The 138205-nt window shown below is 41.7% G+C and overlaps 18 protein-coding genes and 1 non-coding gene across 25 annotated transcripts in view; 17 read left to right on the top strand and 2 right to left on the bottom strand.

The window, feature by feature from the left end:
- Positions 1 to 16949: 16949 nt before the first annotated feature.
- On the top strand, positions 16950 to 116306 carry LOC101478896 (collagen alpha-3(VI) chain). Of its 7 annotated transcripts, none has more exons than XM_076875217.1 (46): positions 16950 to 17246; positions 26547 to 26661; positions 27037 to 27669; positions 29156 to 29752; positions 31567 to 32160; positions 32988 to 33611; positions 33711 to 34298; positions 95525 to 96136; positions 96333 to 96953; positions 97118 to 97708; positions 97843 to 98454; positions 98579 to 98913; positions 99632 to 99710; positions 99810 to 99955; positions 100040 to 100132; positions 100223 to 100276; positions 100410 to 100481; positions 100587 to 100613; positions 100705 to 100749; positions 100860 to 100913; positions 100996 to 101058; positions 101335 to 101400; positions 101581 to 101634; positions 101725 to 101760; positions 101844 to 101906; positions 102044 to 102106; positions 102189 to 102251; positions 102550 to 102612; positions 102784 to 102834; positions 103000 to 103035; positions 103155 to 103217; positions 103525 to 103587; positions 104095 to 104127; positions 104251 to 104287; positions 104409 to 104420; positions 104537 to 105030; positions 105122 to 105224; positions 105426 to 106127; positions 106274 to 106376; positions 106475 to 106530; positions 106821 to 107081; positions 107953 to 108027; positions 108990 to 109175; positions 113519 to 113578; positions 114352 to 114537; positions 115428 to 116306. In XM_076875217.1, the coding sequence occupies exons 2-46, from the start codon at positions 26571 to 26573 to the stop codon at positions 115466 to 115468; spliced, it is 9501 nt and encodes a 3166-aa protein (XP_076731332.1). In that variant the 5' UTR covers positions 16950 to 17246; positions 26547 to 26570; the 3' UTR covers positions 115469 to 116306. The 7 variants fall into 7 exon arrangements, with proteins under 7 accessions (XP_076731332.1, XP_076731331.1, XP_076731333.1 ...); XM_076875216.1 differs by having other exon boundaries at positions 108990 to 109187; XM_076875218.1 differs by lacking the exon at positions 108990 to 109175.
- LOC143413069 (collagen alpha-3(VI) chain-like) lies at positions 42821 to 44395 on the top strand. The gene is made up of 2 exons (XM_076875230.1): positions 42821 to 43442; positions 43697 to 44395. Exons 1-2 carry the CDS (start codon positions 42920 to 42922, stop codon positions 44311 to 44313), a joined length of 1140 nt encoding a protein of 379 aa, XP_076731345.1. The 5' UTR covers positions 42821 to 42919; the 3' UTR covers positions 44314 to 44395.
- LOC112433561 (collagen alpha-3(VI) chain) lies at positions 46199 to 52004 on the top strand. The gene is made up of 7 exons (XM_076875298.1): positions 46199 to 46821; positions 47076 to 47669; positions 47886 to 48491; positions 48743 to 49371; positions 49598 to 50230; positions 50448 to 51051; positions 51306 to 52004. Exons 1-7 carry the CDS (start codon positions 46299 to 46301, stop codon positions 51920 to 51922), a joined length of 4206 nt encoding a protein of 1401 aa, XP_076731413.1. The 5' UTR covers positions 46199 to 46298; the 3' UTR covers positions 51923 to 52004.
- On the top strand, positions 52950 to 54522 carry LOC143413065 (collagen alpha-3(VI) chain-like). Its single transcript, XM_076875226.1, has 2 exons — positions 52950 to 53572; positions 53827 to 54522. Exons 1-2 carry the CDS (start codon positions 53050 to 53052, stop codon positions 54441 to 54443), a joined length of 1140 nt encoding a protein of 379 aa, XP_076731341.1. The 5' UTR covers positions 52950 to 53049; the 3' UTR covers positions 54444 to 54522.
- LOC143413064 (collagen alpha-3(VI) chain-like) lies at positions 55479 to 57053 on the top strand. The gene is made up of 2 exons (XM_076875225.1): positions 55479 to 56101; positions 56356 to 57053. Exons 1-2 carry the CDS (start codon positions 55579 to 55581, stop codon positions 56970 to 56972), a joined length of 1140 nt encoding a protein of 379 aa, XP_076731340.1. The 5' UTR covers positions 55479 to 55578; the 3' UTR covers positions 56973 to 57053.
- Positions 58009 to 59583, top strand: LOC112431806 (collagen alpha-3(VI) chain-like). The gene is made up of 2 exons (XM_024800527.2): positions 58009 to 58630; positions 58885 to 59583. The coding sequence occupies exons 1-2, from the start codon at positions 58108 to 58110 to the stop codon at positions 59499 to 59501; spliced, it is 1140 nt and encodes a 379-aa protein (XP_024656295.2). The 5' UTR covers positions 58009 to 58107; the 3' UTR covers positions 59502 to 59583.
- On the top strand, positions 59679 to 61251 carry LOC112431807 (collagen alpha-3(VI) chain). The gene is made up of 2 exons (XM_024800529.2): positions 59679 to 60300; positions 60555 to 61251. Exons 1-2 carry the CDS (start codon positions 59778 to 59780, stop codon positions 61169 to 61171), a joined length of 1140 nt encoding a protein of 379 aa, XP_024656297.2. The 5' UTR covers positions 59679 to 59777; the 3' UTR covers positions 61172 to 61251.
- LOC143413063 (collagen alpha-3(VI) chain-like) lies at positions 61350 to 62922 on the top strand. Its single transcript, XM_076875224.1, has 2 exons — positions 61350 to 61971; positions 62226 to 62922. Exons 1-2 carry the CDS (start codon positions 61449 to 61451, stop codon positions 62840 to 62842), a joined length of 1140 nt encoding a protein of 379 aa, XP_076731339.1. The 5' UTR covers positions 61350 to 61448; the 3' UTR covers positions 62843 to 62922.
- On the top strand, positions 63116 to 65443 carry LOC143413084 (collagen alpha-3(VI) chain-like). The gene is made up of 3 exons (XM_076875297.1): positions 63116 to 63638; positions 63890 to 64489; positions 64744 to 65443. Exons 1-3 carry the CDS (start codon positions 63116 to 63118, stop codon positions 65358 to 65360), a joined length of 1740 nt encoding a protein of 579 aa, XP_076731412.1. The 3' UTR covers positions 65361 to 65443.
- LOC143413067 (collagen alpha-3(VI) chain-like) lies at positions 65537 to 67114 on the top strand. The gene is made up of 2 exons (XM_076875228.1): positions 65537 to 66159; positions 66414 to 67114. Exons 1-2 carry the CDS (start codon positions 65637 to 65639, stop codon positions 67028 to 67030), a joined length of 1140 nt encoding a protein of 379 aa, XP_076731343.1. The 5' UTR covers positions 65537 to 65636; the 3' UTR covers positions 67031 to 67114.
- On the top strand, positions 68067 to 69639 carry LOC143413066 (collagen alpha-3(VI) chain-like). Its single transcript, XM_076875227.1, has 2 exons — positions 68067 to 68688; positions 68943 to 69639. The coding sequence occupies exons 1-2, from the start codon at positions 68166 to 68168 to the stop codon at positions 69557 to 69559; spliced, it is 1140 nt and encodes a 379-aa protein (XP_076731342.1). The 5' UTR covers positions 68067 to 68165; the 3' UTR covers positions 69560 to 69639.
- LOC143413062 (collagen alpha-3(VI) chain-like) lies at positions 69732 to 71302 on the top strand. Its single transcript, XM_076875223.1, has 2 exons — positions 69732 to 70355; positions 70614 to 71302. Exons 1-2 carry the CDS (start codon positions 69833 to 69835, stop codon positions 71252 to 71254), a joined length of 1164 nt encoding a protein of 387 aa, XP_076731338.1. The 5' UTR covers positions 69732 to 69832; the 3' UTR covers positions 71255 to 71302.
- LOC143413068 (collagen alpha-3(VI) chain-like) lies at positions 71442 to 73013 on the top strand. The gene is made up of 2 exons (XM_076875229.1): positions 71442 to 72063; positions 72318 to 73013. The coding sequence occupies exons 1-2, from the start codon at positions 71541 to 71543 to the stop codon at positions 72932 to 72934; spliced, it is 1140 nt and encodes a 379-aa protein (XP_076731344.1). The 5' UTR covers positions 71442 to 71540; the 3' UTR covers positions 72935 to 73013.
- LOC143412379 (collagen alpha-3(VI) chain-like) lies at positions 73112 to 81404 on the top strand. The gene is made up of 10 exons (XM_076875291.1): positions 73112 to 73734; positions 73992 to 74591; positions 74846 to 75439; positions 75662 to 76261; positions 76516 to 77109; positions 77333 to 77961; positions 78180 to 78812; positions 79038 to 79641; positions 79896 to 80489; positions 80713 to 81404. Exons 1-10 carry the CDS (start codon positions 73212 to 73214, stop codon positions 81351 to 81353), a joined length of 6012 nt encoding a protein of 2003 aa, XP_076731406.1. The 5' UTR covers positions 73112 to 73211; the 3' UTR covers positions 81354 to 81404.
- LOC143413070 (collagen alpha-3(VI) chain-like) lies at positions 83249 to 84822 on the top strand. Its single transcript, XM_076875231.1, has 2 exons — positions 83249 to 83872; positions 84127 to 84822. The coding sequence occupies exons 1-2, from the start codon at positions 83350 to 83352 to the stop codon at positions 84741 to 84743; spliced, it is 1140 nt and encodes a 379-aa protein (XP_076731346.1). The 5' UTR covers positions 83249 to 83349; the 3' UTR covers positions 84744 to 84822.
- Positions 85776 to 87338, top strand: LOC143413071 (collagen alpha-3(VI) chain-like). Its single transcript, XM_076875232.1, has 2 exons — positions 85776 to 86399; positions 86654 to 87338. Exons 1-2 carry the CDS (start codon positions 85877 to 85879, stop codon positions 87268 to 87270), a joined length of 1140 nt encoding a protein of 379 aa, XP_076731347.1. The 5' UTR covers positions 85776 to 85876; the 3' UTR covers positions 87271 to 87338.
- LOC143413083 (collagen alpha-3(VI) chain-like) lies at positions 87549 to 89905 on the top strand. The gene is made up of 3 exons (XM_076875290.1): positions 87549 to 88071; positions 88331 to 88930; positions 89151 to 89905. The coding sequence occupies exons 1-3, from the start codon at positions 87549 to 87551 to the stop codon at positions 89792 to 89794; spliced, it is 1767 nt and encodes a 588-aa protein (XP_076731405.1). The 3' UTR covers positions 89795 to 89905.
- A 20359-nt stretch (positions 116307 to 136665) lies between the features above and the next one.
- On the bottom strand, positions 136666 to 136739 carry trnai-aau (transfer RNA isoleucine (anticodon AAU)). Its single transcript has one exon. It is a non-coding gene; the product is annotated as a tRNA-Ile (tRNA).
- A 1394-nt stretch (positions 136740 to 138133) lies between these two features.
- The window catches only part of cops8 (COP9 signalosome subunit 8), an 11540-nt gene continuing 11468 nt past the window's right edge, over positions 138134 to 138205 (bottom strand). The window contains exon 7 of the mRNA XM_004563079.5: positions 138134 to 138205. This exon is cut by the window's right edge and continues 495 nt beyond it. The gene's annotated coding sequence lies outside the window, so the exon portion shown is untranslated.

The raw sequence follows: 138205 nt of genomic DNA, 5'->3' as shown, positions 1-138205 counted from the left end.
GAGGGCCGCCGCTGCCTTCCGCGCGGTCGGCCCCCTGAACTGCTCCGTCGTCTCCTTCGCTGCCGCCGTTGCCTTGCGCACGGCCGGCCTCCTGAACTGTTTCCGCATCGCCGCCGTTGCCTTCCGCACGGTCGGCCCCCTGAACTGCTGTGTTTGGGTTGTTTTCTTGGGCTCCGGTGTTTGCTGTGCTCTTCTTTTGTTTTCTGTTCCGAGCCCTCCGTCCTGGGCCCCCACCGCCCGCCCTGGGTTGTTTTCTGTTTGGTTTTGTTTTTCTGTTTGGGCTGTCTGGAGCCAGCCCTTGAGGGGGGGGTACTGTCACGGTCCTGGGTCTCCTGACCCAGCGTTTTTAGTTCTTTGTGATTTTCGTATTATTGTACTTGTGTGTGATTTATCCTATGGCTTCTAGTTTTGATCCCTTGCCCTTCATGTCTCTCTGTCCCCTCTGTTCTGTGTAATTGTGTCTTTGCATGTTTGAGTTTCTTGTTTTCTGTCACTCTGTATTGTGCATTATGTTCTCATGGTTGGTTTTTTGTTACTCTCTCTAGTCTAGTCTCTTGTGTTCCCAGCTGAGTATTTCCCTGTGTATTTTGGTTCTTAGACCTCTGCCTTATGGTTTATGTCTCTGTATTTCTTAGTTGCTGTCTCCACTGTCAAGTTCGCGTCTCTGTGTGATACTTCCTGTTTTACTTTGAAGGTCCGTTTCTTATGTGAATGTGTCCTGCTTTGCTTGTCTCGTCAGTCCTGATTTCTCCCAGCTGTGCCCTCCTGTGTCTCATTCCCCTCGTTACTCCCCAGTGTATTTAAACCCTGTGTTTCTCTGAGTCGGTGTGACGTCGTCCCTCATGCGGTGTGTGGATCTCCCTGTAGTTAGTTTGTGGCGTCCCAGTTTAGTTTGTATGTTTGTTTTACCAGCAAATAAAGCTGTGTTTTGAGTTCATTCCCTCGAGTCTGTCCTGCATTTTGGGTCCAACTCCCGCCTGCCGCACAGCGATTCATGACACACTGTCAGCACCGCATGTTACATTAAGACAGACGAGGGAACGCAACTGTAAGCCTGATGAGTAACAATTATTTCCAGATGTCAAACAAGGAAACTCATTTTTCCAAATCATGGAAATTACAACTTTTCAAGGTAAGTACCACTCATGGACGACAGGGGGAAAACACGACGGTGAAATGAGTCAGTTCGTAAACATCAGCAGCTCTGAAGGGCCTTTTCAGGACAGCTTAAGACTGTGACAGAGTCCCACCACGTTTCCATCTTCAATGAGGCCGAAAATGTATTTCCAATCATGAATATGTATGTGATTTTATTGTGGAGTTGTCATAGCTACTGGACTCTGCATTAATAGATTCCAGCTGTCAATTAAAGACATGCGTTGAGAGTTCAATGGTAGGCATTGTTCAGTCGGATCTGAGTCAGAGAAGCACTGGAGGAAGGGGGACTCTGTGGCCATACTTGGCAGGGCAAGAGGGACATGTGAGACACCAGAACCACGTTACAGCAACAGTTAAGTGTTGGAAAGGCATTCAGTCTCTGCCTCTTCTGTGGGGACAAGCAGGAGCCAAGTAACTGCTTTTCTGCAGAGTAGACATTTGCTTAAAAGCTGGTTTAAATAACTGAATGTTAATGTTACCCCCCAAAACCTAATGGAAAACATTTGATAGCATTAACTCATCAGAACATAATCAGTCTCCTCTGTAACTTTGATTTGAGTATATCTGGTCCAATTTTTGAGTTTACCTCCCAGTGAGATTGAGTGGGTGGTGTGGCGAGGAGGTGGTGTGGTGAGGAGGTGTGGTCAGCTGTGCCATCAGTTGTCATGTAAGAAGAGGTGTAACGGCGGTCTGAGGTTGGACATGGGAAAACTAAGAGAAGAATATTCCAGAATGACTTTCCAAACCAAAATGGGTGGAAATATGTGCGCATCACGTGACTGCCCATGTTACTGAGGCCTTGTTGAAAAAGAACAGTGGACCCATGTTAGCAAAGAGACACTTGGAAGGGAATGACTTGTTCCTTTGAAAGCTTCCAAATAAAATCCCTGACAAGAGGCACTTAAAAATCTTTTATGTTGTATAATGGCTTTACTTTCATTGTTCAAATCTTTTCTATTTTGCATACGTTGTTTACTACTAAAGTGAAGATTCAAAATGTATGAATGTATTACATCATATGGAGTTAATAAATCAGATTACATGCCATATTCATTGGATTTTGCCATAAAACTATTCATGCAAGATTGCCTTCTTGCTGTGTTGAAGTGCCGACACCACCACAGCACATATGCACGTGTTTTTATACCGTACACATGCAGATTATTACAATGTCAAAAGCAGCCAGAACTCCTTCTGATACATGATCCCATGTTTGTGTTGCTCTAGAATAGAAGGAATCTTGGAATTCAACAACATGGATACCACAGAGACGCACTAGCATGTAATCCTCCAACAAAGTAAAGGTGCAGCACCTCTGGGAGATGATGCTGTGTAGACTGAATTTCAAAGATTGAGATTGCGATAGAAAGGGAACAACCACAGCAGAGTACAAGAGAAGTGTGAACTGTGGACAACGTCTGCTGTGAAGTTCTTTGTTAGCTCTATTCAAGGCACAAACAGTAATAGCAATAGAATTCTGGTTGTTCCACAGATTCTTGACATTGCTCTTGCAGAAAGCTACAACAGCCTCATACATGTCTGCAAACACTGAACGCTATACGTTGTTGAAGCCTCAAGGCACTTCAGTGGTTTGCGTGAAGATGCTTTGATACCACAACCTTTGACTTTCTGTTGGTCCGATGCATTTATTTCAATCCATTTGAGTACTCATTAAAGAAAACTGACATATTTTTGACTGCCTGTGTGGTACTGTGCAGCAGCAGCCATCAAGGTTACTGAGAAAGGAAGCCAGCGTGTGGACATACTAAACCGAAAACACTGGTTTAGGTCTATAGCTTGTTTCTCACTTCATAGCAACTGCACGAACAGGGTGAATATTTTTAAATTAAAGTTTGTTGCTTTGATTGATAGTTGTGCACACCCAAAGAGCTGTGGCTTGTAGCTATCTGCTAGGCCTCACTTCTGAAATTTAGGTCACTGAACAGGGCCTTTTGACTATGTGCATTTTTTAGCTTTTTTTAATAGAATTATCTGATGGCATTATATGGCTTATGGTGTAGTAGAAAGTTTGTGCTCAACCTTTGGTGAGTGACATTGTAGTACTTAGTACATAAGTCTGTTACTTAGCACTAACTAGCTGTTTTTGATGCTCAAGCAGTTAGCTTGTAACTTACCTCTCCACCGTCTTATGGTCACTTGTGGCTCCAAAACATGATAAAACATGCTGAGGCTTCAAAATGCAGCGTCCAGAGACTAGTGCATGACATCCTGTCAGGTAATGTAAATATTAAAAAGTTCAGCAGATTACTTGCTTTGCCACAGTACATTCTCATAGAGTTGCTAGCACAACTGAGGGCTCCAGTCCTCTTTTGCACTAAAGAAAACTGAACTCTGTTAATGGGGGCTTTCACCAAGATCCCAGTGATGATATTTCAGCTTGGGATGATGACATAACAATGTTTGGTTTGGCCTCCACGCGACCAGAAGTGGAAGACGGCGATTTGATGTTATCATTCAAAACCTGACCAGAGTGTTTATAAGGTTACTATCAGAACTCAGATTCCCTCCCCTAATACATCTTCCACTTATTAAAGAAAAGTTATGCAAAATGCTTAACTTTAATGCTTTGAGGTGTCTGTACAAACACACCAGAGAAGTTATCACAATTGTGTGAAATTAAGCAAAAAGCATATAAGCAATATTGTATATACAGTAAATAAAATGAAAATGAATGCTGTGTTTATATTTTTATATGCAAACATCTGAATTCCTGAGAAATTGCATATTATAATTTAGAAATGTTAAGCAGATACTAATAAAAAAATAAAGGGGAATTAAAAAGCAAAGGAAAGGAAAAAAGGAAAAATGCAAAACTGTAAGAAGATGAAACCAGATAAAGATTCAGGCCACAACAGTATGATGTCCACCACTCATCTGGACTCCTTGGTGCAATTCCAGGTTATCAGTGGTTAATTCCAATAAGAGCAAGGGAAATCAAAGGAAATGGGATCACTGAAGAATGGTACGCAGCTGAGCTCCTCATGTGTGCAACACATTTCTATTTTATAACTCCTTGCTGGCCTAAATTGTTTTTTTCCTCTCGGCCAGCTGCTTTCCCTCCCTGCTTCCTATTTAGTTTTGATTTGTTAGAATTCCTCTATTTCCCAGTGACCCTGTAGATGGTGTTAAAAATTACAGCACAAATCATTTGCATCTTACAGGCTATGCTTATGTGACAGAAATGCTTTTATTTATCATATAAAGAAGGCTGTACTGTAGGTGAATATTTTAGCTCTAAGTAGAATGACTTAATAAAAAGGACATTCACCATGCTTTTCCAGTTATGGTTGCCATTGTTTATCTCATAAACAAAACAACATGTCCAAATAAAAGACATAATAATGCCAAAGCAGAGGTAAGTGGGAACCTCCTACTGTGTGGAAACAGCAAAATAAAAGACTGTTCATTCCTGCCTCCTACCTTTGTAATGATTGCATATTGCAGTGTTTATCTATAACTTTGTCAGATGTTAAAGCTTTGAAGCTTGTGATGATGAAGCTGAATAAAACATAAGGCCACAAGATTCTCTGCCTCTCCCTGACCATCCCTGCAGATGTGAGGCCCAGCAGATAACTGAGATGAAGCACAGCTTTTTAAGGATCTGAGACCAAACAGATGCATGATGTGATAAGTAATTCCACAACAGCGTTAAGACAGAATACGGGGTGGGTTTATTCCCAAAGAGGAAACGGCTTGTATAAATAGTATAAATAGTTTTTGACCTTGTTTCTGACCAACACTAGCAGAGAAGACCAAGCATGGGGGGAAAAAAATCACAACTCACAATAATTTCTATTGAGAGGTCAGTAGATTCAATTAAATTAAATTCAATTCTTTATACAGTGCCAAATCACAACAGTCGCCTCAGGGTGCTTTATATTGTAAGGTGGACCCTAAATTAATACATAGATATTCTTAGTGTATCGGCTGTGACCAGCTGACCTCTGCTGCTGCTCTGAAGTTTACTGCTTTTTGTGGATTTACACACCTAAATGCAAGATGTAAGCAAAGTTTTCATTAGTTGTCTTGATTGATTTCCATGCTCTACACTGACAATGTACTGTTTATGCTGTCTTTAAATAGACAGTATAAAGTTGGTGTGAAGGTTGACCATGAACACCACAGCTGCTATGCGACAGTTCAACACAATGCTCTTTACTTTAAATACATCATAGTAATACAGCAAACGAATCTGTTTATCCTTCATTTTAATGCACCCTTTAAATAGCACAAAGTTCAGTTTGTTTTGCTGAAGTTTCACAATATGAAAAACACAACTTCACATCATATACAGATTTAAGAATGACTTACATGTAAACTTTAAAATCTCAGTTTATCAAATCCCGCTGAGCAGTCCTTACATTTAAATCCAACCTAAAGTTTGGCTGACATTGGGTCGTGCAACATGACAATGATCCCAAACACGGCAGCAAATCTACAACAAGGTAGCTGAGAAAGAAAAGACTTACGGTGTTGCAATGAATCAGTGAAAGTCCACACCTCAAACTAATTGAGTTGCTGTGGTGGGACCTAAATGAAGTGAAGCCACGTTGTAAAATAAGTCGACCAAAATCCCCCACAGTGATGTGAGAGACCGATAAAGTTATGCAGAAATCCATTACTGCGGGTTGCTGCTCACAGTAATCTATCTACCACTAAAGATGGTTCGAAAAGCTGCAGAATCAGAAGGTGTAATTAGTTTTTCACAGGTCTGCATAGAATCATGTGAAAACCTTTAGTTCCACATGACTGTTTATATATATATATATATATGTATATATGTGTTTATATATGTTTATATGTATGTGTGTGTGTGTGTGTATAAAAAAACACCCAGCACGCCCCTGCGGGCGGTTTATCCTTCAAGCTCGGGTCCTCTACCAGAGGCCTGGGAGCTTGAGGGTCCTGCGCAGTATCTTAGCTGTTCCCAGGACTGCGCTCTTCTGGACAGAGATCTCCGATGTTATTCCCGGGATCTTGCACCCTGCTGTTATGTGCTGGATTGTCTCTGGGGCATCTTTACACAGCCTGCACCTGGGGTCTTGCCTGGTGTGATAGACCCCAGCCTCTATGGATCTTGTGCTCAGAGCTTGTTCTTGTGCTGCCATGATTAGTGCCTCTGTGCTGTCTTTCAGTCCAGCTTTGTCCAGCCACTGGTAGGATTTCTGGATATCAGCCACCTCCTCTATCTGCCGGTGGTACATACCGTGCAGGGGCCTGTCCTTCCATGATGGTTCCTCGTCTCCCTCCTCTTTCTTGGGTTTCTGCTGCCTGAGGTATTCACTGAGCACTCGGTCAGTTGGGGCCATCTTCCCAATGTATTCTTGGATGTTCGTTGTCTCATCCTGGACTGTGGTGCTGACACTCACCAGTCCCCGGCCCCCTTCCTTCCGCTTAGCGTACAGCCTCAGGGTGCTGGACTTGGGGTGAAACCCTCCATGCATGGTAAGGAGCTTTCTTGTCTTTATGTCAGTGGCTTCTATCCCCTCCTTTGGCCAGCCTATTACCCCAGCAGGGTACCTGATCACGGGCAGGGCGTACGTGTTGATGGCCCGGATCTTGTTCTTACCATTCAGCTGACTCCTCAGGACTTGCCTGACCCTCTGCAGGTACTTGGTGGTTGCAGCTTTTCTAGCGGCTTCTTCATTGTTCCCATTCGCCTGCGGGATCCCCATGTACTTGTAACTGTCCTCTATGTCTGCAATGTTCCCTTCTGGTAGTACAATCCCCTCAGTTCTGACTACCTTCCCTCTCTTACCATCCGACTACACTTCTCCAGTCCGAATGACATTCCAATGTCATTGCTGTAGTATAGCCTGGTAGTGTGGATCAGTGAATCGATGTCTCGTTCACTCTTGGCATACAGCTTGATGTCATCCATGTACAGGAGGTGGCTGACAACTGCTCCCTTCCGTAGTCGGTATCCGTAGCCAGTCTTGTTAATGATCTCACTGAGGGGGTTCAGGCCTATGCAGAACAGCAGTGGGGACAGAGCATCTCCTTGGTAGATCCCGCACTTGATGGTGACTTGTGCTATGGGCTTGGAGTTGGCCTCTAGTGTTGTACGCCACATCCCCATTGAGTTCCTGATGAAGGCTCTTAGGGTCCCATTGATCTTGTACAATTCTAGGCATTCCAGTATCCAGCTGTGGGGCATTGAGTCATAGGCCTTCTTGTAATCAATCCAGGCAGTGCACAGGTTGGTCAGTCTGGTCTTGCAGTCTCGGCTGATTGTTCTGTCTACCAGTAGCTGGTATTTTGCGCCTCTGGTATTCTTGCCAATTCCTTTCTGTGTCCCACTCATGTATTGACCCATGTGCCTGTTCATCTTAGCCGATATGATGCCTGACAGGAGCTTCCATGTAGTACTGAGGCAGGTTATTGGTCGGTAGTTGGAGGGGACCGGTCCCTTCTTGGGGTCCTTGGGGATCAGGACTGTCCGACCTTCGGTTAGCCATTCCGGGTGTCTCCCGTTAACTAGCAGCTGGTTCATTTGTGCTGCCAGACCCTCGTGGAGTGCAGTCAGCTTCTTTAGCCAGTAGGCGTGAACCATGTCGGGCCCTGGTGCTGTCCAACTCTTCATACTGGAGACCCTTTCTTGGATATCTGCCACTGTGATGGTTACTGGACCCTGTTCAGGGAGGTCGCTGTGGTCTGCCCTCATATCCACCAGCCACTGAGCATTGCCGTTATGGGTTGCGTTCTTCTCCCATATGCTCTTCCAGTATTGCTCCGTCTCCAGCCTTGCTGTTCTCCTATCTGTTTTCGTCTCTTGCCCACCAATGCCTTCTTGTTCCAGTAGCCCACTTTTCGTCAGGGTGGGAGTCCAGATTAAAATCCCGCTCCACCACAACCACCCACACATGCAGGACTTGGAGTAGGGGTATGTCACCAGGGTGCAGAGGAGGCTACCCCCCCCCCCCCGTCTGTCCCCTTCTGGCTGCCTCTGCCTCAATTTTATCCCACAACTTAGACATTCACATTACTCACACTCTCATTACACATACATATAGGATCTTGGGGGTGGGCACGATACACGGAATCCAAAGTACCATCAGGGTATACACCCCACCCCTGGCGTCGTTGCCCACCTCTCAATTTTAAATACACGTAGACATTGAGGGCTAGCAGGAGGGACCATGCGCTTACCTGCTGCTCTCTGGCAGGTAGCTCCATGCCCTCCTGGGGTTTAAATGCACCTTAGAACACACATGCATCAACACTACAATGAGTGGGTGGAGGGAGGTTTGGAGTCTTCTCTCACCCCCATTCTCTGCGACCTGCTGGAGTGGGGGGGCTAGGAGGAGTTGGCCGTCCGACTGCGGTCTGGAGTGTGGGGCCTTCCTGCTGCTGTGGAGTCGGGGCGGTCTGCCTCCCCCCACCGCAGGGAAAAGGGTAACACCACCTGGGTCTGGGTGCAGTTCCCCCCTCCAGGGGCAAGGGTACCTAGACCCGGTTTGTAGAGTACGCTTGGGGAGTGTGATCGTGTGTACAGCGTCTCTTTATGTCTGTCTCCACGTTGGTTGAGTGTGGAGTAAGTGCATATGAGAGCATGCGGGTGGGAATGGATGTTTGTATCTGTGTGTGCCTGTATGTCTGTGTCTATATGTCAGGTTGGGTGTCAGGCGCCACCTCTCTGGGGACATCTTAGGCCCTCCAAGGTTTGGAGGCCTATCTCCCCCTACCACCACTTCCCTGCCAGTGGCGGACTCCCTCAGACATCGGTGCGTTGGTGGTTCTTTGTGTCCGGGGATGGGCGTCCAGGTACACACCGGCTCACTCCTTGGCGGCCGCTTATCGGGGCCTGGAGCCTGGGGCTCGCTCAGGCCACTTCGGAGGTGGGGTGCCCCCGGCCTCTCGGCCTGGGGCTCGGTCACTCAGGCGCAGCTGGCTGCCGGCGGAGCTCACGGGCGCGTCACTGCAACTCCCCCTGGCTTCTGCTCCGCGGCTGCTGAGTGAACCCTCATCTGGGACTCTCCTCAGCTCTTTCTGGGACAGTGGCACGGCTGCCCCTCTGTTGGTCTTCCTTGGTCTCTTGTGTTCTGGGGGCCTCTGGATGTCTGGAGTTTTGATCTCCTCCATACCTGCTTCATGCCCTGGAGGACGGGGCTGTGGCCCCACCCACACCCTCTAGCAGATCATTACATGAAGGAACCTTTAAAAAAAAAAAAAACAAGCGCGTCCATGCTCACAGGTGTACACACGGGTGATCACACCCACAAACTACACCCTTTTTGGCTCCTACCTCAAAGCACTCTGTGTTCTGTTGATCTTATGTGCTGCACAATAATGTTTAATATTTAGTATTTACTGTCATATTCCCATATATCATTGTGATGTTGTTTATTCTATTACTCTTGTTCTCTTCTGCTTGTTTTCTTTTTTCTTTCTCAGCAGGTGATCCAGGTGATTGATATATGCATTTTTCTTTTCTTTTTTTTTTCTGCCCGTTCTGTTGGTTTTTGTTTTTTGCCCTTCTCCCCCGTCCCTCTTCTCAGCTGTTTCTCTTTCCCTCTTTCTTTCTCCCCTTCTTTCCCCCAGTCAAGTCTGTCCCGTATTCAGTAAGTGAAAATAAAATAAACAATAAAAGGTGAATCAAATGGACCATTATGGCAAGGCTGGGATGGTCAATTTGGTAAAGTAAATCCGTTGGGCATCTTTCTTTGCCTTTAGACAACAATTCTGATGGCAAAAGAGCCAAACGGGACAGGCACAAAAAAAAAAAAAAATTCGGAAATAGGAAGCTGTTAACTTTGAAGTTTTTAATAATGAAGTGGTTGTTTATTGTGTTATGTAATGGCTACACAATAATGAAACCACCAGGGTTTAGATTGGCTCACTTTCACTACACAATTCTGTTTGAAATCAGTTATGAAAATTCCAGAGAAAATAGAGAGGACGGCTATTCCCTTTTCTAGGTACCAAACAATGTGAACAACTGAATAAATGGAGTGACTCTGGAAAAAGAAAAACGGTCTCATTTTCGGAGACAATAGAACCTTGGAGGACTTACAGAATATGAAATCATACAAAACTGAACTTTGTATGGGTTTACGCTCAGTGGACAGTGTTTCAAGGCTTAAAAAGGCTTGAAAAGCACCATTCAGTTGGTGTTATTTCTACTATAATAGAATGTACTAATACCTGCTAACACACTACAACTTAATTGCCGACTCGTTTTATCAGTACTCGACATTTTCAACCATAAGAGTAAGCCAGGGCCGACCATCTGGACAGAATGACCTCGCTTGACAAAAATGCTGTTATTTTAATGGTCAAAATAGTTCACAAACCCTCACACTTATCCCTGCACTCAAGCGAGTGCAGGGATAAGGAAAAACACACATTTGCACTCAGAAACACACACGACATAACAAAACAACACAGCTTGCTAAGACATTCCTGTTAGCAGAGATAAGTCTGTTTCCTCACTCTCTTTCCCTTCAACCTCCCTCCTTTACCATCTGTAGGCAGTTTACTTCAACACCTGAACACACACACACACACACACACACACACACACACACACACACACACACACACACACACACACACACACACACACACACACACACACATCTGTAACCTGTATCTACTGCTTATTAGAGGCAGCAGCTCCACAGTTCATGGCATGCAAAAGGTTTGCGACTTGACCAATCACATGACCACAGTATGACTTTGTTACATAAACTGCTGGGGGGGGGGGTGAATCAAAGGTGAATCAAATGGACCATTATGGCAAGGCTGGAATGGTCAATTTGTAAGTAAATCCGTTGGGCATCTTTCTTTGCCTTTAGACAATAATTCTGATGGCAAAAGAGCCAAACGGGACAGGCAAAAAAAAAAAAAAGTAAACTTCCCAACACTGGTTATGTAATGAATAATATTTTTTGTGCTGCCCTAACGTACAGCGAGTATGACCCTACTGTACTTCATGAAAAGTTGTATACAACTAATGGTAATTACCAAAGCACTATACGCCATTTAGAGGGAAAAAAGAGAGATTAATTTTACGAATTATTTGTATGTATTCATTTCAGAAAGAAAGCTTGTTTATATATATATTTAAAAATGCATGGCAGTAATAGTTCTTTTAATTTTGCTGAAATTAAAAGAATATCATCCTCCACACAAAATATATTACATCAGAAGTAAGGAGAAATAGTGGACAAATCACTGATTTTATATATGACCAGATACGTCTTTATTCAAAGGAAAACAAAGAAAGGCCACTCCAACTTTCTAAGATTAATATGCAACACTTCACTTGGATTTAAGAGCAATCTGGTTAGTATATTAAATAAATTATGTAGAAAATATACAGTACTTACTTGAATTAATGCATAAAGGTTTGTCACTCCTTGTGTGTCAGCTTGGCTAAGAAAACAATCAAACAAAATAAATCTTTCAGGGTTAATGATCTAAAGGAGGGTTTTTTTTCTTACCTGAAGGTAACAAAGTTTAGTTTGGTATTTTTTGGTGTGTAACCTGTCCTTTAAAATAAAGTGAACAGAATAAGATTGTGGAAACTGAAAAAAAAAAAAAAAAAAAAAAAAATAGGCAATAGTGTGCTTAGAAGGGAAATACCTCCAACCTGGACAAACATTTGCCCACACAGCATGCATGAATGTAATGTCTTTGATATGCTGCTTAGAGATGGTGGTGAGTCTCACAGCGGAGTCAGTGAGAACCCAGTGAGAATCGAGAAGATAATTGACAAAGAATCTAATCCATAAGTGATGTCGATAATTGATTTGTAATGACTAAATTCTCATCAATTCCCACTGCTAGCTACTGTAGACAAAGGACACCTTGTCTATAACAATGTAACACATGGAGTATATGACACACCTGGATGAAAACATACATATTTAACTTAAGAGGTCTTAAGCGCAAGCCTAGGCTCCATCACTGTCAAGCGAAAGCAGAATGATTACTCAGCATTTTAGTCAGTTATTCAAGTCAAAGCACAGAAGAATTTCCTTAAATAGTTTCCATCATGTGTCCAGATGTGATGGCCATATCCAACATCAGGAAATAAATGATAGCTTGGATTTTGAATAAGGCCACCTGCTGGAAACAGAAAAAAAGTCTCTCAAAGTCCCACCCTTTGTTTTTGGAGTCCAGAGTTCTGGCACAGCAAAGAGCACCTCTGATTATACTATTATTAGGTCAACCATGTGCACTGAAAAATTAACTGTGAATTATGTAGACCTTTTTTGTGATGTAGTACATACACGGTTCACTTCGAAGTGTGCTGTTTGTTAGATTTGGTGCACGAAGAAGACACCATAGGTTTTTATGTGGAATAAAGAAAAATGACGGTTTCATGCAACTCATACTTTCATGAGTCATTGGGTGGTACTGAGTCAAACTCCTTGAAAAAAATGGAACGCACTGGAAAGCCAGTTAGGATTATACCATTTTCAGGAATAGGAAAACCAGTATGGAAACCAGGAAAACCAGTTAGTATGGAGATATTCCCCAGATTTCATTGGATTCTGACTTTAACTGTCAGGCTAACTGGCTAATTTTGGATCCTTGTTTTCTGAACTGAATTTCATATGCCTAAAATCTTACTCCCTTACCGTAGAGCCATTAATATAGCAAGAATGGCATGTATGGTGGACAATGTATACATTTTTATTAATCATAATGTACACTTTAATGAAATTTTTCCATATAAAGTTTATTTTTCAGGCTGACATTGTATTTGCCTATTTGGGGGCTGTTTTGAAAGCTTTCAGTAAACCTAACAAACACAGAAGGCATTTTAGAATTGCATTTAAGTAAAAATAAAAAGAATATAACTACTTTTTTACAAGACTTGGAAAAAAAAAAGCCTATGCCTTTGTAATGGTTATATGGTAATGCCCAATGTGAGGAAGCTTTAAAAAGGTAAAAATCCTCAGTGGGATTTACTATCTTTGAACTTCTACATTACTGTTATTACTATTAATACTTTCCTCGGAAACAGTATGAGTGACGTAAGGGCAGCACTCCTCTTCCCTTTTATTTGCTTATGTTCCATTGGAAACAAGTGTGTTGGTGAAAGCAACACATTCCCCCAAATAAGCCAATGAACAGTTTGTTCCTAATGCTAAAGCCTTCACAGGAATGGAAAGCAAGCAGTTTGAATACTTCACTTATGTGAAAGGGAGTCTCATGCTTTCATTTGTGAATAAAATAAACAGTGAATGTGTGTTTGGTGTTTTACAGGGCCTTTCATAATTTCCATATACTGTAAGAACCTACCAAAGTCACACCCAAAACATCGTCTGGTTGCCGAAGAAAGTGCCCCCTTGTTTGGGTTTTTGTTTGATGTGATTAAAGGTTAAGTGAGTCCCACCTCTACCTGCGGGTAGTTAATGACAGAAACAATGAGCCGCACTTTCACAAAGTCACCTTGGTGGTGTGCATCAAAGTATCGCCTTACTTCAGACAATTGTTCAAAGCTGTAAGCAGGACATTAGCATCAGCCAACAATATAATTAGCTGTCCTTTTCACACTGACACTATTGAATGCTTTGATTGTGAGAGGTCTGTGTTCAGTTACTGCTCACTCACAAGGGAATATATGTAAGACATGTTTTCTGTGATGAAGGAATATTTGGATTCAACCGACCCACATCTCACTTTGATCTTAACTTATAACATACATGAATGAATTTAATAAGAACCCAGAATTTTGTCAGCAGTTTCATTCATCATTTGGTATTTGGGACAGTTGCTGCTTATCCATCTTCACTTCCTCTCTGAACATATAACAACTTGTTACTCACACAATATTATAGCAGTGGGGTTGCCTAGCAGCACCATAACAGTGCAGAGTTTGCAGGAAATTTTTGGTGGTGTGAGTAATGACCTTCAGACAACAGAACATGGATGCACTGCTCCACTGTTATAAATGCTTCCATATGGTGCATTTTCAAATCCCTTTTTTGGATGCAGTTTGTGGAAGTGTGACTGCACACAGAGCTCGGTGGAATAAAAGGTTATCTTGTCTTATAATCAACTGTTGTTGTACCTCCACTTACTAGTGTTTTTTCCCCCACAGATATCAGGGAATTAAGTCAGATGCAGCATACTGACCTCCAGGAGCAAAGTCTGTTTTAACTCCCTGGCAGAAATATGCGACAGCAATCCTCCCTCCATCTGGTCTGAACATTTTAAGAGTTCAGCTAGAAGAGTGATGATGAGTCCTTTCTTTTTAACATCCACTTTAGTCCACTGCCTTATAATGGATTCTAGACTACTATCCCATTATAAAAACAGATTGCAGTGATTTGTGAGTAATTAATGACTATATTTAGGTGAAAACAGTTCAAAGACATGTTAAAATATAATGTGAACAATGCATTTTAAGAAAACTGCAACAGGAACATGCTTCTCATTGTGTTTCAATAACCTCTCTTTTAAATACACACTTTGGTTTTGTCATTGTTTCTGTCATTAATACACACTTTGGCAGCACGGTGGCACGGTGGTTAGCACTGTTGCCGCACAGCAAGAAGGTCCTGAGTTCAATTCCACCATCAGGCCGGGGTCTTTCTGTGTGGAGTTTGCATGTTCTCCCCGTGTTTGCGTGGGTTCTCTCTGGGTACTCCGGCTTCCTCCCACCGTCCAAAGACATGCAGCTTGTGGGGATAGGTTAATTGATTAATCCAAATTGCCACTAGGTGTGAATGTGCAAGTGAATGAGAGTGCGAATGGTTGTCTGTCCCTGTGTGTTGGCCCTGCGACAGACTGGCGACCTGTCCAGGGTGTACCCTGCCTCTCGCCCTATGACAGCTGGGATAGGCTCCAGCGCCCCCCGCGACCCTGAAAAGGATAAGCGGAAGCGAATGGATGGATGGACTTTGGTAAGTGAGAAGGCCAATGACTGGAGGAAAGCAGAATATTCTACAGTTCTTGCTTGATATGGGGTTTCAGCTCTTCACAAGTTCATTGCCTCCTTTGTCATAAATTTAGCTTAACAGCAACATTGCACAGAGTCCTAATATTCACTGTCTATTAACTCAAATTTCTACCAACAACTTGAAAATGCTAACTGTTGCAGCATAGCACAGCTTAAGAGTGGTCCACCATTTGCATCCAAATGGTTGGGCACATTTTGTATGTAACATCTGCACGTTCTAAGATTTTTTGCATCATTTTATGATATAAATGATCCATGAAAAGATCAGGGTTTGGAATTCAAATATTTCATCCAACTCTAGCGACTCCAGGATCATGCTATCTACAGCAGTAACAAGTAATAGGTTTATTTGGTAAATGTGCTGTTAAACATGCATTTTAGCACAGAAAAGACACAAATGAGAGACATTCATGTTATTCATATGTTTTGAGCTTTATTCTCTTCTTCTTCTCCTCAAGAAAAATATATCTCTTCAGCTGCTAAATGGCTAAATGCCCCAGTGTGTTTGCCAGCTAGTTGCTAACTGTGTCCGCTTGAGATACACAGCATTTATTTTAAGGAATTTGTTGCAAAGGTTTTCTATTGTGAATTAGCAGGAACACAGTTGACGGCTAGAAAAATATTAAGTTAGCTAAAATGCTAACATGATCATGATCAACTGAGAAATCTCTAACTAGACCTCCTGTTTACGCCTTGAGTAAAAATGTTCCGTACTTCCTCTCAAGGCTTACTAACTTGTGGCAGTTTAGTGGAAAAGTCCTTTATATGTCTCTTCGTCCTGTATATGTTAGGTACTAACATGATACAAGAAGAAGCAAACAGGCTGCTTGCTGATAAAATACCAGTGTACTTTGTAGCTGGACAGGCACGGCACAATGATGTTTTAAAAGAATTTCAAAAAAATACATATGGCATGGCTCTGTATGTGCTAATTTAGCTTTCTAACTACTTGTGCCTGCACAAGCTTTTGTTATAAGGTATGTTTCTATACTTTTCCACTGATTCTGGAGAAACCAGCTTCATGCATCTGCTGTAACTTGCATGCTAAAAAAAAAAAAGATGAAGGAGAGAAAAATGCAAACAGGCTACATGCACATCCAGCAGAAACAAGTACCAACATTGTTTATGTGGATGTTCATTTTTTAGCTCCTTCTCTCAGTTTTCCAGCGTGAAATACATCCTGTGACACAGTGGTTACACAAATGAACTCATAAGCAGTGTCATTATGCGTGGCTTCATGGCTGATTTTGGTTTGTTGCTGCAGAGCAATAAAATGTATTAGCAGGACTCAAATTTTTAGTGTGTGCCAGTGCACTGTCCTGACTGTGCTTTATGTTTACTGGTGAGCTAGTGAAACTTAATGGCCAGCGCACACAGTGCATTTCATCAGCTGTCTAGACAGTAGAAAATGACATAGCTTCTAATAAGTCATTGACAATACTAGATTGATTGGTGGAAGCTAGTTAAACTGCATTGTGCTTTTACTTGAGTCACTTGAGTCCAACATCAAAAGGAGGATGCATTGACAATTCGAAATCTCAAAATCAAATGAACACCAAGTTAGCTGACATGGCAAAGGCTTGAAAAAAGGGGCTTTGCAGAGATAGAGGAAGAAATGACAATATGTAGGAAAAGGTAAAGAGAAAAGCCCACTCCAGATGTGTGACATCATCCTCCCCGCTGCTTCCATCCAGACCAAACAGGGCCATGTGTCTGGTTTTCATTTACTTCTTTTCTCCCCCTCTTCTCTTCTCTCCTCTCCCTCCTTTTTTTCTTCTTTTTTTAGAGAAAGTGGGCGGAGGAAGAGAGATGGCAGAACTCCAGGAGTTTAGAAGTTTGTCCCATCTCAGCCTTGAACTCAGCACCACAGCTCCTCTGGTTTGAGACCGGGAGGGTGCCTGTTTCTTTCTTTCTCAACCATTTCCCCTCTTCATTCACGACCTCTCTCTGTCTCTCTCTCTGCATCTCTTATCAGTGGCCTTATTACTGCTTTGCTCAGCTACCTTCCTTCGGGGGGTGCTGGAAAAGCCAGCGAAGGGAATTTACCAGGAGGATAATGCCCAGTAGTCTAGTTCTCAGTCGTTTTACATAACTGATATCATTTTTCCTCAAAAACGAATCCAGTGGAGTACAGCTACTTCAGCTCAGGGTAAGTTTTGAATGTGCCGGTGGTGTTGTTGCAGAAAAAGTTTGCATGCTCGCTCAATTTCACTTTTACTTTAAGTTTGACCTCAGTTGCACTTTACATGATTATATATAGTGCATTGACCATAGCATAGTTTCAAGTCAGAACATGTAAAGTCATGATGGGTGAGATAATAGGAGGTTTGTGCAAGACTTTCTGGCATCTACCTCATAAATATCAAACAGCATGCTTTTAGCACTAACACTGAAACCTATACTTTAGTGGTGAGAGTGCTGTGAGGGCAAGAGGTGAGCCGCAGTTAGGGTGAAGGAGGAGACCTCAGCAATGTAGTGAATGATACATGTGAGTGGAGAGAGAAGCATGTTTGCCCCTTCTGTTAAAACTTTGTCTTCTGTGTGACTTTTTTGTCTTTGCTTTATAAATGTCAAATAAATATGTGGTGTAAAATCCCAGAGATGCTACATAAGGTCTTGAAAAATAAGGCATTACTTTGCACCATATGATATACAATTATCCTTTAAGCAAGTAAAACCACAAGCACCATGCTTTGCGATTTCACTAAATAACTAATATCAAGATGTGAGGACTACTGTTTTTGTCTTTGAGGATAGAACAGGATAATTTGTTCCATTAGATCGAATGGGGATTCTTATAGTAACCAAATTTTAAAGTCTCCCCACCCACATGAGAGCTCTAATGAAGAATAGTCGAATGGCTAGATGTTTCCGCTGCAGCCCAATACCACACCCTCCCTGAAACCAGTGCACAAGTGGAAAAGTGTGAACTAAGTGTTCCATGCTTCTGGCCAGATGCACCAGGAGAGCCAAAAGAGGGCTAGTCTATTGGTGGGTGGATGAGAGGTGGTGCTGGTGGTGGTAGAAGGGGGAGCTGCAGGGTTTAGTTGACCAGGTGTGAGTCATTAATCTTCCATTTCTCCTGTACGACTGTCCAAGCGGAGATGGAGGAGTTCAGCAGTGTTTCAGTGTATCCATGTGGGATTTGATGAATTAACTTGTCATATTCTTCTGAATCCAAACGTAATGAGAATGCACTGGAAAAATGATCATGAGTAATTCTCATGAGCTACTGTTCCACGTACTTGTGTGTTTTGCGTGTAAACCCGTTGCTGTGATACAGAGAGGAAGAGCTTGGTCGCGATTCAAATATGCTAGAGGAAACTTGGTGTGCGCTCCAGATTTGGTTTTATGTGTTTGAATTTTTTTTCGACGTGATTTACTACCAGCATTACGACAGTGCTGCAGCTCCCTTTGTAAGCTGGTATCAAAACCTTTATTGGCAGTGGTGCATCGGGACGATTCTTAACAAAAGGGATTTTTAGATATACAGAATAAATCACGATTAATGTGTTTTATAGCTGCTCTGCTCTCTCCAGCTTTTGTCTCTTTTTTTCCGTGATGCAGTGCAGATGTTTGGAAAGTTGGAAGAGTTTTCAGAATGCTCTAGTCTCAGGGATTTAGTACCCCAATCTTCTCTTTTTAAGAAGGCAACCATGAATAATTGTAAGAAATCTGAAGCATATTCTGGTTGGTGAAAGCACGTTTGAGTGGCTGCAAGCGTGCAGAAAGATTAATTATAGTGCAATCACTTGCACAGGTCAGCTTAAAGGTATATCAGAAGGAAATCAGGCTTTAAAACAGACCTTTTCCTTGGCTACAAGTTGATCCAGCGTGTGCATCTCTCTCGTCTTTACCAATGCTACAGGAGTGTCAGGTTTAATATGTGAACAGGCTCAGATCGAGCACACATCTGCCAGGTGTCAGACGGTCTAACACACACCAGCTGTGTAGAACTGCCTGTTCAGCCAGCCTCCCCCTCCCGCCTTTTTAACTTCATCATTGATCTTCCTCTCATCTGCTCCACACATGTCACATTGCATCCTTACAGCTGAGGGGTGGCGTGCGGTTGGATGTGCAGGTCCTCACAGATGCAGGATTGACTTTTACATGCTGGAGCACAAAGTCACAAGTGATATTTGTTCACCAGCGAGTGGCGGTGTAGCACCACCTCACGATCAGAACACTTGTAAGAATCTCATGCCTTGTGATTTCACTTATCTGATATAAAAGATACATCTTGTGCATAGAGAGCAGGCCTTAAAAACGGATTTGTGGGGATTGGCAGTGGCATTAAATGTAACAATAAAAGAAAGATATAAAAGTGTAGATGCTGGTTCAGCCTTTATTATGACTCATTAAAGTGTGGATTTCTCATTAAAGTTTCCTGTTAGGTGGATTTTATCCTCTATTTGCTTATTTAAACTAACAGTTAGAATGTTCCCCCTCTTCTCCAGCAGTGCACGTGTAGATTTATAGTTAATGACTCAATTATATTAAAGTAAATTAATGGAAACCATTAGCTAGTATGATGGAGCAAATATAACAACATCTTGTTTATACAGTGAGATGAAAGATCATGTGTGGCTCCCAGTAGTTGAGGTGATGTAAGAAGACATGCTACTGCCATTGACACTGGCTCACTTTTATTTTAAAGTTAGGATAGTATTGTATTTCAAAGTAAAAGACTTAATGTCCCAAATATACCTGTAAGGGCTAAATGCCAACTGTGTTATATAAATGCAGCTCTTTCATCAACATTAATTTTAATAGTTTAATTTGAACACAGGGCCTTAAATTTGTATACTTCAGGCCAGGTTCACTGTTTAACACACGGGTTTTTAAAATCTGTAATCGTTGAGTGTTTAGTGCTTGGCTGGAGCAAAAACAAGCCATCATATGGTGAAAACCTATAGGTTAATATGATCCACATTGAGAATGTGTGTGTGGTGTACAAAAAATTAAACAGCATTAACTATACTTAAAGTGAGTAAAATAAAAGTGCTCATTATGTAGAAACATACAAATTACATTACAGAGTCACAGTTTTTATGATTTTAATGACATAGTTATTAAGTTAGTTATTTAGTTACTTTGTAGTTCTAACATATGACACCATAATACATTAGATTTATAATTCTAAATCTAAAATAATAAATTTGGCAGACACATGACCACTGACCATTTACATTAACTTGTCTGCCACTTAATCATTCATGTCAACATGATTGCCAGGTTGTCCAGATGAAGTGAATAACGCCTCTGTAACAGAGGCCTAAATACTGGTGGAAACAGTTTGTCCCAAATGGTTGTGAGTGGTGCTTGGAGTGTGATGGCATTTTCAGGGATAATGAAAGTCTCAGTAATGTAAGTCTACACTTGTCACTAGGGAAAAAGGTGTATTCCCTAACAGATTGGCAAAAACCTGCTTGGTCACTAGCTTATTTCACAGGTGGTAGTTTGAATAGCAGTGACAAACCTGTCTACAAAAACTGCCCGGGTATTTTCCGAGCTGCTGTAAAACTGAAAAGTGGAACACAAAGTGAAAATGGAGAATGTTCATCTTCAATGTAAAGAGTTGTGCCTCAGCGCTGTCAACATGTTTCAAAAGCCACAGCTTTTACTTTTAAGGCAAACCTTTTCCATTTCCAGTATGTGTCACACTTTTTCAAGTTTTACTACTGCTGGGCTCATAGTTGGAACTACAGGCAACTTTGGCAATCTGCTAGCAACCAATAATCACACAGGAGGTTTTTGGTACAGCACCTTCTTTCCAACTGATTTGAGTGAAATCCCAGTGTAAGCCAGGCTCTTCCAGGAACCACTGCCAACCAGGGGAGTACATGTTCCCCTAGCAGCAAATGGTTGCATCACATCAACTATGGCAGACAGCTATTGAGTAATGTGTACATGACATCAAGTGATGAACCTCACTATAGTACAAAGTACACATTTACATTGAAAATATGTTGGAATGTAAGTACAAAGCATTACTTGATAAAATACTTGTACTTTAAAACTTTCCATAATTTACTTAAGTTACCATACATAGTTATATTTCATTGTTGGTTTTATCCACACTCTCATCTAATGACATTGGTGGGTGGGGCACTATTATGAAGGAGTGGGTGCCACCCGATGTCCCCCCAATATATATGTGTGTGTGTGTGTGTGTGTGTGTGTGTGTGTGAGGACCAGCTGCGATTGTATTTACAGAGGGTTCGCAGGCACATTGCAGCACATATCTTCTGTAAATGTAAATCGACTGTATACACTGTGAAGTGGAGTGTTTCTGCTTGTGTAACTTAAAGCATGTGTTTTCAGTCTGACACTTCATGGTCGTGACTTGATCACAGACAAAGTGTTGATGTTGCATATTCACTGAAGTACACATACCGAGGTACACTAGATGATATAGGTAGTTGAATGACCTAAAATATCATAAACTTGCTAAAGTTAAAAATGTAAAAAGGCTAAACATCGGCGCCACCCAGTGGAAGCTGTGAAAAAAAGATATGTAATGGGCTACAAGCTACACAAAGATCAAAACAGCTATTGCAGTTACTGGCTCATTTCTATTCAAACACAACTTTAATGGTATTTTTAAAGATTCTATTCACATTAAACCCACAGAGAGATACTCTTCCAGTGTGTACTTCACAGTAGATTAAATGACAAAGAATAATGTGTGCTGATTTCAGTGGCTCACTGATGAGCCTTTTTGCACCTTTCCCTGTTTGTTCTTTGTGGCTTGGACGTTCCATTAGCGCTCTGTTGTTTGCTATCAAAACCTGGACCTGATGGTAGCATGCCAGAAACAAACTGTTCAGCTTGTTTTTAGAGATGAAGTGGGAAAAAATTGCAGCTTTAAGTTGCTAATTTTCTTCATGAATGCTCTGTCCCCCGTGCTGCCATTGTTTTGGTTGCTTCTATCAGTGAAAACAAGATTCTCCTGCCCTGCTATGTTTTCCTCTGCGGTGATGAGGGGAATCCATAGTGTTCACACACTGGACGAGCCTGGCTGAACTCTTCAGAGCAGTGGTTTTTGTGTGACCCCAAATCACATGGGTGAACACAAACATCTGCCGCAGTGTCCAAGGCAGCTTAGATTTCCTTGAAATGAATGCTCTTACTGGTTTAAGCCCAATATGGAGAGTAACAGCATCTGGGGACTACGGGGATATTTTACACTTCCCTTATGTGGTTGATCTATATACTGTATATGTTTGTTTCATAAAGCAAACACTAATGCTGAAAATTTAAGGAATAACTCCAAACGTGGACTTTATGGGCACTATACACTGACCCTATAAATGTGATTGATATTATTTGTGTGACACAGCTCTGCAGCTGTTTTCAGTAGTTTTATTTCCTTCACCAGCATTCATCTGCAGGCCAACTTTTGAAAAGTTATGTTTTGTTTGCATTTGAAAGGTCATACTGGCTCACTTGTCTAAGATGGGAATACAAATACAGAGTTGTATGGTCATCTGCAAAACATGGCCTGCACAAACAGAGTGCACAGCAAAGTGTAAACACCATGACTCAGTGCCTGCAATTCTGCATAGAGTACAATGTGTTTAGACTTCATTATAGATTAAATCTACTGTAGCAGACATAGTACTTTTTTGGCTTTTTCTTCCAAGTCTAACACTAGTGCCTTGATGTAATTTAATGTTGTTTTTAAACACCTTGCCAGAAAATTCTTCTTTTGTGTTTTCATTTTCAATATCTACTAATTTTGGACCAAATAGTTGCTGCATAATCCACTTAAACTTACTAACATGCTTTTACCTGGCATTCAATTGACCACATGACATTTTTAAGATCAGATTTAAGGGCTCATGCATGGCATGGAAATCTAGAGGAGTTTCCATAACTTCAACAAGGCAGCTATATGCTGGCTCGCACAATAAAAATAAGCTAACAATAAAATATGGCATTAGCCAAGTTCCAGCTGACTAAAACAAACAAAAAAGAACAAGAAAAATGTAAAATACTGTAGAAAATGGCCCTGATATTGAGGGTGCTCATTCAAAATTAGATTTTTTGACAAAGACCACAGGATCAAGATCAAACAATCCCTGGAGAAATTTGATATATATTACTTTATTGATATATATTACTTTATTGATATATATTACTTTATTATAAAAGGTGGATTTGAAGCAGGCCGGTACCACAGCGTGGTACCGGCCTGCTTCAAATCCACCTCCATCGTCCTGATACCCAAAAACTCCAACCCATCTTACCTCAATGACTACCGCCCAGTAGCACTCACCCCCATCATCACTAAGTGCTTAGAGCGACTGGTCCTAGCACACTTCAAATCCTGTCTCCCCCCCACCCTGGACCCCCACCAATTCGCATACCGCCGGAACAGGAGCACAGAGGATGCAGTCTCCATCGCAATGCACTCTGTCCTCTCACACCTGGACAACAACAACACCTACGCCAGAATGCTGTTTATAGACTTCAGTTCAGCATTCAATACAATCCACCCCTCACAACTCATCAGGAAACTGACAGACCTGGGTATCAGTTCCCTCATCTGCAAATGGTTACTGGACTTCCTGACCAACCGCCCCCAACATGTCCGGCTGGATAACCGCTGCTCATCTACCATCACAATGAACACCGGTGTACCACAAGGCTGTGTGATGAGCCCTTTCCTCTACTCCCTCTTCACCCACGACTGCAGACCTGCTGATGGTTCCAACACCATCATTAAGTTTGCAGATGACACCACGGTGATTGGCCTCATCAGTGACAACGATGAGGCCGCCTACAGGGAGGAGGTGGATCGTCTGGCTGAGTGGTGCGACAGAAACAACCTGCTGCTTAACACCGAGAAGACCAAGGAGCTCATCGTGGACTACAGGAGGAATGCTGACCCACATCCACCCATCCACATTAAGGGGACGGCTGTGGAGCGTGTGAGCAGCTTCAAGTTCCTGGGAGTCCACATCTCCGAGGATCTCACCTGGATGACCAACTGCTCCAAGCTGGTCAAGAAGGCTCACCAGCGCCTCTTCTTCTTGAGGACTCTGAGGAAGAACCACCTGTCCTCAGACATCCTGGTGAACTTCTATCGCTGCACCATCGAGAGCATCCTGACCAACTGTATAACAGTCTGGTACGGGAACTGCTCTGCCTCGGACCGGAAGGCGTTGCAGAGGGTCGTGAAAACTGCCCAGCGCATCGCCGGAGCACCACTTCCTGCCATAAAAGACATCTACAGGAAGCGGTGTCTGAAAAGGGCTGGGAAAATCATCAAAGACCCCAGTCACCCATCACATGGACTCTTCACCCTCCTGCCCTCTGGGAGGCGCCACAGGAGCCTCCGGACTAAGACCACCAGGTACCGGAACAGCTTCTTCCCCACAGCTGTCAGACTCCTGAACTCTGCCTCCTGACATCTGACCCACGTTAACTCATGGACTGAACATACACACACCCACAATGGACAACTGTACCCTCAAACACAATAATAACATGGACTGAACCACCACTCACAACCACTAGCACTTTATATAGCCTCTGTAGAAACTATCTACACCCTCACTTATCTTAACTGCACTACTGTATAGCTCTGTAAATAATCATTCTGTACATTCGATAATCTTTAATCCTACAACTGTTTACAACTTGCATAGTTTCCATTTCTGTATAGCTGTATATCCCAGATTCTGTAAAGTTATTTATTTCATTTCATATTCTGTATAGTTTTTCATATTTATATCCTGTTCATAGCCTGTACATAGCTTGTACTCACTACAGCCTGTACATACTTATAGTTATAGAATATTCACAACATACTTCATACCGTGTACATTATAACATACCATAATAGACCCATTTCTGTAATATACTCACATATCTATATTATTGCTAATATATATTGTAATATATCTATATCACTAAAGCACTTCTGGATGGATGCAAACTGCATTTCGTTGCCCTGTACCTGTGCATGTGCAATGACAATAAAGTTGAATTCTATTCTATTCTATATCTGCATTCTCCACCAGAGGTCAATTGTCTGTTTATTTAGCTTGCGTTTTGTGCACTGGAAAATACAAACTTTGTTGACATGAAAAAGACCTCCCCTTTTTATAAACTAAAGACATCTACCATAAACCCTTTATGATCCAAAATGTGACTTTTCTCACACCTAACCACCGAGTGCTGAGCTTTTAGCGCTTTTCCTAACAGGCTCTGATGCTATTAAAAAGACTGTTCTGGGTTTGGTTTAATATCCATCATTACCTTAATGAAGAAGAATTTATTGGTCAAAGGCCATGTGTGCCATTTCATTCGTAAGTATTAACCTTTTTGTTTTTGCATTCACTTCCTTGAGTTGAAATGCTTCTTGAGTGGTGAGTCATGCAGATGTTACAAGCATATGTTTATTTCCGCTCTGTCAGCTTCTTCTTAGATACGATTTTTGCACTTTGCTTTTATGCTCTTGGATCTTGAAAAGCTGTACAGACTTCTCTGTTCATGAAGGGCTTTGAATGAGTTGTGGGCTGGGATTTATGGGTTATGATGGTTATGGGAATGAATCATGTCAAAGACAAGTCCTCCACTGTGTGTGTGTGTGTGTGTGTGTGTGTGTGTGTGTGTGTTTTGCCTGTACCTGTAGATCTGTCTTTTCAGGCTCTTGATGGGTTGAGACCTTTCTTTGCGCTTAGGTCTCATAAGGTCCTAAGTGAACCATGTGTGACCTCTCTTTCATTTCCTGTGATGTTACCGCTCATCATAATGAAGGAAAATCTAACTAAGTAGAAAAAAAAGCACATCCTCTGTGAAACCAGACTTTCCAGTCTAATACCGCTTTTAAGAGCACATTATTTTTGTGAGCTGGAAAACTGAGTCCCTGCCAGGCAGAGTTTATTACTAAGGCACACTGGATGGTAATTTTCACAGGTGGTTTTGATCATCATCCCTCTCCACTCCGGCACATGCTGTAGCTCCTTCACTTACTGTGGAAATAGGTTGTCATGAATGTACATCAGTACACGCAAAAATGTACGCACAGTGCAATGAAAATAACTCATCGCAGAGTTATTCCCTTGGAAAGATAGCTTTGGAATGGGGAAATTAAAGAGGCAACATGACCACATTTTAGGCTACATTCAGCTAGTACAATGGGTGCATCTCCCACACACAGCATTCCACACACCAAAATTGGAACACAGATATTTTGAACCAGCTATTAGTGCAATTAATTGAACACTAAAGCATATTATTTGTCAACATTCTAGAAAAGCACCACCAGAGGTCCAGTTCAGGTACATGAATTTGCTGAGTTGAAGCCTAGCTAACAGTCACTGCCTAGAGTCACCTGTGCCCACTGACCATGTGTCAAAACCTCTTTTATGGTTATGGTTAATAAACTTTATATTCATGCTTTATAGCTCATATTTCGCTAATTCTGGTTTCTCAGGTGCCTTCTTAGTTTCTTCTGAAGATGAGGAGTCATCATTTGCTACCGCTACGTGCTCTTCTGGTCGTCCTGCTTGCAGGACTTCTTCCTAAACTCGATGCCCAGGAAGATGAAGGTAAGTTTAACTAATTTAATCTCATTGCAGTCAGCAGCAGCACTCATTTTACAGATGATAGAACCGGGTCTCAATAAGCAAGTGTTTAAATATCGAATGCAAGCAAAGGGATTATAAAACTGTATTTGCATTTCTGACTTTTACATGTATTATGCTTTCAAGACTGAATGCAAACAGTTAACCTCAAAATGGGACATAAAACTTAGAATATAAAACCTCAAGAGATACTATAGTAGAGTAAGTCTGATACATTTGACACATTAAACATACATAAACAGACTGATGCTATCAAACTGAAGTACATTTATATTGTGCACTTTGTTAGCATCTTTTCACTGGTCTTTACTTTTGTCCTCCCAACACTCCCTTTGGAAGATTGTGCACAAGGTTTGGCAGCTGATATGTACTTTCTAGTGGATTCATCATGGAGTATGGGTCAAGAGAACTTTGAGCATGTCAGACACTTTCTGTACACCTTGATACAATCTCTGCACCAGGTCGGAGGAGAAAGGTTTAAATTTGCCCTTGTACAGTACAATAGCAGGCCTCACACTGAGTTCCAGCTCAACAGCTACAAAACTGCACAGGGAGTCCTGGCACACATCAAGGCTATGTCTTACCGTGGTGGGGGCACGCGGACTGGCTTGGGTTTGGATTTTCTGATACATACACATTTGACTGCTGCTTCGGGCAGCCGTGCTGCTGACGGAGTCGCCCAGGTGGTGGTGGTGCTAACAGACGGCCGCTCGCAGGATGATGTTGCCGAGCCAGCTCAAGTGCTGCGGATGGCAGGCGTGGAGATGTTTGCAGTTGGAGTTCAGGATGCAGTGGACTGGGAGCTCAGGGAGATGGCTAGCCAACCTCAAAGCACTCACGTTTTCAGTGTAGACACTTTCCCAGCCTTACAGAGTATAATTCAAGATTTAGTTGTGGGACTTTGTGATGCAGTGACCCAGTCAGGGGGGTTTCCTGTGGCAAATGAGGCCCCTGTGGCTGGAGGAGGGACAGGTAATGAAATGGGACCAGCGTCACTACCATACTAATGTCTACATGTGCAGAAAGAAGCTGCTGCACATGCGGCTGTGACTGGACCTTTTTATAATTAACATAACGATTTTTTTAACCACAGTAACCTTCCACTGTTCACCTGCAACATTAACACCACTTTTTTGATTTGTCTTTCAACATGTAATATACCTCTAATGCTTCAAAGATCACAGTACGATTTGCATGTGTTCACTTTACTGCATTAGGTGTTGTACCTGGTACTTTTGCAAAAGGTAGGTCTCTGATGGAGGCTGAAATGGCTTCTGTTATAATTCAACACGCCATTTTCAGAAGATCAGATCTTCCCCAGTGTCCTCTTCTAAAACCTTTGGAAGATAACAAGGTCTCTGGGACACTTTAAAAGCTTTTAAAGCCCCCGAAAATCAAACTGTGAGCTTTTAACAATAGCTAACCATGCACCACTGCTTATGTGTCCTGCACATGTGTGTTTGTCTTTTTTCAATCACAATGTCTATCTGTGTAAAATATGTGCAATATTCTGTTTTTGAAACAGTGATGAACCTGTCTGGAGACATCCTTGACCTGTAGAAGCACTTTGAGAATGTTTTTATCTTTAAATAGCCTAATCTATTTGCTGTCATAATTTAATGACATAAGAAAGGCGAACGGTAATGAAGAATGGTAATTTAAGATACTCAAATATCCAAAGGGTACATGTTCATTTCAAATGAAGCATTGCCATTATATGTGGTTTTGCTCTTTTTAAACAAAATCATACGTCTCAATGACTGCAAATATGCAGGCACCAAGGATGGTTCACAGGGTCATGACTGGTCACGTCATCTGAGGTCTGTAACAAGAGTCTGCATGGAGTGGTTGAACTCAGCGGAGCTCATACAAATGGGCATATTACATTATTTTTTAAATATTAAATATCATAAAAGATTATATCTATTTATATATTTAATCATTTGTTTTCCTCTAGAATGGAAATTCTTAATGCATTATGCCCATCTGCAGATTTTCTTTTAGTTCTTTATGTTCCTAGATGCTCCAGATTTTAAATAGCAGATCATGTTCTGTCACAATTTATTCCCATAGAAAACTGTGAGATACATCCAACTCTAAGACCTAACATTGTCTCAAAACATATAGAAAAATGTATTTTTGTTCAGAAGACATGTAGATAAGAAAAAGTTTAAACACTGTGACTTTTCTGTACATAAATTCTAGTGTTACTGTAATTAGAATTGAATTCAAGTAAAAAAAAAAAATCTATGGAGCAAAGTAATCGACAAATTACAGGACTTTAGGAAATCTCCTTGGTTCAGCCAACATGCAGTATGATGTTTTGCAGTGTTGTTGATTTATTCACTGAATGACACAGCTAGCACGAGTTCTTTGATTTATGTCTCTGTCTCAGATTCACTTATTTAACGCTTTCACAAGTTCCATTTTGTTTTGTTTTCTCTCTCTCTCCTTAAAGCACAAGACACAGCTGACCTAGTACTGTTAATTGATGGATCACAGAACATTGGAGCAGCAAACTTCCCCTATGTGCGTGAATTGGTTTTGAGAATCATTGAGCGCCTTGATGTGGGCAGGGACACTGTTCGGGTGGCCTTGGTCCTGTACAACAGCAGCCCAGAGATAAAGTTCTATCTAAATAGCTTTTACAGCAAATCATCACTCCTGGATGCTGTGAAAGCCCTCACCTACACAGGGGGCGATGAATCTAACCTGGGGGCTGCCTTGGAGGAAGTGGCCGAGAGCCTTTTAAGTGAAACATCTGGGGGCAGGGCTGACGAGGGTGTGCCCCAGATGTTGGTGGTTATCACTGCTGGGCCATCCACTGATGATACTGGTGCTGGTGACCGAGCTCTTAAGAGGGCCAGTGTTATCACATTCGGCGTGGCGATTGGTGACACTGCCACTGCAGATCTGGAAACAATTGCTACAGATATAAGTTTTGTCCAGTCAGCCTCTGATGTCAGAGAAGTTGCAAACATTGGTGACCAACTGCTTCCACTCATTAACGGGGTGATCCAGCGCACTATTATAGTTCAGAATGAGTTCACAGAAGGTATGTAACTTCTCAGTAAACCCTGGCGGGGCATTACGGTTGTGGAAGGGGACTTCATAATTCAATTGATATGTTATAGTGCACATGGTAGGTTAGTTTCTATATCCCTAATTTTAAGTTTATAACAGAAGTGGTAACACTTAGAAGTCTTATTACCATTTTAAAAATATTTGAAATTTGACTCCATTCCATTAACCCTCTCAAGGCAGACGTTGCCGATTTGCAACAGTTAAAAACTAACAACCTGATTACCCCACATACATATTTTATGAGGTTTTCTTTTACTCAGAAGTACCACTGCAGGACTTGGTTGTGCATTAGCAACAAAAAACTTAATTTGAGCCTGAGAGGGTTAACTTACATAAATGTTTGATGAAGATAAAGATGTCATTAGTACCAGACAGCCTAATAAGAAAAAGATATTTGTATGTAGGTCTGGTGCTTGTGTTTCCATAAAAGTTGGAATATGATGTCAATAAGAAGAAATCATTATAAAAACAGCATATCAAATGTTGAAACTGAGAACATTTTTGGAATTGATTGTATATATGTTTAGCTTGTCTTGTAGGTCAGTTTTTGTGAATTCAAGATTGGTAAATAATTTTATCTGCTCAGCAGTGGCCTTTTCTGTAATTGTTTTATTTCATAATGTTTTCAATTGAGTACAGGTCTGGACTGCAGGAAGGCCAGTTTAGCATCTAAGCTCTTTTACTACAAAGCTATGTTGCTGGAAAATATGTTCTCATTAAAAAGATTCAATGTAAGAGGCAACAATGTATGGGCAAATAGTAAGATTCTAATGTGTTTAAAACTTTTCACAAGTCTTATCAGCAGTTATTTTTCACTACAAAGGTAATCCACTGTTCCATTGTGATTTTGGCCCTCAACCTTTTTACACAAAATGTCTTTGGATTCTCAGAATATTTTAATATGTAATATTTAATACCTGTAGATTTTGAAATCCAAATTTTATTGTTTATTATTTCTTCAATTTTGTGTTCAGAAATTGTATTCTCAAATTGTGGAAGTGTTTATCACTGAGCAGTGAATGTCTCTAACTCTCTGGGATGCTATTTTATAATCATTTGATGCAACTTCTTTTCCCAGAGTGATTCTGGAAAAAAGAAAATCAAAATGATAATGTATTTTTCAATAAACAAATTTCTCAGTTTCAGTATCTGATAGGTTGTAATCATTGTAATTAAATGCAGAATTTAAGCTTTTAGCAGATAATCGAATTCCTTTTTAAATTACATTTTACAAAGAGTTACAGCTTTTTTTTTTTAGGTAACTAGGATGTATGTTGCTCAAAATGTGGTTTATTAGACAATATATATTTTTAACAATGGCATAAGATCATCTTAGTTAAATCAGTTAACAGAAAGAGCTTTGTGCATTTGTATTATTTATGCAGTTTAAATTGATTTTTAAAATCTGATAGTTTTAGCGTATTTAACTTATTTTCAAAGGAGCATGCACACTAGCTGTACTTTGTAAAAATATAAAAATATATGGGTTTCAGGAAATAAAATAAATCACTTTATCACTTGATCTATAGCTGTTACAACATTTCTAACATTTTGTAAATTGTAATTGATGTCTATTAGAAGGCATCTGAATTTGTCCTACTTTTTTCCATGTCAGTAATACTTTACCCTCATGCCAAATAATTTAATGCAAATACAAAATATACATTTATTAACAGAATATATTTTCAGAGTTTTGTCAGCCAAAAACTTAGTCTTATAGACCGATTATTATAGCATCTAATATTCCCTCCTAACTGTAATGTTCTTTGTTGTTTCTTTTTCCAGTTATTCAGTCAAAAACAGTTGGAAATCGAGACATCATTTTCCTTATTGACGGTACAATGGGAACAGCAAACATTAACAATGTGCGGAATTTCATCAGAGAGTTTGTGGAAAGCATGCCAATTGGTCCAGATCAAGTTCAATTGGGTATTGCACAGTTTTCTGCTTCCCCGAGAGTTGAGATGGATCTCAACACCCATGGGACCAAGGAGAAAATCATTTCTGCTTTGAGTACTATCAAACCAAGACCAGCACAGGTAGTCAACATTGGAGCAGCCTTGAACTTTGTCCGGGAAAGAATGTTGCAGCCAGAGAAGGGCAGCCGTATTCAGCAGGGTGTACCCCAGCTTGTAATGTTGTTAACCAGCAAAAGATCCAGTGACAGCGTGGAAGAACCTGCAAGTGCCCTGAGGGAACTAGGTGTATTGACCTTGGCTGCAGGCGCAAAGGCAGCTGATGAGCAGCAGCTGAAGCAGATTGCCATTAGTGACGATGCTGTGTTCTACGACAAGGATATACGACCACTGATTAGAACCAAGAAAGAGAAAATGATAAGTGCTCTTTCTACTTTAGCTGGAGGAGTACCCACCACAACAGGTAATGCTACATCTATATAGGTTGTTGAGCCCCTAAGTGCTTGAAATGAAGGCAACAGGACACCCTTTGGTTTGTGAAGAAATTTCGATCTCACCCAAGGGTCTTTTTCAGGTCAAAAACCTGTGGCGAGCCCGAGGTATTTAACCCATGGTGGGGTTATCCCCTTGGAATTGTTACTGATAGTCGTTAACCCACTCTACAATCATGTGAGCCACCGTGTCGATCAAAGAGTTGGTTCTTAATGTCACAGGGGAAAGTCCAGTCCAGTTTAAGAAATCAAAAACAAGTCTGGTTGCTTTCATTTCAAGTGGTCAGTAATGATTTGTCTTTCAGTGAAATTCAGGATAATTAGAAAGGGAAACCTAGGACTAAAATGAACTTTTGATAAATGTGATAGATAAGGAAAACTTTGAATAAATATGTGGAAAAACAACTAAAGCAAAAGTTTCCATTCAAAATTGAAAACTAGGACAATTCTGTGATTTGTGTGGAGTATAAACACAAGAGTCAGTTTCATGCCAGCTGAAAAATATAAATTGATCCTGAGTAAGTAGTTGTGTTAGTGACATTTTTAATGTTTAGTTGGCATTTTTTTCCCTACTTTGGTACTACGTCTTTGTGGTTTGAAATATTCTTCACTGTTATATTTGTAAATAATTGTTAAAAAAATACAAATTGAAGTAATAAATATTGGGCACTTTACATGTTAAATTCTTCATTTGCACAGAGAGAAATGTTGCAACAGTCAATGCGTCACTATTACTGAAAGCACATGTTCTTGGCATTACACAGAGAGTAATTAATACATTTTTTGTGCTTTTCTTCAGTGACGGAGGAAACCATAGTGGAGACTACAAAAATGGTCAGAGACATTGTCTTTCTTGTGGATGGCTCAAACTATGTTGGAAGCAGTAATTTGCCCTATGTGAGAGACTTTATGATCAATACGATCAACCAACTTGATGTAGGTCCTGACAGGGTCCAGGTTGGTCTCCTGCAGTTTGCTGACCGTCCAAAAATAGAATTTTACCTGAGCAACTACAGGACCAGGGAAGAGGTTGTAGAAAAAATCTCTCAACTCAGGCTGACCGGAGGCTCAGCTGTGAATACAGGAGCTGCCATGAATTATGCCCTGGACAACATGTTTCACTCATCAAGGGGGTCACGCAGAAGGCAAGGAGTCCAGCAGGTGTTGGTTCTGATCACAGGTGGTCCACCCCAAGATCAGGTTAAATCTGTGGCTGACAGGTTGGCTCTGGCTGGTGTTTTGACTTTCACCGTCAGTTCTGGACAAGCAGATGAGGCCCTACTCCAGAATGTTGCCTTTGTTCCAACTTTGGCTTTCCATGCAAGAAGCTTCTCTGGTTTACCAGGCCTTGCTGAACAAATCATGCCAGAGTTGGTAACAGTGGTTGGCGATACCGACGTGGCAGTATTCCAAGAGGAAACTGGTTAGTTTGGAATTTCTGTTTTCTTTGTCTAATAAAAATATGATCAACTGTATATCTGGCAAAACATAAATAAATGTGTATTGTATTTTTTTCCTTCAGTTGTTGGAGCTGAAAGAGATGTTGCTTTCCTCATTGATGGCACAGATCGAGTTCAAGCAGATTTTGCCTACATAAAGGATTTTATCATTAAAGTAATCGAACCACTTGACATTGGAGATGACAAGGTACGAGTTTCAGTGGTTCAACACAGTGAAAGGCCAACTCTAAGTTTTTACCTTAACACTTATAAAACCAAAGATGAAGTGATAAGAGCTGTCCAAGGACTCAGAGTGACTGGTGGACGTAGTTTAAACACAGGATCCGCTCTGAGATTCATGAAAGACACCATCCTGTCTGGCAGTTATGGTGGTCGTGCTGCACAAAATGTCCCTCAGTTTCTGATTGTTTTGACTGGAGGCCGATCTACGGATAATGTAAGGGAACCCGCTGGAGCACTGAAGACAGATGGAGTTGTACCGTTTGGTGTTGGTGTCAAGGACGCAGACCCAAAGCAGATTGAGGCCATCTCGCACAACCCTTCTTTTGCCTTCAACGTTAAGGAATTCAGTGAGCTCAGCACCATACCGCAAAGACTGAATAATTATGTGAGCCTACCAAGGGAAGAGTTAGAGGTCGTCCTACAGCAAGGTAAGATTATTTTTTTTCGGGTGTCCGGAACTCACAAAATCTGCAATTTTTGGTGCTTTATATCTCATCTAACTTATGTTAACCCCATTTTAATCTTAATTAGATTCTTATTGTTGTCTTAACACAAGATGATGCTGTAAAAATAAATATTGTGTTCCTAGTTGATGGCACTGATAACACTGGAAATGGATTGACAGACATTAAACACTTCATTAAAAACATAACAGAGAACCTTTATATAAGTGAGAACCAAGACAGACTGTCTGTGGTTCAGTTTGCAGATAACACTCAGGTCAGCTTTTATCTAAATTCTCACAAGACAAAGAATTACAATTTAAATGCGATAGACATTTTAAGGCACAAATGAGGGACATGCCATAATATTGGTGCAGCTCTACAGTTTGTGATGCATAGTGTCTTTACTTCCTCCATGGGTAGCAGAAGACTAAAAAGGAATCACCAAGATTTTAATTAAGTGGCAAACTGTCCACTGATAATGCAAGAAGCCCAGCTTTTCCTCTTAAAGAACATTACATTTTACATAACATTTTGGAGTGAGAGATGCCAAAATATCAGAGTTGGAAATGATTGCGCTCAAACCTAGTTTCACATATAAGGTTTCTGAATTACCCTCAGTCCAGTCACAACTTATTATTTCACTGAACAGACACAAAGACACTCAAGACAAAGCTGTCATGTCAGTGTATAAGCTAATATTATTTCATCGGGACAAGTTTTACTCCTTAGCACAGTTGCATTTTCTCATAAAACTAACATATCCCTAAACTCGAATGATTGATAAGATTTTATTTGGTGATTTTGGTAATTATTCACCCCATTATTTAAGCCATTTCTATTGTGTAAATTTCATGATTGTTCTCACTAAAAAGCCTATTCTAGCTGAAAAAGAAATAAATTTTGGTGTGTTTTTCGGTTTTATCTTTTCTTTCCAAGTGTCCATTTCACTTACTACTTTGAAGTCACTTGGAAGATCAGTCATTCAAATGTCTTATACATCTTTTTTGGTAAAAAGATGTTTTTCTTCCCACTTTTCAGAGCAATAGCTCACATCTTTACAGCTCAGTTTTTTCACTGAGCTTGACTTGCTCATGCTAATAAATATGCATGACTGTTAGAACATCTCAAATGCGTAATTCGCAAATCTTCTATCCATCCTTGTATCATCTAGTTGACACACGGAGGGACATAGTGTTTCTCCTTGATGGGTCAGATGACTCCAGAAATGGTCTCCCAGCTATTCGAGAGTTCGTCAGAAGAATGGTTGAAGAGTTGGACGTTGGCGAAGATAAGGTTCGAGTGGGCGTTATACTGTATAGTGATGATGCCTCAATTTACTTCAACCTAATAACTCACAGATCCAAAAAAGCTATTATCTATGCTGTAAGAAGTCTTCGACATAAAGGAGGGAAATCTCGCAATACTGGAGCTGCTTTACAGTTTGTGCAAGACCATGTTTTCACAACTTCATCTGGGAGTAGACACCTGGAGGGAGTTCCTCAGATTCTTTTTTTGCTCACTGGGGGAAAATCCAAAGATGATGTTTCCAGAGCTGCATTTGGACTAAAGCAAATCGGTGTTATGTCTTTTGCAATTGGAATGAAAAATGCTGGACAAGAGGAACTTCAAAAAATTGCCTTCTCCTCCAGATATGTTTTCAACTTGCCTTTCTTTGCTGAAATTTTGTCCATTCAGCCAGATTTAGTAGCATTTGTCCAGACAGAAATATCAGCTAAGCCTGCTACTGTTGTAGGTAAGAAACAAATGTAATATATAATTTAAATTTAAACTGACTCGCTGTTTCTGTTCTTGCTCATTTGGTCTTTCTTAATTTCAAATGTGATGAAACTGAATTATTTTCTGAAGAATGTCATTGATTCAGTTTCACATTTGTTAAATTCTCTTCACTGGCCAGACACATCTTACGTGTTACTTGCTTCTTGGTTGGCTGCCATCCTTTTTTTTTCTTGTACTCCAGAGAGCTTTTCTTTCTTTTCTTAAGCTCTCCCTTGAGCCAGTGATAATCACATCATTGACTGAAAATATGTTCTTTTGAACAAAAGAACTTGTTTGGCTTTAATCTATCTTTCATGCGTGAAAGATGAATATGCTACTTAGCTTGTAATTTCTCAATATCTTTCTTTGTTAGCCAGTTTTCCTACAAATTGTTGCATCTAACACATCGTTTAAAACAATAATTCTTTGAATTTCATTACCAGTTTTAGTATATTTGCCAACAACATAATGGCTAATTATTGCACTACAGTACATTTTGGCTTATGTTTATGTTTGACTGCTAAACGAGGTTTTCATATTCTTTCTCTGAATTAGAATCTCCTCAAAGAGACATAGTATTCCTTTTGGATGGATCGGATAATACACAAAGTGAGTTCCCAGCAATAAGGAGTTTTGTGGAACAAATGGTAGAAACACTCACAGTTGATGAGAACAGAGATCGTATTTCTGTGGTTCAGTATAGCGGAGATCCACAGACACATTTCAATTTGAACACCTACATGGCAAAACAAGATGTTCTCGGTGCAATCCAACGTTTGAACCACAAAGGAGGCATATCCCTCAACACTGGGGTAGCTCTTGACTATGTAAGAAAAAATGCTTTTGCCGAGTCCTCGGGTAGTCGGCATCAACAAGGTGTCCCTCAGATATTGATTCTGCTGAGCGATGGAAGATCTCAAGATGATGTTGCAAGTGCTGCTGCTGCTCTAAAACAGGAAAAAATTGTTCCAGTCTGTGTGGGTACCAGTAATGCAAACATACTTGAGCTCCAAATGATTGCACATGACCCTTCCTATGCCTTCTCCATAACTCAATTTGATGATATTGAGAGAATGAATGATCAACTTGTGTCACTTCTAAAAAGGGTTCCTCGGCAGCAGCCAAGACAAAAATCACAAAGTCCTTTAGGTAAGGCTTTTTATTGATGTTTTCATGGTCTATCTGTCTTATAATGCTTAACTCTAACTTAGCATCATCATTTCTGTCAAGATCCTGCAGGTCAAAATGAACTCATTCAACGTGATATTGTGTTTTTACTGGATTCCTCTGATAAAATGCAGAAAACCTTCAATGCTGTTCTTGGCTTTGTTGGAAGAATCATGGAGACACTCAGTGTGGACAAAAACAAAGATCGTGTTTCAGTAGTGCAGTACAGCAGAGAACCTTCTGTTGATTTTCTCCTAAATACATACAACACAAAGCAAGATGTTGCTGACAGTTTGCGAAGGTTGAGGCATAAAGGAGGTGAACCCCTCAATACTGGTGCAGCCCTGCAGTATGTCAAGGATAATGTTTTAACAGCTTCCTCTGGAAGTAGGCACCAGCAAGGTGTCCCCCAGATTTTGATTCTTTTAATTGGTGGACGTTCCAGTGATGATGTCAGAAATGCTGCTGAAAACTTGAATGAAATGGGTGTAACAACTTTTGTGGTTGGAATAGATCATGCAGACACCCTTGAGATTCAGTCTATTGCACAAAAATCAGACCGTGCTTTCCATGCAGCAGATATCAATAATCTATCAGATATTGAACAACTAATCATTTCTACCATGAAGGAGATTAAAAACCCTGCCATCAAACCACCATCGCACGGTAAGGTTGTAATGGTTAGCTCTTACACTGGGCGCGCGACTTAATGGATTGTCAGATTGTTGCAGACATGAAATCCCTTATTTTCGGTGAACGATAGATGATGAACTCCTTCACACTCAAATCTTTTGCTTGACAGAATCCTTTGCTTGATTAGTTGTAATTGAAGCACAAGCTGTGTATGCAGGATAAATGCATATTTACAAGAACAATTTTATTTTTCAATGTCATCATCAACCAGTTTGTTCAAATTCCTCTTGATTACAGATCCCAACGGAAGAGACATTGTTTTTTTGCTTGATGGTTCTGATGATTCTCAGCAAAAATTCCCAGATATTATTGACTTTGTAAAGAGGATAACAAAGCATCTAAACGTCGATATAAACAAAGATCGCATGGCTGTGGTCCAGTACAGTGACACTGCAGAGATTAATTTTAACTTGAGTCGTTATTCAACAAAGAATGATATTCTTAAAGCAGTAAATGGTCTGAGACACAAAGGGGGTTATCCTCACAACATTGGAGCTGCTCTCCAGTACTTGAAGGAACATGTATATACCCCTATGTCTGGTAGTAGACGTCAGGAGGGAATTCCACAGATACTCATACTACTGATTGGTGGACGATCTGCAGATGACATAAGAACCCCAGCCAGAATGATGAAGCAAATTGGTGCCATTTCAGTTGTAATTGGGACATCTGATGCTGACACTCTAGAGCTACAGACAATAGCTCATGAACCCAAGTACGCGCTCCCAGTTGCTGAATATGGACAACTTCCTAGTGTTCAGGAAGATGTGTTGGCATTGATAAGAGAGGCTTTGCACCATGTAGAACAAATTGCTCCCACAGCAGGTCTCGGTAAGAATCAATGTTTTCATTATCTAGTAAAGAAGAGAGTTTGGAGAATTTTCAGAAACCGTCATTGTCACATTCTGTTTACATTTTTTTTTTTTTTGCAGATTCTAAGAAAAATGATGTAGTGTTTCTCATTGATGGATCATATGACTCACTGAATGGTTTTGAAGAAATACGAAGCTTTATTGAAAAAACTGTGGAAAGTTTAAATTTGGGCAATGATAGAGACCAAGTGGCTGTTGTTCAGTACAGTCGTGATGCCACTGTTAATTTTTACTTGAATTCTTATTCTTCCAAGAATGATGTGCTCAATTCCATAAGAACAATGAGACATAAATTTGGAAGACCACTGAACATTGGAAAAGCACTGGAGTTTGTCAGAGACAACGTCTTTTCTGCTTCAGTTGGAGGCAGACGTGCAGACTTGGTCCCTCAGTATCTGTATGTTTTTAGTGGTGGAAGATCTGGAGATGATGTCAGAGGACCAGCACAATCACTCAAAGACAATGGCATCAAAACCTTTAGTATTGGAACGGAGAATGCTGATACTTTGGAAATGCAAACTATCTCCTATACACCAGCACATTATTTTTATGTCACAAACTATAATAATCTACAAAGCTTAGATCCATCAGTGGAAGCCATGTTGAGGGGCACTAAAGAAACAACTGAATTTTCAACTATTGGTAAGAGTAACAACAATTTATAATAGCTTCCTTCTGGACATGATTGCATATCATGATTATCGTTTAGGTAATATTTCATAACCCATTTCAGATACATCTGTGACAGCAGAAACAGGATTCCAGAGTGCTGATATTGTTTTTCTTCTTGATGGATCTGATGATATGCAACCAAGTGAACAACAAGCTTTGGAATTTGTCAGAGAGTTTGTCAAGCAAATAGAAATTGGGCCAAGAAAAGCACAAGTTGCTTTAATCCAGTACAGCACAGAGCCCACAACTGAGTTTCTTCTAAACAAATACTTAATGAAAGATGATATCATTAATCATTTGGACAACATGAAACTGAAAGGAGGGTCCACTGTGAACATTGGTGTAGCCCTTGATTATGTGAAAAATAATGTCTTCACTGCTTCATCTGGAAGCAGAGCACTGCATGCAGTCCCACAGATACTGATACTCTTCAGTGGAAGAAATTCAAATGATGAAATCTTAGGTCCATTAGAAAGGCTCCGAAATGTGGGAATTGTTCTTTTTGGCATTGGTGTGAATAATGCTGATAGGTTTGAGATGGAACAATTAGCTCCTACAGCAATGTATTTTATAAAGAATACTTCTGACTTTCCTCATGTGAGAGAGCAGTTGCTGTCTGTCATATCCTCTCTCAAAAGTACTATCACACCTCATGTGGGTAAGTGAAAATAACATTTGATGATATGAAGTTTGATTAAACAAATATCTCATTTAATATTATTTAAATACAAACCTTGTAAACCTCATGCTGAAGTGTCTTCAACAGTAATTTGATGACTGTTGAATTGGTTAGAAACAACATTTAGACATTTACATGATTTTGAATTTTTTTAGGTTCAAGCTCCAGCATAAAACGAAATATTGTATTTCTCATTGATGGATCTGATGATGTCAGGATGAGTTTCAGTGCCATACGTGAATTTGTTGCCAAAATGGTTGCGAGCTTTGACCTGGACCAAAGAAAAGATAAAGTTGCAGTTGTGCAGTATAGCAACAATGCTGAACTTAACTTTAATCTGGATACTTACAAAACAAAAGCTGATGTCCTAAAGCACATTACAAGTCTTAAACCCAAAGGTGGAAGGCCACAGTATATTGGGGCAGGACTGCAATTTGTGAAGGATAATGTCTTTGTTCTAAATGCTGGAAGTCGACAAGATGAAGGAGTCAAACAAATACTTATTGTATTGGCTGGTGGAAGATCAAGAGATTCTCCAAGAGGACCAGCAAGTATGCTTAAAACAGCAGGTGTCACTACATTTGCAATTGGATCAAGAATGTCCAATTCAGCTGAGATGGAAATGATTTCATCAAACCCAAATTTCAAATACTCAGTCCCAGACTTTGTAAATCTGCCTCGAATTCAGGAAAGTTTGAAGAGTCACTTTACTAAAATGGCAGTTGAAGGGGAAACAATGGGAGGTAAGAATTTAAATGAGTTGTCAAATTTAATACGTTAATTTTAATATGTAGATTTTATTCAAGTGAATTAGAGGTGAGTAAAAATTAATCAGCAACTGTATTTCTAATTAAAGAAGAAAAAAAGAAAACAATGAGTGTGAGTTGAATAAATGGCTTTATGTTGAAGAACATTTGACAGGCCAAGATAAACATGTTGAAAACTTTATATCCCTTAGTGGTCAGACAGCCAGCAGGAAGGGATGTGGTGTTTTTGCTGGATGGATCTGATGCTACTAGAAGTGGATTCCCAGCTATGAGAGACTTTGTCCAAAAACAAGTAGACACACTCAGTGTGGATGATGGCAAAGACCGTGTGTCGGTTGTTCAGTACAGCAGCGATCCAGCCGTCCAGTTCTATCTGAACACGTACACCACAAAAAGAGAGGTCCTTGACAGTGTCAGAGGTTTGAGGCACAAAGGCGGACGACCCCTCAACACTGGAGCAGCTCTCCGGTACTTGAGGGATAACGTCTTCACGGCCTCTGCCGGAAGCAGGCGGCCATCAGGAGTTCCGCAGGTCCTAATATTGATCACTGGTGGAAGATCATTTGACAGTATTGATGAACCAGCCTCTGCTCTCAAACAGCTGGGTGTCTTGACCATTGCAATTGGAACCCGAGGCTCTGACCCCAGAGAACTTCAGACCATAACTGGCGAGCCCAGTCATGCTGTATCTGTGTCTGAGTTCACTGACCTTCCCAATGTTCAAGAACAGCTCTCTTCTGTAATGAGCACAGTGCCAATGAGGGTCACACCTTTGACCCCAACAGTAACTGGTAAGAACATGACCCATCTTCAAAGTCCAGTATCATTGTAGGAAACAGTGTGAAAAGAAATCATTTGGTTTTGCTGTGTTTAATCAGCCAGTGGATTGTTTTTCCTTTTTTTTTTTGTTCTGTTTTCGTTTTTGTTTTTTGTTTTTTTTATAAAATAGTTGTGGTTGTAAAGAAAGAGTTCACTTTTACCATGGTGCTTTTTAGCTGCAAAATATTTGATTGACCAAGTTAAACATATGGTAAATCTCATGTCTCTTAGTGGTCAGACAGCCAGCAGGAAGGGATGTGGTGTTTTTGCTGGATGGATCTGATGCTACTAGAAGTGGATTCCCAGCTATGAGAGACTTTGTCCAAAAACAAGTAGACACACTCAGTGTGGATGATGGCAAAGACCGTGTGTCGGTTGTTCAGTACAGCAGCGATCCAGCCGTCCAGTTCTATCTGAACACGTACACCACAAAAAGAGAGGTCCTTGACAGTGTCAGAGGTTTGAGGCACAAAGGCGGACGACCCCTCAACACTGGAGCAGCTCTCCGGTACTTGAGGGATAACGTCTTCACGGCCTCTGCCGGAAGCAGGCGGCCATCAGGAGTTCCGCAGGTCCTAATATTGATCACTGGTGGAAGATCATTTGACAGTATTGATGAACCAGCCTCTGCTCTCAAACAGCTGGGTGTCTTGACCATTGCAATTGGAACCCGAGGCTCTGACCCCAGAGAACTTCAGACCATAACTGGCGAGCCCAGTCATGCTGTATCTGTGTCTGAGTTCACTGACCTTCCCAATGTTCAAGAACAGCTCTCTTCTGTAATGAGCACAGTGCCAATGAGGGTCACACCTTTGACCCCAACAGTAACTGGTAAGAACATGACCCATCTTCAAAGTCCAGTATCATTGTAGGAAACAGTGTGAAAAGAAATCATTTGGTTTTGCTGTGTTTAATCAGCCAGTGGATTGTTTTTCCTTTTTTTTTGTTCATTTTTCGTTTTTGTTTTTTTTATAAAATAGTTGTGGTTGTAAAGAAAGAGTTCACTTTTACCATGGTGCCTTTTAGCTGCAAAATATTTGATTGACCAAGTTAAACATATGGTAAATCTCATGTCTCTTAGTGGTCAGACAGCCAGCAGGAAGGGATGTGGTGTTTTTGCTGGATGGATCTGATGCTACTAGAAGTGGATTCCCAGCTATGAGAGACTTTGTCCAAAAACAAGTAGACACACTCAGTGTGGATGATGGCAAAGACCGTGTGTCGGTTGTTCAGTACAGCAGCGATCCAGCCGTCCAGTTCTATCTGAACACGTACACCACAAAAAGAGAGGTCCTTGACAGTGTCAGAGGTTTGAGGCACAAAGGCGGACGACCCCTCAACACTGGAGCAGCTCTCCGGTACTTGAGGGATAACGTCTTCACGGCCTCTGCCGGAAGCAGGCGGCCATCAGGAGTTCCGCAGGTCCTAATATTGATCACTGGTGGAAGATCATTTGACAGTATTGATGAACCAGCCTCTGCTCTCAAACAGCTGGGTGTCTTGACCATTGCAATTGGAACCCGAGGCTCTGACCCCAGAGAACTTCAGACCATAACTGGCGAGCCCAGTTATGCTCTATCTGTGTCTGAACTTACTGACCTACCCAAAGTGCAACAGCAACTTGAGTCCTCTGTGGAAGCTGCAGTTTTTGAAGTCACCCCAGAATTACCAACCGTAATTGGTACGTTGTCAGACACATCCTGTTGCTTGCTCCAAAAGTTATTAATTTTAGCTACAGTGAGGAAAAGCAAATAAATGAATGTGATGTGTGTATAGGTTTTTTGTGCATTTCAAACCAGTTGGTAGCATGCTGTGGTCTTTCTAAAACAGAAGTAGGCCAGGCTAGTGTTGTTAAAATATTAGTGTGCCAGTGAAAGATAATCTCACAAGCTTTGTGAAAGGTTTTCATTTTTTTGTCCTACTGTCTTTTCTCAGCTTCACGTGACAGAAAAGATATTGTATTCCTTCTGGATGGTTCTGATGGCACAAGGAATGGCTTTCCTGCCATGCGTGATTTTGTAGAGAGAGTGGTGGAGAAAATCAATGTGGGAGAAAACAAAGACCATGTCTCTGTGGTCCAGTACAGCAGAGAACCAGAGGTCCATTTCTATCTGAACACATATACCACAAGGGAGGATGTGGTGGACTCGGTCAGAGGGCTTAGACACAGAGGAGGAAGACCCCTAAACACTGGGGCAGCTCTCCAATACGTCAGAGACAACGTCTTTACAAACTCCTCTGGAAGTAGACGCCTGCAGGGTGTCCCACAGATATTGATCTTACTAACTGGGGGAAGGTCTTTTGACAATGTAGATAGCCCAGCCTCAGCTCTCAAACAGCAGGGCATTTATGTGATTGGCATTGGAACTAGGACCTCAGATGCTAGAGAGCTGCAGAAAATATCATATGAGCCCAGTTATGCTCTGTCAGTGTCCGAGTTCACTGACCTTCCCAGTGTCCAAGAACAGCTCTCTTCTGTAATGAGCAAAGTGATAGTGAGGGCCACGCCCATGACACCAACAGTGACCGGTAAGAACGTGACTCTTTTGTAATCTCCAGTATCATGGTAGGAAACAGTGTGAAAAGAAACCAAATGTGATTTGCTGTGTTCAGTTAGCTAGTGGATTGTCTTTTTTTTTTTTTTAAATAGTTGTGCTTGCGAAGAAAGAGTTCAATTTCAAGATGTTTCTCTTTAGCTGCAAAATATTTGATTGACCAAGTTAAACATATGGTAAATCTCATGTCTCTTAGTGGTCAGACAGCCAGCAGGAAGGGATGTGGTGTTTTTGCTGGATGGATCTGATGCTACTAGAAGTGGATTCCCAGCTATGAGAGACTTTGTCCAAAAACAAGTAGACACACTCAGTGTGGATGATGGCAAAGACCGTGTGTCGGTTGTTCAGTACAGCAGCGATCCAGCCGTCCAGTTCTATCTGAACACGTACACCACAAAAAGAGAGGTCCTTGACAGTGTCAGAGGTTTGAGGCACAAAGGCGGACGACCCCTCAACACTGGAGCAGCTCTCCGGTACTTGAGGGATAACGTCTTCACGGCCTCTGCCGGAAGCAGGCGGCCATCAGGAGTTCCGCAGGTCCTAATATTGATCACTGGTGGAAGATCATTTGACAGTATTGATGAACCAGCCTCTGCTCTCAAACAGCTGGGTGTCTTGACCATTGCAATTGGAACCCGAGGCTCTGACCCCAGAGAACTTCAGACCATAACTGGCGAGCCCAGTCATGCTGTATCTGTGTCTGAGTTCACTGACCTTCCCAATGTTCAAGAACAGCTCTCTTCTGTAATGAGCACAGTGCCAATGAGGGTCACACCTTTGACCCCAACAGTAACTGGTAAGAACATGACCCATCTTCAAAGTCCAGTATCATTGTAGGAAACAGTGTGAAAAGAAATCATTTGGTTTTGCTGTGTTTAATCAGCCAGTGGATTGTTTTTCCTTTTTTTTTTTGTTCTGTTTTCGTTTTTGTTTTTTGTTTTTTTTATAAAATAGTTGTGGTTGTAAAGAAAGAGTTCACTTTTACCATGGTGCTTTTTAGCTGCAAAATATTTGATTGACCAAGTTAAACATATGGTAAATCTCATGTCTCTTAGTGGTCAGACAGCCAGCAGGAAGGGATGTGGTGTTTTTGCTGGATGGATCTGATGCTACTAGAAGTGGATTCCCAGCTATGAGAGACTTTGTCCAAAAACAAGTAGACACACTCAGTGTGGATGATGGCAAAGACCGTGTGTCGGTTGTTCAGTACAGCAGCGATCCAGCCGTCCAGTTCTATCTGAACACGTACACCACAAAAAGAGAGGTCCTTGACAGTGTCAGAGGTTTGAGGCACAAAGGCGGACGACCCCTCAACACTGGAGCAGCTCTCCGGTACTTGAGGGATAACGTCTTCACGGCCTCTGCCGGAAGCAGGCGGCCATCAGGAGTTCCGCAGGTCCTAATATTGATCACTGGTGGAAGATCATTTGACAGTATTGATGAACCAGCCTCTGCTCTCAAACAGCTGGGTGTCTTGACCATTGCAATTGGAACCCGAGGCTCTGACCCCAGAGAACTTCAGACCATAACTGGCGAGCCCAGTCATGCTGTATCTGTGTCTGAGTTCACTGACCTTCCCAATGTTCAAGAACAGCTCTCTTCTGTAATGAGCACAGTGCCAATGAGGGTCACACCTTTGACCCCAACAGTAACTGGTAAGAACATGACCCATCTTCAAAGTCCAGTATCATTGTAGGAAACAGTGTGAAAAGAAATCATTTGGTTTTGCTGTGTTTAATCAGCCAGTGGATTGTTTTTCCTTTTTTTTTGTTCATTTTTCGTTTTTGTTTTTTTTATAAAATAGTTGTGGTTGTAAAGAAAGAGTTCACTTTTACCATGGTGCCTTTTAGCTGCAAAATATTTGATTGACCAAGTTAAACATATGGTAAATCTCATGTCTCTTAGTGGTCAGACAGCCAGCAGGAAGGGATGTGGTGTTTTTGCTGGATGGATCTGATGCTACTAGAAGTGGATTCCCAGCTATGAGAGACTTTGTCCAAAAACAAGTAGACACACTCAGTGTGGATGATGGCAAAGACCGTGTGTCGGTTGTTCAGTACAGCAGCGATCCAGCCGTCCAGTTCTATCTGAACACGTACACCACAAAAAGAGAGGTCCTTGACAGTGTCAGAGGTTTGAGGCACAAAGGCGGACGACCCCTCAACACTGGAGCAGCTCTCCGGTACTTGAGGGATAACGTCTTCACGGCCTCTGCCGGAAGCAGGCGGCCATCAGGAGTTCCGCAGGTCCTAATATTGATCACTGGTGGAAGATCATTTGACAGTATTGATGAACCAGCCTCTGCTCTCAAACAGCTGGGTGTCTTGACCATTGCAATTGGAACCCGAGGCTCTGACCCCAGAGAACTTCAGACCATAACTGGCGAGCCCAGTTATGCTCTATCTGTGTCTGAACTTACTGACCTACCCAAAGTGCAACAGCAACTTGAGTCCTCTGTGGAAGCTGCAGTTTTTGAAGTCACCCCAGAATTACCAACCGTAATTGGTACGTTGTCAGACACATCCTGTTGCTTGCTCCAAAAGTTATTAATTTTAGCTACAGTGAGGAAAAGCAAATAAATGAATGTGATGTGTGTATAGGTTTTTTGTGCATTTCAAACCAGTTGGTAGCATGCTGTGGTCTTTCTAAAACAGAAGTAGGCCAGGCTAGTGTTGTTAAAATATTAGTGTGCCAGTGAAAGATAATCTCACAAGCTTTGTGAAAGGTTTTCATTTTTTTGTCCTACTGTCTTTTCTCAGCTTCACGTGACAGAAAAGATATTGTATTCCTTCTGGATGGTTCTGATGGCACAAGGAATGGCTTTCCTGCCATGCGTGATTTTGTAGAGAGAGTGGTGGAGAAAATCAATGTGGGAGAAAACAAAGACCATGTCTCTGTGGTCCAGTACAGCAGAGAACCAGAGGTCCATTTCTATCTGAACACATATACCACAAGGGAGGATGTGGTGGACTCGGTCAGAGGGCTTAGACACAGAGGAGGAAGACCCCTAAACACTGGGGCAGCTCTCCAATACGTCAGAGACAACGTCTTTACAAACTCCTCTGGAAGTAGACGCCTGCAGGGTGTCCCACAGATATTGATCTTACTAACTGGGGGAAGGTCTTTTGACAATGTAGATAGCCCAGCCTCAGCTCTCAAACAGCAGGGCATTTATGTGATTGGCATTGGAACTAGGACCTCAGATGCTAGAGAGCTGCAGAAAATATCATATGAGCCCAGTTATGCTCTGTCAGTGTCCGAGTTCACTGACCTTCCCAGTGTCCAAGAACAGCTCTCTTCTGTAATGAGCAAAGTGATAGTGAGGGCCACGCCCATGACACCGACAGTGACCGGTAAGAACGTGACTCTTTTGTAATCTCCAGTATCATGGTAGGAAACAGTGTGAAAAGAAACCAAATGTGATTTGCTGTGTTCAGTTAGCTAGTGGATTGTCTTTTTTTTTTTTTTAAATAGTTGTGCTTGCGAAGAAAGAGTTCAATTTCAAGATGTTTCTCTTTAGCTGCAAAATATTTGATTGACCAAGTTAAACATATGGTAAATCTCATGTCTCTTAGTGGTCAGACAGCCAGCAGGAAGGGATGTGGTGTTTTTGCTGGATGGATCTGATGCTACTAGAAGTGGATTCCCAGCTATGAGAGACTTTGTCCAAAAACAAGTAGACACACTCAGTGTGGATGATGGCAAAGACCGTGTGTCGGTTGTTCAGTACAGCAGCGATCCAGCCGTCCAGTTCTATCTGAACACGTACACCACAAAAAGAGAGGTCCTTGACAGTGTCAGAGGTTTGAGGCACAAAGGCGGACGACCCCTCAACACTGGAGCAGCTCTCCGGTACTTGAGGGATAACGTCTTCACGGCCTCTGCCGGAAGCAGGCGGCCATCAGGAGTTCCGCAGGTCCTAATATTGATCACTGGTGGAAGATCATTTGACAGTATTGATGAACCAGCCTCTGCTCTCAAACAGCTGGGTGTCTTGACCATTGCAATTGGAACCCGAGGCTCTGACCCCAGAGAACTTCAGACCATAACTGGCGAGCCCAGTCATGCTGTATCTGTGTCTGAGTTCACTGACCTTCCCAATGTTCAAGAACAGCTCTCTTCTGTAATGAGCACAGTGCCAATGAGGGTCACACCTTTGACCCCAACAGTGACTGGTAAGAACATGACCCATCTTCAAAGTCCAGTATCATTGTAGGAAACAGTGTGAAAAGAAATCATTTGGTTTTGCTGTGTTTAATCAGCCAGTGGATTGTTTTTCCTTTTTTTTTTGTTCTGTTTTCGTTTTTGTTTTTTTTATAAAATAGTTGTGGTTGTAAAGAAAGAGTTCACTTTTACCATGGTGCTTTTTAGCTGCAAAATATTTGATTGACCAAGTTAAACATATGGTAAATCTCATGTCTCTTAGTGGTCAGACAGCCAGCAGGAAGGGATGTGGTGTTTTTGCTGGATGGATCTGATGCTACTAGAAGTGGATTCCCAGCTATGAGAGACTTTGTCCAAAAACAAGTAGACACACTCAGTGTGGATGATGGCAAAGACCGTGTGTCGGTTGTTCAGTACAGCAGCGATCCAGCCGTCCAGTTCTATCTGAACACGTACACCACAAAAAGAGAAGTCCTTGACAGTGTCAGAGGTTTGAGGCACAAAGGCGGACGACCCCTCAACACTGGAGCAGCTCTCCGGTACTTGAGGGATAACGTCTTCACGGCCTCTGCCGGAAGCAGGCGGCCATCAGGAGTTCCGCAGGTCCTAATATTGATCACTGGTGGAAGATCATTTGACAGTATTGATGAACCAGCCTCTGCTCTCAAACAGCTGGGTGTCTTGACCATTGCAATTGGAACCCGAGGCTCTGACCCCAGAGAACTTCAGACCATAACTGGCGAGCCCAGTCATGCTGTATCTGTGTCTGAGTTCACTGACCTTCCCAATGTTCAAGAACAGCTCTCTTCTGTAATGAGCACAGTGCCAATGAGGGTCACACCTTTGACCCCAACAGTAACTGGTAAGAACATGACCCATCTTCAAAGTCCAGTATCATTGTAGGAAACAGTGTGAAAAGAAATCATTTGGTTTTGCTGTGTTTAATCAGCCAGTGGATTGTTTTTCCTTTTTTTTTTTGTTCTGTTTTCGTTTTTGTTTTTTGTTTTTTTTATAAAATAGTTGTGGTTGTAAAGAAAGAGTTCACTTTTACCATGGTGCTTTTTAGCTGCAAAATATTTGATTGACCAAGTTAAACATATGGTAAATCTCATGTCTCTTAGTGGTCAGACAGCCAGCAGGAAGGGATGTGGTGTTTTTGCTGGATGGATCTGATGCTACTAGAAGTGGATTCCCAGCTATGAGAGACTTTGTCCAAAAACAAGTAGACACACTCAGTGTGGATGATGGCAAAGACCGTGTGTCGGTTGTTCAGTACAGCAGCGATCCAGCCGTCCAGTTCTATCTGAACACGTACACCACAAAAAGAGAGGTCCTTGACAGTGTCAGAGGTTTGAGGCACAAAGGCGGACGACCCCTCAACACTGGAGCAGCTCTCCGGTACTTGAGGGATAACGTCTTCACGGCCTCTGCCGGAAGCAGGCGGCCATCAGGAGTTCCGCAGGTCCTAATATTGATCACTGGTGGAAGATCATTTGACAGTATTGATGAACCAGCCTCTGCTCTCAAACAGCTGGGTGTCTTGACCATTGCAATTGGAACCCGAGGCTCTGACCCCAGAGAACTTCAGACCATAACTGGCGAGCCCAGTCATGCTGTATCTGTGTCTGAGTTCACTGACCTTCCCAATGTTCAAGAACAGCTCTCTTCTGTAATGAGCACAGTGCCAATGAGGGTCACACCTTTGACCCCAACAGTAACTGGTAAGAACATGACCCATCTTCAAAGTCCAGTATCATTGTAGGAAACAGTGTGAAAAGAAATCATTTGGTTTTGCTGTGTTTAATCAGCCAGTGGATTGTTTTTCCTTTTTTTTTGTTCATTTTTCGTTTTTGTTTTTTTTATAAAATAGTTGTGGTTGTAAAGAAAGAGTTCACTTTTACCATGGTGCCTTTTAGCTGCAAAATATTTGATTGACCAAGTTAAACATATGGTAAATCTCATGTCTCTTAGTGGTCAGACAGCCAGCAGGAAGGGATGTGGTGTTTTTGCTGGATGGATCTGATGCTACTAGAAGTGGATTCCCAGCTATGAGAGACTTTGTCCAAAAACAAGTAGACACACTCAGTGTGGATGATGGCAAAGACCGTGTGTCGGTTGTTCAGTACAGCAGCGATCCAGCCGTCCAGTTCTATCTGAACACGTACACCACAAAAAGAGAGGTCCTTGACAGTGTCAGAGGTTTGAGGCACAAAGGCGGACGACCCCTCAACACTGGAGCAGCTCTCCGGTACTTGAGGGATAACGTCTTCACGGCCTCTGCCGGAAGCAGGCGGCCATCAGGAGTTCCGCAGGTCCTAATATTGATCACTGGTGGAAGATCATTTGACAGTATTGATGAACCAGCCTCTGCTCTCAAACAGCTGGGTGTCTTGACCATTGCAATTGGAACCCGAGGCTCTGACCCCAGAGAACTTCAGACCATAACTGGCGAGCCCAGTTATGCTCTATCTGTGTCTGAACTTACTGACCTACCCAAAGTGCAACAGCAACTTGAGTCCTCTGTGGAAGCTGCAGTTTTTGAAGTCACCCCAGAATTACCAACCGTAATTGGTACGTTGTCAGACACATCCTGTTGCTTGCTCCAAAAGTTATTAATTTTAGCTACAGTGAGGAAAAGCAAATAAATGAATGTGATGTGTGTATAGGTTTTTTGTGCATTTCAAACCAGTTGGTAGCATGCTGTGGTCTTTCTAAAACAGAAGTAGGCCAGGCTAGTGTTGTTAAAATATTAGTGTGCCAGTGAAAGATAATCTCACAAGCTTTGTGAAAGGTTTTCATTTTTTTGTCCTACTGTCTTTTCTCAGCTTCACGTGACAGAAAAGATATTGTATTCCTTCTGGATGGTTCTGATGGCACAAGGAATGGCTTTCCTGCCATGCGTGATTTTGTAGAGAGAGTGGTGGAGAAAATCAATGTGGGAGAAAACAAAGACCATGTCTCTGTGGTCCAGTACAGCAGAGAACCAGAGGTCCATTTCTATCTGAACACATATACCACAAGGGAGGATGTGGTGGACTCGGTCAGAGGGCTTAGACACAGAGGAGGAAGACCCCTAAACACTGGGGCAGCTCTCCAATACGTCAGAGACAACGTCTTTACAAACTCCTCTGGAAGTAGACGCCTGCAGGGTGTCCCACAGATATTGATCTTACTAACTGGGGGAAGGTCTTTTGACAATGTAGATAGCCCAGCCTCAGCTCTCAAACAGCAGGGCATTTATGTGATTGGCATTGGAACTAGGACCTCAGATGCTAGAGAGCTGCAGAAAATATCATATGAGCCCAGTTATGCTCTGTCAGTGTCCGAGTTCACTGACCTTCCCAGTGTCCAAGAACAGCTCTCTTCTGTAATGAGCAAAGTGATAGTGAGGGCCACGCCCATGACACCGACAGTGACCGGTAAGAACGTGACTCTTTTGTAATCTCCAGTATCATGGTAGGAAACAGTGTGAAAAGAAACCAAATGTGATTTGCTGTGTTCAGTTAGCTAGTGGATTGTCTTTTTTTTTTTTTTAAATAGTTGTGCTTGCGAAGAAAGAGTTCAATTTCAAGATGTTTCTCTTTAGCTGCAAAATATTTGATTGACCAAGTTAAACATATGGTAAATCTCATGTCTCTTAGTGGTCAGACAGCCAGCAGGAAGGGATGTGGTGTTTTTGCTGGATGGATCTGATGCTACTAGAAGTGGATTCCCAGCTATGAGAGACTTTGTCCAAAAACAAGTAGACACACTCAGTGTGGATGATGGCAAAGACCGTGTGTCGGTTGTTCAGTACAGCAGCGATCCAGCCGTCCAGTTCTATCTGAACACGTACACCACAAAAAGAGAGGTCCTTGACAGTGTCAGAGGTTTGAGGCACAAAGGCGGACGACCCCTCAACACTGGAGCAGCTCTCCGGTACTTGAGGGATAACGTCTTCACGGCCTCTGCCGGAAGCAGGCGGCCATCAGGAGTTCCGCAGGTCCTAATATTGATCACTGGTGGAAGATCATTTGACAGTATTGATGAACCAGCCTCTGCTCTCAAACAGCTGGGTGTCTTGACCATTGCAATTGGAACCCGAGGCTCTGACCCCAGAGAACTTCAGACCATAACTGGCGAGCCCAGTCATGCTGTATCTGTGTCTGAGTTCACTGACCTTCCCAATGTTCAAGAACAGCTCTCTTCTGTAATGAGCACAGTGCCAATGAGGGTCACACCTTTGACCCCAACAGTGACTGGTAAGAACATGACCCATCTTCAAAGTCCAGTATCATTGTAGGAAACAGTGTGAAAAGAAATCATTTGGTTTTGCTGTGTTTAATCAGCCAGTGGATTGTTTTTCCTTTTTTTTTTGTTCTGTTTTCGTTTTTGTTTTTTTTATAAAATAGTTGTGGTTGTAAAGAAAGAGTTCACTTTTACCATGGTGCTTTTTAGCTGCAAAATATTTGATTGACCAAGTTAAACATATGGTAAATCTCATGTCTCTTAGTGGTCAGACAGCCAGCAGGAAGGGATGTGGTGTTTTTGCTGGATGGATCTGATGCTACTAGAAGTGGATTCCCAGCTATGAGAGACTTTGTCCAAAAACAAGTAGACACACTCAGTGTGGATGATGGCAAAGACCGTGTGTCGGTTGTTCAGTACAGCAGCGATCCAGCCGTCCAGTTCTATCTGAACACGTACACCACAAAAAGAGAGGTCCTTGACAGTGTCAGAGGTTTGAGGCACAAAGGCGGACGACCCCTCAACACTGGAGCAGCTCTCCGGTACTTGAGGGATAACGTCTTCACGGCCTCTGCCGGAAGCAGGCGGCCCTCAGGAGTTCCGCAGGTCCTAATATTGATCACTGGTGGAAGATCATTTGACAGTATTGATGAACCAGCCTCTGCTCTCAAACAGCTGGGTGTCTTGACCATTGCAATTGGAACCCGAGGCTCTGACCCCAGAGAACTTCAGACCATAACTGGCGAGCCCAGTTATGCTCTATCTGTGTCTGAACTTACTGACCTACCCAAAGTGCAACAGCAACTTGAGTCCTCTGTGGAAGCTGCAGTTTTTGAAGTCACCCCAGAATTACCAACCGTAATTGGTACGTTGTCAGACACATCCTGTTGCTTGCTCCAAAAGTTATTAATTTTAGCTACAGTGAGGAAAAGCAAATAAATGAATGTGATGTGTGTATAGGTTTTTTGTGCATTTCAAACCAGTTGGTAGCATGCTGTGGTCTTTCTAAAACAGAAGTAGGCCAGGCTAGTGTTGTTAAAATATTAGTGTGCCAGTGAAAGATAATCTCACAAGCTTTGTGAAAGGTTTTCATTTTTTTGTCCTACTGTCTTTTCTCAGCTTCACGTGACAGAAAAGATATTGTATTCCTTCTGGATGGTTCTGATGGCACAAGGAATGGCTTTCCTGCCATGTGTGATTTTGTAGAGAGAGTGGTGGAGAAAATCAATGTGGGAGAAAACAAAGACCATGTCTCTGTGGTCCAGTACAGCAGAGAACCAGAGGTCCATTTCTATCTGAACACATATACCACAAGGGAGGATGTGGTGGACTCGGTCAGAGGGCTTAGACACAGAGGAGGAAGACCCCTAAACACTGGGGCAGCTCTCCAATACGTCAGAGACAACGTCTTTACAAACTCCTCTGGAAGTAGACGCCTGCAGGGTGTCCCACAGATATTGATCTTACTAACTGGGGGAAGGTCTTTTGACAATGTAGATAGCCCAGCCTCAGCTCTCAAACAGCAGGGCATTTATGTGATTGGCATTGGAACTAGGACCTCAGATGCTAGAGAGCTGCAGAAAATATCATATGAGCCCAGTTATGCTCTGTCAGTGTCCGAGTTCACTGACCTTCCCAGTGTCCAAGAACAGCTCTCTTCTGTAATGAGCAAAGTGATAGTGAGGGCCACGCCCATGACACCGACAGTGACCGGTAAGAACGTGACTCTTTTGTAATCTCCAGTATCATGGTAGGAAACAGTGTGAAAAGAAACCAAATGTGATTTGCTGTGTTCAGTTAGCTAGTGGATTGTCTTTTTTTTTTTTTTTAAATAGTTGTGCTTGCGAAGAAAGAGTTCAATTTCAAGATGTTTCTCTTTAGCTGCAAAATATTTGATTGACCAAGTTAAACATATGGTAAATCTCATGTCTCTTAGTGGTCAGACAGCCAGCAGGAAGGGATGTGGTGTTTTTGCTGGATGGATCTGATGCTACTAGAAGTGGATTCCCAGCTATGAGAGACTTTGTCCAAAAACAAGTAGACACACTCAGTGTGGATGATGGCAAAGACCGTGTGTCGGTTGTTCAGTACAGCAGCGATCCAGCCGTCCAGTTCTATCTGAACACGTACACCACAAAAAGAGAGGTCCTTGACAGTGTCAGAGGTTTGAGGCACAAAGGCGGACGACCCCTCAACACTGGAGCAGCTCTCCGGTACTTGAGGGATAACGTCTTCACGGCCTCTGCCGGAAGCAGGCGGCCATCAGGAGTTCCGCAGGTCCTAATATTGATCACTGGTGGAAGATCATTTGACAGTATTGATGAACCAGCCTCTGCTCTCAAACAGCTGGGTGTCTTGACCATTGCAATTGGAACCCGAGGCTCTGACCCCAGAGAACTTCAGACCATAACTGGCGAGCCCAGTCATGCTGTATCTGTGTCTGAGTTCACTGACCTTCCCAATGTTCAAGAACAGCTCTCTTCTGTAATGAGCACAGTGCCAATGAGGGTCACACCTTTGACCCCAACAGTGACTGGTAAGAACATGACCCATCTTCAAAGTCCAGTATCATTGTAGGAAACAGTGTGAAAAGAAATCATTTGGTTTTGCTGTGTTTAATCAGCCAGTGGATTGTTTTTCCTTTTTTTTTTGTTCTGTTTTCGTTTTTGTTTTTTGTTTTTTTTATAAAATAGTTGTGGTTGTAAAGAAAGAGTTCACTTTTACCATGGTGCTTTTTAGCTGCAAAATATTTGATTGACCAAGTTAAACATATGGTAAATCTCATGTCTCTTAGTGGTCAGACAGCCAGCAGGAAGGGATGTGGTGTTTTTGCTGGATGGATCTGATGCTACTAGAAGTGGATTCCCAGCTATGAGAGACTTTGTCCAAAAACAAGTAGACACACTCAGTGTGGATGATGGCAAAGACCGTGTGTCGGTTGTTCAGTACAGCAGCGATCCAGCCGTCCAGTTCTATCTGAACACGTACACCACAAAAAGAGAGGTCCTTGACAGTGTCAGAGGTTTGAGGCACAAAGGCGGACGACCCCTCAACACTGGAGCAGCTCTCCGGTACTTGAGGGATAACGTCTTCACGGCCTCTGCCGGAAGCAGGCGGCCCTCAGGAGTTCCGCAGGTCCTAATATTGATCACTGGTGGAAGATCATTTGACAGTATTGATGAACCAGCCTCTGCTCTCAAACAGCTGGGTGTCTTGACCATTGCAATTGGAACCCGAGGCTCTGACCCCAGAGAACTTCAGACCATAACTGGCGAGCCCAGTTATGCTCTATCTGTGTCTGAACTTACTGACCTACCCAAAGTGCAACAGCAACTTGAGTCCTCTGTGGAAGCTGCAGTTTTTGAAGTCACCCCAGAATTACCAACCGTAATTGGTACGTTGTCAGACACATCCTATTGCTGGCTCCAAAAGTTATTAATTTCAGCTACAGTGAGGAAAAGCAAATAAATGAATGTGATGTGTGTATAGGTTTTTTGTGCATTTCAAACCAGTTGGTAGCATGCTGTGGTCTTTCTAAAACAGAAGTAGGCCAGGCTAGTGTTGTTAAAATATTAGTGTGCCAGTGAAAGATAATCTCACAAGCTTTGTGAAAGGTTTTCATTTTTTTGTCCTACTGTCTTTTCTCAGCTTCACGTGACAGAAAAGATATTGTATTCCTTCTGGATGGTTCTGATGGCACAAGGAATGGCTTTCCTGCCATGCGTGATTTTGTAGAGAGAGTGGTGGAGAAAATCAATGTGGGAGAAAACAAAGACCATGTCTCTGTGGTCCAGTACAGCAGAGAACCAGAGGTCCATTTCTATCTGAACACATATACCACAAGGGAGGATGTGGTGGACTCGGTCAGAGGGCTTAGACACAGAGGAGGAAGACCCCTAAACACTGGGGCAGCTCTCCAATACGTCAGAGACAACGTCTTTACAAACTCCTCTGGAAGTAGACGCCTGCAGGGTGTCCCACAGATATTGATCTTACTAACTGGGGGAAGGTCTTTTGACAATGTAGATAGCCCAGCCTCAGCTCTCAAACAGCAGGGCATTTATGTGATTGGCATTGGAACTAGGACCTCAGATGCTAGAGAGCTGCAGAAAATATCATATGAGCCCAGTTATGCTCTGTCAGTGTCCGAGTTCACTGACCTTCCCAGTGTCCAAGAACAGCTCTCTTCTGTAATGAGCAAAGTGATAGTGAGGGCCACGCCCATGACACCAACAGTGACCGGTAAGAACGTGACTCTTTTGTAATCTCCAGTATCATGGTAGGAAACAGTGTGAAAAGAAACCAAATGTGATTTGCTGTGTTCAGTTAGCTAGTGGATTGTCTTTTTTTTTTTTTTTAAATAGTTGTGCTTGCGAAGAAAGAGTTCAATTTCAAGATGTTTCTCTTTAGCTGCAAAATATTTGATTGACCAAGTTAAACATATGGTAAATCTCATGTCTCTTAGTGGTCAGACAGCCAGCAGGAAGGGATGTGGTGTTTTTGCTGGATGGATCTGATGCTACTAGAAGTGGATTCCCAGCTATGAGAGACTTTGTCCAAAAACAAGTAGACACACTCAGTGTGGATGATGGCAAAGACCGTGTGTCGGTTGTTCAGTACAGCAGCGATCCAGCCGTCCAGTTCTATCTGAACACGTACACCACAAAAAGAGAGGTCCTTGACAGTGTCAGAGGTTTGAGGCACAAAGGCGGACGACCCCTCAACACTGGAGCAGCTCTCCGGTACTTGAGGGATAACGTCTTCACGGCCTCTGCCGGAAGCAGGCGGCCATCAGGAGTTCCGCAGGTCCTAATATTGATCACTGGTGGAAGATCATTTGACAGTATTGATGAACCAGCCTCTGCTCTCAAACAGCTGGGTGTCTTGACCATTGCAATTGGAACCCGAGGCTCTGACCCCAGAGAACTTCAGACCATAACTGGCGAGCCCAGTCATGCTGTATCTGTGTCTGAGTTCACTGACCTTCCCAATGTTCAAGAACAGCTCTCTTCTGTAATGAGCACAGTGCCAATGAGGGTCACACCTTTGACCCCAACAGTGACTGGTAAGAACATGACCCATCTTCAAAGTCCAGTATCATTGTAGGAAACAGTGTGAAAAGAAATCATTTGGTTTTGCTGTGTTTAATCAGCCAGTGGATTGTTTTTCCTTTTTTTTTTGTTCTGTTTTCGTTTTTGTTTTTTGTTTTTTTTATAAAATAGTTGTGGTTGTAAAGAAAGAGTTCACTTTTACCATGGTGCTTTTTAGCTGCAAAATATTTGATTGACCAAGTTAAACATATGGTAAATCTCATGTCTCTTAGTGGTCAGACAGCCAGCAGGAAGGGATGTGGTGTTTTTGCTGGATGGATCTGATGCTACTAGAAGTGGATTCCCAGCTATGAGAGACTTTGTCCAAAAACAAGTAGACACACTCAGTGTGGATGATGGCAAAGACCGTGTGTCGGTTGTTCAGTACAGCAGCGATCCAGCCGTCCAGTTCTATCTGAACACGTACACCACAAAAAGAGAGGTCCTTGACAGTGTCAGAGGTTTGAGGCACAAAGGCGGACGACCCCTCAACACTGGAGCAGCTCTCCGGTACTTGAGGGATAACGTCTTCACGGCCTCTGCCGGAAGCAGGCGGCCATCAGGAGTTCCGCAGGTCCTAATATTGATCACTGGTGGAAGATCATTTGACAGTATTGATGAACCAGCCTCTGCTCTCAAACAGCTGGGTGTCTTGACCATTGCAATTGGAACCCGAGGCTCTGACCCCAGAGAACTTCAGACCATAACTGGCGAGCCCAGTTATGCTCTATCTGTGTCTGAACTTACTGACCTACCCAAAGTGCAACAGCAACTTGAGTCCTCTGTGGAAGCTGCAGTTTTTGAAGTCACCCCAGAATTACCAACCGTAATTGGTACGTTGTCAGACACATCCTGTTGCTTGCTCCAAAAGTTATTAATTTTAGCTACAGTGAGGAAAAGCAAATAAATGAATGTGATGTGTGTATAGGTTTTTTGTGCATTTCAAACCAGTTGGTAGCATGCTGTGGTCTTTCTAAAACAGAAGTAGGCCAGGCTAGTGTTGTTAAAATATTAGTGTGCCAGTGAAAGATAATCTCACAAGCTTTGTGAAAGGTTTTCATTTTTTTGTCCTACTGTCTTTTCTCAGCTTCACGTGACAGAAAAGATATTGTATTCCTTCTGGATGGTTCTGATGGCACAAGGAATGGCTTTCCTGCCATGCGTGATTTTGTAGAGAGAGTGGTGGAGAAAATCAATGTGGGAGAAAACAAAGACCATGTCTCTGTGGTCCAGTACAGCAGAGAACCAGAGGTCCATTTCTATCTGAACACATATACCACAAGGGAGGATGTGGTGGACTCGGTCAGAGGGCTTAGACACAGAGGAGGAAGACCCCTAAACACTGGGGCAGCTCTCCAATACGTCAGAGACAACGTCTTTACAAACTCCTCTGGAAGTAGACGCCTGCAGGGTGTCCCACAGATATTGATCTTACTAACTGGGGGAAGGTCTTTTGACAATGTAGATAGCCCAGCCTCAGCTCTCAAACAGCAGGGCATTTATGTGATTGGCATTGGAACTAGGACCTCAGATGCTAGAGAGCTGCAGAAAATATCATATGAGCCCAGTTATGCTCTGTCAGTGTCCGAGTTCACTGACCTTCCCAGTGTCCAAGAACAGCTCTCTTCTGTAATGAGCAAAGTGATAGTGAGGGCCACGCCCATGACACCAACAGTGACCGGTAAGAACGTGACTCTTTTGTAATCTCCAGTATCATGGTAGGAAACAGTGTGAAAAGAAACCAAATGTGATTTGCTGTGTTCAGTTAGCTAGTGGATTGTCTTTTTTTTTTTTTTAAATAGTTGTGCTTGCGAAGAAAGAGTTCAATTTCAAGATGTTTCTCTTTAGCTGCAAAATATTTGATTGACCAAGTTAAACATATGGTAAATCTCATGTCTCTTAGTGGTCAGACAGCCAGCAGGAAGGGATGTGGTGTTTTTGCTGGATGGATCTGATGCTACTAGAAGTGGATTCCCAGCTATGAGAGACTTTGTCCAAAAACAAGTAGACACACTCAGTGTGGATGATGGCAAAGACCGTGTGTCGGTTGTTCAGTACAGCAGCGATCCAGCCGTCCAGTTCTATCTGAACACGTACACCACAAAAAGAGAGGTCCTTGACAGTGTCAGAGGTTTGAGGCACAAAGGCGGACGACCCCTCAACACTGGAGCAGCTCTCCGGTACTTGAGGGATAACGTCTTCACGGCCTCTGCCGGAAGCAGGCGGCCCTCAGGAGTTCCGCAGGTCCTAATATTGATCACTGGTGGAAGATCATTTGACAGTATTGATGAACCAGCCTCTGCTCTCAAACAGCTGGGTGTCTTGACCATTGCAATTGGAACCCGAGGCTCTGACCCCAGAGAACTTCAGACCATAACTGGCGAGCCCAGTTATGCTCTATCTGTGTCTGAACTTACTGACCTACCCAAAGTGCAACAGCAACTTGAGTCCTCTGTGGAAGCTGCAGTTTTTGAAGTCACCCCAGAATTACCAACCGTAATTGGTACGTTGTCAGACACATCCTGTTGCTTGCTCCAAAAGTTATTAATTTTAGCTACAGTGAGGAAAAGCAAATAAATGAATGTGATGTGTGTATAGGTTTTTTGTGCATTTCAAACCAGTTGGTAGCATGCTGTGGTCTTTCTAAAACAGAAGTAGGCCAGGCTAGTGTTGTTAAAATATTAGTGTGCCAGTGAAAGATAATCTCACAAGCTTTGTGAAAGGTTTTCATTTTTTTGTCCTACTGTCTTTTCTCAGCTTCACGTGACAGAAAAGATATTGTATTCCTTCTGGATGGTTCTGATGGCACAAGGAATGGCTTTCCTGCCATGCGTGATTTTGTAGAGAGAGTGGTGGAGAAAATCAATGTGGGAGAAAACAAAGACCATGTCTCTGTGGTCCAGTACAGCAGAGAACCAGAGGTCCATTTCTATCTGAACACATATACCACAAGGGAGGATGTGGTGGACTCGGTCAGAGGGCTTAGACACAGAGGAGGAAGACCCCTAAACACTGGGGCAGCTCTCCAATACGTCAGAGACAACGTCTTTACAAACTCCTCTGGAAGTAGACGCCTGCAGGGTGTCCCACAGATATTGATCTTACTAACTGGGGGAAGGTCTTTTGACAATGTAGATAGCCCAGCCTCAGCTCTCAAACAGCAGGGCATTTATGTGATTGGCATTGGAACTAGGACCTCAGATGCTAGAGAGCTGCAGAAAATATCATATGAGCCCAGTTATGCTCTGTCAGTGTCCGAGTTCACTGACCTTCCCAGTGTCCAAGAACAGCTCTCTTCTGTAATGAGCAAAGTGATAGTGAGGGCCACGCCCATGACACCAACAGTGACCGGTAAGAACGTGACTCTTTTGTAATCTCCAGTATCATGGTAGGAAACAGTGTGAAAAGAAACCAAATGTGATTTGCTGTGTTCAGTTAGCTAGTGGATTGTCTTTTTTTTTTTTTTTAAATAGTTGTGCTTGCGAAGAAAGAGTTCAATTTCAAGATGTTTCTCTTTAGCTGCAAAATATTTGATTGACCAAGTTAAACATATGGTAAATCTCATGTCTCTTAGTGGTCAGACAGCCAGCAGGAAGGGATGTGGTGTTTTTGCTGGATGGATCTGATGCTACTAGAAGTGGATTCCCAGCTATGAGAGACTTTGTCCAAAAACAAGTAGACACACTCAGTGTGGATGATGGCAAAGACCGTGTGTCGGTTGTTCAGTACAGCAGCGATCCAGCCGTCCAGTTCTATCTGAACACGTACACCACAAAAAGAGAGGTCCTTGACAGTGTCAGAGGTTTGAGGCACAAAGGCGGACGACCCCTCAACACTGGAGCAGCTCTCCGGTACTTGAGGGATAACGTCTTCACGGCCTCTGCCGGAAGCAGGCGGCCATCAGGAGTTCCGCAGGTCCTAATATTGATCACTGGTGGAAGATCATTTGACAGTATTGATGAACCAGCCTCTGCTCTCAAACAGCTGGGTGTCTTGACCATTGCAATTGGAACCCGAGGCTCTGACCCCAGAGAACTTCAGACCATAACTGGCGAGCCCAGTTATGCTCTATCTGTGTCTGAACTTACTGACCTACCCAAAGTGCAACAGCAACTTGAGTCCTCTGTGGAAGCTGCAGTTTTTGAAGTCACCCCAGAATTACCAACCGTAATTGGTACGTTGTCAGACACATCCTGTTGCTTGCTCCAAAAGTTATTAATTTTAGCTACAGTGAGGAAAAGCAAATAAATGAATGTGATGTGTGTATAGGTTTTTTGTGCATTTCAAACCAGTTGGTAGCATGCTGTGGTCTTTCTAAAACAGAAGTAGGCCAGGCTAGTGTTGTTAAAATATTAGTGTGCCAGTGAAAGATAATCTCACAAGCTTTGTGAAAGGTTTTCATTTTTTTGTCCTACTGTCTTTTCTCAGCTTCACGTGACAGAAAAGATATTGTATTCCTTCTGGATGGTTCTGATGGCACAAGGAATGGCTTTCCTGCCATGCGTGATTTTGTAGAGAGAGTGGTGGAGAAAATCAATGTGGGAGAAAACAAAGACCATGTCTCTGTGGTCCAGTACAGCAGAGAACCAGAGGTCCATTTCTATCTGAACACATATACCACAAGGGAGGATGTGGTGGACTCGGTCAGAGGGCTTAGACACAGAGGAGGAAGACCCCTAAACACTGGGGCAGCTCTCCAATACGTCAGAGACAACGTCTTTACAAACTCCTCTGGAAGTAGACGCCTGCAGGGTGTCCCACAGATATTGATCTTACTAACTGGGGGAAGGTCTTTTGACAATGTAGATAGCCCAGCCTCAGCTCTCAAACAGCAGGGCATTTATGTGATTGGCATTGGAACTAGGACCTCAGATGCTAGAGAGCTGCAGAAAATATCATATGAGCCCAGTTATGCTCTGTCAGTGTCCGAGTTCACTGACCTTCCCAGTGTCCAAGAACAGCTCTCTTCTGTAATGAGCAAAGTGATAGTGAGGGCCACGCCCATGACACCAACAGTGACCGGTAAGAACGTGACTCCTTTGTAATCTCCAGTATCATGGTAGGAAACAGTGTGAAAAGAAACCAAATGTGATTTGCTGTGTTCAGTTAGCTAGTGGATTGTCTTTTTTTTTTTAAATAGTTGTGCTTGCGAAGAAAGAGTTCAATTTCAAGATGTTTCTCTTTAGATGCAAAATATTTGATTGACCAAGTTAAACATATGGTAAATCTCATGTCTCTTAGTGGTCAGACAGCCAGCAGGAAGGGATGTGGTGTTTTTGCTGGATGGATCTGATGCTACTAGAAGTGGATTCCCAGCTATGAGAGACTTTGTCCAAAAACAAGTAGACACACTCAGTGTGGATGATGGCAAAGACCGTGTGTCGGTTGTTCAGTACAGCAGCGATCCAGCCGTCCAGTTCTATCTGAACACGTACACCACAAAAAGAGAGGTCCTTGACAGTGTCAGAGGTTTGAGGCACAAAGGCGGACGACCCCTCAACACTGGAGCAGCTCTCCGGTACTTGAGGGATAACGTCTTCACGGCCTCTGCCGGAAGCAGGCGGCCATCAGGAGTTCCGCAGGTCCTAATATTGATCACTGGTGGAAGATCATTTGACAGTATTGATGAACCAGCCTCTGCTCTCAAACAGCTGGGTGTCTTGACCATTGCAATTGGAACCCGAGGCTCTGACCCCAGAGAACTTCAGACCATAACTGGCGAGCCCAGTCATGCTGTATCTGTGTCTGAGTTCACTGACCTACCCAATGTTCAAGAACAGCTCTCTTCTGTAATGAGCACAGTGCCAATGAGGGTCACACCTTTGACCCCAACAGTAACTGGTAAGAACATGACCCATCTTCAAAGTCCAGTATCATTGTAGGAAACAGTGTGAAAAGAAATCATTTGGTTTTGCTGTGTTTAATCAGCCAGTGGATTGTTTTTCCTTTTTTTTTTGTTCTGTTTTCGTTTTTGTTTTTTTTATAAAATAGTTGTGGTTGTAAAGAAAGAGTTCACTTTTACCATGGTGCTTTTTAGCTGCAAAATATTTGATTGACCAAGTTAAACATATGGTAAATCTCATGTCTCTTAGTGGTCAGACAGCCAGCAGGAAGGGATGTGGTGTTTTTGCTGGATGGATCTGATGCTACTAGAAGTGGATTCCCAGCTATGAGAAACTTTGTCCAAAAACAAGTAGACACACTCAGTGTGGATGATGGCAAAGACCGTGTGTCGGTTGTTCAGTACAGCAGCGATCCAGCCGTCCAGTTCTATCTGAACACGTACACCACAAAAAGAGAGGTCCTTGACAGTGTCAGAGGTTTGAGGCACAAAGGCGGACGACCCCTCAACACTGGAGCAGCTCTCCGGTACTTGAGGGATAACGTCTTCACGGCCTCTGCCGGAAGCAGGCGGCCCTCAGGAGTTCCGCAGGTCCTAATATTGATCACTGGTGGAAGATCATTTGACAGTATTGATGAACCAGCCTCTGCTCTCAAACAGCTGGGTGTCTTGACCATTGCAATTGGAACCCGAGGCTCTGACCCCAGAGAACTTCAGACCATAACTGGCGAGCCCAGTTATGCTCTATCTGTGTCTGAACTTACTGACCTACCCAAAGTGCAACAGCAACTTGAGTCCTCTGTGGAAGCTGCAGTTTTTGAAGTCACCCCAGAATTACCAACCGTAATTGGTACGTTGTCAGACACATCCTGTTGCTTGCTCCAAAAGTTATTAATTTTAGCTACAGTGAGGAAAAGCAAATAAATGAATGTGATGTGTGTATAGGTTTTTTGTGCATTTCAAACCAGTTGGTAGCATGCTGTGGTCTTTCTAAAACAGAAGTAGGCCAGGCTAGTGTTGTTAAAATATTAGTGTGCCAGTGAAAGATAATCTCACAAGCTTTGTGAAAGGTTTTCATTTTTTTGTCCTACTGTCTTTTCTCAGCTTCACGTGACAGAAAAGATATTGTATTCCTTCTGGATGGTTCTGATGGCACAAGGAATGGCTTTCCTGCCATGCGTGATTTTGTAGAGAGAGTGGTGGAGAAAATCAATGTGGGAGAAAACAAAGACCATGTCTCTGTGGTCCAGTACAGCAGAGAACCAGAGGTCCATTTCTATCTGAACACATATACCACAAGGGAGGATGTGGTGGACTCGGTCAGAGGGCTTAGACACAGAGGAGGAAGACCCCTAAACACTGGGGCAGCTCTCCAATACGTCAGAGACAACGTCTTTACAAACTCCTCTGGAAGTAGACGCCTGCAGGGTGTCCCACAGATATTGATCTTACTAACTGGGGGAAGGTCTTTTGACAATGTAGATAGCCCAGCCTCAGCTCTCAAACAGCAGGGCATTTATGTGATTGGCATTGGAACTAGGACCTCAGATGCTAGAGAGCTGCAGAAAATATCATATGAGCCCAGTTATGCTCTGTCAGTGTCCGAGTTCACTGACCTTCCCAGTGTCCAAGAACAGCTCTCTTCTGTAATGAGCAAAGTGATAGTGAGGGCCACGCCCATGACACCAACAGTGACCGGTAAGAACGTGACTCTTTTGTAATCTCCAGTATCATGGTAGGAAACAGTGTGAAAAGAAACCAAATGTGATTTGCTGTGTTCAGTTAGCTAGTGGATTGTCTTTTTTTTTTTTTTAAATAGTTGTGCTTGCGAAGAAAGAGTTCAATTTCAAGATGTTTCTCTTTAGCTGCAAAATATTTGATTGACCAAGTTAAACATATGGTAAATCTCATGTCTCTTAGTGGTCAGACAGCCAGCAGGAAGGGATGTGGTGTTTTTGCTGGATGGATCTGATGCTACTAGAAGTGGATTCCCAGCTATGAGAGACTTTGTCCAAAAACAAGTAGACACACTCAGTGTGGATGATGGCAAAGACCGTGTGTCGGTTGTTCAGTACAGCAGCGATCCAGCCGTCCAGTTCTATCTGAACACGTACACCACAAAAAGAGAGGTCCTTGACAGTGTCAGAGGTTTGAGGCACAAAGGCGGACGACCCCTCAACACTGGAGCAGCTCTCCGGTACTTGAGGGATAACGTCTTCACGGCCTCTGCCGGAAGCAGGCGGCCATCAGGAGTTCCGCAGGTCCTAATATTGATCACTGGTGGAAGATCATTTGACAGTATTGATGAACCAGCCTCTGCTCTCAAACAGCTGGGTGTCTTGACCATTGCAATTGGAACCCGAGGCTCTGACCCCAGAGAACTTCAGACCATAACTGGCGAGCCCAGTTATGCTCTATCTGTGTCTGAACTTACTGACCTACCCAAAGTGCAACAGCAACTTGAGTCCTCTGTGGAAGCTGCAGTTTTTGAAGTCACCCCAGAATTACCAACCGTAATTGGTACGTTGTCAGACACATCCTGTTGCTTGCTCCAAAAGTTATTAATTTTAGCTACAGTGAGGAAAAGCAAATAAATGAATTTGATGTGTGTATAGGTTTTTTGTGCATTTCAAACCAGTTGGTAGCATGCTGTGGTCTTTCTAAAACAGAAGTAGGCCAGGCTAGTGTTGTTAAAATATTAGTGTGCCAGTGAAAGATAATCTCACAAGCTTTGTGAAAGGTTTTCATTTTTTTGTCCTACTGTCTTTTCTCAGCTTCACGTGACAGAAAAGATATTGTATTCCTTCTGGATGGTTCTGATGGCACAAGGAATGGCTTTCCTGCCATGCGTGATTTTGTAGAGAGAGTGGTGGAGAAAATCAATGTGGGAGAAAACAAAGACCATGTCTCTGTGGTCCAGTACAGCAGAGAACCAGAGGTCCATTTCTATCTGAACACATATACCACAAGGGAGGATGTGGTGGACTCGGTCAGAGGGCTTAGACACAGAGGAGGAAGACCCCTAAACACTGGGGCAGCTCTCCAATATGTCAGAGACAACGTCTTTACAAACTCCTCTGGAAGTAGACGCCTGCAGGGTGTCCCACAGATATTGATCTTACTAACTGGGGGAAGGTCTTTTGACAATGTAGATAGCCCAGCCTCAGCTCTCAAACAGCAGGGCATTTATGTGATTGGCATTGGAACTAGGACCTCAGATGCTAGAGAGCTGCAGAAAATATCATATGAGCCCAGTTATGCTCTGTCAGTGTCCGAGTTCACTGACCTTCCCAGTGTCCAAGAACAGCTCTCTTCTGTAATGAGCAAAGTGATAGTGAGGGCCACGCCCATGACACCAACAGTGACCGGTAAGAACGTGACTCTTTTGTAATCTCCAGTATCATGGTAGGAAACAGTGTGAAAAGAAACCAAATGTGATTTGCTGTGTTCAGTTAGCTAGTGGATTGTCTTTTTTTTTTTTTTTAAATAGTTGTGCTTGCGAAGAAAGAGTTCAATTTCAAGATGTTTCTCTTTAGCTGCAAAATATTTGATTGACCAAGTTAAACATATGGTAAATCTCATGTCTCTTAGTGGTCAGACAGCCAGCAGGAAGGGATGTGGTGTTTTTGCTGGATGGATCTGATGCTACTAGAAGTGGATTCCCAGCTATGAGAGACTTTGTCCAAAAACAAGTAGACACACTCAGTGTGGATGATGGCAAAGACCGTGTGTCGGTTGTTCAGTACAGCAGCGATCCAGCCGTCCAGTTCTATCTGAACACGTACACCACAAAAAGAGAGGTCCTTGACAGTGTCAGAGGTTTGAGGCACAAAGGCGGACGACCCCTCAACACTGGAGCAGCTCTCCGGTACTTGAGGGATAACGTCTTCACGGCCTCTGCCGGAAGCAGGCGGCCATCAGGAGTTCCGCAGGTCCTAATATTGATCACTGGTGGAAGATCATTTGACAGTATTGATGAACCAGCCTCTGCTCTCAAACAGCTGGGTGTCTTGACCATTGCAATTGGAACCCGAGGCTCTGACCCCAGAGAACTTCAGACCATAACTGGCGAGCCCAGTCATGCTGTATCTGTGTCTGAGTTCACTGACCTTCCCAATGTTCAAGAACAGCTCTCTTCTGTAATGAGCACAGTGCCAATGAGGGTCACACCTTTGACCCCAACAGTGACTGGTAAGAACATGACCCATCTTCAAAGTCCAGTATCATTGTAGGAAACAGTGTGAAAAGAAATCATTTGGTTTTGCTGTGTTTAATCAGCCAGTGGATTGTTTTTCCTTTTTTTTTTGTTCTGTTTTCGTTTTTGTTTTTTGTTTTTTTTATAAAATAGTTGTGGTTGTAAAGAAAGAGTTCACTTTTACCATGGTGCTTTTTAGCTGCAAAATATTTGATTGACCAAGTTAAACATATGGTAAATCTCATGTCTCTTAGTGGTCAGACAGCCAGCAGGAAGGGATGTGGTGTTTTTGCTGGATGGATCTGATGCTACTAGAAGTGGATTCCCAGCTATGAGAGACTTTGTCCAAAAACAAGTAGACACACTCAGTGTGGATGATGGCAAAGACCGTGTGTCGGTTGTTCAGTACAGCAGCGATCCAGCCGTCCAGTTCTATCTGAACACGTACACCACAAAAAGAGAGGTCCTTGACAGTGTCAGAGGTTTGAGGCACAAAGGCGGACGACCCCTCAACACTGGAGCAGCTCTCCGGTACTTGAGGGATAACGTCTTCACGGCCTCTGCCGGAAGCAGGCGGCCCTCAGGAGTTCCGCAGGTCCTAATATTGATCACTGGTGGAAGATCATTTGACAGTATTGATGAACCAGCCTCTGCTCTCAAACAGCTGGGTGTCTTGACCATTGCAATTGGAACCCGAGGCTCTGACCCCAGAGAACTTCAGACCATAACTGGCGAGCCCAGTTATGCTCTATCTGTGTCTGAACTTACTGACCTACCCAAAGTGCAACAGCAACTTGAGTCCTCTGTGGAAGCTGCAGTTTTTGAAGTCACCCCAGAATTACCAACCGTAATTGGTACGTTGTCAGACACATCCTGTTGCTTGCTCCAAAAGTTATTAATTTTAGCTACAGTGAGGAAAAGCAAATAAATGAATGTGATGTGTGTATAGGTTTTTTGTGCATTTCAAACCAGTTGGTAGCATGCTGTGGTCTTTCTAAAACAGAAGTAGGCCAGGCTAGTGTTGTTAAAATATTAGTGTGCCAGTGAAAGATAATCTCACAAGCTTTGTGAAAGGTTTTCATTTTTTTGTCCTACTGTCTTTTCTCAGCTTCACGTGACAGAAAAGATATTGTATTCCTTCTGGATGGTTCTGATGGCACAAGGAATGGCTTTCCTGCCATGCGTGATTTTGTAGAGAGAGTGGTGGAGAAAATCAATGTGGGAGAAAACAAAGACCATGTCTCTGTGGTCCAGTACAGCAGAGAACCAGAGGTCCATTTCTATCTGAACACATATACCACAAGGGAGGATGTGGTGGACTCGGTCAGAGGGCTTAGACACAGAGGAGGAAGACCCCTAAACACTGGGGCAGCTCTCCAATACGTCAGAGACAACGTCTTTACAAACTCCTCTGGAAGTAGACGCCTGCAGGGTGTCCCACAGATATTGATCTTACTAACTGGGGGAAGGTCTTTTGACAATGTAGATAGCCCAGCCTCAGCTCTCAAACAGCAGGGCATTTATGTGATTGGCATTGGAACTAGGACCTCAGATGCTAGAGAGCTGCAGAAAATATCATATGAGCCCAGTTATGCTCTGTCAGTGTCCGAGTTCACTGACCTTCCCAGTGTCCAAGAACAGCTCTCTTCTGTAATGAGCAAAGTGATAGTGAGGGCCACGCCCATGACACCAACAGTGACCGGTAAGAACGTGACTCCTTTGTAATCTCCAGTATCATGGTAGGAAACAGTGTGAAAAGAAACCAAATGTGATTTGCTGTGTTCAGTTAGCTAGTGGATTGTCTTTTTTTTTTTAAATAGTTGTGCTTGCGAAGAAAGAGTTCAATTTCAAGATGTTTCTCTTTAGATGCAAAATATTTGATTGACCAAGTTAAACATATGGTAAATCTCATGTCTCTTAGTGGTCAGACAGCCAGCAGGAAGGGATGTGGTGTTTTTGCTGGATGGATCTGATGCTACTAGAAGTGGATTCCCAGCTATGAGAGACTTTGTCCAAAAACAAGTAGACACACTCAGTGTGGATGATGGCAAAGACCGTGTGTCGGTTGTTCAGTACAGCAGCGATCCAGCCGTCCAGTTCTATCTGAACACGTACACCACAAAAAGAGAGGTCCTTGACAGTGTCAGAGGTTTGAGGCACAAAGGCGGACGACCCCTCAACACTGGAGCAGCTCTCCGGTACTTGAGGGATAACGTCTTCACGGCCTCTGCCGGAAGCAGGCGGCCATCAGGAGTTCCGCAGGTCCTAATATTGATCACTGGTGGAAGATCATTTGACAGTATTGATGAACCAGCCTCTGCTCTCAAACAGCTGGGTGTCTTGACCATTGCAATTGGAACCCGAGGCTCTGACCCCAGAGAACTTCAGACCATAACTGGCGAGCCCAGTCATGCTGTATCTGTGTCTGAGTTCACTGACCTTCCCAATGTTCAAGAACAGCTCTCTTCTGTAATGAGCACAGTGCCAATGAGGGTCACACCTTTGACCCCAACAGTGACTGGTAAGAACATGACCCATCTTCAAAGTCCAGTATCATTGTAGGAAACAGTGTGAAAAGAAATCATTTGGTTTTGCTGTGTTTAATCAGCCAGTGGATTGTTTTTCCTTTTTTTTTTGTTCTGTTTTCGTTTTTGTTTTTTGTTTTTTTTATAAAATAGTTGTGGTTGTAAAGAAAGAGTTCACTTTTACCATGGTGCTTTTTAGCTGCAAAATATTTGATTGACCAAGTTAAACATATGGTAAATCTCATGTCTCTTAGTGGTCAGACAACCAGCAGGAAGGGATGTGGTGTTTTTGCTGGATGGATCTGATGCTACTAGAAGTGGATTCCCAGCTATGAGAGACTTTGTCCAAAAACAAGTAGACACACTCAGTGTGGATGATGGCAAAGACCGTGTGTCGGTTGTTCAGTACAGCAGCGATCCAGCCGTCCAGTTCTATCTGAACACGTACACCACAAAAAGAGAGGTCCTTGACAGTGTCAGAGGTTTGAGGCACAAAGGCGGACGACCCCTCAACACTGGAGCAGCTCTCCGGTACTTGAGGGATAACGTCTTCACGGCCTCTGCCGGAAGCAGGCGGCCATCAGGAGTTCCGCAGGTCCTAATATTGATCACTGGTGGAAGATCATTTGACAGTATTGATGAACCAGCCTCTGCTCTCAAACAGCTGGGTGTCTTGACCATTGCAATTGGAACCCGAGGCTCTGACCCCAGAGAACTTCAGACCATAACTGGCGAGCCCAGTCATGCTGTATCTGTGTCTGAGTTCACTGACCTTCCCAATGTTCAAGAACAGCTCTCTTCTGTAATGAGCACAGTGCCAATGAGGGTCACACCTTTGACCCCAACAGTAACTGGTAAGAACATGACCCATCTTCAAAGTCCAGTATCATTGTAGGAAACAGTGTGAAAAGAAATCATTTGGTTTTGCTGTGTTTAATCAGCCAGTGGATTGTTTTTCCTTTTTTTTTGTTCTGTTTTCGTTTTTGTTTTTTTTATAAAATAGTTGTGGTTGTAAAGAAAGAGTTCACTTTTACCATGGTGCTTTTTAGCTGCAAAATATTTGATTGACCAAGTTAAACATATGGTAAATCTCATGTCTCTTAGTGGTCAGACAGCCAGCAGGAAGGGATGTGGTGTTTTTGCTGGATGGATCTGATGCTACTAGAAGTGGATTCCCAGCTATGAGAGACTTTGTCCAAAAACAAGTAGACACACTCAGTGTGGATGATGGCAAAGACCGTGTGTCGGTTGTTCAGTACAGCAGCGATCCAGCCGTCCAGTTCTATCTGAACACGTACACCACAAAAAGAGAGGTCCTTGACAGTGTCAGAGGTTTGAGGCACAAAGGCGGACGACCCCTCAACACTGGAGCAGCTCTCCGGTACTTGAGGGATAACGTCTTCACGGCCTCTGCCGGAAGCAGGCGGCCATCAGGAGTTCCGCAGGTCCTAATATTGATCACTGGTGGAAGATCATTTGACAGTATTGATGAACCAGCCTCTGCTCTCAAACAGCTGGGTGTCTTGACCATTGCAATTGGAACCCGAGGCTCTGACCCCAGAGAACTTCAGACCATAACTGGCGAGCCCAGTTATGCTCTATCTGTGTCTGAACTTACTGACCTACCCAAAGTGCAACAGCAACTTGAGTCCTCTGTGGAAGCTGCAGTTTTTGAAGTCACCCCAGAATTACCAACCGTAATTGGTACGTTGTCAGACACATCCTGTTGCTTGCTCCAAAAGTTATTAATTTTAGCTACAGTGAGGAAAAGCAAATAAATGAATGTGATGTGTGTATAGGTTTTTTGTGCATTTCAAACCAGTTGGTAGCATGCTGTGGTCTTTCTAAAACAGAAGTAGGCCAGGCTAGTGTTGTTAAAATATTAGTGTGCCAGTGAAAGATAATCTCACAAGCTTTGTGAAAGGTTTTCATTTTTTTGTCCTACTGTCTTTTCTCAGCTTCACGTGACAGAAAAGATATTGTATTCCTTCTGGATGGTTCTGATGGCACAAGGAATGGCTTTCCTGCCATGCGTGATTTTGTAGAGAGAGTGGTGGAGAAAATCAATGTGGGAGAAAACAAAGACCATGTCTCTGTGGTCCAGTACAGCAGAGAACCAGAGGTCCATTTCTATCTGAACACATATACCACAAGGGAGGATGTGGTGGACTCGGTCAGAGGGCTTAGACACAGAGGAGGAAGACCCCTAAACACTGGGGCAGCTCTCCAATACGTCAGAGACAACGTCTTTACAAACTCCTCTGGAAGTAGACGCCTGCAGGGTGTCCCACAGATATTGATCTTACTAACTGGGGGAAGGTCTTTTGACAATGTAGATAGCCCAGCCTCAGCTCTCAAACAGCAGGGCATTTATGTGATTGGCATTGGAACTAGGACCTCAGATGCTAGAGAGCTGCAGAAAATATCATATGAGCCCAGTTATGCTCTGTCAGTGTCCGAGTTCACTGACCTTCCCAGTGTCCAAGAACAGCTCTCTTCTGTAATGAGCAAAGTGATAGTGAGGGCCACGCCCATGACACCAACAGTGACCGGTAAGAACGTGACTCTTTTGTAATCTCCAGTATCATGGTAGGAAACAGTGTGAAAAGAAACCAAATGTGATTTGCTGTGTTCAGTTAGCTAGTGGATTGTCTTTTTTTTTTTTTTTAAATAGTTGTGCTTGCGAAGAAAGAGTTCAATTTCAAGATGTTTCTCTTTAGCTGCAAAATATTTGATTGACCAAGTTAAACATATGGTAAATCTCATGTCTCTTAGTGGTCAGACAGCCAGCAGGAAGGGATGTGGTGTTTTTGCTGGATGGATCTGATGCTACTAGAAGTGGATTCCCAGCTATGAGAGACTTTGTCCAAAAACAAGTAGACACACTCAGTGTGGATGATGGCAAAGACCGTGTGTCGGTTGTTCAGTACAGCAGCGATCCAGCCGTCCAGTTCTATCTGAACACGTACACCACAAAAAGAGAGGTCCTTGACAGTGTCAGAGGTTTGAGGCACAAAGGCGGACGACCCCTCAACACTGGAGCAGCTCTCCGGTACTTGAGGGATAACGTCTTCACGGCCTCTGCCGGAAGCAGGCGGCCATCAGGAGTTCCGCAGGTCCTAATATTGATCACTGGTGGAAGATCATTTGACAGTATTGATGAACCAGCCTCTGCTCTCAAACAGCTGGGTGTCTTGACCATTGCAATTGGAACCCGAGGCTCTGACCCCAGAGAACTTCAGACCATAACTGGCGAGCCCAGTCATGCTGTATCTGTGTCTGAGTTCACTGACCTTCCCAATGTTCAAGAACAGCTCTCTTCTGTAATGAGCACAGTGCCAATGAGGGTCACACCTTTGACCCCAACAGTGACTGGTAAGAACATGACCCATCTTCAAAGTCCAGTATCATTGTAGGAAACAGTGTGAAAAGAAATCATTTGGTTTTGCTGTGTTTAATCAGCCAGTGGATTGTTTTTCCTTTTTTTTTGTTCTGTTTTCGTTTTTGTTTTTTGTTTTTTTTATAAAATAGTTGTGGTTGTAAAGAAAGAGTTCACTTTTACCATGGTGCTTTTTAGCTGCAAAATATTTGATTGACCAAGTTAAACATATGGTAAATCTCATGTCTCTTAGTGGTCAGACAACCAGCAGGAAGGGATGTGGTGTTTTTGCTGGATGGATCTGATGCTACTAGAAGTGGATTCCCAGCTATGAGAGACTTTGTCCAAAAACAAGTAGACACACTCAGTGTGGATGATGGCAAAGACCGTGTGTCGGTTGTTCAGTACAGCAGCGATCCAGCCGTCCAGTTCTATCTGAACACGTACACCACAAAAAGAGAGGTCCTTGACAGTGTCAGAGGTTTGAGGCACAAAGGCGGACGACCCCTCAACACTGGAGCAGCTCTCCGGTACTTGAGGGATAACGTCTTCACGGCCTCTGCCGGAAGCAGGCGGCCATCAGGAGTTCCGCAGGTCCTAATATTGATCACTGGTGGAAGATCATTTGACAGTATTGATGAACCAGCCTCTGCTCTCAAACAGCTGGGTGTCTTGACCATTGCAATTGGAACCCGAGGCTCTGACCCCAGAGAACTTCAGACCATAACTGGCGAGCCCAGTTATGCTCTATCTGTGTCTGAACTTACTGACCTACCCAAAGTGCAACAGCAACTTGAGTCCTCTGTGGAAGCTGCAGTTTTTGAAGTCACCCCAGAATTACCAACCGTAATTGGTACGTTGTCAGACACATCCTGTTGCTTGCTCCAAAAGTTATTAATTTTAGCTACAGTGAGGAAAAGCAAATAAATGAATGTGATGTGTGTATAGGTTTTTTGTGCATTTCAAACCAGTTGGTAGCATGCTGTGGTCTTTCTAAAACAGAAGTAGGCCAGGCTAGTGTTGTTAAAATATTAGTGTGCCAGTGAAAGATAATCTCACAAGCTTTGTGAAAGGTTTTCATTTTTTTGTCCTACTGTCTTTTCTCAGCTTCACGTGACAGAAAAGATATTGTATTCCTTCTGGATGGTTCTGATGGCACAAGGAATGGCTTTCCTGCCATGCGTGATTTTGTAGAGAGAGTGGTGGAGAAAATCAATGTGGGAGAAAACAAAGACCATGTCTCTGTGGTCCAGTACAGCAGAGAACCAGAGGTCCATTTCTATCTGAACACATATACCACAAGGGAGGATGTGGTGGACTCGGTCAGAGGGCTTAGACACAGAGGAGGAAGACCCCTAAACACTGGGGCAGCTCTCCAATACGTCAGAGACAACGTCTTTACAAACTCCTCTGGAAGTAGACGCCTGCAGGGTGTCCCACAGATATTGATCTTACTAACTGGGGGAAGGTCTTTTGACAATGTAGATAGCCCAGCCTCAGCTCTCAAACAGCAGGGCATTTATGTGATTGGCATTGGAACTAGGACCTCAGATGCTAGAGAGCTGCAGAAAATATCATATGAGCCCAGTTATGCTCTGTCAGTGTCCGAGTTCACTGACCTTCCCAGTGTCCAAGAACAGCTCTCTTCTGTAATGAGCAAAGTGATAGTGAGGGCCACGCCCATGACACCAACAGTGACCGGTAAGAACGTGACTCCTTTGTAATCTCCAGTATCATGGTAGGAAACAGTGTGAAAAGAAACCAAATGTGATTTGCTGTGTTCAGTTAGCTAGTGGATTGTCTTTTTTTTTTTTTTAAATAGTTGTGCTTGCGAAGAAAGAGTTCAATTTCAAGATGTTTCTCTTTAGCTGCAAAATATTTGATTGACCAAGTTAAACATATGGTAAATCTCATGTCTCTTAGTGGTCGGACAGCCAGCAGGAAGGGATGTGGTGTTTTTGCTGGATGGATCTGATGCTACTAGAAGTGGATTCCCAGCTATGAGAGACTTTGTCCAAAAACAAGTAGACACACTCAGTGTGGATGATGGCAAAGACCGTGTGTCGGTTGTTCAGTACAGCAGCGATCCAGCCGTCCAGTTCTATCTGAACACGTACACCACAAAAAGAGAGGTCCTTGACAGTGTCAGAGGTTTGAGGCACAAAGGCGGACGACCCCTCAACACTGGAGCAGCTCTCCGGTACTTGAGGGATAACGTCTTCACGGCCTCTGCCGGAAGCAGGCGGCCCTCAGGAGTTCCGCAGGTCCTAATATTGATCACTGGTGGAAGATCATTTGACAGTATTGATGAACCAGCCTCTGCTCTCAAACAGCTGGGTGTCTTGACCATTGCAATTGGAACCCGAGGCTCTGACCCCAGAGAACTTCAGACCATAACTGGCGAGCCCAGTTATGCTCTATCTGTGTCTGAACTTACTGACCTACCCAAAGTGCAACAGCAACTTGAGTCCTCTGTGGAAGCTGCAGTTTTTGAAGTCACCCCAGAATTACCAACCGTAATTGGTACGTTGTCAGACACATCCTGTTGCTTGCTCCAAAAGTTATTAATTTTAGCTACAGTGAGGAAAAGCAAATAAATGAATGTGATGTGTGTATAGGTTTTTTGTGCATTTCAAACCAGTTGGTAGCATGCTGTGGTCTTTCTAAAACAGAAGTAGGCCAGGCTAGTGTTGTTAAAATATTAGTGTGCCAGTGAAAGATAATCTCACAAGCTTTGTGAAAGGTTTTCATTTTTTTGTCCTACTGTCTTTTCTCAGCTTCACGTGACAGAAAAGATATTGTATTCCTTCTGGATGGTTCTGATGGCACAAGGAATGGCTTTCCTGCCATGCGTGATTTTGTAGAGAGAGTGGTGGAGAAAATCAATGTGGGAGAAAACAAAGACCATGTCTCTGTGGTCCAGTACAGCAGAGAACCAGAGGTCCATTTCTATCTGAACACATATACCACAAGGGAGGATGTGGTGGACTCGGTCAGAGGGCTTAGACACAGAGGAGGAAGACCCCTAAACACTGGGGCAGCTCTCCAATACGTCAGAGACAACGTCTTTACAAACTCCTCTGGAAGTAGACGCCTGCAGGGTGTCCCACAGATATTGATCTTACTAACTGGGGGAAGGTCTTTTGACAATGTAGATAGCCCAGCCTCAGCTCTCAAACAGCAGGGCATTTATGTGATTGGCATTGGAACTAGGACCTCAGATGCTAGAGAGCTGCAGAAAATATCATATGAGCCCAGTTATGCTCTGTCAGTGTCCGAGTTCACTGACCTTCCCAGTGTCCAAGAACAGCTCTCTTCTGTAATGAGCAAAGTGATAGTGAGGGCCACGCCCATGACACCAACAGTGACCGGTAAGAACGTGACTCCTTTGTAATCTCCAGTATCATGGTAGGAAACAGTGTGAAAAGAAACCAAATGTGATTTGCTGTGTTCAGTTAGCTAGTGGATTGTCTTTTTTTTTTTTTTTAAATAGTTGTGCTTGCGAAGAAAGAGTTCAATTTCAAGATGTTTCTCTTTAGATGCAAAATATTTGATTGACCAAGTTAAACATATGGTAAATCTCATGTCTCTTAGTGGTCAGACAGCCAGCAAGAAGGGATGTGGTGTTTTTGCTGGATGGATCTGATGCTACTAGAAGTGGATTCCCAGCTATGAGAGACTTTGTCCAAAAACAAGTAGACACACTCAGTGTGGATGATGGCAAAGACCGTGTGTCGGTTGTTCAGTACAGCAGCGATCCAGCCGTCCAGTTCTATCTGAACACGTACACCACAAAAAGAGAGGTCCTTGACAGTGTCAGAGGTTTGAGGCACAAAGGCGGACGAGCCCTCAACACTGGAGCAGCTCTCCGGTACTTGAGGGATAACGTCTTCACGGCCTCTGCCGGAAGCAGGCGGCCCTCAGGAGTTCCGCAGGTCCTAATATTGATCACTGGTGGAAGATCATTTGACAGTATTGATGAACCAGCCTCTGCTCTCAAACAGCTGGGTGTCTTGACCATTGCAATTGGAACCCGAGGCTCTGACCCCAGAGAACTTCAGACCATAACTGGCGAGCCCAGTCATGCTCTATCTGTGTCTGAGTTCACTGACCTTCCCAATGTTCAAGAACAGCTCTCTTCTGTAATGAGCACAGTGCCAATGAGGGTCACACCTTTGACCCCAACAGTAACTGGTAAGAACATGACCCATCTTCAAAGTCCAGTATCATTGTAGGAAACAGTGTGAAAAGAAATCATTTGGTTTTGCTGTGTTTAATCAGCCAGTGGATTGTTTTTCCTTTTTTTTTTGTTCTGTTTTCGTTTTTGTTTTTTTTATAAAATAGTTGTGGTTGTAAAGAAAGAGTTCACTTTTACCATGGTGCTTTTTAGCTGCAAAATATTTGATTGACCAAGTTAAACATATGGTAAATCTCATGTCTCTTAGTGGTCAGACAGCCAGCAGGAAGGGATGTGGTGTTTTTGCTGGATGGATCTGATGCTACTAGAAGTGGATTCCCAGCTATGAGAGACTTTGTCCAAAAACAAGTAGACACACTCAGTGTGGATGATGGCAAAGACCGTGTGTCGGTTGTTCAGTACAGCAGCGATCCAGCCGTCCAGTTCTATCTGAACACGTACACCACAAAAAGAGAGGTCCTTGACAGTGTCAGAGGTTTGAGGCACAAAGGCGGACGACCCCTCAACACTGGAGCAGCTCTCCGGTACTTGAGGGATAACGTCTTCACGGCCTCTGCCGGAAGCAGGCGGCCATCAGGAGTTCCGCAGGTCCTAATATTGATCACTGGTGGAAGATCATTTGACAGTATTGATGAACCAGCCTCTGCTCTCAAACAGCTGGGTGTCTTGACCATTGCAATTGGAACCCGAGGCTCTGACCCCAGAGAACTTCAGACCATAACTGGCGAGCCCAGTCATGCTGTATCTGTGTCTGAGTTCACTGACCTTCCCAATGTTCAAGAACAGCTCTCTTCTGTAATGAGCACAGTGCCAATGAGGGTCACACCTTTGACCCCAACAGTAACTGGTAAGAACATGACCCATCTTCAAAGTCCAGTATCATTGTAGGAAACAGTGTGAAAAGAAATCATTTGGTTTTGCTGTGTTTAATCAGCCAGTGGATTGTTTTTCCTTTTTTTTTTGTTCTGTTTTCGTTTTTGTTTTTTGTTTTTTTTATAAAATAGTTGTGGTTGTAAAGAAAGAGTTCACTTTTACCATGGTGCTTTTTAGCTGCAAAATATTTGATTGACCAAGTTAAACATATGGTAAATCTCATGTCTCTTAGTGGTCAGACAGCCAGCAGGAAGGGATGTGGTGTTTTTGCTGGATGGATCTGATGCTACTAGAAGTGGATTCCCAGCTATGAGAGACTTTGTCCAAAAACAAGTAGACACACTCAGTGTGGATGATGGCAAAGACCGTGTGTCGGTTGTTCAGTACAGCAGCGATCCAGCCGTCCAGTTCTATCTGAACACGTACACCACAAAAAGAGAGGTCCTTGACAGTGTCAGAGGTTTGAGGCACAAAGGCGGACGACCCCTCAACACTGGAGCAGCTCTCCGGTACTTGAGGGATAACGTCTTCACGGCCTCTGCCGGAAGCAGGCGGCCATCAGGAGTTCCGCAGGTCCTAATATTGATCACTGGTGGAAGATCATTTGACAGTATTGATGAACCAGCCTCTGCTCTCAAACAGCTGGGTGTCTTGACCATTGCAATTGGAACCCGAGGCTCTGACCCCAGAGAACTTCAGACCATAACTGGCGAGCCCAGTTATGCTCTATCTGTGTCTGAACTTACTGACCTACCCAAAGTGCAACAGCAACTTGAGTCCTCTGTGGAAGCTGCAGTTTTTGAAGTCACCCCAGAATTACCAACCGTAATTGGTACGTTGTCAGACACATCCTGTTGCTTGCTCCAAAAGTTATTAATTTTAGCTACAGTGAGGAAAAGCAAATAAATGAATGTGATGTGTGTATAGGTTTTTTGTGCATTTCAAACCAGTTGGTAGCATGCTGTGGTCTTTCTAAAACAGAAGTAGGCCAGGCTAGTGTTGTTAAAATATTAGTGTGCCAGTGAAAGATAATCTCACAAGCTTTGTGAAAGGTTTTCATTTTTTTGTCCTACTGTCTTTTCTCAGCTTCACGTGACAGAAAAGATATTGTATTCCTTCTGGATGGTTCTGATGGCACAAGGAATGGCTTTCCTGCTATGCGTGATTTTGTAGAGAGAGTGGTGGAGAAAATCAATGTGGGAGAAAACAAAGACCATGTCTCTGTGGTCCAGTACAGCAGAGAACCAGAGGTCCATTTCTATCTGAACACATATACCACAAGGGAGGATGTGGTGGACTCGGTCAGAGGGCTTAGACACAGAGGAGGAAGACCCCTAAACACTGGGGCAGCTCTCCAATACGTCAGAGACAACGTCTTTACAAACTCCTCTGGAAGTAGACGCCTGCAGGGTGTCCCACAGATATTGATCTTACTAACTGGGGGAAGGTCTTTTGACAATGTAGATAGCCCAGCCTCAGCTCTCAAACAGCAAGGCATTTATGTGATTGGCATTGGAACTAGGACCTCAGATGCTAGAGAGCTGCAGAAAATATCATATGAGCCCAGTTATGCTCTGTCAGTGTCCGAGTTCACTGACCTTCCCAGTGCCCAAGAACAGCTCTCTTCTGTAATGAGCAAAGTGATAGTGAGGGCCACGCCCATGACACCAACAGTGACCGGTAAGAACGTGACTCCTTTGTAATCTCCAGTATCATGGTAGGAAACAGTGTGAAAAGAAACCAAATGTGATTTGCTGTGTTCAGTTAGCTAGTGGATTGTCTTTTTTTTTTTTTTTAAATAGTTGTGCTTGCGAAGAAAGAGTTCAATTTCAAGATGTTTCTCTTTAGATGCAAAATATTTGATTGACCAAGTTAAACATATGGTAAATCTCATGTCTCTTAGTGGTCAGACAGCCAGCAAGAAGGGATGTGGTGTTTTTGCTGGATGGATCTGATGCTACTAGAAGTGGATTCCCAGCTATGAGAGACTTTGTCCAAAAACAAGTAGACACACTCAGTGTGGATGATGGCAAAGACCGTGTGTCGGTTGTTCAGTACAGCAGCGATCCAGCCGTCCAGTTCTATCTGAACACGTACACCACAAAAAGAGAGGTCCTTGACAGTGTCAGAGGTTTGAGGCACAAAGGCGGACGAGCCCTCAACACTGGAGCAGCTCTCCGGTACTTGAGGGATAACGTCTTCACGGCCTCTGCCGGAAGCAGGCGGCCCTCAGGAGTTCCGCAGGTCCTAATATTGATCACTGGTGGAAGATCATTTGACAGTATTGATGAACCAGCCTCTGCTCTCAAACAGCTGGGTGTCTTGACCATTGCAATTGGAACCCGAGGCTCTGACCCCAGAGAACTTCAGACCATAACTGGCGAGCCCAGTCATGCTCTATCTGTGTCTGAGTTCACTGACCTTCCCAATGTTCAAGAACAGCTCTCTTCTGTAATGAGCACAGTGCCAATGAGGGTCACACCTTTGACCCCAACAGTAACTGGTAAGAACATGACCCATCTTCAAAGTCCAGTATCATTGTAGGAAACAGTGTGAAAAGAAATCATTTGGTTTTGCTGTGTTTAATCAGCCAGTGGATTGTTTTTCCTTTTTTTTTTGTTCTGTTTTCGTTTTTGTTTTTTTTATAAAATAGTTGTGGTTGTAAAGAAAGAGTTCACTTTTACCATGGTGCTTTTTAGCTGCAAAATATTTGATTGACCAAGTTAAACATATGGTAAATCTCATGTCTCTTAGTGGTCAGACAGCCAGCAGGAAGGGATGTGGTGTTTTTGCTGGATGGATCTGATGCTACTAGAAGTGGATTCCCAGCTATGAGAGACTTTGTCCAAAAACAAGTAGACACACTCAGTGTGGATGATGGCAAAGACCGTGTGTCGGTTGTTCAGTACAGCAGCGATCCAGCCGTCCAGTTCTATCTGAACACGTACACCACAAAAAGAGAGGTCCTTGACAGTGTCAGAGGTTTGAGGCACAAAGGCGGACGACCCCTCAACACTGGAGCAGCTCTCCGGTACTTGAGGGATAACGTCTTCACGGCCTCTGCCGGAAGCAGGCGGCCATCAGGAGTTCCGCAGGTCCTAATATTGATCACTGGTGGAAGATCATTTGACAGTATTGATGAACCAGCCTCTGCTCTCAAACAGCTGGGTGTCTTGACCATTGCAATTGGAACCCGAGGCTCTGACCCCAGAGAACTTCAGACCATAACTGGCGAGCCCAGTCATGCTGTATCTGTGTCTGAGTTCACTGACCTTCCCAATGTTCAAGAACAGCTCTCTTCTGTAATGAGCACAGTGCCAATGAGGGTCACACCTTTGACCCCAACAGTAACTGGTAAGAACATGACCCATCTTCAAAGTCCAGTATCATTGTAGGAAACAGTGTGAAAAGAAATCATTTGGTTTTGCTGTGTTTAATCAGCCAGTGGATTGTTTTTCCTTTTTTTTTTGTTCTGTTTTCGTTTTTGTTTTTTTTATAAAATAGTTGTGGTTGTAAAGAAAGAGTTCACTTTTACCATGGTGCTTTTTAGCTGCAAAATATTTGATTGACCAAGTTAAACATATGGTAAATCTCATGTCTCTTAGTGGTCAGACAGCCAGCAGGAAGGGATGTGGTGTTTTTGCTGGATGGATCTGATGCTACTAGAAGTGGATTCCCAGCTATGAGAGACTTTGTCCAAAAACAAGTAGACACACTCAGTGTGGATGATGGCAAAGACCGTGTGTCGGTTGTTCAGTACAGCAGCGATCCAGCCGTCCAGTTCTATCTGAACACGTACACCACAAAAAGAGAGGTCCTTGACAGTGTCAGAGGTTTGAGGCACAAAGGCGGACGACCCCTCAACACTGGAGCAGCTCTCCGGTACTTGAGGGATAACGTCTTCACGGCCTCTGCCGGAAGCAGGCGGCCATCAGGAGTTCCGCAGGTCCTAATATTGATCACTGGTGGAAGATCATTTGACAGTATTGATGAACCAGCCTCTGCTCTCAAACAGCTGGGTGTCTTGACCATTGCAATTGGAACCCGAGGCTCTGACCCCAGAGAACTTCAGACCATAACTGGCGAGCCCAGTCATGCTGTATCTGTGTCTGAGTTCACTGACCTTCCCAATGTTCAAGAACAGCTCTCTTCTGTAATGAGCACAGTGCCAATGAGGGTCACACCTTTGACCCCAACAGTAACTGGTAAGAACATGACCCATCTTCAAAGTCCAGTATCATTGTAGGAAACAGTGTGAAAAGAAATCATTTGGTTTTGCTGTGTTTAATCAGCCAGTGGATTGTTTTTCCTTTTTTTTTTGTTCTGTTTTCGTTTTTGTTTTTTGTTTTTTTTATAAAATAGTTGTGGTTGTAAAGAAAGAGTTCACTTTTACCATGGTGCTTTTTAGCTGCAAAATATTTGATTGACCAAGTTAAACATATGGTAAATCTCATGTCTCTTAGTGGTCAGACAGCCAGCAGGAAGGGATGTGGTGTTTTTGCTGGATGGATCTGATGCTACTAGAAGTGGATTCCCAGCTATGAGAGACTTTGTCCAAAAACAAGTAGACACACTCAGTGTGGATGATGGCAAAGACCGTGTGTCGGTTGTTCAGTACAGCAGCGATCCAGCCGTCCAGTTCTATCTGAACACGTACACCACAAAAAGAGAGGTCCTTGACAGTGTCAGAGGTTTGAGGCACAAAGGCGGACGACCCCTCAACACTGGAGCAGCTCTCCGGTACTTGAGGGATAACGTCTTCACGGCCTCTGCCGGAAGCAGGCGGCCATCAGGAGTTCCGCAGGTCCTAATATTGATCACTGGTGGAAGATCATTTGACAGTATTGATGAACCAGCCTCTGCTCTCAAACAGCTGGGTGTCTTGACCATTGCAATTGGAACCCGAGGCTCTGACCCCAGAGAACTTCAGACCATAACTGGCGAGCCCAGTTATGCTCTATCTGTGTCTGAACTTACTGACCTACCCAAAGTGCAACAGCAACTTGAGTCCTCTGTGGAAGCTGCAGTTTTTGAAGTCACCCCAGAATTACCAACCGTAATTGGTACGTTGTCAGACACATCCTGTTGCTTGCTCCAAAAGTTATTAATTTTAGCTACAGTGAGGAAAAGCAAATAAATGAATGTGATGTGTGTATAGGTTTTTTGTGCATTTCAAACCAGTTGGTAGCATGCTGTGGTCTTTCTAAAACAGAAGTAGGCCAGGCTAGTGTTGTTAAAATATTAGTGTGCCAGTGAAAGATAATCTCACAAGCTTTGTGAAAGGTTTTCATTTTTTTGTCCTACTGTCTTTTCTCAGCTTCACGTGACAGAAAAGATATTGTATTCCTTCTGGATGGTTCTGATGGCACAAGGAATGGCTTTCCTGCTATGCGTGATTTTGTAGAGAGAGTGGTGGAGAAAATCAATGTGGGAGAAAACAAAGACCATGTCTCTGTGGTCCAGTACAGCAGAGAACCAGAGGTCCATTTCTATCTGAACACATATACCACAAGGGAGGATGTGGTGGACTCGGTCAGAGGGCTTAGACACAGAGGAGGAAGACCCCTAAACACTGGGGCAGCTCTCCAATACGTCAGAGACAACGTCTTTACAAACTCCTCTGGAAGTAGACGCCTGCAGGGTGTCCCACAGATATTGATCTTACTAACTGGGGGAAGGTCTTTTGACAATGTAGATAGCCCAGCCTCAGCTCTCAAACAGCAAGGCATTTATGTGATTGGCATTGGAACTAGGACCTCAGATGCTAGAGAGCTGCAGAAAATATCATATGAGCCCAGTTATGCTCTGTCAGTGTCCGAGTTCACTGACCTTCCCAGTGCCCAAGAACAGCTCTCTTCTGTAATGAGCAAAGTGATAGTGAGGGCCACGCCCATGACACCAACAGTGACCGGTAAGAACGTGACTCCTTTGTAATCTCCAGTATCATGGTAGGAAACAGTGTGAAAAGAAACCAAATGTGATTTGCTGTGTTCAGTTAGCTAGTGGATTGTCTTTTTTTTTTTTTTAAATAGTTGTGCTTGCGAAGAAAGAGTTCAATTTCAAGATGTTTCTCTTTAGCTGCAAAATATTTGATTGACCAAGTTAAACATATGGTAAATCTCATGTCTCTTAGTGGTCAGACAGCCAGCAGGAAGGGATGTGGTGTTTTTGCTGGATGGATCTGATGCTACTAGAAGTGGATTCCCAGCTATGAGAGACTTTGTCCAAAAACAAGTAGACACACTCAGTGTGGATGATGGCAAAGACCGTGTGTCGGTTGTTCAGTACAGCAGCGATCCAGCCGTCCAGTTCTATCTGAACACGTACACCACAAAAAGAGAGGTCCTTGACAGTGTCAGAGGTTTGAGGCACAAAGGCGGACGACCCCTCAACACTGGAGCAGCTCTCCGGTACTTGAGGGATAACGTCTTCACGGCCTCTGCCGGAAGCAGGCGGCCGTCAGGAGTTCCGCAGGTCCTAATATTGATCACTGGTGGAAGATCATTTGACAGTATTGATGAACCAGCCTCTGCTCTCAAACAGCTGGGTGTCTTGACCATTGCAATTGGAACCCGAGGCTCTGACCCCAGAGAACTTCAGACCATAACTGGCGAGCCCAGTCATGCTGTATCTGTGTCTGAGTTCACTGACCTTCCCAATGTTCAAGAACAGCTCTCTTCTGTAATGAGCACAGTGCCAATGAGGGTCACACCTTTGACCCCAACAGTAACTGGTAAGAACATGACCCATCTTCAAAGTCCAGTATCATTGTAGGAAACAGTGTGAAAAGAAATCATTTGGTTTTGCTGTGTTTAATCAGCCAGTGGATTGTTTTTCCTTTTTTTTTGTTCTGTTTTCGTTTTTGTTTTTTGTTTTTTTTATAAAATAGTTGTGGTTGTAAAGAAAGAGTTCACTTTTACCATGGTGCTTTTTAGCTGCAAAATATTTGATTGACCAAGTTAAACATATGGTAAATCTCATGTCTCTTAGTGGTCAGACAGCCAGCAGGAAGGGATGTGGTGTTTTTGCTGGATGGATCTGATGCTACTAGAAGTGGATTCCCAGCTATGAGAGACTTTGTCCAAAAACAAGTAGACACACTCAGTGTGGATGATGGCAAAGACCGTGTGTCGGTTGTTCAGTACAGCAGCGATCCAGCCGTCCAGTTCTATCTGAACACTTACACCACAAAAAGAGAGGTCCTTGACAGTGTCAGAGGTTTGAGGCACAAAGGCGGACGACCCCTCAACACTGGAGCAGCTCTCCGGTACTTGAGGGATAACGTCTTCACGGCCTCTGCCGGAAGCAGGCGGTCCTCAGGAGTTCCGCAGGTCCTAATATTGATCACTGGTGGAAGATCATTTGACAGTATTGATGAACCAGCCTCTGCTCTCAAACAGCTGGGTGTCTTGACCATTGCAATTGGAACCCGAGGCTCTGACCCCAGAGAACTTCAGACCATAACTGGCGAGCCCAGTTATGCTCTATCTGTGTCTGAACTTACTGACCTACCCAAAGTGCAACAGCAACTTGAGTCCTCTGTGGAAGCTGCAGTTTTTGAAGTCAGCCCAGAATTATCAACCGTAATTGGTACGTTGTCAGACACATCCTATTGCTGGCTCCAAAAGTTGCTAATTTCAGCTACAGTGAGGAAAAGCAAATAAATGAATGTGATGTTTGTATAGGTTTTTTGTGCATTTCAAACCAGTTGGTAGCATGCTGTGGTCTTTCTAAAACAGAAGTAGGCCAGGCTAGTGTTGTTAAAATATTAGTGTGCCAGTGAAAGATAATTTCACAAGCTTTGTGAAAGGTTTTCATTTTTTTGTCCTACTGTCTTTTCTCAGCTTCACGTGTCATAAAAGATATTGTATTCCTTCTGGATGGTTCTGATGGCACAAGGAATGGCTTTCCTGCCATGCGTGATTTTGTAGAGAGAGTGGTGGAGAAAATCAATGTGGGAGAAAACAAAGACCATGTCTCTGTGGTCCAGTACAGCAGAGAACCAGAGGTCCATTTCTATCTGAACACATATACCACAAGGGAGGATGTGGTGGACTCGGTCAGAGGGCTTAGACACAGAGGAGGAAGACCCCTAAACACTGGGGCAGCTCTCCAATACGTCAGAGACAACGTCTTTACAAACTCCTCTGGAAGTAGACGCCTGCAGGGTGTCCCACAGATATTGATCTTACTAACTGGGGGAAGGTCTTTTGATAATGTAGATAGCCCAGGCTCAGCTCTCAAACAGCAAGGCATTTATGTGATTGGCATTGGAACTAGGACCTCAGATGCTAGAGAGCTGCAGAAAATATCATATGAGCCCAGTTATGCTCTGTCAGTGTCCGAGTTCACTGACCTTCCCAGTGTCCAAGAACAGCTCTCTTCTGTAATGAGCAAAGTGATAGTGAGGGCCACGCCCATGACACCAACAGTGACCGGTAAGAACGTGACTCCTTTGTAATCTCCAGTATCATGGTAGGAAACAGTGTGAAAAGAAACCAAATGTGATTTGCTGTGTTCAGTTAGCTAGTGGATTGTCTTTTTTTTTTTTTGTAAAATAGTTGTGCTTGCGAAGAAAGAGTTCAATTTCAAGATGTTTCTCTTTAGCTGCAAAATATTTGATTGACCAAGTTAAACATATGGTAAATCTCATGTCTCTTAGTGGTCAGACAGCCAGCAGGAAGGGATGTGGTGTTTTTGCTGGATGGATCTGATGCTACTAGAAGTGGATTCCCAGCTATGAGAGACTTTGTCCAAAAACAAGTAGACACACTCAGTGTGGATGATGGCAAAGACCGTGTGTCGGTTGTTCAGTACAGCAGCGATCCAGCCGTCCAGTTCTATCTGAACACGTACACCACAAAAAGAGAGGTCCTTGACAGTGTCAGAGGTTTGAGGCACAAAGGCGGACGACCCCTCAACACTGGAGCAGCTCTCCGGTACTTGAGGGATAACGTCTTCACGGCCTCTGCCGGAAGCAGGCGGCCGTCAGGAGTTCCGCAGGTCCTAATATTGATCACTGGTGGAAGATCATTTGACAGTATTGATGAACCAGCCTCTGCTCTCAAACAGCTGGGTGTCTTGACCATTGCAATTGGAACCCGAGGCTCTGACCCCAGAGAACTTCAGACCATAACTGGCGAGCCCAGTCATGCTGTATCTGTGTCTGAGTTCACTGACCTTCCCAATGTTCAAGAACAGCTCTCTTCTGTAATGAGCACAGTGCCAATGAGGGTCACACCTTTGACCCCAACAGTGACTGGTAAGAACATGACCAATCTTCAAAGTCCAGTATCATTGTAGGAAACAGTGTGAAAAGAAATCATTTGGTTTTGCTGTGTTTAATCAGCCAGTGGATTGTTTTTCCTTTTTTTTTTTGTTCTGTTTTCGTTTTTGTTTTTTGTTTTTTTTATAAAATAGTTGTGGTTGTAAAGAAAGAGTTCAATTTTACCATGGTGCTTTTTAGCTGCAAAATATTTGATTGACCAAGTTAAACATATGGTAAATCTCATGTCTCTTAGTGGTCAGACAGCCAGCAGGAAGGGATGTGGTGTTTTTGCTGGATGGATCTGATGCTACTAGAAGTGGATTCCCAGCTATGAGAGATTTTGTCCAAAAACAAGTAGACACACTCAGTGTGGATGATGGCAAAGACCGTGTGTCGGTTGTTCAGTACAGCAGCGATCCAGCCGTCCAGTTCTATCTGAACACATATACCACAAGGAAGGATGTGGTGGACTCGGTCAGAGGGCTTAGACACAGAGGAGGAAGACCCCTAAACACTGGGGCAGCTCTCCAATACGTCAGAGACAACGTCTTTACAAACTCCTCTGGAAGTAGACGCCTGCAGGGTGTCCCACAGATATTGATCTTACTAACTGGGGGAAGGTCTTTTGACAATGTAGATAGCCCAGCCTCAGCTCTCAAACAGCAGGGCATTTATGTGATTGGCATTGGAACTAGGACCTCAGATGCTAGAGAGCTGCAGAAAATATCATATGAGCCCAGTTATGCTCTGTCAGTGTCCGAGTTCACTGACCTTCCCAGTGTCCAAGAACAGCTCTCTTCTGTAATGAGCAAAGTGATAGTGAGGGCCACACCCATGACACCAACAGTGACCGGTAAGAACGTGACTCCTTTGTAATCTCCAGTATCATGGTAGGAAACAGTGTGAAAAGAAACCAAATGTGATTTGCTGTGTTCAGTTAGCTAGTGGATTGTCTTTTTTTTTTTAAAATAGTTGTGCTTGCGAAGAAAGAGTTCAATTTCAAGATGTTTCTCTTTAGCTGCAAAATATTTGATTGACCAAGTTAAACATATGGTAAATCTCATGTCTCTTAGTGGTCAGACAGCCAGCAGGAAGGGATGTGGTGTTTTTGCTGGATGGATCTGATGCTACTAGAAGTGGATTCCCAGCTATGAGAGACCTTGTCCAAAAACAAGTAGACACACTCAGTGTGGATGATGGCAAAGACCGTGTGTCGGTTGTTCAGTACAGCAGCGATCCAGCCGTCCAGTTCTATCTGAACACTTACACCACAAAAAGAGAGGTCCTTGACAGTGTCAGAGGTTTGAGGCACAAAGGCGGACGACCCCTCAACACTGGAGCAGCTCTCCGGTACTTGAGGGATAACGTCTTCACGGCCTCTGCCGGAAGCAGGCGGCCATCAGGAGTTCCGCAGGTCCTAATATTGATCACTGGTGGAAGATCATTTGACAGTATTGATGAACCAGCCTCTGCTCTCAAACAGCTGGGTGTCTTGACCATTGCAATTGGAACCCGAGGCTCTGACCCCAGAGAACTTCAGACCATAACTGGCAAGCCCAGTTATGCTCTATCTGTGTCTGAACTTACTGACCTACCCAAAGTGCAACAGCAACTTGAGTCCTCTGTGGAAGCTGCAGTTTTTGAAGTCACCCCAGAATTACCAACCGTAATTGGTACGTTGTCAGACACATCCTATTGCTGGCTCCAAATTTACTAATTTCAGCTACAGTGAGGAAAAGCAAATAAATGAATGTGATGTGTGTATAGGTTTTTTGTGCATTTCAAACCAGTTGGTAGCATGCTGTGGTCTAGGGCTGCCACAAACGATTATTTTGATAGTCGACTAGTCATCGATTATTTTTGCGATTAGTCGACTAATCAGATCATCATCCATTGGACGCAAAACTACAGCTTATTGCACCAGCAGCATCTGCTCTTATATAACTATCATTAGCTTACAGCCTTAAGTGTTTATTCTTAGTTAGCGTATTGTCTGTCTTGTCTTAATGTTGGTTTAAAATGGAGCACTGTAACAAAAAATAATTTCCCCCAGGGATCAATAAAGTATTCTGATTCTGATTAAGGTCTGTGCTAACTAAAAATAAAGACAAGATGATAGTTTATTAAATTTTAATGAAATTTGCGGATTGTTTCGGTGAAGTTTAATAAACTCCTTGCTATCTAAAATATAACAGGACACTGGAGTATATTCTGGAGCATCTCACACTTCTGATAATCAGTTGTCTGCTTGACGTTTATTCAGCTGTGTAAAAACTATAACTTTAATCTCAGACAAACTGATTTACTCAGGAACAAATAAAATACTAAAAAAAAGCCAAACAATAACATTTTAAGTTATCTAAGTGACTCATATATATTTAACCTGAGTAGCGAAAGACGGCGGTGGGTTTGAAAACGATTTGCGGGGAGTCCCGTGTTCTCACGGCGCTAGTGAGCCTAGCCCCCCGCTCGCTAACGAGCTAGTGGGTAACAGATGTCTCCGAAAACGTCGGAGCGCTTTTGAAAATATGTGGTGTCCTGATAAACTGAGCAGATATTTGAGGTTTACACAGCTATATTCTCGCCTGAAAATATGTTAAACGTTTATTTTGTGACCCAGAAAGAATAATAAGAGTAACATTAAAACTAACCAGCTGCCGCCATTGTTGGAAACTGCGCTGGGCCGCGCTATGAATTCTGGGACACAGCTGCTTCTTCTTCTTCGGGGTTTAACGGTAGCTGACATCCTTGTACATGCAATGCTGCCATCTTCTGTTTCAGTCCGTTATTACACTCTTAAATCCTGCCACTTATTCCTGCGTCTTTTGTGATCTTACAAAGCTTCAAACGACGCGTCGACTATTAAATCAGTCGTCGACGATTTTGATAGTCGACGTAATCGTGACTAGTCGACAAATCGTGGCAGCCCTACTGTGGTCTTTCTAAAACAGAAGTAGGCCAGGCTAGTGTTGTTAAAATATTAGTGTGCCAGTGAAAGATAATCTCACAAGCTTTGTGAAAGGTTTTCATTTTTTTGTCCTACTGTCTTTTCTCAGCTTCACGTGACAGAAAAGATATTGTATTCCTTCTGGATGGTTCTGATGGCACAAGGAATGGCTTTCCTGCCATGCGTGATTTTGTAGAGAGAGTGGTGGAGAAAATCAATGTGGGAGAAAACAAAGACCATGTCTCTGTGGTCCAGTACAGCAGAGAACCAGGGGTCCATTTCTATCTGAACACATATACCACAAGGGAGGATGTGGTGGACTCGGTCAGAGGGCTTAGACACAGAGGAGGAAGACCCCTAAACACTGGGGCAGCTCTCCAATACGTCAGAGACAACGTCTTTACAAACTCCTCTGGAAGTAGACGCCTGCAGGGTGTCCCACAGATATTGATCTTACTAACTGGGGGAAGGTCTTTTGACAATGTAGATAGCCCAGCCTCAGCTCTCAAACAGCAGGGCATTTATGTGATTGGCATTGGAACTAGGACCTCAGATGCTAGAGAGCTGCAGAAAATATCATATGAGCCCAGTTATGCTCTGTCAGTGTCCGAGTTCACTGACCTTCCCAGTGTCCAAGAACAGCTCTCTTCTGTAATGAGCAAAGTGATAGTGAGGGCCACACCCATGACACCAACAGTGACCGGTAAGAACGTGACTCCTTTGTAATCTCCAGTATCATGGTAGGAAACAGTGTGAAAAGAAACCAAATGTGATTTGCTGTGTTCAGTTAGCTAGTGGATTGTCTTTTTTTTTTTAAATAGTTGTGCTTGCGAAGAAAGAGTTCAATTTCAAGATGTTTCTCTTTAGCTGCAAAATATTTGATTGACCAAGTTAAACATATGGTAAATCTCATGTCTCTTAGTGGTCAGACAGCCAGCAGGAAGGGATGTGGTGTTTTTGCTGGATGGATCTGATGCTACTAGAAGTGGATTCCCAGCTATGAGAGACTTTGTCCAAAAACAAGTAGACACACTCAGTGTGGATGATGGCAAAGACCGTGTGTCAGTTGTTCAGTACAGCAGCGATCCAGCCATCCAGTTCTATCTGAACACTTACACCACAAAAAGAGAGGTCCTTGACAGTGTCAGAGGTTTGAGGCACAAAGGCGGACGACCCCTCAACACTGGAGCAGCTCTCCGGTACTTGAGGGATAACGTCTTCACGGCCTCTGCCGGAAGCAGGCGGCCATCAGGAGTTCCGCAGGTCCTAATATTGATCACTGGTGGAAGATCATTTGACAGTATTGATGAACCAGCCTCTGCTCTCAAACAGCTGGGTGTCTTGACCATTGCAATTGGAACCCGAGGCTCTGACCCCAGAGAACTTCAGACCATAACTGGCGAGCCCAGTCATGCTGTATCTGTGTCTGAGTTCACTGACCTTCCCAATGTTCAAGAACAGCTCTCTTCTGTATTGAGCACAGTGCCAATGAGGGTCACACCTTTGACCCCAACAGTGACTGGTAAGAACATGACCCATCTTCAAAGTCCAGTATCATTGTAGGAAACAGTGTGAAAAGAAATCATTTGGTTTTGCTGTGTTTAATCAGCCAGTGGATTGTTTTTTCTTTTTTTTTAGTTCTTTTTTTGTTTGTTTTTTTGTTTGTTTTTTTACAAAATAGTTGTGGTTGTAAAGAAAGAGTTCACTTTTACCATGGTGCTTTTTAGCTGCAAAATATTTGATTGACCAAGTTAAACATATGGTAAATCTCATGTCTCTTAGTGGTCAGACAGCCAGCAGGAAGGGATGTGGTGTTTTTGCTGGATGGATCTGATGCTACTAGAAGTGGATTCCCAGCTATGAGAGACTTTGTCCAAAAACAAGTAGACACACTCAGTGTGGATGATGGCAAAGACCGTGTGTCGGTTGTTCAGTACAGCAGCGATCCAGCCATCCAGTTCTATCTGAACACTTACACCACAAAAAGAGAGGTCCTTGACAGTGTCAGAGGTTTGAGGCACAAAGGCGGACGACCCCTCAACACTGGAGCAGCTCTCCGGTATTTGAAGGATAACGTCTTCACGGCCTCTGCCGGAAGCAGGCGACCATCAGGAGTTCCGCAGGTCCTAATATTGATCACTGGTGGAAGATCATTTGACAGTATTGATGAACCAGCCTCTGCTCTCAAACAGCTGGGTGTCTTGACCATTGCAATTGGAACCCGAGGCTCTGACCCCAGAGAACTTCAGACCATAACTGGCGAGCCCAGTTATGCTCTATCTGTGTCTGAACTTACTGACCTACCCAAAGTGCAACAGCAACTTGAGTCCTTTGTGGAGGTTGCAGTTATTGAAGTCACCCCAGAATTACCAACCATAATTGGTACGTTGTCAGACACATCCTAATGCTGGCTCCAAAAGTTACTAATTTCAGCTACAGTGAGGAAAAGCAAATAAATGAATGTGATTTTCTGGTGCATTTCAAACCAGTTGGAAGCATGCTTTGGTCTTTCTTAAACAGAAGTTGGCCAGGCTATTGTCTTTAAGACTTTGAGAACATAGTATGATCGTCTGAACTTCTGTGAGAACACAGAACTTTCCATCATCTGCTTTAAGCTACGATATTTAATTTTTTGTCAATCACTCTTTTGAACTTCTTATTGTTGAAGTTCATTTTAAATTGTCTTTTGAGGCTGCAGTTTTCATTATTATCCCCCAGCCACCAATCTTATTTAGTTTGTTATCCATTAAACCAACGATTCTTTCACTGCTATTTTCACCAAATAACCTCACGTCTTTTACATCTGTAGAATTTGTCACTTTTTGAACTACTATAGTTAAAAGCATTTAATAATATAAATCATTATACATGAAATGAATCAATTTGTCACATGCCATGTGCCAACATGCAGAGTAGTTGCCTAAATTCTAGCCCCACTCATTTCTTTTATCTCATAATGCCATTAAAAGTGTTATAAATGATTAATAATGCATATGAATTCTAACTGATTACAATGCTGAGGCTCCACCGATGAAGACAGTTTGCAATCAAAAGTGATTGAGTCCCTTGTATAACTCACAGACACACACATACTTTAATGCAGGTAACATGTAAGCTCTAGAAAACATGTTGCTATCTATACAAATTTATCTATACTGTAGAGATCTCTGGATAACCAGGATATCTTACTGTTAACCAATGATCCTTAAAACCAAGTCAACTCCAGTTTTCTTTTCACCACTGTAGCCAGGCTGACAATTAGTCAGAGCTCTGTTGAGCTCTTATTCTTTGAGACTGTTCAATAAAGTCCTGCAATTAAACTTAAATAGGATCTGTCTGTCTCTCTGAATATACCCACAAACATGTTTAACAGATCATTTTCATAACTTGAAAGTCCATCCATCCATCCATCTTCATCCGCTTTGTCCGGGGCCGGGTCGCGGGGGCAGCAGCCTAAGCAAAGAGGCCCAGACCTCCCTCTCCCCAGCCACCTCCTCCAGCTTATCCGGGGGAATACCAAGGCGTTCCCAGGCCAGCCGAGAGATATAATCTCTCCAGCGTGTCCTGGGTCTGCCCCGGGGCCTCCTCCCGGTGGGACATGCCTGGAACACCTCACCCAGGAGGCGCCCAACTTGAAAGTCAAATATAAATTTAATTTCAAAAACTTATGTACAAATTTTGCAAACAACATAAATATATACATAACTATTTACATTAAAATGCAGGCAATGTCTCAGGCATTTTTTGTGCAGTGATTTACAAACCAATAATGTATTACAATAGATGCCACAAGACAGATCAAACGTTCTTGTCCAGTCATTTTTGACCAGGATACGTCCTTTAATGTGCATATTCAGCACATTAAATTTATTGCAGCAATTGTGCAATAAATGAATAAACAAAAATAAAAACATCAAGTCTCGGAGTGATGCTGACAAACTAGTTATTGAATTTATTACTCCTAGGCTGGACTATTGTAATTAATTAGTGTTGCGCTGTCCTAAAAACTTCCTGGATCAGGTGACCTTGAATCCTCCGTTAGTTATGCTGCAACAGCTTTAGGCTGCTGGGTGACGTAAAATTATGTTGTTGTTTTGTTTTTTTAAATATAGAGCTCTCAAGAATGTTTGATTATCAGAAGAACATTTTAAAAGGGCCTTCTTTTCATTCATTTGGGGTCATACCTAAAGTCTAATTTTTTTGAGTTTCTCATTTGGAGAACCGGTGTTGAAATGTAAAATTTTCGTAATTTGATCTAATTTGGGGTTTTATGAAACTTTCTAGCTGAAAGTTTTGAAAAACTTGGAAATGAGTAAGATATATTAAGAGATATACAACTTTTTTTTTGTCAAAAACAGGAAAAAAGTGACTTATTTCTTCGAATATGCACCAGAATCTTCATGATAAAAAAAGATGTAGGCTCAATTTACCACCAATACGACCATTTTATTGTCATACATTGATGAAACTGAGCCTAATATCAACTTCTGTCTTTTCCAGCTGCATCACAGGGCCCCAAGAAGGATGTCGTGTTCCTCGTTGATGGATCTGATGGCGTTGGAAGGGAATTTCCAATCATCCAGGAGTTTATCCGCAGGGTCGTCGAGAGTCTCAATGTGGGCGAAAATAAAATCCGTGTTGGTGTGGTCCAGTATGGTGACACTGCTCGGGCTAATATGTATTTAAACACACATACAACCAAAGAAGGTGTTTTGAATGGCATCAAGGGAATGAGGAAGCAAGGTGGAACACAACGTAACCTGGGTCAGGCCTTACAGTTTCTCAATCAGGATATTCTGACAGCAGCACGGGGTAGCAGAAAACAGGATGGTGTTCCACAATTTGTTATTGTTGTGTCTAGTGGGCCTTCTACAGATGATGTCCGTCGTGCAGCTTCTTCTCTTAAACAATCTAGAGTTCTTCCATTCAGCATTGGGACCAGGGATGTGAACCCCACAGAGCTGAGGGTGGTGTCGTATATCTCCAATTACGCCCACGTAATAGATGACCTTCCTGGCCTGTACACAGTTCAAGAAGAATTAATCAACAAACTCACTGAGCTGTCAGATGAGGACATCAGCAGGTTGCGTCCAGAGTTCCCAACTTATGAAGGTAAATTGAATTTAATAAAATCTACAGGTTAACACAGTCCTCATTTATATTATTACTGTGTTACTACTATATTAAAGCTAGAATTATACCCCAAATCATACTGTATGTTATATATATTTATCTGTGTACACTATTAGGAACTCTCCATTCAGGATTAGTAATCAGACTGTGTTATTTTGCTTCTATTCCTTTCAAGCACCAGTACCATCTGTACCCACAGGAGGAGAAAAAAGGGATGTTGTATTTCTTATTGATGGCACAACAGCAGTGCGTAGTGAATTCCCTTCCATCCGTGATATGATAGGAAGAGTTGTGGAGAAGCTGGATGTAGGACTGGATAAGGTCCGAGTTTCAGTGGTTCAGTACAGCGATGATCCAAAGATAGAATTTCTATTGAATGCACACTCAACAAAAAATGAAGTGCTCCAGGCCGTGTCGAGACTTCGAAACAAAGGTGGAAATAATCTAAACACAGGACGTGCTCTCGAGTTTGTCGCCAGAAGAGTCTACCAGAGATCAGGCGGAAGCCGTCTTGAGGAACGTGTGCCTCAATTCCTCATTCTAGTTACGGCTGGCAAATCTACTGATGATGTATCCAGCTCAGCCAATGAACTCAAGAAAAGCCTGATAGCACCTCTGGCCATTGGTACAAGAAATGCAGACCAAGATGAACTGAGACAGATTTCCATGAAGCCAGAGCTTGTGTATACAGTTGACAGCTTGAGAGATTTTTCAAAGGTGGAAAAACAGCTTATTGATTCAGTCAAGAAAATATCCACCGATGATATCACTGAAATTTATACTCGTGTCCCAGAAGGTAAGAAATAGTGTGTAATCATTCTGTATATTTAAGACTCCAATTAAGTTCAACTGAAAGTGCTAAAGGCAGTTACTGATTGTCTACATCATTTGCTTTTTATAATTTACCTTCACTGTTATGGAGGCATTTCTTTCCTTATGTTGTGTTTTTTTTTTTTTCAGTCATTCTAGATCTCGGGAAAAAGGACATTATTTTCCTAATTGATGGCTCAGATAATACAGATTCTGAAGGGATTGCTCACATCCGTGACTTCATCCTCAAAATTGTTGAACAACTTGATGTGCAGCCCGATAAAATTCGTGTCGCTCTTGTCCAGTATGCAGACAAAGTTAAAACTGAATTTTCGCTCAATTCACACAACAACAAGGCAGCTGTTCTCTCTGCTATCAGAAGACTCCGTCAGATGGGTGGACGATCGTCAGACCTGGCTGATGCTATTGATCACGTTCTGCGCTTTGAGTTAAACTCTTTTGCTGGTGCTCGACCAACTGAGGCCTCCCAGCATCTTGTGGTTCTCACAGGTGGACGTTCACCCCAAGATGTTTCCCTCTATGGACCTTTGCTCAAGACCTCCCGAGTTAACTGTATTGGTATTGGTGCTGATCGTGCTGACACAAGGCAACTGATGAGTATTTCCAAGAGCTCCGCTGATGTCATTCAGGTTTCTAAGTTCTCAAACCTGCCAACAATAAAGGACAAGTTTATTAACAGGTTGAATGTTGTTGAGGATACACCAGGATATGACACTCCAAGTAAGTAACACTAAAATGTACTCATTTTACAGGGCCTAGAATGATTAGGACGTGTTGTGGATTTGGACTAAAAACCAAGGTAAATATTTTCAATATAAACATATCTTAACATATCTGTATTTCCCTTCTTGTAGCACCAGGCCTGCCTCCATCTAAAAAGGCTGATATAGTGTTTTTGGTGGATGGCTCCATTAATGTGGGCCGTGAGGACTTCAAAGAAATCATGATTTTTATCAACAACTTAATTGATCTGTTCTTCACTGAGAGAGATAACTTACAGATTGGCTTGGCACATTATGCTGAAGATGTCAATGATGGCTTTTACCTCAACACATACAGTAACAGGGATGATATGCTAAATGCTCTTGGTCAAATAGAGTACAAAGGTGGACGCAGACTGAACACCGGTGCAGCCCTTCGCACTATTCAAGATGTTTACTTTTCTAAACAAAGGGGCAGTAGGGCTGATGAGGGCACTCCTCAAATTCTTATAACTGTCACTGGAGGAAACTCAGCTGATGACAGTAAATCAGCAGTGCTTGGCTTGAAGAATAAAGGTGTGAGAGTCTTTGCAGTGGGAGTGGGCAACATTCAGAATGAGTTGGAAAACCTGGCAAGTGAACCTTCCATGGTGGCTCGAGCAAGTACCGTTCAGGAACTCTCAGAGCTCAATGAACAAATCCTGGAAACTCTGGATGATGAAGTAAAAGGGAAGCTGTGTGTCGGTGCGAAAGAACTTGCTAAAAGTAAGAGAAGTAATATTATGTGTTTCTTGCTTGTCGATGATACATTAAATTAAATGATTAAAGGTTGTCACATGATTTGGGGTGACCAAAAGTGTCTAAGGTAAAATAATATTATGTTTTACAGCCTCCAATATAGAAGTGTTGGTCGGATTTGATGTGTCCGCCCAGAATATTTTCAGTTCTCAGACCAACCTCCAGAGCAAGATGGAGGCTATTTTGCAGAGGATTTCCAAAATGGCATCCATTAGCTGCTCCGATGGGCAGATTCCATCTGTACAAGTGGGCATGCTGGCCATGGATTCTGCTTCTGAGCCGGTCCAGCTGGACTTCACAACAAATCCAGATGAGTTATTTGAGGCTTTCAGAGCTTTGCGGAGTCGTGGCCCCTTTGTTCTCAATGGCAAGACCATATCAGCTTACACCAACAGATTCAAAGTCAGACAGGATGACACTGTCAAGGTTAGTTACTCAAATATACTAAAGTAGAAATGGCCCAAGCAGTTTACATGTGTCGGTGTCAGGGCTATTCTAGGAATATTTCAATATCTGCTAAAATAATGTATATCTCAAGTTGATGTTGAAAATGCCATGTATTGTCACAAGAGTCATAAAATTTCTCTTGTGCATTTGCTTCAACTGGTGCACTTCTTAGTTAACGTTTCATTCATGTATTAATAATCTGACTTGATTGGTTTAGCAACTTAGTGTAATTATTGAGCTGAGTTAGTTTGACCTATAGACATTGCCGACAAAACTCAAAAAAACCCAAAACAAAACAAGCAAAAAAACAAAGAAACCCCAAAACAAAACAAAAAAACACAAACAAACCAAAAGCTTTTTTTAGGTTGTTGGTTTTTACCTGGGACACCATATACCATCAGAATAGCTTTAGTATGCCATGACCTTGAATCTTTCCTGGAGCTAAAGTAAAAATTTCACATGAAATCAGCCAGATCCCCTCATTGTTGGGGTCAGTTGTTTAGGTTTGTCCTTGAATTGGTCACTGCCAGTGTATATTAATTGTATTTTTTTAATATTAAAGAATAAGATCAAGGCTAAAAAACCTTTTTGCCAAACTGTAGAGTTTAAACTTTAGAGTTTATACAGTGAAAAGACTATTGGAAACTTGAAAATTAAGAAAGTATAAAACTTGTATTTTTGCTATTTTCCCCTGAAGGTTGTTATTCATCTGACTGATGGTATTGATGCTCCATATGCTGAAATGAAAAGGCGAGTTGAGGAGCTTCGGCTGTCAGGTAAAAAGATGATGAAACATAAAGTGCACTCAGGTATTATCTATCCTGAAATCGCAAAGGTAATTAGTGAACTTAAATATGTTGCGTTTTGGAAAACAGGAGTGAACAGTTTCATTCTGGTTGGGTTGGAGGGGGTACCCAATTTGGAAGAGGCGTCGCTATTAGAATTTGGTCGTGGCTTCAGGTACACAAGACCCTTAAGACTGAATATCATGGACTTGGACTATGAGCTTCTGGAAGAACTGGTGGGTACTGATGATTAATACATAAAAACTATGCCTTTCATTTATGACACCCATAAACTGAAAATGCTTTCTTTTACTGCACAGGACAACATTGCAGAAAGAGAGATCTGTGGAGTGCCATGCAAATGTACTGGCAACAGAGGAGACAGAGGAGGAGTTGGACAGCCTGGATCTAAGGTATCTTATCCTAAAAAATACCCCTCAGTTATACTTGGAGATTTTGTTTTTAATTACAAAGCTTATATATGTTTTGTTTTTGTCTGTCAGGGTGGTCCAGGATTGTCAGGAAGTCAAGGACATCCTGGAGATGAAGGTGGACCTGTAAGTTTGAATGTTTTGTTTATGGTTGTTGTTCTATTATCTTCTTCATTTATCACCTCTCTGTGTCCTTTCTTAAGATTCTGTTCTGTGGTATTTTGTCAGTGAATTTTGTTGTCATGTTCTGTTAATACAGGGAGAACGGGGTCCTCCTGGTGTGAATGGAACCCAGGGTTTCCAAGGATGTCCTGGCCAGAGAGGTGTCAAGGTAAGCCCTTTAATATTAACCCTGCCATTCAAGTTGTATGGTTTAATTGTTATATATTGTTTTGTTCGTGAATACAATAATCTAACACTCTTTATTTCTATTTAGGGGTCTCGTGGATACTCAGGAGAAAAGGTACGTTTCTTTCTTTCTTTCTTTCTGTCTTTCTTTCTTTCTTTCTTACATTCTGACAAAAAAAGGCTAACCCACTGCCCCCTTATTTCAGGGTGAAGCTGGAGAACTTGGTCTTGATGGCATCAATGGAGAAGAGGTGAGTCATGTATTTTGTCTTTTATGCTATGTGTTCCATATATTAACAATTAATCATACAAAATCATATAAAATTATCAGCTTTAAAGGCTGTGTTTGATTTGGTTTTAGGGCAAAAGTGGTGTGGCTGGGCCCCCTGGAGAAAGAGGAAACCCTGGCAGAAGAGTGAGTGACTAGATGCATCTGGGTTGTTTTTTTTCTTAATACTGAATATGGTTAATGCTGAGAAATTCTTTTGTTTTTTTAGGGTCCCAAAGGTGCCAAAGGACAAACAGGAGACATAGGACAACAGGGAATCAGAGGAAACCCTGTAAGAAGCTGATTATTATGGCATAGTTTTTGACTGATTTTATGTGCATCACTTTTATTTTGCATGCATACATAGTATGTGAGAAAGGAATGTGTAAGAAGAGAGTGTTACTAATGCTTCATGTGAAGCTGCACATACTTACTTTCTAATGAATACAGTTCTTGTGATTAAGGCAATGTTTAAATATGGTTATTTTGTTTGGTTTTTTTAAGACAAATTTGTATTTATTGGTGTTTGGATGTAGCAGCGACTGAAAGAGTGATTTCTGTTTAATAGGGAACAACTGGACAAGATAACAACCAGGCAGGACCCAAAGGAGACCCTGGTGATGCTGGACCAGCGGTAATACCCCCCTGAGCTAATTATAGTGCTGCTGAAATAAATTCTGCATCTCTGTACTCAATTTAATTTTTGAGGCTTAATATCTCTTGTATATTGTTCGTTTGTTTTGTTGTTTTATTTTTTTTTTGGATATCTCTCAGCATGAATTTAATTCACTGGGATGTTTGTCCTGTATGACAGGGAGAGCCTGGTCAGGATGGAAGGAGGGGAGGCCCTGGTGAACCTGGAAGAAGGGTAAACGCTTTCACTGTCTTTTCTGATCACTTACTTGCCAAAGATTATGTTAATGAAGTTTTTTTTTTAAATTTACTCATTCCTCATTAGGGACCCAATGGTAGAAGAGGTTCACTTGGACCAGCTGTAAGTGCCTTTTTCATTGTTAAAATAGAGTTTAATACCTGCCCTCGTAATGACAGTAACATCTTTCTGCATTATCATTAAAGGGAAATGTTGGAGGCCCTGGATCGCCTGGTGTGCAGGGAGAGTCTGGTATTGATGGACCAAGGGTAAGTTTGTCATCTTCTCACCCTATTTTGGTGCATATCTGTCTGTCTGTCTGTCTGTCTGTCTCATGAACTGGTACTGCAGCTCTAATATGTAAGTAAGTGGTGCATCACTGATGGCGGATTTGTCTTTTTCCAAGGGTCCGCCTGGACCAAATAGTGCACCAGGAGCAAGAGGAGAAGATGGAAATCCTGGACCTAGAGTGAGTGAATACAATAGGTCAAATTTTCTATGTTGATTGCATTCAAAATCTAATTTTAATGTTCTAATTTCTTCTATTCTAGGGTCCTGGAGGTACCCCAGGTCCTAGTGGAGAAAAAGGTAGAAGAGGACCTCTTGGCCGCAAGGTACTGAATGGAACTAAATTTGGAGTGGCTCATGTTCTTTCATAACAAGTTTGATTTAATCATAAACACACTGGCTTAAGCCAAGCTCTATCACATTACTGGACATACATGTGGAGTCTATTTCAGTGAACCAGAAAGCACTGTAAGAAAACATTAAGGATCTCCTTGCAAAACAAGCACGTTATTAGTTAAATCTATAGTAAACCAATCATATTAAATATATATAGTCACACTTTATTCATCACTTTGACATTTACCTTACATCTAAAGGTATTTCATTATCTTCATATCTTTGTAGGGAGAGCCAGGAGAACCAGGACCTAAAGGTGATGTTGGACCACCTGGCCCCTTTGGAGAGCCTGTAAGAGCAAATCATCTTATTTTATTGCAATGTTACTGAATGTAAATTTTCTGAATATTGAGCAAGAAATTATTGTTTAATTGGGGGGGGGGAAGGGAAGATGATAGCGTTGCTATTGTTTTCCCTCTGCTACCCCAGTATTTTGAATTAAAATATGTTTTTCTTTTACAGGGTGAAGATGGTAGAGATGGTTTTGGTGTTCAAGGGCCTAAAGGAAGAAAGGCAAGTGATTTGTGAACTGAACATGCCTAATTAAAGATAACAACCCCTTCTGTAATGTTGAATAGAGCTGTATACAGGGTGATGGCTCTGATGCATCCAAAATAAAAATTATTTTTGCAGTTTTATACAAAGAGTACTTAATGCATATGTGATTCTTCTTTACAGGGAGATGAAGGATTCCCAGGATTCCCAGGTCCCAAGGTAATGCAGAACACTAGCAGTGAACCTTTAAAACAAACTGTTGTGTTTTCCTCAGATGAGTAAACTTATTATTAGATACTCGTCATTTCCATTTATCCTCTTTTTATCCATCATTTCAGGGAGCAGCTGGAGACCCTGGCACCTCGGGTGGACCTGGATCCAGAGGAAATCGTGGACAGAGGGTAAGTTTTAAGTCCACATTTGAATAAGGTTAATATACACGTCTGTTACAGTTTCATCAGATGCCCCAGCTTTGTTCCAGATCTCAGCTGAGCAGATGTGTTTGCTGTTGTAAAGTAGAGGACAGGTTCTGAAGTTTTGGTTTAAATATATATCATGCATTCTTGGCAGCAAATGACTTGCATGCACATTTGTTTTATGTTTGAAGATAGCAAAGTACAGGGACTGATGGTCTGTTTGAAAGTACGGACATCTGAACTGCTTTAAATGTGAATTTCTTTCTTTCCCCTAACTGTTAACTATTTCCAGGGAGTCTCTGGGGATATTGGTACACAGGGACAAAAGGGAGAAGTTGGATATCCTGGGCCATATGTAAGCATCAAAAAATCTATTTTACAACTTGCGTGAATTTAATTTGCATGACATTATGTCATCAACAAGTTTATTTCAAGTTCATTTATAACTTTGCCTAGATACAGGTGTTTCATGTTTAAATACACAGTTATGGCCAATTTCTTTATATTATTTTATAACCTATTAGTGTACGCTCTTCACCTTATCCCCCCCAACTGGTTGCGGCAGATGACTGCCCCCTTCCTGAGCCTGGTTCTCTCTGAGGTTTCTTACTGTTACAAGGGAGTTTTCTTCCCACTGTCGCCAAAGCTCTTGCTCATAGGGGGTCATATGATTGTTGGGGTTTTCTCTGATTTCTTTGTATTATTGTAGGGCTTTTACATTACAATATAAAGCACCTTGAGGCAACTGTTGTTGTGATATGGCGCTATATAAATAAAACTGAATCGAATTATATTGGCTGTAACTCTCACCCCTAGGCTGGATGTTTATTTAGTTGCTGATACCCTGTTTTCTCTCTAACAGGGTATCAAAGGACAAAGAGGACAAGGAGCTGTGGTATTTGATCAGATATTTGTGTGAACTGCATTGAACAGAGCATTATTCTCATAACTTTACTCAGTTCTACGCATCACAGCCTTTTTTTAAAGAAATGTTTCTGTGGTTTCTTTGTTCCCTCAGCAATGTGACCTTGTCAGAAAGATCAGAGACAATTGTCGTAAGTATAATTTAGTAATTTTCAGCAATGTGATTTAATTTATTTTTGTGAACTATTAATGCCTATGCACTGTGTGCTTCATGAAACATCTTACCATATTCTGTGCAATTTTCTTTACCAGCTTGCTGCTTTGGTAAGTGCAAAATGATTTGCTAATGAAATAATAATTTCTTCGACTTAGACTTTTTGTTTATGTACTGTATCCACAACCACAGTGAGAACAAAAATCCTTTATGTTGACATCATTAGGTAAGCAGGAATGCCCACTCTACCCCACTGAGCTGGCTTTTGCCCTCGACATCTCACAAGGCCTTGGCCGTCCAGTCTTCAACAACATGCGTGACACAGTCCTAAACATAGTCAGAAAAATTACAATCGCTGAAAGTAACTGTCCAAGAGGAGCTCGTGTTGCTTTGACCCTGTATAACAACGAAGTCACCACTGAGGTCCGGTTTGCTGATGCCATGAAGAAACGTGCCCTGGAGGAACGCATTGAAGGACTTCAGATCCCACAGACAAGAAAGCCCCGCAACTTGGAAACAGCCATGAACTTTGTGGCCCAGAACACTTTCAAGAGGATACGCAGTGGCTTCCTCATAAGGAAGGTAGCCATCTTCTTTGTAGGTGATCAAGTTGGTCGGCCACAAGCAATTACTCGTGCAGCCCTCCGCCTTCACAATGCTGGAATTGCCACTTTGCTGCTGGTCAGACAGGAGGACAGAGCACTCTCCAGAGCGGTGCAGGTAACATAACAACATACAGCCAAAGCAAATGTTAATCTTATAGGCCATCAGTTTGTATTCAACTTATAACTTTCCTCTCCTTGTATACCAGGCCAACAACACAGCACTGGCCCAGGTCATTGTCCTTCCCAACGCTAATAGTCCACAGTACAATTCAGTCATCCAGAAGGTTATGAACTGCCATGTCTGCCTGGGTAAGACCTGTTTGGGTGGATTAGTATTTATGAAACAGCTTCTCACTTTTATTTTGTCAGATTTTGATGTACTTTTATCTAAGAAAAGAGCCATTTTTTCCAAGCATTGTATAAAAAGAGACTAGATGAAAAACTGTTGAATACAGATTGTCTCAGTCCATGTAAAGGAAAAAAAATGCATAATTTTATTTCTTTTTTAAGATTTCTGCTCTCCGGACCAAATCTGTGACTATGTTCCCCCAACGGCTGGCCGAGATAGGAGATCTTTCACCTCAGATGTCGACATTGACATTGCTTTTGTCATGGACAGCTCTGAGTCTACCTACCCAACTGTCTTTGCCGAGATTAAACACTATATATCTTACATGGTAGAGCATCTTCATGTGTCTTCAAATCCCACATCATCTGCTAACCACGCCAGAGTGTCTGTGATTCAGCAAGCACCTTATGAGTTCCTAAATAACAAATCTGGGTCCCCCCTTCATGTTGACATTGGCTTGACTGAACACACTTCAGCACAAGATATTATCAAATTCCTGGTAGAGAAAACACCCCAGCTGGAAGGTGGCCGGGCACTCGCAGAGGCAATTGAAAGGACGGTGGATCAAGTGTTTGAGAAGGCACCTGTACAACGTGACAAAAAGGTACTCATACTGTTTGTGACAGGAAGTGTGGAACAAGACCAGGAGCAGCTGATACGCATTGCCACTGAGGTCAAGTGCAGGGGCTACTTCCTCGTCATCTTTGGTGTAGGTGAAACATTGAGTGCTAAGGATGCAAGTGTCTTGTCAAACATGGCCAGCGAGCCTTCAGATGTCTTCTTCAAGCAGCTGAAGAGTAGCTCAGACTTTTATGACAGAAACATCCAGACCTTTGGCCAGCTACTGCCCAAGTATATCAGTAGTAAGTTCAAGATATATTTTGATGGGCATGATACATTTTCAATACCTTTTGCTTTTCTTTTTTTAATATTTTAGAATAGATTCTATTTGTTACATCAGTCTAACAAATCCTGAACTAGTTGTGTTCTATGTTGCATTGCTTTTCAGTTGAAAATGCTTTCCACATGTCCCCTGAAGTCTCCAAAAACTGCAAGTGGTTTCAGAATGACCAGCCACTAAAAAACCCCTTCACACCATCACAGGAAGTGGAGTAAGTTTTGTAATTTTTGTAATGCTGTATTATTAATGCTGGAAACATTGGTGGTTTTCTTTACAATTTTTTTTCCCTTAACATTGCCACATTTGTAGGAAACACCAGAAGCATCATGAAAATCACCAAGCAGTTCATGAAAGAAAGCACAAGGGTAAGACTGTTGTTGAACAAATTTTTCTTTACTACTTTTGCATTTTCGGCTAGAAGTACTGACAGCTTTGGTCACTTTAAGTCATACACACTGTCGCTAACTGCTAAAATTGCCTGCCCATAATTCAATAATATTTTTACACTTGTTTTAGAATATTACTTTTATCATGCTTCACAAAGTAAAGATTACTTATAAATTTATGCTTCTTGGCCATGCAGCAAAATAACATTTGTTGACATCATCCACCACAACTACAACATACTCTTTTTCTGTTAATTTCTTACACACAGATGCAGAGGAGCTGCACGTCTCTAATGTCACCTCCAGCAGCTTGAAATTGCGTTGGAGCAGGCCAGATGCAAAGCTCTTTGTTTACTTTGAGGTTGTTGTGGTGAGGCTCCATGACCATGCACTGGTGCTGAAGACCAATGTGTCGGGTACAGAGCTTGCTGTGGACAACTTGGAAAGTGCTCAAATGTATCAGGCTGTAGTCACAGCTTACACGGCCGAGGGCCAAATTGTCTCTACTCTCAAAGGCGTCATTACTACAAGTGAGTTTATAAAGACAGCTTTAGCTTTTTCAGAAATTATTCATTCATATTTTGCATGTGTTGCATATTCAACTGTAAACATGCCATTGGGGTACAGAAGTACACAAGCACAAATGTGGAAGTCTTCAAAAGCTCTTATGGAGACCACTTAAAAAGAGCTAGCTTCAAGCTGTTACAGATGTAACTATCCATTACAGGTTGTGTATCCTAATAAATTTTAGGGGTGTATAATTCTCAGTATATTAGAGTTTGTTTTTTTTAATTACCACAGGCCTGATAACTTAATGGTGATTAGATCATAAACAAAACAAAAGTGTCTGCATTCTGATGTATACCATGTACATTCATTATTGAAACAATCTTTTGCTGAAAGGTACTTGCTCATAAAGAGTTGTTTGATGTTGGGTTTTTTTGTTTTTTTTTTTAAACCACTGTAGGATTTTTACCTTGCAATGTAAAGTGCCCTGAGGCAACTGGTGTGATTTGACTCGAAATAAATTACCCCGAATGGAATAGAATACAACCTCTACCAGATTACCATACTTTGAATACAGATTACCCCACATAGGTACTGCAGTACAGGAGGAGGAAACTGTAATATGTGTGGACATTGGTATTAACATTTGTATTAACACCATGTAACACTGGTCTTGATTTCACAGCTGTCCCAACCCTGTGATTCAAATTAAATAGTTCCCCAAAATGGCAAAATAAAATGAACTAGCTTGTTTTAGCTTCTTTGGTTTTAGGGACCACCTCAAGCCGCAGACACACCCTAAGAATTGCCCTTTCCTAGCTAAATAAATTAATTTATTGCATGCTTTCTATTTTTAAAGTTGTATTGACAAATACATTATTTATTATTTCACAGAAGCAGCTGAGCATAAGCTTGCCAGCCAAAACACAAGTACTCCAAATACCACACCCCTGGACAAACCAGAAACTGGTGAGTAACTTTGCATGCTTGTGTCTGTATATTGCTTGGAAACTTCTTTGCTTTTATAACATTTCCTATATAATTAGCAGCCATATATCGGAATACCAGTATATTGGACCTGTAATCAAAATGGGCCAGTAATATATCTTCGAAGTAGCCCCCATAGAGTTGTGTTTTGCTGGGTTTCCAAGGTATTATATTAGCTATGTAAATAAAACCTGTAGGTTCAAGTCAAAGATCGTGGTCTTCTGTAATGCAGCAATATCAAATGGGACTACTGCACTAATATTTTATTTATCAAGTCACTAGTACGTGCAAAGATACACCGCAAGTTGTTTACAAAACCTTACAAAATCGGCAGTTTAAGCCCTAGTGTCTCGGTTTGTTAATCTAATCTTTTCCCTTATGTATCGTGACAAACAATGCACTTGTGGGTAAAATGTGTGGCACTATGAAGGAGTTTGTTTCATCAGAAAATACCAAAGGAAAAGAAACCTTATAGCTGTTGGTCCTTGTGAAAGGCATAGAATTTAGAGCACAACTAAGGCATGAAAACACAAAAGTAACTAACATTTAATGAATTTAGTTACAACTAACTTGTCAGATCCATCCATGAAAACTTAAAAATAATCTTCTTTCATTCTAATCACAACTTTTTTATTTTTTAAATAAGAAAAACCTCTTCTAATATATTGCAATTATCCAGACTCCCATGTAGTGGATATAGTCTCATGCTGAATGCCATTTCTTTTCCTCTGCAGGCACTTAAACTAATTTAAAACCCCTTTCAAATACATCTGAACTTCTAATACATTTGTTTACTTGCTACTTTCAAAGCTTACAGTTTGTTGTATGCTGTATTTGTTCATCTAATCCTCACACAAATGCATCCTCTTTCTCTATTTGTCCTCCATCACTGCTATATCACAGCTATCTGTTTGTTTGTTTGTTTTTTGTTCTGCATGTTCTAGTTAATGAATTGGCAGGCCCATGCTCGCTTGACTATGACCCTGGAATGCCCTGCAAAGACTATGAGGCTAAGTGGTTCTTTGACAGAAAGAACGGGTTCTGTGTACAATTCTGGTATGGAGGTTGTGGAGGGAATGGAAATAGGTTCGACAGTGAGGCCCTCTGCTTGAAAAACTGCGTGAGGTCAGGTAAGTGCAGAGGTGGGTCAAGTATCAAAAAAAATTGTACTCAAGTAAGAGTAGCATTACTTTAAACAGCGGTCTCCAACCTTTTTTGCGCCACGGACAATATTTTTACGGACCGGCCTTTAAGGTGTTGCGGATAAATACAACAAAATAAAACTAGTTCCGGTACCGAAAAAAAGAAAATTTATTCATAACACACGTGAAAAGACCCAGGAAAGCTGAGTTAACGATAAAAACGGTAACAAAATAACGCTGAAAACCGATAAAAACCCTGAAAACCATACATTTCACACCTGAGCCTCAACTCTCGCGGCCCGGTACCAAACGAGTCACGGACCGGACTCATACCATAAATTGTATGGGTGTGCATTTATTTCTGCATATTTAGAAAAATATGCCATTTCTTCACTCACTGAGGTGATGGTTAAGCTTCAGCAGCAGTTTGCTCTCAAGGTTCTTTCTGTGAAGCTGTAACTGTTTAGCAGTGAACAGGAGTCCTGCATGACTCACAAGTCCTTCACAAGCTCCAGATGCAGGAAGAGCTATATTGACTTTGATCGACAGCTTCTTGATGTGAGGAAAGCCATGCAATACATCCACACCTCCAGTGAATGGACATGAAAGGTACCTCTCCAGATCCCCTGCTTCTGGCTTTCCTGACCCCATGGATCCATCTTCGTCGAATAGGCCGCTGTTTGTGCTGGCCTCATCCAGCTCTGTGTCTAGGTGATGTCTGATGAAGTGGAGACCTGTGGAAAGATGTATGGTTTTCAAAAGAATTACCGTATTTCCCGGACTACAAAGCGCACCTGAATATTAGCCGCACAAGCTAAAATCAGGGGAAAATCCTGTTTTGTACATACATTAGCCGCACCTGACTAAAGGCCGCAGGTGTTTCAATGTTGACTTGTCATATGTAAGAGAATATGCACAAAGGGAATTGTCAGGAAAGAGATGGCTGTTTGGAGACACACCCCTTTTATTAATATTTTGAAAAACAAGTTATGGGTACATATTTGCATAACTTTTTAGGTATATGTACAAGTAGCGGTAATTACAAGTACGAAACATGTACTGTGCTTCATAAATGAGTAACAAATGTAGTACATAACAATAACCTACAGCACACCAGAGAAATAGATTCAGACTACCTTTTAGGCTCAGGTGCAGTGACACGGCTTTAACAAGAAGAAAAGTCAGTCATTCACCACCATCTTCCTGCGCACTAAAACCACCAAAGTCCTCTTCTCCAGTGTCGGATACGAACAGGCTCAGGATGGCTTCGTCATCCCCTCTCAGCTCCTTTCCTTCGTTGTCACTTTCAAAACCAAACAAATCATCGTTGTCAGTGTCAGAGTCGAACACCCTCTGAAGGGCCATGGCGGTGTCCTCCTCTCCATCATGCAGCAGTCCAGCCCTTCGAAATCCGTTGGTGATCATGGATGTTTGCACACTTTTCCACGCTGTCAGATTCCACCGGTGGAGTTGAGCATAACTTGCTTTTCGCAAGTTTATCGCCGCTCGTCATCCACGACTCCCGCTGAATGCATAGCGCTACTTTGAAGTTTGTTTTTCACGCTACTTGTACAGCACTATGTTGCCTGGCGGATGGACATGTGACCAACATACCACTCTTGAACCCCGATACTGTCTGATCACATGCCCTTCCGCCAGGCAACGTAGTGCCGTACAACAGCGGAACAGAAAAGCCGCACCTGACTAAAAGCCGCAGGGTTCAAAGCTTGTGCAAAAAGTAGCGGCTTATAGCCCGACAATTACGGTAGGTCTGGTCATTATAGTGCTGTATACACTGCCAAGCTGCAGATGTTTGTTTGGAGCTAGCCTCCAAAAGCTGGGCATACACTGTGCGATTTTTGGCCCATTTTGAGACGATTTTTCACTCGCGCAACCATTTTGGGGATCGGCCCGAGTTTTGCCTTAATCGTGTGTGCATCGTGTAGTATACATGGGGTAACGAAAAGCAGTTAACACCTCACGACCAGCTCCCAATCATCAATCATATGGTCCCATGATAATCAAACCTGTTTGAAATCCTGTCGCCCCTCAACGCAACCTCTCACACTGCGCACACACAAACACAGAAATGAAAGTGAAAAGGTGGAGCAGCACGTCAGTGCAGCGTGTGATCTGGACACAAGAGATTGAGGCACAACTTGTAGGATGAGGCAAGCTCATCCGAGTACGTAAGCTAGAGCTGCCACCCAGGCAAAAGAAAAATAGAGCTATATCACGTTATAACGTTAAAAGTTTATTGTTCTAACAATATACTTTTCATGTTCGTGCAATATACCTTTCGAACGTGATAATTATGTATATTGTACAAACATGAAAAGTATATTGTTCGTTATAACATGATATAGCTCTATTTTTCTTTTGCCTGGGTGGCAGCTCTACGCTTACGTATCGGAGGCTTTTCAATGTGGCCTCACAAAATTATCACGACTACAACAACCATGAAAAGAGTTGGATGAACATTGCTGCTCAATTGCAGCTGCCTGGTCAATGTTTTTCATTAGTAATTTAGCAAAGTTGATGGTGGTGGTGTGTCTGTGTGAGTGAAAGACACAAAGAGGGAGAGCGAGAGACAGATTTTGTATGATAAGCTTTATGTTATGGATGCACAGTTTGAGCACTCAGGTCGCATCAGAGCATCAGGCCCTGCATCGTGACCTATGAACTTCTAACCTCTGCTATTTAATTGTACAGTTTGAGCAGGAGCGGAATAACGTGACTAAAAAAAATCGCAGTGTTTGACCAGCTTAATGCAGACTGTTTAAACTAAACAAGCTGCTGTTCCGCATAATAAACCCTGTCAGCCGCAGTATTGCCTTCTGTTTTAACAGTTTAAGCAGTAGAGACAAGCTGTTTGCATGTTCGTGGAACTCCAGCGTCATTAACCAGGCTAGCTGTTAGCTTATAGGCTAACCAGCGAGCAGCTAACAGGACAGCCGAAGCTGCACAAAACACCCACAAACTTATCTCACTACAACGTAGCGCCGAAAATATGACTCGCAGCTCGAGCTCGACACAGCTGCTGTAACATAAGACTGACATCCAGCTTACCACAGCTAAAAAGATATTTAGAGAGAACTTACCGTTTCCTCAGGTTACACGAGTTGAGTTGTTTCATGCTGAAAAGTTGGTTTGTTTTGGCTCTCACTGAAGACACCGACACAGAAGACATACCTGTTCTTTTGTACTGCTTTTAAGCGAAACATCCTTTGTATGTGAGGAAAATGCTGTTCATCATCTTCAGCTCTAGCATAGACTCTGCCACGTTTTCATGTTTCTTCTTTCCGTGTGTCCGCTACTTTGAAACGCTTGGGTCGCTCTGCCCGCCACAGTTTCAAACTGGTCATGTGACTGCATGGCCACATCTCATTGGTAAAAAGGTTACCGGAAACTCCACTGGTGGCATGTTATCTAATGTGTTAAACTAATTATTTTTAAAAAAGTAATGAGTCGAATTTTGCAAATGTAGCGGAGTAAAAGTACCGTTTCTTCTTCACAAATGTACTCAAGTAAAAGTAAAAAGTATCGTGCAAAAAAGGTACTTTAAATGGTAAATGGCCTGTATTTATCTAGCGCTTTACTAGTCCCTAAGGACCCCAAAGCGCTTTACATATCCAGTCATCCACCCATTCACACACACATTCACACACTGTACTTAAAAGTACATTTTTTTCAAAAACTTACTCAAGTAAATGTAACGGAGTAAATGTAACTCGTTACTACCCACCTCTGGGTAAGTGATGTTGTCAGGATTTCAGTGGGAGTGTGCCATCACCTGGTTAATGCAACGTATGCAACATGGGCCTCAACTGGATATGCAAAACTTACTATTTAAATTGTCATTTTTGACATATATTACGGAGCCCCTCAAGGGACATGGGAGAAAAAAAAATGAAGATGAACTTTTGCGAAATCTCGCAAAAGTTCATAGAAAGGCTTATCATACAGCTACTTCATGAATAGGCCATTGTTTGAAGTCTAGCAGATCCCAACCTAGCCTAGTTGCAACCATCTGTCATTCCTAAAAATGCACCCTTTAATATAGTTCAAGCTGCTAGAGATTATTTTAAAATCAAAACCTTGTTAAAAATGAGGCACTAGTCATAGACACCAGAAATAATTATTTCTAGTCTAAAGCTAGTTTTTCAGGAGTCAGCTCACTTTGAGACAGTCTAATAGCATCCAAACCAGGTAGTAGGGGTGGGAGCTTATGAAACAGCCAATGAAAAATGTTGTGGTATTTATTTATGTATTTTATAACAACATCTGCCCCTTTAAGGTTAAACCACGGTAATATTTTTGTATTTTCACAGTGGGAGAGCCTCAGCCAATGGTGAAGCAAGTTGAACAGGTGGAGGTCCTCCCAGATCCTGGTAAGCTCCAATATACACTCACTGGCAATATTAAGACCTGAATATCATGATTACTTCTTTCCAAAAATATTATGTTACACATGCTTTCCTTGCCAACCCACTTTATTGATTAGCTGAAATTGATGTAAATGCATGTGCATGGTATGCAAATATTAACCAGAAGAAAATAAACTTTCCCTTTGGTCTAGTTTTAAGCAAGCAAATCCATATCAAACCTTTTTAGACCATCATTAAACATATACATAACAGCCACTGGCTTTGGAAGTAATATTAGTGTTACGTATATTTTCCACACTGCTGTACGCTGTGCTGACTTTGCAGTACAATTAATACTATGTCTTCAGGGGCATCTGGATCCTCTACTGCCCTTCACATTCTCTAAACATGGCTGAAGGTGCAAATAAAAAGCCAAGCCAAGGTTATGTTTTTTTCTCAATGGCGTGATCCAAGTCACATGGAGAAAATTAATGGAAAGAAAGCTATATTCAAGGATTCATTACTTTTTTTTAGCAGAAGGCTTATTAGATAACAAGGTTAAGTCATAACTTATCAGCTTTGGAGTAAACTGCCATCACATACTCACAGCTAGGAAATGTACTATAAACCTTTATCTACCTATATGTCCACATATCTCATCTCATATGGAAAACTGCTGATCCCATCAGTCACCAAATCTCATATTTAAAGTGTAATTTAGCACATATCGCATAACCTTTAGCTGCACATGTTTTCATCCTTTTACTGAATACTATTCTTTCTCATTTTCTTCCCAGCTGCTTTTACAGCTGTGGACATTTGCCAGCTTCCACAAGAAGAAGGTACTTGTGCCAAATTTGTTCTCAAGTGGCACTACGATGCTGCCAACAAGAGCTGCATGCGCTTCTGGTACGGTGGCTGTGGTGGAAACCAGAATCGCTTCGACACTTACGAGCAGTGTGTGAAGGCTTGTGGAAAACCAGGTACTCCTCTTGTTAGTAGTACTCTTCTCTCAGTAGGGACTGGTCATATTTAATGAATGGAAAAGTTGAAATCAGCTTGCTGTTCTGCGCTAAATGTCACAGTAAATGTAACAAGACATTAAGCACAAGTAAATCAAATCATGTGATGAATCATCTTAGATGTATAAATCTTTCAGATGGCTTATTGTTTAACTATTTGTCACAGATATGTTTAAGACAAATCTAGCAGAAATGAAAATATGCCCTTATTTTTCTCTCCTGTATCTAAAAATGAATTTTGTGACTTTTTGGAAGGAATTGACCCCAGATCAGGAAAAAACTTTGGAGTAAGGAGTTAAAATGCAGCACAAAACAGGCTGATTATAACAAAATAAAGTTTTATAGCTTATAATGATATTGAGCTATGTTTCACTCTTTTACCAAAAAGAGCCGCTGCTCAGAAAACAATATTATGAACCATTTCACTGTTTGCATGGGCAAGGAGACGCCCAACACAATCCCATAAAATAGGTTTAAAAGTCATAAGCCATCATTCTGAAGGAGTACAAGTTGATTACACTTATCACTGAAAAATGGTTGTTATCATGTTGCAGAAAATTGTATCTTCAAGCCTTTCTTAACTGGCTTAAGCACAAACTCCCCTGCCTTCCTTATCTAAATATGCTTTTAATAATGACCAAATTAGCTAGCCCATATTTGGTTGAATGTAAAGCATCTACATAGAAATAGAGTTAATAAATTGATGTTTAGTTGCTGCTAGCATAACACATACACTTCTCTAGACAGTCTCTTGAGAATCAAGTGATTAAATAGAGATTTAATAGAAATACACGTGGAATTTTGTCAAATACAAAGGACTTAATCATGTTTTCTTCTTCCTTCATCCCCAGAACCAGTGAACCAAAGAGTCATTGCTACAATAAAAACATAGGACGAAAGTCACAGACATGGCCAGCTCTTACCTCCATTTAGCAGATTCTGAGGAGAACCATCCAAAATGGGCATAAAGTAATGGTGGCTGCACTGGATTCCACAAACATGGACTTTATCCCCCAACTCTTGAAGTAGTCTTTTTCACAACAAGAAGGAAGCAACACAATTTGCTGCATGATTTGTTTTAACCTACTGGTGCTACATGATATGTTTGTTTTACAGAAGTTATTTAGTGGATTTGGTTTTGTAAAATCACGTTCTCTTGAACGATCACAGTTTTCATATTTTTTTAAAATTCAGTTTTATGATTTATGATTGTCGAATTTCCCAGAGGAACCCACCCGAGGGATTAATAAAGTTCTATCTTAAACAAGAAACATGTATGAATATCTTGGACAGTGTTTAGCAATGACTCAGTACATGAAGGATTTTAAAGCAGTAATCTTTTTTTATATTGTGGTTAAGTCTTCTTTTTACATTCCAGATTCACATAGCAGCATTGTTTTGTTTTTTTTTAAACTCACTTCATCCCTGTGGATTATTTCACTATTTCACTGTCACCAAATCCACAGCAATGTTTACACAAGTCTAGTGTGGCAGCGTGTGTGTATGTAAAGACAGCGACCAACTGCTGGGATGCCAACATTAATGTAATGTTTAGTGCACTTCTGGATCCGTTGCCTCAAACACAAGATTTCCAGCTATTGAGAAACAGAATGTACTTTTCAAGCTGTTTTTATTTTTCATTTCATTTTGGATTTGCAGAAAGTTATGTTCCATGTGGGAAAGGGTGAAATAAAAATGAATTAGACTTTCTAATAAACATGAGCAACTGATTCATTTTATTTCTTGTTTTGAATTAAATGTTGCACAGCAGTAAAATGCTAGACATTCATGTCACACAGAGATGTGTTTAATGGAAGTTCATTTGCAAAGTGATAGTTTACTTCATTGGAGTAGCATGATTTAGAGCAGGGGTATCAAATTTGCGGCCCACTTCAACCGTACTTACTTGTATATTGACATGAAGAAATATAATGCAATTTGGCCCTTGAAATTACATTTTTTGTTAAGGAGGACTTGTTTGCTGTTGAGTGCAATGTTAACGTAAGTAAAACAAAACATTATATAATATGAAGACAATATGAGCAGAGAATACATGTTGAGGGACTGGCTGTGTTAGTTCAGTGAGAGAGTTGGAGTAAAGGAAACAGTTTTCACTGCCAGTCAAAAACTACTGTGTACACTTATGACTGCATTTTTATTTTGTTAAATATGAACAAAATTATAGCAGAAGTCCTGCCACGTGTCTGGTCAGAGAGAGAGAGTAACAATGTGTTTATTTGATAGTTCAATGAAAGGCTTCAGTTAAGAGTGAGGGAAAAAAATTGCATTCACGTTTGCAGTTTTGTCTTGCAATACAATATATTTAAAAAACAACAAACAAACAAAACACTATATTTTCGGAGATTTTTGTACAACTTGAGCACTAAAGTGGCCCTCCAGTGAGATGACAGTGCTATCAGGGGGCCACAGCTCATTTAAGTACTGAGGTTTAGAGTTTTAGTTGGCAATCTGATTGCATTAACTAGAGAAAAGCAGAACAACAAGCACCTAGCATTTTAGTGCTGAACTTACTTTCAGTTGAATTAGTGGCCATTAGGATTGTAGACTTAGTTAACTTAGTTATTTTTCCAAGTATTTGTCTAAAATTTTAGGTTGATTTTTTTGTGGCAAGCTTAATTCTTTGTCAATCCTTTAGACCCCAGGCAATCTCTTTAACAAGACTAGATCCAAACCCTCCACCATTTTCAGATAGCTGCTGAGTAGGGCTTCCCCTGACCCCCGACCCCCCATATTTTTGGTAATATATGATGTCAGATTATCATAAACTACAAATCTTTATTGGGGTCAGAATGAATCCCAGATGGTTGTGCAAAGAGGAATCAAATGGTGAAGAACTAAAAACACAAGAGAAATGTAAAACATTCAGAGAAAACTCAGGCAGCACAACTGGTAACATAACAGATGAGAGAACAAAGAGACTGAGGAAGATAGAACTATGCATACACACTAGAGGAGGGCTAACTGGGGATTAGACAGTTCCTGGAACGAGACAATCAGGGGGAGAAGGACAGGAAGCACTGCAAAGGAAAATAAACTTTCACAGTAAAAGAGGAAATAACCAAAAGACATAAGAAACAAGGAAACAGAAAAGGACCAAGGAATAAACACAGAATAAGGGAAGCAGAAACACCAGAAAGATCATAACAGTTACTACTATAGCACTAAAACTGTTACAACTAAGTAGATGCAACCCCCCCCCCCCCCCCCCCCCCCCAAAAAAAAAAAAAAAAACCCCAAGAAAGCACTAAATCTAAAACTCATTAATATAGACATAAAGTAAACACAGAAACCTAGTATCATTAGGGCTGTACTATGAATTGGATTTGGGCTTATTGACTTCGGGCCTAACCCTGGGTTTTTTTGTACTATAAATGTGTTTCTCTTCACAACAGGATGTATCAACATGGTGAACGAAACCTGCTCCAGAGCAGGTAGTATTCAAGATTAGAGATCAAGAGGTATGAAATCACTGCCTATCACTGTAGAGAGGTGACAAATCAATTGTCTGGGAAAAACAAAAAACGTCACCATTCCTGGAAGACTCCTCAGACCTCTGCATGCAGATAGCTGATGGAAGACAGTTCATTTGTTTTTTCTGATGAGCATCAATAAGAAATATAGATTCTTAGACTCAACTTGTTTTATCCTGTTGGCTGCAAATATTTTCAAAGCAAGTTTATTGTTTTACACATATATATTTTTTCCTTTGTTAACCCCTTACCCTCCAGAGATTGCTCTACAAGACTAGATTTTAACCCTCCATCTTTTTCAGATAGCTGCTGAGTAGGTCTTCCTATGAAATATTTTTTCTACAGTTGAGTTGTTATAATCTATCAGATTCTCCTGTATTTTCATGATAGAGCTGTGATTTTGAACAGTAACAAGAGCTCATCTTCAGCTCAGCTTGCAGCATCTCCAATCCAGTAACAATAAGCTCAGAACCAAATTTTATGGAAGCCCTGTTGCATCCTTAATCCTTATAACTGACAGATTCTAATAATTCATCCTATCTTCACAAGTATGGTGAAAATGTCAGTGATTAATAACTATCCTATTTTTATACAGCACTATATTCTTAAAATCCCGACTACTTCCCAGAAACAATAAAAATCAAAATATTTACAATTAATTGTCTCTGACAGTTATGATCTCTGATTTATTCTCAGGGCAGCCACTGAAATTTTATTCTACTCCTTTGTGATTCTGTGAATGTAATGCATCCGTAAATCATTTCATAGATCATTTCTCTTTTTAACTTTTAAAGCAACACATTGTATTTGCAAGCTTTAAAGATTCCAAAGTGATCAGATAATCTTTCATAAGCATACAAAGGAGAGGAGAAATGCAAACAGCGTGTGAATATAAAAAGTCTGCAGATGTGATTTCTCTTCAGCCACAGCAAAATCTCCAGATGTCATCACTCATGGGTCTTTAAATATTATCAGTTCTTTCATCATCATTCTGTATCTTACCACAACCATCCTCGTTTCCCATTATGCAACAGAATGTAACATTAGTAACAGAAAGTTAAACTAAATGTTCATCTTAAAAAAAGATTCATATTATCATTATTGAGATTATAGTTCTTTTAAGCTAGAAATGACCATATTTGAATGACGGAATGGGAGGCTAAGTTATGTTAAATGAAATGATTCTTATACAGTGCTTTTCTACTCTATCTGAGCACTCAAAGCACTTTATACAACTTGCCTCACTCACCTTGCACTTTTCCCCTATAATCTTTCTATCAAAGGTTCATACTCAGATAAATGCATCAGAAAGCACCTTGGGATTAGGATCTTGCCCAAGGATATTAGTATGCAGACTGGAGCAGACAGAGATTGAATCACGAACCTTCCAATCAGTAGCTGACCTGCTCTACATCCTGAGCTACACTCACCCAACACATCAGTAGCGTAGGCTGTCTCATGACAGATAAAATGGTCACCTAAGGTTAACAAGCCTGGTCCACAGAAACGAAGCACCAACTCCTTGGATGGTACGTTAAGTGCACAGTGAGCCATATTATTAGCCTAGTAATTTCACTAAAATGCTTGAGTTCAGTAATTAAAATTAGCTCAGGTGAAACCTAGCAGATGGAACATGGCTACAGTTCATTCCCCAAACACCTGCCAATCATGTCCCTCACTCCAGCAGTCATCAAGACATTGATTTATTGGATTGAAATATTTTTAACCCTCAGTGGTTACTAATCAGTACTGTGCCAAATATCTTTGTATCTGCCAACTTTGAGCAGTTTCACTGATGACATAACAGTGGCAACAAAGTCCAGTTTCTGCCTTTTGTAGATGATGTCCTTTTGTTGGTTTCACTGAGCCATGTCCTCATGCTTGTGATGACAAGGTTCACACCCAGTTTTATTGATGTTTTTGATTCTTAGAGGACCAAAATTTACAAAATGGTCATTTTATATTTATAGAACTTGAAGCTAGAAATTGAGCCCATAAACTCTTCAGCTCCTGTTACTCAGATCACAGGGCGGTTTACCCATTTATTTTAATACTCTTGACTTTTTTTTTTGCAAACATAGGAGTGACGCATGAGTGTCATTACAAAGAATCCTGGTTTAAGACAAGCCTGTACTGGCTTTGCTTTTATACACAATCTGTGCTCATCCATTCATTCATCAATTTTCTGCTGGTTATCTTTTTTTGCATTGCAGGGGCAGCTGTCTGAGCAGAGACAGCTACCCCTGCATCCAGTGAATCCTGGGTGTGCCAAGGACCTGCTTGGGACAGGACATGCCCGGAATACTTCACCCAGGAAACGCCCAGGAGGCATCGAAGTCAGATGACCGAACCATGCCAACTGGCTACTTTCAATATAGAATATGGCAGAGCCCATTACTGAGCACAGTAGTGGTACTCAGAGATGGGCCTCTAATTCTCCTTTGGTTGGAAAGAGTGACTGGAAAGAAAAGTGAAGGCAGTTTAACCAGCAGATTAACACTTTGGAATGTCATTTTTAGCAAACACATAAGGGTGATGTTCAGATATCTACTCATATGTAGCTAAATACTCTATTTGCAAAAGGCCACACCAATCAAATATAACGTTTTTCTTTTCTTTTCTTTTTTTACAAGTACTGCTCCAGACATGATACATAAATAGACAAAAACCTCACCCTATGATCTAGTTGTTTTGGTTTTCCACGCTTTGCTGTTAAGGCTTTAGTTAAAGTATTTTGAATGACAAACATCACATACAGTCAGACCTTGTTAGCATATCACAAACATTCCGCTAGAGGACAATAATTCAAAACCAGTTCTTTAACTAAAAACAACTGCTCACAATTAGTGGTGAGACTTGATGTATTTACACCAGTGCTGTCTTTTTCTCTACATGGGCGGGAATTTGTACTTTTGGTCTGATGTGTCAAAGATTGGTTACATTGCTTGAGGCTAAAATTCAGATGTACACATGTAATCCTCTTCTGAGATACTGAATATACACATTTGTGGGTTGCATGTTTCTGGAGTTTATCACTAACACACTTGTCACAGTTGTCATTTTTCTCCTTTATATCTATCAGAGTAAATGGTTTGTTTTGAGCAATGATGGCACACTGTGGTGCAAACTGATCAAATATGCAAGAGCTGATGCAATGAATCAGTAACTCATCCAGCCACCAGCAGTGACTTCTGAACAGTATATTTCATTTTTTAAATCTTCTTTTTCGAACAGTTAACATGGAAAAAAACACAAATGTAGAAAAATAAAATTGATCGTCTTATGGAATTTAATAGACTTTAAGAAGTTATTTTACACAGATTATAATGTGATGTATACGTAAAGGTTCCGAATGGGCTATCAGAATTCTTTTTTTCTTTTTGGTGTGTGTGTGTGTGTGTGTGTGTGTGTGTGTGGGGGGGGGGGGGGTCATTTCACACAGTTCATTTGATTGCCAAACAATTTTTACCATAGTTTTCATGAACTTTTTTTCTGCCAAAAACAAGATACAAAAACTAATGCACGAGGACAAAAATTACGCTGATATTTGATGAATAATCAAATATCCTGGCTGGCAGGAGGAAAATAGATATTGTACATCCTTTGTCCAATATAACCACTATCTCTCCTTAACACATCCAAACCATCTCAATCTTGCCTCTCTAACTCTTCTTTCTCGAAAAGTTTATTCTGTTTATCTGGATACTGCATTTTAACACTCATCCAAGTGACACATTCAGTCTCCAGACTCAAGACTCAAATATATATTTAGCCAGCTATATTAGGAAGATCTTGGCAGAGTTTCTTTAATTTTGGGACAAATGCTCAGTGTAATACACTATGTGTAATGATTTCACAAGGTAGATGACCTAAATGTAGGATACAGCTTCCTGGATCATAGATCACCTTTTACTAATACTTGAGGGAATGCCACCCACGCAGATTAAGTCTTTTTTTTGTTTTTAAACACAGGGCTTTGTTCACTGCAAGTTCACAGGTTGTAAAACTAGACCTACAGAAGTTAAAACCAACTTGCCAGACCTCACTGATGTAGAAAAAAGGACACAGAAACTGGTAATTGTGTGTCAGAGTTTCCATAGCATGGAGTGAGTTACTGACAGCGGCTCACTGTGATACACTGCCGGGGCATTCAGCACAGGCCAAAGCAAACCACTGTCTTCCAACTTGCAGCTACAAGGCAGAATTTGAACTAAACAAATAACTTCAGAACTGTGTGACAGAGGAAACTATTCTTTCAGTTATAGTGAGGTAATTAATGGGTCATAGAGAATGTGAAAAAGCAGCAATCCTTTCATTAGCTCTTTGCAGCCTTTCATTCAAAATGTACTATTTTACTTTGGTGACTTTTCTTTGGGCCTAAAAAATGTTCATATCCTGTGTTTTCTGCAGGGGTTTTGTAGATGTGAACTGCAGATTGCATGTCATGGGAATTTTTAGTCAGAATTTTCAAGACATGGAAAAAAGTAAGGGACAGCAGAATGGTATTATGATTACCACCATTGCCTAAGAGCAAGAAGATTCTAGGTTTAAATCATTCATATGGAATCTGTGTGAGCTAGTGTTATCCTATATATCCTATCCATATGCTAGCTAGTGTTAGCATAGAAGAAAATGTATGTTTGGATTGAAGAAGATAAAAGATGCTCTCTAAAGTGCATGTGGCATGAGAAAGTACACATTCAAAGATGTTTATTTACAGTACCACAAAATATGTTTCCTTTGTGCAACTTTCCAGCTGCATCCTTTCACTCTGCACACCCTACTCAAATACAGAAGGCATGATCAGACAATAGTCATCAGTGTCACGGTCCTGGGTCGGTGACCCAGTGTTTTGTGTATTGTTATTTTATCATTTTCTTGTAATTTGAGATTTCTAGTGTTTAGTATTGGTTTTGTTCTGTGCCAGTTTGTGTCCTGCATTACTTTGACAGGCTGTGCACTACGTTGGTGTTTCTAGTTTGGCGTCTGCCAGTTCTGTCTGTTAGTTGATGTCAGCTGTGTCTTCCAGGTGTTTTCCCTTTGCCCTGATTTCCTCTTGTATTTAGTGTCTGTGTCTGCTCCTGCTCGTCGTGGTGTCGTACCCTCATTCTGGCCTGTGTGTTTCACTTTCATGCCCTCATCGTTCTGTTCTGTTCCGTTTCCTGATTTATGCCTGCAATAAAGCAGTGGACTTTGAGTTTAAATTCCGCCTCAGCAAGTCTGCATTTTGGGTCCTTTTTCCTGCCTGCCTACACACAGCCATGACAATCAGGTTCTGGTCAGCCTCCGCTGACACCACACCTGAACCTACGGCTCCAACCTTCTCCTGCAGCCGAGCCACAAACCGACGACCTCTCCTGCCTTTTGCCTTGTGACAGCTCATGATTTATTGGTAGGCTTCAGCCACACTCTCACCCTTATTTAGATAAGAAGGAGAACAAAGATGAATTGATGGACAAATGGACAATGATGCATTTTCAGATGCTTCAGAACATTTTAGTAGAATTCTGTGAAGACAGTCTTAGAAAACTTTCAGAAAATCCTAGAAATTCAGGTGGGTTTGAGACAGAAATTTGAGGTCTGTTGTGAAACTAAAGAATACAGTTTCATGACTGAAAGTGTGAAAATAAAACTGATCTGAAGCTACAGAAATATCACAGGTGTCTGTCCATCTGAGAAGATGACTTTTGCCAAATATGCATGAAGTAAATCTTTTCATTTTCATGGATTAGCTCATACAGTGTGCGCTACCACTAAAAGTTAAATATTTCTGCTTGTGTATTCAAATTGCCTGTAAAGTTTAGTCATTCCGCTGAAACCCCTTTTCATTTCTTTCTGAATCACAAACAAGAGCAATTTGAACCCGATCTCAAACAATTTTGTATCCACTTTATGACAGCATATTATCATGAGGAGTCACTTTTATTTCTCTCAACCAGCTCCTTTGGCTCCACCATATGGTGCATTTACCAAACCTGTGGTTGTGCGGTCAGTTCATACAGGCTGATGATTCATATAGAGGCCATGAGAGAGCCAGCATAAACATTGTTGGATGGAAGACCATTGAAGTTTGAGCCACAAACTTAAACTGAAGAAAATCACTGAAAAATGTGCGGTCTGGACTTGAAAAACCAGCCTGAACTGCATTAACATTTCTGAATATGAGTGAAATACTAATTGGTGGTTCAAAGTGTGTTTTGATGTTAGGAAAGCCAGGCAAAAGTACATTTAATAAGGTCTTATAGACAAAGTGATCCTGGTGAATGATTATGTTTCTGGTTTGCTCAACTACTTTCCAGCTGATGAACTTGGCAAGGTTAAACTCTGAGCGTGGGAGCCCTGCTTCGTCCCTGGAGGTTTTATAACATTTGTGGCCAAAAGAACAAGGGGAGGGGAAAGGAGTGAGGATTTTTTACTGCTGTAGCAGCACACATGCATCCACTGATGACTCATACTGCTGGCTCTGCGTCTTTCCACAAGAGCCATAAAATTCAGGGGCCTGTAATGAGTTTCACATTGAGCAGCAGAGCAATAAATGCACTTCTGCTATCTGCAACTTCTGAGTCACATAAGAAACCACAAGGACACTCAGCTCTTCCCTTCCTCAGTGCCTACTTGAATTCAAAATGGGCATTTTCTAGGATCCCCAGCACGCCTTTCTGCTATTGTTCATTCATGGTCAACCTAAATGCTGAGCATACAGTCTGCAAATCTCTCTGGATTGGTGAACTTTGGCTCTGGCAAGTTAAATGTCTAAGGTGAAAGACCAAAGAGTTCTGAGGCAAAAGAAGGAACAAAAGTTTCCCCAGTAAGTTCTGGAAAAATGTTCCCCTTTTAGACTAAATTATTTTACAGTAAATGTGGGGCTGAGAGATTCCTCGTGGAAGTCTTTTCACAGTCTGATGATAATTTAGATCAGATATTTCTCAATAAAGTAGAAGGCTAGTTAAGCTCGTGTGATTCTGATGTCTAATGCTAAGTTGAACAAGAAGTTTGTCATGGAGGAACGTCCCTATTTTGTACAATAAACCTGCTACTTAGGGAGTTGCATCTGCCCTAATAAAAAAAATCCCCTAATAGAATAATAGAAATGTAATTCACATTAGATCGTGGCCAAAGCACATAATTCCAGTTGTTTTCATGAGCTATTGTTACCAGAGCAAAATGCCACTTAACACTGAAAATCTTTCTTTAAACTCTAAATATTTAAGTTTTAATCAGAAAAATCTGGGAGTAACAATGGATTGTAGGCACTTGAGAGATTTTATGATGAGGACAATTATGCATTATGTTTATGCTCCATGAAACAAAGATAACTATATAACTTCTGAAATAACTGAAACCGCCTGTTATAAAGTTGGGATCTCTTCCCACAAATGAGTTCTACATTCATAGCCTTTTCCTTTGGTTCAGTTAAATCTTGCAGTAAAATCCCACCGAGGCTTACAACAACAAACACAGTGCAGCTCTTACTGATTACATACCACTTTGCCTGTACTCACATTAAAACCATAAATGCACTCTTGACCCAACAATACTTGTTAACGAAAGAAACAGGGTTTTGAGGATGATTAAGAAACTGCCCGCAATTCACTTCAGAGGCTACAAACTGATTAGTACTGAGGGAAAGGGAACTGGGATCATTTACAGTGACTGACTCCTTGAGGTCCCTGACCTCCATGTAAGGTAGCAACATCACCACAAGAGGAATTCAGCTGCTTCCAGTGGAAGAGAAACAGATTAAGGAGTATTTTCCCATCACGTTCCTCAGGTTGTTTAAAGAGCGACAGATGCTTGAAATCTGACGTCGTGTGCAGTTTGCCAGGAAAATGTTTCAAGTCAAAACACTTCATTACACTGTTCAGGTGCATGTCCAACAGAGCTTCCTGTGTTTGTATGTGGATGACAGCTTGAATGATAAAGATTTTCAATAAACCAAAACATTAGGAACTCACTTTTTAAGAGGAAATTTGAAACTTTATGAATGTAATTCTTCATCTTTTATCTATACTTATTTGCAGGTTTAACAGTTTGGGTTTCAAACAAGAACAAAGAGGTAACAACATCACCTGTTGTTTGTGTTTGTCAAGCACACTAGATTCTTAGTATGTATCAGAACTGATTTGAAAATGTTAGTGTTGACTTTTAAATCTCTTTATGGCTTCTCTACCTGTTGTATGAGGCTGGTTCAAAACCTTTGGTCCTTTGGCAGATTTTTCTTACCCATCTCTATTGTATAGCCAAAAGCTAAGGGCAATTTGTTAGACCTTCAAAAGTATGGAAGATGTGAGGCCATACATTTAGAGTCACTAACATGATTGTTTCAAGATCATTTGCATCATCTGCATCTGGGTCATGTTCTGCACCTGCTGCAGGTTGAGTTTACAGAGATGTCATGAAGGGATAGATTATTTGGTTATTTGAAATTGCTTGTTGGAGTGAGTGGTTGCCTATTTGTCTGTGTCAGTGACAGACTACCAACCAGTCTATGGTGTACCCAACCTCTTGCTCTATGACAGCTGGGATTAGGTCCAGCCCCTCCTGTGACTTGGAATTGGACAAGTGGGAGAAAATGGATACACTAACAAATAAATCCTTTTATATACAGTCTGTAGGTGGCACAGGAGCGATGTTACTACTGTGTTAGTATGACATAGCTCACTTTCTTGTCAGATACTACCTAACAAGAAGTCAACATTATAACCACCAGAGCCTTTAAGCAAAACTTAGCATTGATTGTCAGACCCTTAAAAACATATTCCTAGAGTTTTTTTGTTCATTGATGATTATCCACTTGTTTTTCCAGGAGCAGTCTAATTTTTGCGAAGCCAGTTTTATTTCATACTGAGTAAAAAATTCATAAAACCCTTCTCTCCGTTATAGTGATTTGGTGTCTTAGGAACAAAAATCGAAGATTTGTTGTTTAGCCAACAAATTGACAAACTGTTGCCATTATGGTTCCCCCCCCCCCCCCCCCCCCCCCTTCCTTTTTCCATTTCATGCTGAGGTACTTTAATCAGACAGCAGTAAAACTTACGTCCATTTCCTGTCTGTCAGGAAAACATTCCTTCCATCCTGAGTCATGAGTGTGAAAAGTGTTTGCAAAGTAGATAATTTAATTAAGATTAATCTGCTTTGATTTCAGAAAAGAAAACAGGAAGGAATGTTTACGATAACAAGTCACTTCATTGTTGCAGGAAATCTTGTCCCATAGTTGATCAAAAATACTTTTAGTTGTTTACAGGGCTGCTTATATGCTTCTACTACAGGAACCCATAGAAAAGTTGCAATGACAAGTCAACTTCAAGTAGGCGTGCACAAATGGAAACAATCATTTTAAAAAGGAGGGGCACTCGCACAGCAAGTCCAGAAAACAAGTACAGCTTTTATTTGAGCAGCTCATTCTGTCAGTTAAGGTTTTTTGGTTTATTTCCAGACTGCCAACCAGTGCAAAGTCACATGTCCGCAGATGCTCTGGAAGTGGTTTTTGTAGACTTGTTCCATAACAGTCTGCAGTCCAGATTTTCACCTTTGTTGAATTTGAAGCAAAGTAAACCACAATCTTCAGTTTTCCTTTTTATGTTTACCCAGATTCGGTCTGGTCTATTTTGCATTGAAATTCCTCTAATTCTGGTTTAGTGCATACTAACTGCCTGGATTGCAAGAGTGAGCAATAGCTAAATTATGGTTGTCACTTGTGTTGGTGAGGTGGTTTCCAGAAGAAAAGGCTGACTGTAAGTCATAGGCATAGATTTTATGGCGGATGCAAGTACAGGAGACATGTTCAGAAAAAATGAGCAAAAACACACCATCTTTATGTTTGCACCAGTCAGTCAACAACCCACTGTATGATACTCTGGTCCTTAAGCAGGAAACCAATGAACAAATACAGCTACAGCAAACAAAATACAAGGAAAAATATTTCATTTAGAAGTCCACATTGAAACATCCTTTGTGTTTTTACTGCAATGCATAGACTCTTCTTCACATGATGTGGGACCTTCTGCAGTCCTCTGGTCTTTGTAAGTTGGGATCTGCACATGTGCCAGCTCAGCAGCTACCCAACACAATATATTTCAGTCTGTCTCAGAACACAATGCAAAACTCTGTAATTAATGTAGATGTGAGCCAAACAAACTGTTCCCAAAACACCTCTAAGTTCTAGTATTGCACACATCTTCATATTGGTTGCAGCTGTTCCTCAAACTCTGACACAGGATCTGAAGCATGCAGCTCAAACACTTGGTGATAAACTACATGATTCTCACCATATCTACTTAGCTTTTATTAATCACACCATCATGCAGGTTGTGAGAACTAATTTAAAACTGCACAGCTGGAATTATATGAGTCACAGTCTGTTAAGCTGCTGTGATTCAGTGACTGTGCTCAGCTTAGTGTGTACCTTCAACTTTAGCAAATGTCAATACGACCCTCTTCTATTCTTTCTACATGCTCAAACAATTTGCACAGATGTTCATAGTGGTTGAAAATGTCCAAATGTTCAGCTCTACAGAGCCCCTGTAGAAAATCTAAATGAAATTTCTGTACGTCTGCTTTTTATGTGCATGTGTGAAGTTCCCCCAAAATGTATGAGAAAGCACAATGTAAACAGGAAGTTCATTATTTTGAATTTATTGTGCAATTCTCACATCATTTGTACAGGCACTGCACTTGAACTCCTTGAGATGAACATCATACTCGGGCAGTCTTATCTTTAGACCTTTGCAATGTAAAATTGTGTAGTTTTTGAGTCTTTGTCTAATGGAATGTTTGCAGTACCGCGGTGAATTTCACAATAAAAAATAAGCTGATGTTTGTTAATCTTCATCAAACTTAATGCTCGTTAAGAATTAGGCCATAAAGACTTCTTCCATATGCAAATACTGTGTAATATTCACAGGTCTATGGACATTTACATTATGTGTTCTATACATAACATATAGCTTTTTAAATTGCTGGGTGTTCTCTAAAGCTACACAGTGCCAATGGGAAGAGATGTCCAAATTGTTTGTACAGCATCCAAGAATAGTAAAAAACAATAGAAACATAAGAAAAAAACCAACACTGAACCTGAGCCTCCAGAATATCCAAAGATAACATTGTCTGTCTATTAGACAGATCCAGATCCAAACTATTATTTGGATCTGGGGGGAACATAAAGCCACACGACATAATGTTCCTCAGCCATGCACAGAACAACCCAGAGAATTCAGGGAAAGCTAAAATAATAATATGGCATTGAGAGACTGTGGCTTACTTTTAACCAGAGTGAAATGTTGGAACTAATCTTTTGGGAACACAAGCACTTCAAAATGGTGATTTAAAGAAACCTACAGTGAATGGACAGACAGTAAAAACAGGTAAATCAGTTTAATATACTGTTAAAGCCAACTCTATAAGAGCTTTAAAGTTTTATCACAAGGTGAGGTTAGGTCTTTAATCTGGGTATAAATTCTAATCATAATCAAGTTCAGTAAATGGAGTGAGTTTTTTTTCTTACCTTTTATTATCTTCTGATTTTGCTGCTGTTTCTGTAGCATCATGGTGATATGTTAGCATGTTTTTCGGCTTATTTACTACATTTTCGACATTTGCTAATTAGCACTAAACATTGTACAGTTGATGATGAAGGGAATGTCATTAGTTCAACAGGCATTTTGTCATAAACCCATACTGAGTAAACAAAAGGTAGGAATGTTGTCTATGTTGCAAGAGAGGCAGTGACAGACTAGTAATAACTAAACTATGAGTTAACACAACAGCTGAAATTACTTTCTGGGGAGGAATAGATGAAAAATACACACAAGAGCTAATGAAAGGCAGGTGAGCTGGCTGGTAACAGTGGTAAGCTGATAGAGGCAGATCAAACACACACCCACACACACACAATTTAATAAATGCCTGTTGCCTCACCTTATCTCTCCTTGTGTCTTTTACTCACCTTTTCCACATTCATCTCAGGAAGGAGGGACTGTGACACGAGGAAAGCAGGCGAGAAAAGGAATGGAGGATGTGCCAATTGAGAAATGAGAAAGGGGGCAAGCACTCAAAACCTTTTGCTCTTGCTATTTTTGGAGTTGTTCCAGGGTGTTCAAAGTGCAGCACTCTGTTCTTTCTTTCTTTCTTTCTTTCTTTCTTTCTTTCTTTCTTTCTTTCTTTCTTTCTTTCTTTCTTTCTTTCTTTCCTCTAGGTACGTCATAGGTTGACATTTAATGTCATATGAGACAAAATGAGCTTCTGTCTTCAATTTTCATTTTTAGCATAGACTAAACCTTCCACATGCTCATAAATAACTCTTGGGTGGAACAGTGGTTTGTGCTATTGTGTCAAAGCAAGAGGCTGCATGGTTTGAACCTGTGTACAGCATTTTGGAGTGGGGTCTGCACAGCTTTTCCTTCTGCCATCAAAAATCCAAAGTCAAAGACACTCATGCAAAAGAGTTACTTAATGCCAGGAGTTTAACTTCCTGTTTTTTAAAAAAGGTTACAGATGGCACTAATGGTTAAAAAACAAACAACATACAAAACAGTGCACTAGAATTAGAATACTACAGTTTTTTAATGCGTGCCTTTTTGTTTTGCATGCTTCAGCTATTTATTGACTCCCTAAACTGGGCCCCAGCCATCAAAACCATTAAAACCTGGCCTGACTAAAAACTCTGTTTTTTTCCTTTTTTCATTTTTAAGAGTTATTAGTCATCCAGTCAACATGACAGGTGCTACAAGCACGGTTAGCATTGATCTTTAGCCTAATTATGGTTAGGAGTGAAATTCTTCTAGGAATACTGGTAATTTCTACCATTTCTGTTTTTTTGTTTGTTTTTTTAAACATGTACATGTTAGTGGGATACATTCAGTGTTGTTTTTTGTTTGCAGCATGATAAACATGGATTTTTGCCAGACATATTTTCTTTTAAAGCAGAAAACCCCCAAATATCTAGAATTTACAGTTTTTATCAAATATAACTAAAGCAGACAGTTGGGGTAGAAGTGTATTATGAATGTTCCAGCTGGCTGAGACTCACATATTGCAAGAGCCATGTCTGCTGTGTGCCCTTAGCCATGTCATTCCCTCAGCTTAAAACTTTCCAGAAAGCATTGTGTAACACTGAAGCTGTCCTAGTTTAAAAAAAAGACTTCTGGCACTCAGTGGTGATTTATAATGAATGGCATTAAAAATGTTTTGTTTTTAAAATCAAGTCAACTTTAAAGCTGTATTAAATGACAACACACTTTTGCTTGTCTTCCCTTTACTCTACCGGTGATCTGTATTCATTTTCCTACCTTAATTTCCTCTTTAATTACTTAAAGTCAGAAGGTCATGTCCCTGGGAGCAGGACATGAATGAAACAAGGTGGACTCATAAAAGAGCCATTCAAGTTTGGCTGGCAGAGGCACAGTCGAAGCCAAGTTTGCTCCTACAGGATATCTCCACTTTTAATAGCAGATTAGGAAATCTCTTAGATTGGACATGTGAGGGCTTGGAGCCCCATGGACCATTATCTGGGAACTCTTAACTGAGGTCACATGGTCATGGAAACAGCTGCGCTAGTCATGAGAATGATATAATTTTATTTCTTTATCTTTTGTTGATTTCTCCACTTGGCACTCCTGTAGCAGTGCCTCTGTAACATTCCCTTTGCCCTCCTCACATCTACCAGCTCTTTCACTTTGGCTCCCACAGCCCCAGCTTTCATCTCCTCCTCCTCCTTTCTGATCCTCTTTGTTTTTTCTCATCACCATCCTCTGTTCAGTCTCCCACATCCTCTTGGAGTCTTCTTCTGGTCTCATGCTTATGACTCATCATCCCACATGGAAACAGTTTTTGTGTGGATGTGAAAGATCTTTTACTGCTGTTAATGAAATTTTAAACAACACCCCCTCTGCAGTTGGAGCAGCGAGAAGAGACGTGAAAAAAGAGGAATTTTCTTTTTTTTATGCTGTTATCCAAATACTACTAGTTTTAATGGGAGCTTTTATGGTCTTTTACGTTTTGACATCTGGAAATAGCAAACAATATTTATTGTATCAGTTTGCTCACTTTGAGATCACAGTGTTGGCGAAGACTGCCCCCCAGTGGGTCATATTAGTACACAGTGTTTTATGTAATCTCTTTTCACATCCAAGGCATTCCCTGTGAGGTAAAAACACTCTACAGCTATCATGAGACTGCTGAACAGATTGTCTCCACCTGATCCAGATACTAACAGAAGTTATGATTGTCCTCGTACGTCTGCGTCACCAGACTCAAACTGCACATGTTACAATAAAATAAACAGAACCACCCACCGAATTTCAGAGCAGTCAGTTCATCAATCATCAATCAACAACCAGGCTTCCGGTTCCTGTGATTGCTCCTAAAACAGCAGCAAGTTAGTTTCAGTGGTTTATCAGCACAGTGGCTGTGACATGCAGCTCTTATAGTTACCTGAGCAGGATTGAGTGTTACATGAAACTGTTTAGGCAAACAGATTACAAACAATCACAAAGTTTAATCAGCCCATATTACTTTGAAAAAAATGTGTGATCAGATTATAATTACATTGTAGGGGGATCGTTTGATTTTATTTTCACTATGTCTTAAGATAAGTCAGCTTTAATTTTATGAAACTTGTTTTTTTTTTAAGTTATGAAGCCCACATGTCAAAATACTCAGTGCACATTTTTTGTTTGGGCCTATCCTAGTTTTGTAAGGCGAATGTTGGAAATACTACATGAATTCAATTTTCATTCAAAATAGTTTTCACATTTAACGAAAGATTTGGGCTTTTGTGCCAAAGATAACAGTTTCACAGCTTGAAAAAATTATTTATACCACAAGGTGATTCCCAGAAAGCTATTAGCTGAAAACTTATATATATCTTGACACGGTATGCAGTGCATGCTTAAAGCAATGAGAAAACTGGACTAATGGAGGACAAAAGGTGAAGTGGCAGGCCTTAAAATTTTTTTTTTTGCAGCAGCAGCAGTCACATCCATTAGAAATAGGAAAATATCCAGCAAATACCTGACACAGTACCTAGGAAATGCACCTGATACAGCTGATCTATCAACTCTTCAATGAAGCTTGTTCACTGAAGCTTGTTTATCAGAAGCAGAAGGGAAACATGGAGAAAGGGATCATATTTCAGCCAGTGGTGTTTAAGAGTTTGTCAGAACTTATATCATTTTACTGGGGATTCTAAGTACAATTTTTAATGTTCCACTGACCACTGAAATGAAAAGTTAGACTGAAAATAACTGGTGAAATAAGTGCACAAAGCTTTGAAAATGGCCACTGATTTTGAGAGACAGTAAACAAATACAGACTTCTAAAAGGAAAAGCGCCTCGACTCATCTGTGCAGTCGTCTGTAACATCATGTGAGGAAGAAGTCACTTTTGACCCCTGGAAAAAATGACCTCACCCACAACAGTTCCTACCTAAACATAAGCAGCTGTGCAAAAGATGCTGAGCCAGTGACTCAAGTGCTGTTGTGGGGTTTTTTTTCTTAAACAAAACAAAATGTAATAATAATTTAAAAAAAAACCCCAACAACAAAAACAGGAACATCCAGATGTCTGCCAGTCTTTCCTTGGGCTATTTTTTCATGTTAATTCTTTCTAAAATCTGCAAACTGTCTAGAGACTCACTGCAAACAACAATGAGAGGGTTGAACATGGAATTGGAAACAGTTATCTCAGCCTCTTCAAAAGAAACATGCCGAACTGAAAATGTGAAAGACAAAGTGTTCTGCAATGTGGACAGCATTTGCATGTATGGAGAGCTGACGATTATTTTTGTAGCAGCAGCTGTCGTGTGTTACAGAACACTCGTGGCTCTTGATCAGTGAAGCTGAAAAATCTGTGCAACATTTTAGTATGTCCAATATAACCTGGAAATACATAAATACGTGCTTCCTGACTGTTTAAAACAATTATACAGTAATGCACAGAAGTCATGAGCCACCCCTCATTTCTTTATATTTTGCAAAGAAAATATGTGCAGTGAGTTACTGAAACATGTGAAAACATATGGACATACAGAATACAAGGGGAAAGCTGAGTTTGAGCAATTCTAATAAGCTTGGAAGTGAATATTTGGTATAACCGCCTTTATTCTTCAACTGTGTCTGAACTCTTTTTGGCAGCTTTCTTGTAACATCTTTAAATAGCCTTCAAAAATACTTCTCTAGGTTTCTTTCGTCTTTTTAAAAAAAAAATGTTTCTGTCTTTTCTTCTCTCCTTCATCAAGACGATCTCACACTGTTTTGATAATATTGAAGTCGGTGCTCTGGGTAGTCCAGTCCATGTTTGATCACGTTCCGTTGGCTTTTACCTTTTCTCCCTGTTTCGCTGCAAAGGTTTCTTGACAGTCACCCTTTCATTGAAACAATTTCTTATGCCGTGTTTGTGAACTTCCGATGGATCAATGTCCAGGTGCTGTGTTGTATATTTTTCTGTTTCCTTTTGACACAGCTAGCTCTTTCAAAATCACCTAGATGGTGCAAAAATACTATTTTTATGTCTGTCAAACTGTTTTATCTTTGCAATTTTCCATATATTCAACCAAAGAAATGCCAGTAAAGACACAACGCTGGTTCATCCTTTGTTGCCTTTTTATCCCCGCATTTTTCATTGAACAGTGTTAAATTGTGTATTAAAAAATGCCATTGCTTTGAAAATGGTTGTGTACAAGAAGTGGACTTAAAAAGAGTGAAAAAGCATCCTGTGTGCAAAGACAGACTTGCTCACAACCACTGTGAATGTTGTAGAAATCCTCACCAAGTCATTCACAGAATCCTTTTCGCTGGGTTGAAAAGTCTGTTGTGTCCACAAATGTTCCTCCTCTAAGTTGATAAGGTCAGTAAGTACAGTAGTGCCTGAGTGTGCGGGAATTATTGTCATAAAAAAAGCCACAGCCAGTGAAATTGCTGCTGTGCTACTACTGCACTGGCACATGTCACATTCTAATACTGACAGTCCAAATTTTCTCTCCATACTGAAGTTCAGGTTTTGGTGTACACCTACCATGACGAGTTAACTGCTGTAGCTGCAGTGTAGTGACATTATTATTTACTTAAAACCTAAAAAAAAAAAATCAAATTCAAAGCTGGCTTCATCTGACAAACAGAGCCTCATCTCAAGGGAGTCCTGCTCAGCCTTCAGATTGTGAGAGTGCAAAACTGTGTTTCACCACATATTCACCGTGGCATTCAGAGGGTTGCTGTTTCATGTGGTCCATTTTACAGTCAGTGAGAAATGAGAAGAGCAGAGAATGGCCGAAACCATTAAACAAATTGCTTTCATTAAAATGACAATTGAAGTTTGAGAAAACATATGAGGCCTGGCTTCCCTTCCCACGAGTGCTACCACTTACTACAGTAACAATATGTAGACAAATTAAAGTGTCTTACTTTATATTATGACTGCGAAGATCTCTGAGAAAAAGAAGCTGAAGTCTGAGGGGGATAATTGAAAGTTGCCATTGTGACTTTCCATTCACTTTCAGTCCATAGATCACCTCATCTAAAAATAAGTTACCAGTGCTTGTAGAATCTTCCTACATGAGAGCTCTGTGTCAAAAATGGATCAGTTAAAGGTAGGTGAGAACACTGAGGTCAAATTTATTATTGTAATGCAGATAGCAGATATGAGGCCATGTATACCACATGGCATTATGCATGTGTCAGTAATCTGAACCAGCACGAGGTATAAACGTTGACCCATGGTAGTAATTAGCACAGAGCCAATTCTGGAAACACAGTGTGACCTTGTGCCCTTACTTCAAAGCACTGGCATCACTGTGTATCATATGAACCTAGAGAATTGTGTTCTGCATACATCAGATTACTCTGTGTTAATAGTCAGAGTTTTTAAAAGTTATTCAGTGAAACTCTGTTTTTTGACATCTTTAAAAAGATGGAAAAAAAACAAAGTCTTGGGCTGCGTTGTCCCTGAAAGTATAAACCTGGCAGGTTGGGAGGCAAAATTTACCCTGCATGAAATAAAATAAAATACACACATGATGTGGGTGGAGTCACCTTACAAGAATGGTTATTTCCATTTAACAAGTGTTCCAGAAACAAATGGTTTGAAATGTTTTCTAAGTTAGTTAAAAGCCAGAGGGTCTTGGCTAGAAGCATTACATAGCTTCACAGTGCTGAAATCCTGGATCATGTGGCCATCTCTTTGCTTTTTGCTCACAACAATAACAGCCATTTTATTTTTTGCTTTTGATACTTGTTTAAAATGTATTTACCTTTAAAAGACGGGAAATTAATGTTACGGCAACCGAAAACACCCCAGCTCCATTAAATACAATATCATAAAAAAAAAAGCGCAGAGAGGTACACAAACAAATTAAACATTACAAGGAGCCTGACAACTAAGTGTAAATATATAACTTAAACTTAATATATAACTTAAAAACGTAACCCTAATTATTAAAACTCGTAAATACAGGCATTTTCGTCTCAAGTAGGAAAAGACTGGTGTCCTTGTAACAGTTAACCTGAAAAAACAAAACAAACTTTGTTTGAACTGCATGTCGATGAAATCATACACAACGTGGAAAACTCACGACGCGTCACATATTCAATTACCAATAGGAGAACCTTGGCCCGTACGGGGATCGAACCCGCGACCTTGGCGTTATTAGCACCACGCTCTAACCAACTGAGCTAACCGGCCACGCTGCAATGCACATTCACGGTGGTTCCGCGGGTGTTAGTTTGTTTTCTGTACAGTGAGCACTATACGAATTATTCTTGGCTGCTTCCTCTCGTGACAGTGTCCTTGGCCCGTATGGGCAGTGCTAACTCTGCTGCCAGCTGAATCCTGCACAAACAGTGAGAATAACCCAAAACTCCAAACCCTGGATTTCACATGAGCCAGTGTTTCCTTAATTCACAGATGTCGAACTCCAGGCCTAGAGGGTTGTTTTCCTGCAGGTTTTAGATGTGTGCTTGATCCAACACAGCTGATTTAAATAGCTAAATTACCTCCTCAACATATCTTGAAGTTCTCCAGAGGCCTGGTAATGAACTAATCATTTGATGGAGGTGTGATGACCCAGTGTGATATCGAAAACCTGCAGGACACCGGCCCTCGAGTTTGACCCCTCAGTCACTAAACTTCCAGTCAGCTTAATACTACATTAATTATTGATATAAATCGAATTAAGCACTCTTTACTTAGTTTAGGCAGTTTATGCACAATAGTTTGCTGGACACACATCTGTGTGTATATCCTTATGGTCCATTACCTTTTAGTGTTTGTGTTGACTAAACCTGGTGGATACTGTCATGCTGGTTCAGTGCCAGTCCCTGAGAAGTATCTTTAAGTTCACAGTTCCCTTTACATGCTGCAAATCTGTAGACCGAGACAGACTTAAAAGGACACACAGCAGCAAATGTAAACAGACGGGCAATTTTCATGCTTGCAGTCGTGTCCAATGTGGCATTTTCAAAACAAAGCAAACCATGCCATGAAATAAATGAGATCCTTGCAACCACAAAAGTGCAAGGAATGGCCCCGATGTCCAGGATTTCACACTAAATCACATCAAATGGCTGCCTCTCCCTTCCAGTGCCAGCTACAATAAAAGCTGAAATGACTACAAAGTAAAGGAGAAGTGCACATTTCAAATTATGCCTCAAAACAGAACAGAGAGGCCTTATACAGGCTTTTATTTTGCAGCAGTGAGGAACAGATGGCAGCCAGATATCACATCACAGAATAAAAATGTCCGTGAGCTCTCTGATGTTAATTAGAAAGCATCACTTTAGAAGTTTATTATATTTAGCAGAGATGTTAAAAAAAGTTTGTGTGTTTAAAGTTTTGCCTTCCACCGCCAGGATTAAACTGCAACTCGTTTCATTTTCCAGAACAATTTATGTGATTTTGGGGTATAAATATCCATTTGCTCCAATATCAACTTACCTGGTGGTCCATAATCATACATAAATACAGGGCTGCTTCCTCATATTGGGCCACAGAAGACAACAAACTTTCATTTACAGTGAATGTTGACTCTGAAATACAACACCAATTACAGACAAAACTCAGAAGAACAGTACGAGAAATATAGAAACAGCAAAATATTTATTCACCAGTCAAAACATAAAATTTCAAAATGAGGTCTCCGTACGGTGATG

Source organism: Maylandia zebra, linkage group LG16, assembly GCF_041146795.1.
Source record: "Maylandia zebra isolate NMK-2024a linkage group LG16, Mzebra_GT3a, whole genome shotgun sequence".
In the NCBI taxonomy this organism is placed as follows: domain Eukaryota; kingdom Metazoa; phylum Chordata; class Actinopteri; order Cichliformes; family Cichlidae; genus Maylandia; species Maylandia zebra.
This window is presented reverse-complemented; position numbering and strand designations above follow the sequence as displayed.

Bases quoted from the DNA above. Each gene is read 5' to 3' on its own strand.
- LOC143413065 (XM_076875226.1), top strand. From the start codon at position 53,050: ATGAGAGACTTTGTCCAAAAACAAGTAGACACACTCAGTGTGGATGAT. The intron at 53,573-53,826 runs GTACGTTGTCAG...GTCTTTTCTCAG, and splicing joins AGAATTACCAACCGTAATTG to CTTCACGTGACAGAAAAGAT.
- LOC143413071 (XM_076875232.1), top strand. From the start codon at position 85,877: ATGAGAGACTTTGTCCAAAAACAAGTAGACACACTCAGTGTGGATGAT. The intron at 86,400-86,653 runs GTACGTTGTCAG...GTCTTTTCTCAG, and splicing joins AGAATTATCAACCGTAATTG to CTTCACGTGTCATAAAAGAT.
- LOC143413084 (XM_076875297.1), top strand. From the start codon at position 63,116: ATGAGAGACTTTGTCCAAAAACAAGTAGACACACTCAGTGTGGATGAT. The intron at 63,639-63,889 runs GTAAGAACATGA...CATGTCTCTTAG, and splicing joins TTTGACCCCAACAGTAACTG to TGGTCAGACAGCCAGCAGGA. The intron at 64,490-64,743 runs GTACGTTGTCAG...GTCTTTTCTCAG, and splicing joins AGAATTACCAACCGTAATTG to CTTCACGTGACAGAAAAGAT.
- LOC143413068 (XM_076875229.1), top strand. From the start codon at position 71,541: ATGAGAGACTTTGTCCAAAAACAAGTAGACACACTCAGTGTGGATGAT. The intron at 72,064-72,317 runs GTACGTTGTCAG...GTCTTTTCTCAG, and splicing joins AGAATTACCAACCGTAATTG to CTTCACGTGACAGAAAAGAT.
- LOC143413083 (XM_076875290.1), top strand. From the start codon at position 87,549: ATGAGAGACTTTGTCCAAAAACAAGTAGACACACTCAGTGTGGATGAT. The intron at 88,072-88,330 runs GTAAGAACATGA...CATGTCTCTTAG, and splicing joins TTTGACCCCAACAGTGACTG to TGGTCAGACAGCCAGCAGGA. The intron at 88,931-89,150 runs GTAAGAACGTGA...CATGTCTCTTAG, and splicing joins CATGACACCAACAGTGACCG to TGGTCAGACAGCCAGCAGGA.
- LOC143412379 (XM_076875291.1), top strand. From the start codon at position 73,212: ATGAGAGACTTTGTCCAAAAACAAGTAGACACACTCAGTGTGGATGAT. The intron at 75,440-75,661 runs GTAAGAACGTGA...CATGTCTCTTAG, and splicing joins CATGACACCAACAGTGACCG to TGGTCGGACAGCCAGCAGGA. The intron at 77,962-78,179 runs GTATCATTGTAG...ATCTCATGTCTC, and splicing joins TGACCCATCTTCAAAGTCCA to TTAGTGGTCAGACAGCCAGC.
- LOC112431807 (XM_024800529.2), top strand. From the start codon at position 59,778: ATGAGAGACTTTGTCCAAAAACAAGTAGACACACTCAGTGTGGATGAT. The intron at 60,301-60,554 runs GTACGTTGTCAG...GTCTTTTCTCAG, and splicing joins AGAATTACCAACCGTAATTG to CTTCACGTGACAGAAAAGAT.
- LOC143413069 (XM_076875230.1), top strand. From the start codon at position 42,920: ATGAGAGACTTTGTCCAAAAACAAGTAGACACACTCAGTGTGGATGAT. The intron at 43,443-43,696 runs GTACGTTGTCAG...GTCTTTTCTCAG, and splicing joins AGAATTACCAACCGTAATTG to CTTCACGTGACAGAAAAGAT.
- LOC101478896 (XM_076875216.1), top strand. From the start codon at position 26,571: ATGAGGAGTCATCATTTGCTACCGCTACGTGCTCTTCTGGTCGTCCTG. The intron at 103,036-103,154 runs GTAATGCAGAAC...CCATCATTTCAG, and splicing joins CAGGATTCCCAGGTCCCAAG to GGAGCAGCTGGAGACCCTGG. The intron at 106,531-106,820 runs GTAAGACTGTTG...TCTTACACACAG, and splicing joins TCATGAAAGAAAGCACAAGG to ATGCAGAGGAGCTGCACGTC.
- LOC112431806 (XM_024800527.2), top strand. From the start codon at position 58,108: ATGAGAGACTTTGTCCAAAAACAAGTAGACACACTCAGTGTGGATGAT. The intron at 58,631-58,884 runs GTACGTTGTCAG...GTCTTTTCTCAG, and splicing joins AGAATTACCAACCGTAATTG to CTTCACGTGACAGAAAAGAT.
- LOC143413066 (XM_076875227.1), top strand. From the start codon at position 68,166: ATGAGAGACTTTGTCCAAAAACAAGTAGACACACTCAGTGTGGATGAT. The intron at 68,689-68,942 runs GTACGTTGTCAG...GTCTTTTCTCAG, and splicing joins AGAATTACCAACCGTAATTG to CTTCACGTGACAGAAAAGAT.
- LOC143413064 (XM_076875225.1), top strand. From the start codon at position 55,579: ATGAGAGACTTTGTCCAAAAACAAGTAGACACACTCAGTGTGGATGAT. The intron at 56,102-56,355 runs GTACGTTGTCAG...GTCTTTTCTCAG, and splicing joins AGAATTACCAACCGTAATTG to CTTCACGTGACAGAAAAGAT.
- LOC112433561 (XM_076875298.1), top strand. From the start codon at position 46,299: ATGAGAGACTTTGTCCAAAAACAAGTAGACACACTCAGTGTGGATGAT. The intron at 46,822-47,075 runs GTACGTTGTCAG...GTCTTTTCTCAG, and splicing joins AGAATTACCAACCGTAATTG to CTTCACGTGACAGAAAAGAT. The intron at 51,052-51,305 runs GTACGTTGTCAG...GTCTTTTCTCAG, and splicing joins AGAATTACCAACCGTAATTG to CTTCACGTGACAGAAAAGAT.
- LOC143413063 (XM_076875224.1), top strand. From the start codon at position 61,449: ATGAGAGACTTTGTCCAAAAACAAGTAGACACACTCAGTGTGGATGAT. The intron at 61,972-62,225 runs GTACGTTGTCAG...GTCTTTTCTCAG, and splicing joins AGAATTACCAACCGTAATTG to CTTCACGTGACAGAAAAGAT.
- LOC143413067 (XM_076875228.1), top strand. From the start codon at position 65,637: ATGAGAGACTTTGTCCAAAAACAAGTAGACACACTCAGTGTGGATGAT. The intron at 66,160-66,413 runs GTACGTTGTCAG...GTCTTTTCTCAG, and splicing joins AGAATTACCAACCGTAATTG to CTTCACGTGACAGAAAAGAT.
- LOC143413070 (XM_076875231.1), top strand. From the start codon at position 83,350: ATGAGAGACTTTGTCCAAAAACAAGTAGACACACTCAGTGTGGATGAT. The intron at 83,873-84,126 runs GTACGTTGTCAG...GTCTTTTCTCAG, and splicing joins AGAATTACCAACCGTAATTG to CTTCACGTGACAGAAAAGAT.
- LOC143413062 (XM_076875223.1), top strand. From the start codon at position 69,833: ATGAGAGACTTTGTCCAAAAACAAGTAGACACACTCAGTGTGGATGAT. The intron at 70,356-70,613 runs GTAAGAACATGA...CATGTCTCTTAG, and splicing joins TTTGACCCCAACAGTGACTG to TGGTCAGACAACCAGCAGGA.